General features: G+C 54.0%; 4 protein-coding genes and 2 long non-coding RNA genes across 14 annotated transcripts; 3 read left to right on the forward strand and 3 right to left on the reverse strand.

Moving 5' to 3' along the window:
- Window positions 1-31,829: 31,829 nt before the first annotated feature.
- On the reverse strand, window positions 31,830-33,969 carry DEPP1 (DEPP autophagy regulator 1). The gene is made up of 2 exons (XM_005310806.4): window positions 33,828-33,969; window positions 31,830-32,397 (listed from the first exon to the last, which is right to left on the reverse strand). The coding sequence occupies exon 2, from the start codon at window positions 32,394-32,396 to the stop codon at window positions 31,974-31,976; it is 423 nt and encodes a 140-aa protein (XP_005310863.1). The 5' UTR covers window position 32,397; window positions 33,828-33,969; the 3' UTR covers window positions 31,830-31,973.
- Window positions 33,970-36,615: 2,646 nt separating this feature from the next.
- Window positions 36,616-79,377, forward strand: PAOX (polyamine oxidase). Of its 6 annotated transcripts, XM_042856119.2 has the most exons (8): window positions 36,616-36,730; window positions 38,206-38,283; window positions 67,467-67,956; window positions 69,193-69,392; window positions 75,753-76,008; window positions 76,910-77,022; window positions 77,793-77,950; window positions 78,907-79,377. In XM_042856119.2, the coding sequence occupies exons 1-8, from the start codon at window positions 36,724-36,726 to the stop codon at window positions 79,054-79,056; spliced, it is 1,452 nt and encodes a 483-aa protein (XP_042712053.1). In that variant the 5' UTR covers window positions 36,616-36,723; the 3' UTR covers window positions 79,057-79,377. The 6 variants fall into 6 exon arrangements, 5 of the variants coding, with proteins under 5 accessions (XP_042712053.1, XP_065407699.1, XP_023967417.1 ...); XM_065551627.1 differs by lacking the exons at window positions 36,616-36,730; window positions 38,206-38,283 and adding an exon at window positions 66,610-66,680; XR_010589180.1 differs by lacking the exons at window positions 36,616-36,730; window positions 38,206-38,283 and adding an exon at window positions 66,613-66,837 and having other exon boundaries at window positions 77,666-77,950.
- Window positions 45,207-63,230, forward strand: LOC135972700 (uncharacterized). The gene is made up of 3 exons (XR_010589181.1): window positions 45,207-50,221; window positions 51,613-59,497; window positions 60,814-63,230. It is a non-coding gene; the product is annotated as an uncharacterized LOC135972700 (long non-coding RNA).
- A 3,459-nt stretch (window positions 79,378-82,836) lies between the features above and the next one.
- LOC112060580 (uncharacterized) lies at window positions 82,837-83,635 on the reverse strand. Its single transcript, XR_002889868.3, has 2 exons — window positions 83,505-83,635; window positions 82,837-83,364 (listed from the first exon to the last, which is right to left on the reverse strand). It is a non-coding gene; the product is annotated as an uncharacterized LOC112060580 (long non-coding RNA).
- Window positions 83,636-83,674: 39 nt separating this feature from the next.
- On the forward strand, window positions 83,675-95,034 carry MTG1 (mitochondrial ribosome associated GTPase 1). 4 transcript variants are annotated; one of them, XM_042856121.2, is made up of 11 exons: window positions 83,675-83,912; window positions 84,695-84,759; window positions 85,117-85,221; window positions 86,673-86,753; window positions 87,778-87,834; window positions 88,551-88,641; window positions 89,259-89,320; window positions 90,346-90,442; window positions 91,177-91,258; window positions 93,474-93,586; window positions 94,201-95,034. In XM_042856121.2, exons 1-11 carry the CDS (start codon window positions 83,720-83,722, stop codon window positions 94,296-94,298), a joined length of 1,044 nt encoding a protein of 347 aa, XP_042712055.2. In that variant the 5' UTR covers window positions 83,675-83,719; the 3' UTR covers window positions 94,299-95,034. The 4 variants fall into 4 exon arrangements, with proteins under 4 accessions (XP_042712055.2, XP_008173364.1, XP_005310858.1 ...); XM_008175142.3 differs by having other exon boundaries at window positions 83,860-84,027; window positions 84,657-84,759; XM_005310801.5 differs by having other exon boundaries at window positions 83,860-84,027.
- A 2,549-nt stretch (window positions 95,035-97,583) lies between these two features.
- SPRN (shadow of prion protein) lies at window positions 97,584-105,305 on the reverse strand. Its single transcript, XM_065551630.1, has 2 exons — window positions 104,985-105,305; window positions 97,584-100,906 (listed from the first exon to the last, which is right to left on the reverse strand). Exon 2 carries the CDS (start codon window positions 100,884-100,886, stop codon window positions 100,467-100,469), a length of 420 nt encoding a protein of 139 aa, XP_065407702.1. The 5' UTR covers window positions 100,887-100,906; window positions 104,985-105,305; the 3' UTR covers window positions 97,584-100,466.
- Window positions 105,306-113,264: the final 7,959 nt, after the last annotated feature.

A 113,264-nucleotide genomic window follows, 5' to 3' on the forward strand; every position in this document is an offset into this window, starting at 1 on the left:
AGCAAAGTCAGATACTTTATTTTCTCAAGCAATTGCGTAGAGGGAGAAAGTGCACTAGGACACAGGGTCTCCCCCTCCTACGCAGGTCTCTCTACAGGTAAACAATTACAGCAAGCATTTATACCTTTTGTTACAGACAATAATGAGCAACAGCTGCATTTTGTTTATACATAGGTCATCCTGATAACTTATTTTTCTCACTTATTTAGACTCTAGTCTACATTCCATCTTATCTACACAAGGTCGCAACAAATTCTCACACGGTTCTTTCCCACTCGCCTCACACAATCCTCGCTTCTACAAATCTCGCGTTATTAGGGTTACAGCTAGCCTGACTCTTGCTAACAAACTGCCATGCATTGCAATCCCCTTCCTGTCAGTTCTTTCTCTGCTTCCACAGGGGGATATGATAGAGGTCTATAAAATCATGAGTGGTGTAGAGAAAGTAAATAAGGAAATGTTATTTACTCCTTCTCATAATACAAGAACAAGGGACCATCAAATGAAATTAATAGATAGCAGGTTTAAAAAAAACACAAGAAAGTATTTTTTCATGCAACACACTGTCAACCTCTGGAACTCCTTGCCAGAGGGTGTTGTGAAGGTCAATACTATAACGGTGTTCAAAAGGGAGCTAGATAGATTCATGGAAGATAGGTCCATCAATGGCTATTAGCCAGGATGGGCAGGAATGGTGTCCCTAGCCTCTGTTTGCCAGAAGCTGGGATTGGGTGACACGGCATGGATCACTTTGACGATAACCTGTCTGTTCATTCCCTTTGGGGCACCTGCCATTGGCCACTGTCAGAGGACAGGATACTGGGATTGATTGACCTTTGGTCTGACCCAGTATGGCCATTCTTATGTTCATGGTCCTATGGAGCAGGGAGCAGGCTGGGTTCCCCAGGATTACTACTGGAATTTCAGTATCTTCAGTGGTAATGTGCTGGTCAGGAAAGAACATCCCTGCTTGCAGCTTTCTGATCAGGCCTGTGTTCTTAAAGATGTGAGTGGCATGCACCTTCCCTGACCAGCCCACACCGATGGCAGTGAAGCATCCCCAGTGATCCACCAATGCTTGTATAACCACAGAAAAGTAGCCCTTTCTGTTGAGGTACTCTGTGGCAGGGTGGGCTAGTGCCAAAATGCATGCCAGCTATCGCCCCATTGCAGTAATGGGGTCTACAAACCTCATACTGAGCAGAGGCAGTAGAGGGAGGGGAGGCTAACCACACCCCTATGCAGCTGCCACAACTGCCAGTCATGGAGGCAGGCACCCACAGCTGCAACCAATAAGGGAAACAAGGCCTGCTATAAAAGGAGAGGGCTCAGAGAAGGAAAGGGGGCAGAAAGGCCTGGGACAGTGAAAGGGCAACACCTCTGTACCAGGCTGCCTCCAGAAACAAGAACCAAAGCAGACTCCAGGGCCTAATTAGAGGCCAGGGGGCTAAGAACTGCCCTGATTAGGGGATAACCAAAGAAAGCCAGACAGGGAGCAGTAGAGACCCCATGTGAGACTAGATCAGGGACCGCTGACAGAAGCCCGATGCTGCAAACCCATCCACTATGTCCTGCACATTGCTGAGAGTCAATGGCCCCTGCGGTGGATTTCCCCACTCCATATTGATTCCCACTCACTGGACGCAATCTGGCATTGCAAGTTTCCGCAGTGTGATTGCCACTCACTTCTCCACTGTCAGCTCAGCTCTCATTCAGGTGTCCCTGTGCTGGAGGGCTGGGGTGAGCTCAGCGCCCAGATCCTGGAACGTGGCCTTGCACAGCTGAAAGTTCTGCAGCCACTGATCATCCCAAACCTGCATTACGACGTGATCCCACAGTTAGTGCTTGTTTCTCGGGCCCAGAAGCGGCACTCCACCATTTGCGGCTGCTCTGTGAATGCCACCAACAACCTTGAATTGGCTCTCTGTATGTCCCATAGCAATCTGTCCTCCAAAGAATCACGTTCCCCACTCATTCGGTTCTTCTTGCGGCTCTGCAAATACAGCAGGATCACGCGCCCTGTGCTTGTAACGCTCATAACAGTAGCACAGAGCTATGCAGGCTCCATGCTTCTGTCGGAGATGGAGGACAGTGAGGAAGGCTGCACGAGTATGTGCGATTTCGAAAAAAAGGTGCAAAAATTACAGGAGACAGATGCCATTGTAGGAAGTAGACAGCTGCAAACTGGGAAGTTGACCCCATGCTCCCAGTCATCCCTGCATGACTCATTTCAGCCCCATCATGCATTGCCAAAACTTCCCAAAAGACAATGTGCTGGACGGTGGTGTGTTGCACCATGGGATACCTACCCATGGTGCACCACACTCTGCATTGATACAAATGCTCCTGGAGAGTACGCGCACCACCGATACAAGGTGCCACGTGTGCAGATACAAGTATTGTACTAACTGCGGCGGCTGTATGCCGATGTAACTTGAGATGACGAATGTTTGTAGTGTAGATGTGGCCTAAGGACCAGCAGCAAACATCTAACCACTGGACAGCCAAAAAGTCTAAGGACTGGCAGCTGCAGCTCTATTTTCATTGCAGAGTTCCCTGGAGTGATCTGCACTCATGTGACTCCACATAGCTAGAGGGAGGCAGGGGCGCTGCAGTGTAACCCTTGAGTGCCTGCATCTGCCCTGGCACTGCGCTATGTGGCACTAGGACTGCTACGGCACATCCAATGGTGCTTAGCGCAGGAGCCAGCAGAGCCCTTCTATGAATTCTTTTGCAGTGTGCCATGGGAGAGCTTGTCTGTCCTTCCTGGGTGCATGGGGGAACTGTGGGAAGGCCTAAGGACCAGTAGCACTCAGCCCAGGCATACGCTAGAGCAGCCAAGGGGCAGCTCTGACTTATGCCACTGACATAAGGCCCCAAAACACCAGTGGAGCTCTGATTTGCCACCCCACTCGGGCATAGACACCCCCCTCCTTTGTGCCACAAACAGGGGGTGGCGAGCACAAGAGTTCTCCTGCACAAGGGAGTTCTCCATTGGCAGCTGCAGTGGGCTGGGGAGCATGGCCCCAGGTCTTCAAGCTCCTCCTGATCTGAGCCACATGCGTCTATTGCCATCCTCTCTGTGCCACCTGCCATGCAGATTTGCCGGGGGTGGCCGTAGCTCAGTGATGCTATGCCTGCCACAGGGGTGAGCTCTTCCCAAGCAGAGGGGTATTTCTGAGCCAGAAGCCACTTCGCCCCTCAGCACTTGTATGGCCTGCAAGGTGGTGTGTGTGTGGCCAGGCCTGGCTGTTCTGCACACCAGGGTATTCATCCCATCTGCATGTGAATTAGAACCCGCAGAGGTGGACTGGTGGGACTGGCCCCATGGCAGGCTCAGGAAAATCCCAAGGCTGGGTTGATTGGTGCCTCAGCCCTGCAGAGGCATGGGGTGTTGAGCTCTATAATAATATGGAGATATACCTATCTCATAGAGCTGGAAGGGACATTAATTCCAACCCCCTGCCTTCACTAGCAGGACCAAGTACTGATTTTGCCCCAGATCCTCTAAATGGGCCCCCTTAAGGATTGAACTTACAACCCTGGGTTTAACAAGCCAATGCTCAAACCACTGAGCCATCCCTCAAGTTCTGCTCCTTTTCAGGGGAAGGGAAGCTGGATGAGCTGTGCTGTCTCGCCCAGTGATGCATGTGCTCAGACCCTGCCTTTCTGTGCTTCTAGGATGCAGTGGCTGCCCCTGTTACAGACAGACAACCGTCACCAGCAGAGGCACAGAGAGGTGAGCGGCTGGGAAAAGGGGACCAGTGGTTAGATGTTTGCTGCTGGCAGGGCTGGGAGACAGCGTGGGTGGGAAGTTCCCAGTGAGTCACTGTGCCTAACAATTGTGCAACACACACGGTCTTATGTATGTGGAAAGCAGCTGTTTGTCATTCAAGCTCGTGTGCTGGGACAGCGAGGGGGCCCACGCGCTCTGATGGGGTACAGGCACACCCTGCTGGGGCAGCCCCTCACCCAAGCACCTTGTATGTAACCGTGCCCTGCGGCCAGCCACAAGACTTCGCCATTGCGTCTGAGCGCCTCACAGCCATTAATGTGCTTACTCTGGGAGAAGGGGCAAATGGGGATCTGAGGGACAAAGTGACTGGCACAAGGGCACCCAGTGAGTCTGTAGCAGAGTAGGGAATTGAGCCTGCATCCCTGACCATGACGCTGCCCAGGGGTAGCTTTGTCTGTGCCTGTTGGGGGGCAGCTTCCCAACTCCACTGGTCTCTGGCAGCACAAGCCCTGCCCACCAGCCTCCGCAGGCCTCGCTCTCAGTACAGGTGAGCAACGGGAACACGCCAACCCCGAGCCCTCGGAAGGTCCCTGGAGTGCCAGCCCCTGCCCCACTGGATGCTCACAGAACTCTCTGGTTCACTGCTTCCAAAGGAACAGAACACACCCGCTTGCACGATTCAGCTCCCGATCCCCGCTTGGCCTAGCACCCGCACTTAGATCATGTTATAGTGAAAACAAGGACACATGTATCATCCAAGGGCAGAGATTCAAGTTACCTTGAGTAGAAGTAACTGGCAACAAATGGTCACATCACACGCGTCCCAGAGACTAGGCTTAATTACAAGGCATTCCCCCGTCGCCTACATGACAGCTTTCCCCCACCCCCACCCTCAGCCTTTCTGCGGCCCTTTCAACTGGTTTGGCTGAGAGCCCTTTAAGTCCAATGGCAGCTTGTCCTCCCTGACTGGAGGAATCCCTGGGGGTTCATCTGCACTCCACATCTGGTTTCCAAAGTTCATTGTCTTACCCCTAAGCAGGGTAACTCTGGCTGGGTTTGTGTTTTCCTCCAGCCCCTGCAATCTATTGATTACCATTTTGCTCAGACGATGCGCAATTTGCATGCAACCAGCCAGAGGAAGGTGGGCATCTCCTTCCCGCTGTCTGCCCAGCAATTGGGGGGAGGGATAGCTCAATGGTTTGAGCATTAGCCTCCTAAACCCAGGGTTGTGAGTTCAATTCTTGAGGGGAGGCCACTTAGGGATCTGGGGCAAAATCAGTACTTGGTCCTGCTAGTGAAGGCAAGGGCTGGACTGGACTGGACTACACTCAACTCAATGACCTTTCAAGGTCCCTTCCAGTTCTAGGAGATAGGATATCTCTATTTAAAAAAAAAAAAAATGGGGATCACCTTTGGGAGACCTGTTTTAACTCAGACTTAGAGAATATATAATCAGTCCAGATACATAACTCCTCACACGTTCCCCAGGCACACATCTCGCAATGGCCAGTGTGGCACTGGCTTTCAGTAGAGACCTTACGTGACATGCTTTGGTGAACCCAGGGGATCCCTGAACCCCTCCATAAACCTGAGTCTGAGTCCCAGGCTAATGCCCTAGGCACTGAGCCAGGCTTTGTCTGAGCTGGCCCTCCCTGAGCCATTCCAGTCTCCCTTGCCAGGAGCAGGTCCCAGGTCCCAGCAGGGTCACAGCATTCTCGAGAGAGGCTGCAGTTTCTGGAGGGCTCAGCAACTCCCAACAGCTGGCCCTGAGCTCTCTGGAAAAGGTGGCCCTGTAGCACCAGGATTGATCATTGGGTAGGAGTGTCAATGACCTTTTAACTGTGCCGAGCTACCATCAGTGCCCATTCTGGAGACTTGGAGAGCTGGAGTCTGTTCCCTGCTGCACTATGAGGCCCAGGACAACTCACCTAACAGCACAGTTAGGAAGTGGGGCACAAGCCCCAGATTGGCTGTGAGTTCTCCACTTCGATTACACCAACCAATTATCAAGTGTAAACTTCTTCTTTACCTTATCAAATCCTTCCTGGCATGCTTTCGTCCAAATGACTTTGTTTGGCTGGGTCTTTTTACATAAATCTATGATTGCAGATACAATGTCACTGAACCCCCGCACACAAACCTTCTATAACAGATTACCAGACCTATGAAAGATTGGACCTGTTTTTTGGTTTGGGATATAGGCCAATTTACAATGGCTTCAACTTTCAAAGGATCAGGGGTTATTTGATCTCCCGCTACACAGTACCTCAAATAAGAAACTCTGGCTGCTCCGATTTTACACTTAGGCCTTGGCTACACTTGCAGATGTACAGCGCTGTGAGTTAAACCTGACTTCGTGCAACTGAGTAGGGAAAGCGCTGCAGTCTGTCCACACTGACAGCTGCCCAGCGCACTATCGTGGCCACATTTGCGGCAATATCCCACAGAGCACCTTTTCCCATTCTGGCGCCATGGGTTGTGGGAAGAGGGCGTGGGTGCGGGGCATTCTGGGTCCTGTCCCAACGCCCCGTCATGCATCGCTTCACATCCCAGAAATCCCTTTGTTTCCGTTCACCTTTGGCGCCATCTTTCAACGGTTTCTGTGCAGCGCGATCTGTGTGCGGGAAATGGAGCCCGAACTGCTGAGGCATATGCTGACTTATCTCGCCAGCACGTGACGTTTGGCTGTCGAACTATTCCTTAAGATCCAAAGTGACAATGAGAGTGAGGAGTCCGACGATGCTATCGAGCCGTGTAACGAGTACAACACGAAATTGCTTGTGGCATTCACGGACATGCTCAGCACTGTGGAACGCCGTTTTTGGGCTCGGGAAACAAGCACCAAGTGGTGGGATCACATCATCATGGAAGTCTGGGATGACGAGCAGTGGCTGCAGAACTTTTGGATGAGAAAAGTCACTTTCATGGGACTGTGTGAAGAGCTTGCCCCCACCCTGCGGCGCAAGGACACGAGATTGAGAGCTGCCCTGCCAGTGGAGAAGCGGGTGGCTATTGCAATCTGGAAGCTGGCAACTCCAGACAGCTACCGGTCGGTTGCAAACCAGTTTGGAGTGGGAAAGTCGACCGCTGGAATCATGTTGATGCAAGTTTGCAAGGCCATTAATCGCATCCTACTCAGAAGAACCGTGACTCTGGGTAACGTGCAGGAAATAGTGGATGGCTTTGCACAAATGGGGTTCCCTAACTGTGGAGGGGCGATAGATGGGACGCACATTCCTATTCTGGCACCACCCCACCTAGGATCCGAGTACGTTAATCGGAAGGGGTATTTCTCTATGGTTCTCCAGGCGCTTGTGGATCACTGTGGGCGTTTCATTGACATTAATACAGGCTGGCCCGGAAAGGTGCATGACGCACGCATCTTTCGGAACACTTGACAGGGAGCCTTGACAGCAGCAAGGAACAGTTCAACTACAGGCTGAGCCGGTGCCGAATGACTGTGGAGTGCCACTGGCGATCTCTGTATGGGAAGCTGGACTTGGCCGAAAACAGCATCCCCAGAGTTATATCTGCGTGCTGTGCCCTCCATAATATTTGTGAAGGGAAGGGTGAAAGTTTCACTCAGGCATGGACCTCCGAGTTTCAACACCTGGGAGGCTGAATTTGCACAGCCAAAGAGCCGGGCTATTACAGGGGCCCAGCACGGGGCTGCAAGGATTAGGGATGCCTTGAGGGAGCAATTTGAGGCTGAAAACCAGTAATGATATCTGGTGCCCTGCACGGGAGTGAAGTGCAGGAGTTCCAATCTTTAGGAATCAGTGTCTGCTAAGCAGACAAGCAGACTTGCAGTGCCTGTTTATTTCCTGGGCTAAGGAGTCTTTTACTTTATGCAATAATAAAGAATGTTTTCAAAGCCAAAGAATCCATTTATTGAAAAGAAAAAAATGTATTGAAAAGAAACAAGGGGGTGGAGTGGGCAATGGTACAATCACAGATTCGCGTATGTCCTGTCTGGTGTGCTGTGCAGTGAATGCTGCACTTCAGGATAGCTATACTGCATGGTGATGGGGGTTGAGTGCAGAGGGTAAGGGTCGTGGTTTTCAGGGCTGGGTGGTGAAGATACTGGTGTTGGAGGCAGTGGGTGGCGTGAAGAACACGGAAGTTGGGGAAAGTGGGTTGGAGGTGACAGTGGGGCACAACGGAAAGAGTTTTGGGACAAGGGCTGTAGGGGGGGGTGGCATTTGCATTTGCGCTACTGCTCCTCTTTCTGCATGGCTACGAACTCCTGGATAGCGTCTGCTTGGCGCTCCAGGATGCTTATGAGCCGATCCATGCTTTGCTGCCGGTGCGCTGCGTTTTCCTGGCAGATCCTGCATCCTCTCTCCCTCCAGTTCTGTGCTTTCTCATTCTCTTTAATAGATTGCCGCATCACTTCTTGCAGCATGTCTTCTTTGCTTTTTCGCGGTCTCTTCCTGAGTCTTTGCGGTCTCTGAACAGGCGATAAGAGGGACGGCTGAGGTCTCAAGGTTGATGCTGCTGTATAGGCAAAATGCAACATTTAACAGAGGCAGCATTGTTTATACCAGACAGAATAATGATTCCCCCTGCACTTAAGGAGTAGAAAACACACAGGGTCTACACAATAGCATAATTTTCCCGTCCGAACAGAGCACACATATCCCACGGGAGCCTCAAAATGGTGAGTAAGGGTGACTGATTGTTTCAGGGCTGCACTGTCCTCTGGGTTTCTGTGCCTTGGGAAGAGCCAACAGCTTCAGGGGGCACCTACACTGAACACTGTCCCAACATTTTCCACAGGAGTTCGTCCTGGACGATATCTCGCTGCTGAGGGTGACCTGGGAAGCAAGGGAGGGTCTTCTACTGCAATGCAGCTTCCGCCCTGGTCCATATGCAGCTTGCCTGTGTGCAGCAATGGTCCCCCCGCCCCTCGCGGCACAGTTGCGCGGACATGTTAGCCTGGCTGGGACAAGGTGGCTCTCCCAATAAACCTGTGCAAGCACATTGCACACATTCTGGATGAGACATTTGAGGAGAATACAGAGGCCGATTACCGCGATGTGATAAACCACATCAATGCACTATTCCGCATCTAGGCATGCATGCCTAACCCTCCTCTCCCAAAGAGCCCACACCGAAAAAATTCCTTCCCCAAAAAAAAAAAAACGCTTACCGGGAACCTGCTCTTCTGTTTGTCCTCCACCAAGTACCGGCCGCTACGACTGGCTACCTTCCTCCTGGCTCGAGAAGAGCTCCTGGCTGCACGGCTCCAGGGATTCCGGGATGTCTCCATCCGGCCCACCATCATCACTCCCGTTTTCCTCCTCCTCCTTCCTCCTCCCCCGCCCCCACACCGGCTCTGAAGTGTCCATGGTGGTGCTCGGAGTGGAGATGGGGTTAACCCCAAGTATCGCATCCAGCTCTTTGTAGAATCGGCAGGTCGCGGGGGGAGCACCCGAGCAGCCATTTGCGTCGCGGGCTTTGTGGTAGGCACTCCGCAGCTCCTTCACTTTAATCCTGCACTGCAGGGCGTCCTGGTCATGGCCCCTTTCCATCATGTCCTTTGATACCTTCCCGAAGGTATCGTAATTCCTACGGCTGGAGCGCAGCTGGGACTGTACAGCTTCCTCCCCCCAAACACTGATGAGGTCCAGCAACTCGCCATTGCTCCATGCTGGGGCTCGCATGGCGCGTGGAGGCCTGGGTCACCTGGAAAGATTCGCTGATAGCACTCCATACCACGCCGGGCTGAGCAAACAGGAAGGGGATTTTTAAAATTCCTGGGGAATGTAAAGGGTGGGTCACATGGTTGGTTACCTGAGGCCAGGGTGGTAGAGTTTGAACCGATGACCAGAGTGGCTAGAACAGGCATTGTGGGATACTGCCGAATAATTCTGGAGGCCATTCACAGCGCACTGGGCGGTCACACTGGCGCCGCAGCGCAATACTCGCTATTCCTCTCGGGGAGGTGGAGTACATGCAGCGCTGCAACCACGGAGATACAGCACTGCAAATGCCTTGCCAGTGTGGACAGGGAGTGAGTTACAGTGCTGGGGGCGGCTTTACAGCACTGTAACTCGCAAGTGTAGCCAAGGCCTTAGAGGCTTTTATGGGCAGGTCTGCCTGCCTCTTTGAATTTTGACAGCACAATTCCCAAGTATTGTTTGTGATCAGCCCAAGTGTTGCTAAACCCTGCAATGTCATCCACATATGCTCTTGCAAAAGTCTGTAAACCATTTAACACTTGGTGACCAGCCTCTGGAAGGTGGCCCCAGAATTAATTAGCCCAAACAGTAACATTGTGACCTCATAGACTCCGAGATCAATGACTGAAAAGGAATCGGCCAATAACCTGGAGTTAAATCAAAAGCACTGAGATATTTACCTTTGCTTAAAATGTCCAGCATATCGTCAGTTCTAGGCATGGGATACACATCTGGTACTGTGACAGCACTGAGTTTTCTATAATCAACACAAAACCTTGCAGTGTTGTATTTCTTAGGGACCAAGACCACAGGTGATGCCCAAGAGCTGTCAGACTCTTTAATCGCTCCTAGGTCTAACTTGTTTTGTATTTCTGTATGAATGTGTTTCTGCACCTTGCCAATGGCCCTGTAGGGTCTGCTTGGAGGTGGCTGTGGTCCTTTTGCGATGATCTTATGAGTCAGCAAGTATGTCTTCCCTGGCTTGTTAGAAAATACTTCTTTGTATTTCTGCAACACTGACAACACCTCTGCCCTTTCAACTGGTGTTAATTCACTGCAGATATCGATGCTTTCCAGAGACGAGTCATTTTGGCAATCAGCCATTAATAATGAGGTGGCGTGCCTCAGTTTCCCTTTCTACACAGCAGGTCACGTTTACCATGGCTTCCCTGCTGTGATAGATTTTAAGTCTGTTCACATGTACTAGCTGTGGAACAGCAACACCGTGAAGCTTTTTTAACACAATATGTATCTTCATTCACCACTTCTGTTACTTCAAGGGGCCCTTCCCAAGAATTTTGCATTTTGTACTTTTTCACAGGGCTTAATAGCAACACCAAATCCCCTATTAAGAAACTATGTTTACAAGTATTCTTGTCATAACACGTCTTTTGTTTGGATTGACTGGCTTTGAGGTTACCCACTGTATCTTTCAACTCCTTTCTGAACCTTTAAACATATTCAGTTACTGGTTCTTCCTTTACCTCTGTGTACCCTTCCCAGGAGTCTCTGATGAAATCTAGGGGTCCTCTCACTTTCATTCCATACAGGGCACCAAATGGGGAAAACCCAGTTGATTCTTGGGGTACCTCCCTATAAGCAAACAGCAAAAACGGTAATAATTTGTCCCAATTTTGAACCACTTTTATTTGCATACATCCCCAGCATGGATTTTAGGATCCCATTGAATCTTTCCAACAAACCATTGGTTTCTGGGTGATATGGGGCAGTTTTAGCTGCTTCTCCTCCACATAACTTCCATAGCTTACTGAATAGCTGAGACATGAAATTTGACCCACAGTCAGATAAAATCTCTTTAGGGAAACCCACTCTGCTAAAGACAGTGAGAGGGGCTCTTGCCACAGATTCTGTCTCTATGTTGGGTGGGTAGAATGTGGCGTTGGGCCCACAGTATCTACTGCTACCCTCAGAAATGCTTCCTGTATCACAGGCAAGGGACATAGAGGAACTTTCTGGGGTCCTGCATGTCTTTTCCTTTTTTAACATAATTCAAAGGACTTGCAATAATTCATTGCATCATTCTGTATTCCTGGCAAGTAGAAATTTTTCTTCAACTTGTCATAGGTTATCTGTGCTTCCACATGACCAGCAAAAGTACAGTCATGTGCCAACAACATTAATTCCCCTCAGTGCTGGGTTGGCACAACCAACTGCTTATAAGGCTGCCCTGGAGTGGCCACTTAACTAGGTGATTGTCCACTCGATTTTGTTGACACCTGGCTGAGGCATCAGCTTCCCTTTTGTCTCCGGGGAACTGGTTTGTGGCTGCTCCCCAGACTTGGAACATGTTTTTGTAATCCCATACAGTAGAATCTTATAACTTTACATGCAATGTTGTCACCTATATTTTATTGGAACAATAATTGTCAGGAAATTATGAGTTTTCAAATGATACCTCACAAGGCATACTTTTTACAAAATTTAGCCTTGTAAAAAAGATGAACACAGGGATACAGATCATCACAGGTGGTAATAGCCAAACAACAAAGTCGTTTGTCCTTTTTAATGTCCCTCAATAGTCCATCTTGTGTTGATGGCTTTTTCTTGTTGGGCAGGACATAACATCTTTTACTGGAGATCAGCACTTCACACTAGTTAATGTCTCTCTCCATCTTCTTCTTCTTCCTTCGTATGGCTTCAGAACAGCAACGTCCATGTCCAAGTTTAGGTTGGCGATCCCACTGATTGCCGTCCACTCCACATCACCTGACACAGAGATACCACCAGGATATGATAATGTGAGGCTATTGGTTCATAGAATCATAGAATCATAGAATATCAGAGTTGGAAGGGACCTCAAGAGGTCATCTAGTCCAACCCCCTGCTCAAAGCAGGACCAATTCCCAGCTAAATCATCCCAGCCAGGGCTTTGTCAAGCCGGGCCTTAAAAACCTCCAAGGAAGGAGACTCCACCACCTCCCTAGGTAACGCATTCCAGTGTTTCACCACCCTCCTAGTGAAATAGTTTTTCCTGATATCCAACCTGGACCTCCCCCACTGCAACTTGAGACCATTGCTCCTTGTTCTGTCATCTGCCACCACTGAGAACAGCCGAGCTCCATCCTCTTTGGAACCCCCCTTCAGGTAGTTGAAGGCTGCTATCAAATCCCCCCTCATTCTTCTCTTCTGGAGACTAAACAATCCCAGTTCCCTCAGCCTCTCCTCATAAGTCATGTGCTCCAGACCCCTAATCATTTTTGTTGCCCTCCGCTGGACTCTTTCCAATTTTTCCACATCCTTCTTGTAGTGTGGGGCCCAAAACTGGACACAGTATTCCAGATGAGGCCTCACCAATGTCGAATAAAGGGGAACGATCACGTTCCTCGATCTGCTGGCAATGCCCCTACTTATACAGCCCAAAATGCCGTTAGCCTTCTTGGCAACAAGAGCACACTGTTGACTCATATCCAGCTTCTCGTCCACTGTGACCCCTAGGTCCTTTTCTGCAGAACTGCTACCTAGCCATTTGGTCCCTAGTCTGTAGCAGTGCATGGGATTCTTCCGTCCTAAGTGCAGGACTCTGCACTTGTCCTTGTTGAACCTCATCAGGTTTTTTTCGGCCCAATCCTCTAATTTGTCTAGGTCCCTCTGTATCCGATCCCTACCCTCTAGTGTATCTACCACGCCTCCTAGTTTAGTGTCATCTGCAAACTTGCTGAGAGTGCAGTCCACACCATCCTCCAGATCATTAATAAAGATATTAAACAAAACGAGATGTTCCATAGTTTGAAGTCTGTTTCTGCAGTCACACATAAGAGTGTGTGTCAGTCCCCATTTATGAAGGAGGTAGGCATATCTGGCGTGTGATGTGCAGATGTATGGACCATATTTTCCATGGGGCTGAAAAGCTACTGGGTTCTTCGATTCAGTCCCTGATGAGGTATTTGCTCAGGATGTTGGCGTCCTTCCACCTTGCTCACCATTGATCTTCAGGGGGAAACCCTGAGTCATTAAGCTCTTGTGCTGCAAGCCGGAAAGGTTTCCTGGATTGGAGATGGAATCTCAGTATGTTGTTTAGATCTTCATATACTAGAAGATCTTTGTTCCCTCAAATAAGTTGGCACTCTTAACTCATGTCATGGCTAATTTGGGGTGGGTGGATGTGCACTAGTACAGGAAGCCATGGTTGTGGTGTTGATTTGGCTGTGCCCATAATTATCCCATAATCAGAGGGATATCAGCCGCTTGAACCCGGGTTAGTGCAAACTGAGGCATTAACCCTGTCCCAGGCACTGGCGGAGCAGAAATGGGGGTCTAGTCTGGTGTCCCTGCTAGGAATCATGGGTGTTGTTTGGAACAACAGCAGGGAAAATGTTTGCAGGCAGACGGGTGGTTTGAATGTCTACAAAGCAAAATCTTATCCCCCGTGGCCATAATAATACTATGCAGGTATTGTACTCCTCCAGAGCACCCCAGCGTGGCCGGTGAACGTGGGGCATGACCAAAATTTTCTTTTGGGGGGGAAAATATGGGGTGAAAGTCCCGAGATTGTCACCTCCTCCCGTTGTGACATTGTCACAACAAAACGGTCCCATTTCTCCTCTTCAAAATGTTTGGTTTCAGGACTGTTTATTATTATTATTATTTGGTGCTGGGATTGGAGCTCCGTTACCACATAAAACAGATGAAAAAAGCCAGGGTCAAAAGGAAACATTTCAATCAACCCAAAGCAGAAAAGGTTTTGGGGGGGGGGGAATTTTCCTTTGCGCCGAACTTTGCAATGTTCTGCTCTGTTGCGACTCCACACAAACCCAACTGCTGAAATCTTCAACCCTCCACAAAAGGAAATTTCCATCCCCTGGGAGGCCCCAGTCTTTGTCTTCACACAGCCCTGGGTAGGGTGACTACCTGGCTGGTATTTGACCAGTCTGGCTGGTTTGTTTATGGATGTATCAGTTGCCAGAAAAAGAAATCAATCTGCATTGTTTCTGCCAAATGTTGTACCTGCCAATTTCTAGATGAGATTTACACGCATCTTTATTTTGTTGTGGGTATTGTGCAGATGTTGGTGGTATGTGAGGCTCCCATGGTGCACTGGGGCAGATAGTACGTGTGCCAATGGGCTGTAGTGCTCGCTAGGTCTAGCGGCTTGGGTCCCGCAGAAGCAGTTGTGGGCTGGTTTTGGACTGGAAGGCATGCCTGTTGGGCACCGTGCCTTACACCCCGTCTCTGTTTGGCTGGGTTCAGTGGGGTTCCTCATTATGAATAGCTTGAGCCAGACTGCCCCACCCACAGGATTCCCAGCTGAATCCTGGGGCTCAGGCCCATCTCTACATCTTGAGGCCTAGGTTAACCCTAGTGGCTGTGTGAGTGTTTTGCTCATCTCCTGACCAGTTCTGTTTAACCCCCTCAGACACCAGACACCCTGCAGGGAGGGTGAGGACGCACTGCACTTGGCCCTGTTTGTCAGTATTCAGTGCAAATGGTCTGACAGTGGAGGCTGTGAATGGAGGCGAGCTTGTGCTAATTCAGCAGAATTGCAGTTGTGTGTCTCACTCACAGCCTCCCTCAGGGCTCCTGGAACCCAGGGAATTCAGAATGATTTGTTTGGCACTCCTGACAAATGGGGCAGGGACATGGCCACTGAGGGAAACAAACACCACATTGGTTGCCATCCAGGGACACGCAGATCGACCTGCACTTGGCAAGCCAATTGCTAGTGCACCCCTGCCACGTGGCTGGCATATGCCCCTAGCGCCCTGCCTGACCCGTGGGGCGTGGGATACAGCAATGTAAGCCAAGCCATCTCCTCTCTCTGAACACCAGCTGGCTGGCACACAGCCTGTGGATGTACATTTCCCCAGCCAGGAGTTCACAACTGCTAAGAGAGCTGCTGTTTGCTTCCTCCCCAGCTGCATCCTTGTTGACACAGGGCCGCACATAGCAGCAGGGCCGGCCCAGCCAACTCGATCTAAAATAGCCCACACCACATGCAGAGGAATCTGACCAGCCGCAGCATTGGCCTCCCTTTGTTTGCCCAACGGTGACTGGCATCGCAGCTCAGTGCCCTTGGTGCAGGTAGCCAACCATCAAACGGCCCATAGTTGCCAACAACCCCTCTGAGAGGACTTGGAAACAGCCAACAGCCTTCCCAAACCTCCTGGAACCTGCTCCAGATTTGACAGAGCCCAGCTGCCCCCGACTGAATAATGGTTTCCCCGTCACTCATGGGGTGTATCAGATGGATTAGTGCAAACCGAGGCCTTAACCCTGTCCCAGGCACCGGCGGAGCAGAAATGGGGGTATAGTCTGGTGTCCCTGCTAGGAATCTGGTGGCACCTTAAAGACTAACAGATTTATTTGGGCATAAGCTTTCGTGGGTAAAAACTTCACTTATGCATCTGAAGAAGTGAGGTTTTTACCCACGAAAGCTTATGCCCAAATAAATCTGTTAGTCTTTAAGGTGCCACCAGACTCCTTGTTGTTTTTGTAGATACAGACTAATACGGCTACCCCCTGATACCTGCTAAGAATCGAGGGTGTTGTTTGGAACAACAGCAGGGAAAATGTTTGCAAGCATGTACTGTACTCCTCCAGAGCATCCCAGCGTGGCCGGTGAACGTGGGGCATGACCAAAATTGGGGGGGGGTCGAAGGGGGGAAGTGGGGTGACAGTTCCGAGATTGTCGCCTCCTCCCGTTGTGACATTGTCACAACAAAATGGTCCCCTTTCTCCTCTTCAAATAATGTTTGGTTTCAGGCCTATTTATTATTATTATTTGGCGCTGGAATTGAAGCTCTATTACCACATAAAACAGGTGAAAAAAGCCAGGGTCAAAAGGAAACATTTGGCAGAAACATTTACTCACTGTGGGTAGGGTGACTACCTGGCTGGTATTTGACCGATTTGGCCGGTTTGTTTATGGATTGGCCAGTTGCCAGAAAAAAATGTAATCTGTAGAGGTTTTTTACGTAGGTCTAAAGATTTACATTATGATCACAATACACTGGGGTATCTGAGTCTAGCTAAAGAGACTGTAGAGTTCCCACTACTGCAGTTTAAGCGACAACAGATCAAAACATTTGAAAATACAGCAGCTGTCTGCCCACTATCACGCAAGCACCCCACGCATGTGTGAGAGGGTTTGAGTCACATGAGAGTGAGGAGATGGACCATGTTATCGATCTTATCTCTGAGTGTTCTCTCTCTAGCTACCATATATGCTGGCATGCAGCGTGGGCGCAGGTCTAAGGACTGGGTCTCCCCCCTCATGCTGCCACAGTGCCAGCTCTGCAGTGTCTGGAAACAGCAGGCTCTGCCTCAGTCAACTGGCCCTGAGCTTGTCCCTCAGTGCCCAGCGGTGCTTCGCAAGGAGAAGTTGCTTGGGCTGCTAGGCCAGCAGCCATTGCATGAGCTGGCTCAGTGTGCGTTAGGGAGCGGTAGCGCCCTGTAGCGGCCAGGCCTTTAGCACAGAGAGGTCTGGGGTTCCAGGGTTCAAGGGGCACAGGGGGCTTTTTTAATGATCGTGTCCACCATCTGGAGGCCTCTCCCCTCCAGGCCCCCCGTGGGGTGTTTGGGTGCTCTCAAAATATTACTGCCTGCTTCTTCCCTCAAGAAACTATATATAATGGGAGAGTAGAAACCAGGAGAGCCCCCCAAAGCTTAGCTTATTCGAAAAAATATGCTGGCAACTCTCACTGATTCGTTACCCCAGACAGAAGAGAATGGGATTATCACTTCCCATTATCGGTGACCTGAATTAGTACAGAGCACTTATGCAGGACTAAATTCTCAGACAAAAATGATCATGGGGGCTGTGGATATAGAACACCTAACCTGGAATGAACTAGTGGCAAAAATCAAACAGGTAGGGGATTTGCTGCGAGAGACTGGTGTCTTAAAAAGACAAGTCAGCAAAAAGACTACCTCACAGCCAGTACAGGCTATCACATTTGTGAATAAAGGTCCTTACTCTGCCAGTCACCCTCCCAATTCTAATCCCCCTTCCTCCCACAACCCTGGGCAGCGCCGACCCAAGGAGACCCTTAGGAACATGATTTGGATGGAGCTGGTGAAGTTAGGGGAGAATATGGGAAAATATGATCGTCAGCCCCTCAGCATCCTGATTAATGCTGTGTCTCAGGTCATGTGGAGAATAGAGTTAATGCAGGGAGCAACCCCTCAGCCCACTGCCCCAATATGGAGTATGTCCCCCATGCCCACTCCCTGTCAAAACCAGATCCCTGACCCCTCTTCTGAGTGGAGGCTTTCGAGGGAGTTGGCCGATCAGTGGGGTGCCTGGTTCCCCATGGGCCTCCCCAGCTGATTGCAAGACTTCAGTGCAATGTATGGGGGAGACCCACTGTGAGGGCTATAGTGGGGAACTCAGGGACATTAGCCCAATTGTTAGTGGACACCAGAGCATCAGTAAACATTCTAAGTCCTCAGTGGATCTCTGGAGGGAGACCCACTGATAAACAGGTTATCAAGGAAAAAACTGGGGACACCTGGGTGACACACAAAGGGACATCAGGGAAATCACTCAGAAGAAGCACACTGGAACAACAGAGCTGATGCCTTAGCCAAAGATGCTGCTACTAGTAACCACACTAGAGAGACAGACAAGGTAGAACAAATAGAGGCAGTAACTACTGAAGGAAAATCTTTAGACAAAGGAATACTTTGGGCTTAAGTACCCTTCAAAATGGGGATACAGAAATCCGGTCCTTAGCCAAGACAGAGAAAGATCCCACAGGAAAATACAGGATTGAGCAGGTTGGAGATGTCTGGTGGGCAGTGGAGGCAGATGGTCAAAGACACATAGTCAAAGACACGGGGGGACCTGATTCAGTTTGTGCATGAACAAGGGCACAAAGGAAAACAGGATAAATAGGGTTAAAGATACGGGGGGGTGGAAGCGGATATAGATCAGTGGTGTGATAATTGCAGTGCGCCATCGTTAATGCTGATCACTGTCCCTGGTCCCGGATTCAGATAGATTACATAGGCCCTTTACCCACCACCAGTAGAGGGAATAAATACTGCCTGGTAATAGTAGATCCCGTCTCCAAATGAGTGGAAGCTATCCCTACTAAAACCAACACTGCCTCGGTCACTGCTAAGCAGCTCTTTAATATAGTTTTATCAAGAATGGGAATTCCCAGAGTAATTGATTCAGATTTGGGATCCCATTTTGTGGAGATGTTATGTAAGAGCTATGTAAGGCTTTCGGCATTAAGCAATGTTTCCACACAGCTGGACACCCTGAGTCTTCTGGACAAGTTGAACGAACCAATCGCACACTAAAGGAAGCTTTGAAAAAACAAGTAAAGAGCTCAGGGAGGGTTGGGACGAAAAGCTATCAGTCATGTTAATGGCTCTAAGAGGCTCTAAGGCGATACATGGGTACACTTCCTTTGAAGTTATGACTGGAAGGCAAATGCACATGTCTGAAAGTTGGTGGTTGGGCGTGGAACTGCCTAGTGCCTGGGAAGGGAAGGTGGTAACAGATGAATGGGTACAAACCTTAGTAGAGACGATAGCTACTTTACACAAGCAAGTGGTAGCACAGCTAGGCATAGTACAGCAAAACATGGACAAAAAACTGGCTGGGGAAAACCTCCTTTAATAGGGGAATTAGGCCAACCAGTAACGTACAGAAAGTTTTCAGCGAAGGAGCACTCTTTGACATACACATGGGATGGCCCTGGCTTTATTGTGAATCGGGCCAGCCCCAGTGTTTATCAGGTAGAAATCCTGAATGGAAAAAATGGGAAACCATAGCAGAAATCGTTTCATTCCTCACAGCTCAAAGACTGGAAGGGTAAACCACCTGACCCTCAAGGAATATTATAACTGTCTTCTCCATCCTGCCAGCCACCCGTCTTGGCCAGCAAGAAGGAACGGCTTTGGGCCGTTGGAAAATACGCATCAAGTGAGCTTGTCAGTGCCTACCCCGATGTTGAGGCAGGAAAAGGCCAGAGAAGTCCTCGACTTATTATGGCCACCCTCACATAGGTCACTGCTTTATGTTCACCCTGTAATATTGGTCTCAGATTCTCCCAGTATATATGGGGGGAGTGTGGGAGTTTGTTCTCTCTTCTCTGCCCACTCACAGGTCCCAAAAATGAGCCATAACATCCCACCATTGCACCAGCACCCTGCAGTTCATAAATATCTGGAGGAAGAGGGGTAACTCATCCTTCCTTACAAAGTGAGCTGCAGAAGCTCTGAACTTTGGGGGAGAATGGCAAACTCAAGATTCAACACCACACCCAGGAGATCTCTAGGCTGGCAGCTACAGTTAAAAACACAGGCTATCACTCCTGGTGGGAGACTTTGCTTGGATGGAGCCCCAGTGCAACAGGTCTTTTGAATATCACACTTCACTCCATTGTGGTGATCATCAGTTTCCAAATTATACTAGCAATTGGTCTGGTTCTACTGGTTTGCTGGATCCAGCGACTGATGCGGCGGCTGCAATGGATGGAAGATCAGACCCGGTACCACGGAGAAAGGATGTGATGGGGATACTCACTCAGCGCAAGCACCCCCATCAATGGGGAGACTTGTTACCTATCAGCTCTGTGGTTTTGGGAAACTAGGGCGCAGTACCCAGCCTGTCTGACTAACAAAAGACCTTCCCCCCTCCACCCTCTGCTTAAACCAAAACCGATCAGAAGAAAGACTTACAAAAAGCAATGAAAAGGCAGTGGGAGACACACCTTAACCCAGGGGTGGGCAAACCTTTTGGCCCAAGGGCCACGTCTGGATGGGGAAATTGCATGCAGGACCATGAATGCAGGGCTGGGGCAGGGGGTTGGGGTGCGGGAAGGGGCGTAGGAGGGGGTGCAGGGTGTACGAGGGGGCTCAGGGCAGATGGTTGGAGTGCAGGAGGGGGTGCGGAGTGCAGCAGGGGGTTCAGGGCAGGGGTGCAGGAGGAGTGTGGGGTGCAGGAGAGGGCTCAGGGCAGGGGGTTGGGGTGCAGGAGGGGTGCGGCAGGGGGATCAGGACAGGGGGTTGGGGTGCGGGTTGTAGGAGGGGTTCGGGGTGCGGGCTCCGGCCCAGTGCCGCTTACCTTGAGTCGCTCTGGGGTGGCAGTGGGGCTAAGGCAAGCTCCCTGCCTGCCCTGGGCCCGCACCGCTCCTGGAAGCAGCTGGCAACACGTGGCCCTTTGGAGAGGGGAGGGCAGAGGGCTCCACAGGCTGCCCTCACCTGCGGGTACCTCCCCTGAAGCTCCCATTGGCCGCAGTTCCCCGTTCCTGGCCAATGAGAGCTGCAGGGGGCAGTGCCTGCAGGCGAGGGCAGCGCATTGAGCCCTCTGCCCTCTCCTCCCACAGGGGCTGCAGGTACGTGTTGCCGGCCGCTTCCGGGAGCGGCGCGGGGCCAGGGCAGGCAGGGAGCCTGCCTTAGCCCCGCGGCACCACAGGGGTGGCAATCCTGCAGGCCACATCCAAAGCCCTGACGGGCCGGATTTGGCCCGCAGGCTGTAGTTTGCCCACCTCTGCCTTAACCCCTGGGACAAGGGTGACAGGATTAAGTAAACTCCCCTAGCCTCATTTGCATCGAAGATGGGACAAAGAGGCATCTCCATTAGCATACAGAATGGAGAACAGAGATTCCAAGACAAGAATCGCATGGAACTCTGGGACCAGAAAAGCAGGGAAGCACTGCATGATGGGGGAATCTCTGCTCCAGATGTTAATGAACCTACATCTGCACACATCCAGCTCAGTAGTTATCAGACCAATTCTAATAATAAATCCTTTATTGATATCCAAAATAGTGAAGCTCCCTAATTGCATTGTGAGTTCCCTCCAAGGAACATCGCCCATAGCCAAGAATGATCAGTTACTATTGTCTACAAAACAACTTTGATATACTCCCTTGAGCCATCAGTTTACACATAAACAAATCTAGTGTTCTCCCTTGAACCATTGTTCTTCCCTACAAAAACCCCTACCCATGCTCAAGTAAGTGTTCTGATGCCTGGATCCAAAATCTGCATCGCTTCCATTGGGACTTCATCTTCTCCTGACTGATTGTGCTCTGCCTGTCTCCAGCACTCTGGACCCTCAGCTACCACTGACACCTGGGACCCGCGATTGGTTCAAGCTTCACAGAGTGGTGAGAACCCAGCTCTCTCTCTCTCTCTCTCTCTCCCTCTAGGTATCGCCTTCTGACCCTGACTTGTGTGATCAGTTATAGTTTTCTAAACCTGACTTTTATAATCAAATTTAAGTTAGATTTAATATTGTAACTGTTTTGTTTGTTTAGCTCCCCTATGGTTATTACCTGGCAATAAATAACTTTCATGATTAAGCTAGTTGCTTCTCTCTCTCTCTCTCTCTCCTCCCCCCCCCCCCCCCCCCCCCCCGTGGATGTTTTTTGGCTTTCCCATTCGCTCTGCAGCAACACTCCTCGTACCTAAGCTAAATCATAGAATCATAGAATATCAGAGTTGGAAGGGACCTAAAGAGGTCATCTAGTCCAACCCCCTGCTCAAAGCAGGACCAATTCCCAGCTAAATCATCCCAGCCAGGGCTTTGTCAAGCCGGGCCTTAAAAACCTCCAAGGAAGGAGACTCCACCACCTCCCTAGGTAACGCATTCCAGTGTTTCACCACCCTCCTAGTGAAATAGTTTTTCCTGATTTCCAACCTGGACCTCCCCCACTGCAACTTGAGACCATTGCTCCTTGTTCTGTCGTCTGCCACCACTGAGAACAGCCGAGCTCCATCCTCTTTGGAACCCCCCTTCAGGTAGTTGAAGGCTGCTATCAAATCCCCCCTCATTCTTCTCTTCTGGAGACTAAACAATCCCAGTTCCCTCAGCCTCTCCTCATAAGTCATGTGCTCCAGACCCCTAATCATTTTTGTTGCCCTCCGCTGGACTCTTTCCAATTTTTCCACATCCTTCTTGTAGTGTGGGGCCCAAAACTGGACACAGTATTCCAGATGAGGCCTCACCAATGTCGAATAAAGGGGAACGATCACGTCCCTCGATCTGCTGGCAATGCCCCTACTTATACAGCCCAAAATGCCGTTAGCCTTCTTGGCAACAAGAGCACACTGTTGACTCATATCCAGCTTCTCGTCCACTGTGACCCCTAGGTCCTTTTCTGCAGAACTGCTACCTAGCCATTCGGTCCCTAGTCTGTAGCAGTGCATGGGATTCTTCCGTCCTAAGTGCAGGACTCTGATCCCTGCAGCGCCCAAAAATCCTATGGGGTTTGCTCATCAAGTGGGTTACTATCAGAACAATTGTAACATGAAAGTGGGGATAGGGACGTACTGAACCTGGGACATATGAGGGTGTGTCAAGGCTGCTTCCCCACTCTGAACTTTAGGGTACAAATGTGGGGGCCTGCATGAAAACTTCTAAGCTTAACTACCAGCTTAGGTCTGGTCCGCTGCCACCATCCCAAAGCTAATTCCCTTCCCTGGATAGCCTTGAGAGACCTTCACCAATTCCCTGGTGAATACAGATCCAAACCCCTTGGATCTTAAAACAAGGAAAAATCAATCAGGTTCTTAAAAAGAAGGCTTTTAATTAAAGAAAAAAGGTAAAAATCATCTCTGTAAAATCAGTATGGAAAATAACTTTACAGGGTAATCAAACTTAAAGAGCTCAGAGGACCTCCCTCTAGCCTCATGTTCAAGTATAGCAAACAAAGATAAACACTCTAGTAAAAGGTACATTTACAAGTTGAGAAAACAAAGGAAAACTAACACGCCTTGCCTGGCTATTTACTTACAAGTTTGAAATATGAGAGACTTGTTTAGAAAGATGGGGAGAACCTGGATTGATGTCTGGTCCCTCTCAGTCCCAAGAGTGAACGAACTCCCAAACAAAGAGCACAAACAAAAGCCTTTCCCCCCCCCCCCCCCCCAAGATTTGAAAGTATCTTGTCCCCTTATTGGTCCTTTGGGTCAGGTGTCAGCCAGGTTACCCGAGCTTCTTAACCCTTTACAGGTAAAAGGATTTTGGAGTCTCTGGCCAGGAGGGATTTTATAGTACTGTACACAGGAGAGCTGTTACCCTTCCCTTTATAGTTATGACACGCCCCCCAAATCACAGATAGTGTTGGATGTTCGGTTCCACACTGGCTGTGATTTCTTCCTGGAGTTCTAGGAGAAAACAGAGTTAATAAGACACATGTACCTTTAGACATACTACTGATTATATAAAAACGAACAATATGTTTCATTCCAAGAACAACTGTTAACCAGTTAACTCTGGGAAACTTTCCCGGGAGAATGCACCAGCCACTTTGTTAGAAGCTCCCGAAATGTGTTGTATTTCAAAATCAAAATCTTGGAGAGCTAAACTCCACCGAAGAAGTTTTTTGTTATTCCCCTTGGCGGTATGAAGCCACTGTAGCACAGCATGGTCTGTTTGTAGTTGGAAACGCCATCCCCAAACATATGGGCGTAGCTTTTCCAGCGCGTACACAATGGCGTAGCATTCCTTTTCGCTGATTGACCAGTGGCTTTCCCTCTCAGACAGTTTCTTGCTGAGAAACACGACAGGATGGAATTCTTGATCCGGTCCTTCCTGCATTAAAACTGCTCCCACGCCTCGCTTGGACGCATCTGTGGTTACTAGGAACGGTTTGTCAAAGTCTGGGGCCCTTAGCACAGGGTCAGACATGAGTGTTGCCTTAAGCTGGTTAAAGGCCTTTTGACACTCATCAGTCCACTGAACTGCATTTGGCTGCTTCTTTCTGGTTAGGTCTGTCAGCAGGGCAGCGATTTGGCTGTAGTGTGGTACAAATCGCCTATAATATCCGGCCAAGCCTAAGAAGGATTGGACCTGTTTCTTTGACTTTGGAACCGGCCACTTTTGGATAGCATCCACTTTGGCCTGTAGGAGATTTATAGTTCCTTGACCCACCTGGTGCCCCAGGTAGGTCACTCTGTTTTGGCCTATTTGACACTTTTTAGCCTTAACAGTTTGTCCTGCCTGCCGGATGCGCTCAAAGACTTTTTCCAGGCGCTCCAGGTGTTCTGTCCATGAATCAGAAAAAATGGCCACATCATCGAGGTAGGCAACTGCAGATTCTCCCAATCCCGCTAGGATACCATCTACAAGTCTTTGGAAGGTGGTGGGTGCATTTCGCAAACCGAAAGGGAGTACATTGAATTCATACACCCCTGTCTGGGTGACGAAGGCTGACCTTTCCTTAGCGGGTTCATCTAGTGGTACTTGCCAGTACCCCTTGGTTAAGTCTAAAGTAGAGATGAATTGGGCATGTCCCAATTTCTCCAATAGCTCATCTGTGCGTGGCACTGGATAATTGTCAGGATGAGTTACAGCATTTAGCTTACGGTAGTCCATGCAAAAGTGTATTTCCCCATCTGGTTTGGGAACTAGAACCACTGGAGATGCCCATGCACTATTAGAGGGGCGGATTATACCCATCTGTAGCATGTCCTGGATCTCCCTTTGTATAGCAGTTTGGGCATGAGGTGACTCCCGGTAGGGTGGGGTTCTAATTGGGTGAGCATTACCTGTGTCAATGGAGTGGTATGCCTGTTCGGTCCGTCCTGGAGTGGCTGAGAAAATTGGTGCCAAGCTTGTGCACAGCTCCTTGATCTGCTGTCGCTGCAGACGTCCAAGGGTCGTGGAGAGGTTCATCTCTTCCACGCCACCATCCTTTTTTCCTTCGAAGTAGACACCTTCAGGCCACTCCGCGTCATCTGTTTCCTGGGCTGTAAACTGGCAAACGTTTAATTCTCTGGAATAAAAGGGCTTAAGAGAATTAACATGGTATACCTTGGGCTTTATGTTGGAGGTGGGGGAGGCTATGAGATAGTTAACAGCTCCTAGGCGCTCCTGGACCGTGAATGGTCCTTCCCACGACGCTTCCATTTTATGGGCCTGGAGCGCCTTTAAGACCATGACTTGGTCTCCTACTTTGAAGGACTGTTCTCTGGAATGTTTATCATACCAGGCCTTTTGCTCTTCCTGAGCATCCTTTAGGTTTTCTTTAGCAAGGGCTAAAGAGTGTCGGAGGGTGCTTTGTAGGTTGCTTACGAAGTCTAGAATGTTAGTTCCTGGAGAAAGCGTAAACCCCTCCCATTGCTGCTTCACCAACTGTAATGGCCCCTTAACCTCGCGGCCATACACAAGTTCAAATGGTGAAAACCCTAAACTGGCATGTGGTACAGCCCTGTAGGCGAAAAGCAACTGCTGCAACACTAGGTCCCAATCATTGGAGTGTTCATTTATGAATTTACGTATCATGGCCCCCAAAGTTCCATTAAACCTCTCCACCAGGCCATTGGTTTCATGGTGGTAAGGGGTGGCAACCAAGTGATTCACCCCATGAGCTTCCCACAGGTTTTCCATGGTCCCTGCCAGGAAATTAGTTCCTGAATCTGTAAGGATGTCGGAGGGCCAACCTACCCTGGCAAAAATGTCTGTTAATGCCTGGCACACACTTTTAGCCCTGGTGTTGCTTAAGGGTACTGCTTCCGGCCATCGGGTAGCAAAATCCATGAAAGTCAGTACGTACTGCTTTCCTCTGGGTGTCTTCTTTGGGAAAGGACCCAGAATATCCACAGCTACTCGCTGAAATGGGACCTCAATTATGGGTAGTGGCTGGAGAGGGGCTTTAACCTGGTCTTGGGGCTTTCCCACTAGTTGGCACACCTCACAAGACCGGACATAATTAGCAACGTCCTTGCCCATTCCCTCCCAGTAGAAGGACTTCCCCAACCGGTCTTTGGTTCTGTTCACCCCAGAATGGCCACTGGGATGATCATGGGCTAAGCTCAAGAGCTTTACCCGATACTTAGTGGGAACTACCAACTGTCTTTGAGGATGCCAGTCTTCCTGGTGCCCACTAGAAAGAGTCTCCTTGTATAAAAGTCCTTGTTCTACAACAAACCGGGATCGGTTAGAAGAGCTGAGAGGCGATGGGGTGCTCCGCGCCGCCGCCCAAGCTTTCTGAAGGCTGTCATCTGCTTCCTGCTTGGCCTGGAACTGTTCCCTTGATGCTGGAGACATCAGTTCCTCCTTGGACTGTGGACTGGGGCTTGGTCCCTCTGGAAGCAATGCAGGTGCTGGGGCTGTTTCCATTGACTGTGAACCACTGTCCGCTGGTGCACTATGTGGTATCTCAGGCTCTGGCTGAGCCTCTTGGGTAGGGTTATCTGCTGCTTCCGCCAGTTCAGGCTCGCTGGTGCCCTCTGGTGTTGGAGTTGTAGACGGGTTTGCAAGTGCTGGACTCAGTGCTGGCAATGGTTCTGGTGCTGGTTGCGTTGCCAGTTCCGGTTCTGGGACTGGCTTTGGCTGGGTCTCTGGGATTGGATCCACTACGGCTGTTGTAGTCGTTGGCAGGGGATCCGGTTCCACCACCTTTGTTTGGGTCTCTGGTAACACAGACGGGGCCCTGGTGGATGGCTCAGGAACAGGGATGGGGGTGGAAGCTTGCTTAGCCTGGCTGCGGGTGACTATTCCCACCCTCTTGGCTAGCTTCACATGGTTGGCCAAGTCTTCCCCCAGCAGCATGGGAATGGGATAATTGTCATAGACTGCAAAAGTCCACATTCCTGACCAGCCTTTGTACTGGACATGCAACTTGGCTGTAGGCAAGGTTACAGACTGTGACACGAAGGGTTGAATTGTCACTGGAGCCTCCAGGTTGATGAATTTGGGGTCCACTAGGGATTGGTGGATAGTTGACACTTGTGCCCCAGTGTCCCTCCAAGCGATAACCTTCTTTCTGCCCACTCTCAAGGTTTCCCTTCACTCCGAGGGTATGAGAGAGGCATCTGGGTCTGGGGATCTTTGGTGTGATTGTGGTGTAATGAACTGTAATCGGTTGGGGTTCTTGGGGCAGTGAGCCTTTATATGTCCCAGTTCATTACATTTAAAACATCGCCCTGCTAAGGTATCACCAGGGCGATGTTGGTTGGTGGAGACTGGTGTGGTGGGGTGAGAAGGCGCCTGGGGTTTCCCTTGGGATGTGGGTGGGGCCTTGGGTTGTCCCCGGTGGTAAGGTTTTGTTTTGGCTTGCCCCTTCTGATATTCACTCCAACTGCTACTAGCTTTTTTCTTTTCTGTCACCTCCACCCATTTGGCTCCAATCTCCCCCGCCTCAGTTATAGTTTTGGGCTTCCCATCTAGGATGTACCTTTCTATTTCCTCAGGAACACCCTCTAAAAACTGCTCCATTTGCATTAGGAAGGGCAACTCTTCCGTAGATTTAACATTTGCTCCTGATATCCAGGCATCCCGATTTTTCCCAATGTGGTAGGCATGTCAGGTAAATGACACATCGGGTTTCCACCTTAGGGCTCTGAACCACCGACGGGCATGCTCAGGTGTTAGCCCCATTCTGATTCTGGCCTTGTTTTTAAAAAGTTCATAACTGTTCATGTGTTCCTTAGGCATTTCAGCCGCCACCTCTGCTAAGGGTCCACTGAGCTGCAGCCTCAGCTCTACCATGTATTGGTCTGGAGTGATGCTGTATCCAAGGCAGACCCTTTCAAAATTTTCTAAGAAGGCCTCAGTGTCATCGCCTGCCTTGTAGGTGGGGAATTTTCTGGGATGGGAAGTGGTACCTGGAGAGGAGTTGCTAGGATGGGCTGGTGCATTCGGCCTAGCCCTTGCTACTTCCAGTTCATGCTTCCTTTCTTTTTCTCTCGCCTCCTCTTTGGCTTTTTCCAGCTCCATAGTTCTCTTGTGGGCCTCCTCTTTGGCTTTTTCCAGCTCCATAGTTCTCTGGTGGGCCTCCTCTTTGGCTTTTTCCAGCTCCATCTCTCTCTTGTGGGCCTCCTCTTTGGCTTTCTCTTCTCTTTCATGGGCCTCCTCTTTGGCTTCTTTCTCGAGTTTTTTAATTTGAAGCAGTCTCTGATGTTTTTTCTCATTTTCTTCTGCTTCTAGTCTGGCCAGTTCTATTTTGTTAGCTACTTCTTTGGTAGTCATTTTCCTGTTTTCTTGTGCTGGGTCACACCCCTCTGCAGTTGACTGAAACTGGGATGCACTTAGCTCAGGCTGCTGCTGAGTTAACAGAGACTTTCTAACTAGCTACTCCCGAGGATGTAAAAAGAAAAAAAAAAACAATTCAGCTTGTAAATTCCTTTTACCAGTTGTTTGCTTATTAATTGAACCCTTCTCTTAACAAAGGCTCTTGTTAAAAAAACTTAACACCTCTGCCTTCAGGCAAGGAAAGATAAGATATGCATCTACCTTCAGCTCTGCTTTCCAAGCAGCTAGAAGGAAAAAAAAATCTTACTGGCTTTTGGGTTTAAAATGAATCCCACCGCTATGCCACCATGTCAAGGCTGCTTCCCCACTCTGAACTTTAGGGTACAGATGTGGGGGCCTGCATGAAAACTTCTAAGCTTAACTACCAGCTTAGGTGTGGTCCGCTGCCACAATCCCAAAGCTAATTCCCTTCCCTGGATAGCCTTGAGAGACCTTCACCAAACCCCTTGGATCTTAAAACAAGGAGAAATTAACCATTCCCCTCCTTCCTCCTTGATCCTGGTGGATCAAGATCCAAACCCCTTGGATCTTAAAACAAGGAAAAATCAATCAGGTTCTTAAAAAGAAGGCTTTTAATTAAAGAAAAAAGGTAAAAATCATCTCTGTAAAATCAGTATGGAAAATAACTTTACAGGGTAATCAAACTTAAAGAGCTCAGAGGACCCCCCTCTAGTCTCAGGTTCAAAGTACAGCAAACAAAGATAAACACTCTAGTAAAAGGTACATTTACAAGTTGAGAAAACAAAGGAAAACTAACACGCCTTGCCTGGCTATTTACTTACAAGTTTGAAATATGAGAGACTTGTTTAGAAAGATGGGGAGAACCTGGATTGATGTCTGGTCCCTCTCAGTCCCAAGAGCGAACGAACTCCCAAACAAAGAGCACAAACAAAAGCCTTCCCCCCCCCCCCAAGTATCTTGTCCCCTTATTGGTCCTTTGGGTCAGGTATCAGCCAGGTTACCCGAGCTTCTTAACCCTTTACAGGGAAAAGGATTTTGGAGGCTCTGGCCAGGAGGGATTTTATAGTACTGTACACAGGAGAGCTGTTACCCTTCCCTTTATAGTTATGACAGGGTGGCAGCTTGGAAGAGCTGCTCAATCCAGTCTGCTGAGTCCAGGGGCATATAAGGGTGGCAGATTGAATGTGCTGCTCGACCCAGGCTGCTCAGGTGTACTCTATTCCGGTGCGGTGCCCAGGGCATATGAGGGTGACAGCTTGGAGGTGCTGTTCAACCCAGTCTGCTGAATCCAAGGGCCTATGAGGGTGACAGCTTGGAAATGCTGCAAGAACCCAGCCCTGGGGAACCTAGGTCTTGCAGGACAGCTCCATTTGGAGGGAACTTGCAGCAGGGAGAAGTAGAGCTTCCTATGAGAACACACGTGACACAAGCAGTACATTGATAGAATTACAGAACCCCCCCCCCCTCCCCGGAAGAGTAACCCTAATAAATGAGCATACCCCAAAGGAACGGGCAAATCTGGTAACAGTTGATCCCAAAAGCAGCCATCCCGCACCCTGCACACTTTGTGTTTGTTCCTCTGCAGCATCTCATCCTGGTCTCGTCACTGCAGGGCCTGTGGCCTGGTGCTTCCAGTCCGAAGGTGCCTGCAAACCCTGGGCGCCTTGCGGTCATAGTTACTCTCAGCCCTGTGCAGGGGGCGGGGGGAAGGTCTCTCTTGCCCCTCCCCAGCGGAGCAGTGTCTGGGGCTGGATTAGTGTCCCCAGCTCTCTGGGTTTGTACCCGGGGGCTAGTCGCAGCAGTGGGCCTGGATCTGGAAGGGGGCAGTTTGGGACAGGCCTTAGTCCCCATGGCGTTGTGCTGAGCAGGAGCCGAGGCAGTTCTGGCACCTGCCCAGACAAGCTTTACCTTAGTGGGCAAAGTTTCCCCTCTGGCTGGGCCGCTCGCTGCCCAGGGCTGCCTCTGGTGGAGGCTAACATGCAACACGCTGCCCGACGTGACATGCGCGTGCGCCCCGTGTGATGATGCGCACTGCAGACAGAGCTGGCCGGAAGGGAGTCGCTCGTTCCCCAGCCCAGCTCGCCCGTTTCTGTTCTTAAGTCAGGCTCTGGCCATTGGAGCTCTGGCTGCACTGTCCTCTCCCCTCCGTGGGGCCAGCCATAGCTGGTAACGTGACCTCACATACATGTGTGCATGCAGGACTCCAGTGCACCAGAGCAGGGCAGCTGGCTGCCGGGTTGCCCCATCACCCCCCTCCCTGCCCCCCACTGGGAAGCAGGACCCCATGGGAACAGCAGATCACTAACCTCATCAGCAGGGGAGATTGCAATCAACATGTCACCTTCCAGCATGGGGCAGAGAGGGTGCGAGCGGGGCCAGGGTGGCAGTGCAGTTTCAGAGCAGAGAGGGTGCCAGAGCGGTGGTGTTGTGTCAGGGCAGCGAGGATGCTTGGGGGGGGCTGGTGCAGTATCAGGGCAGAAGGAGGCCGGGGGGACCCAGGGTGGCAGTGCAAAGTCAGGGCGGGTGAGGCGGCTGTGGGGGATAGTTCAGTGTTACGGCAGAAGGAGGCTGGGGGGACCCAGGGCAGAAGTGCAGTGTCAGGGCCGGGTGGGGGAAAGCGGTGCAGTGGGAGGCCAGGGGGACCCAGGGCGGAAGTACAGTGTCAGGGCGGGGTGGGGGAAAGCGGTGCAGTAGGAGGCCAGGGGGACCCAGGGCGGAAGTGCAGTGTCAGGGCAGGGTGGGGGAAAGCGGTGCAGTGGGAGGCCAGGGGGACCCAGGGCGGCAGTGCAGTGTCAGGGCGGGGTGGGGGAAAGCAGTGCAGTGGGAGGCCAGGGGGACCCAGGGCAGCAGTGCAGTGTCAGGGCAGAGGGGGGGATGAGGGACCAGGGGGGCAGTGCAGTGTCAGGGCAGAGTGGGGCCAGGGGGTCAGGACAACGGTGCAGTGTCAGGACAGAGATGCACAGTGGTAGTTGCTGAGCACTGCGCTCCACTTAATCCCTTTATTGAGCCAGGAAGCACGGGAGCCCCCAACACAAAGCTGGACTGAGCCAGGATCATGCCCGCCCAGGGCTCCAGCTGGCTTGTGTGCCCGTCACTCAGGGCAACATCCTCCTACCCGCCTGGAAAGCACTGTCTGCACCCTGTGCTCTGCCCTGTGAGTGCCTGTTTGCTGTGAGGAGACCCCTGGCAGAGCCGGGCTACTGGGTAGGCCCGGGCCCCTAGCCAGAGAGATGTGGGGCTGGTAAGAGGTGTGGGGTGCTGTTCGCTGAGCGGTGTGTGTCTATACAATCCAGGCAGGCCCTGGGGCTGGGTGCCCAGGCAGTGACCCCCAGAGAACAGCCGCACGGAGCACCATTTACAAGTGAGTTTTATTAGAGTCCATCACAATTCATAGATGACAGGTAAGCGGGTGCTCTGGGCCCTGCTAGGCCTGCCCCTCACCACACAGCTGGGAAGAGCTGGCCGTCTGCGTGATCGCTACCAGCGGCATCTCCGCTCCAGAGGCGGGGCTGGGCTGCTCAGTTTCTGGGCTGAGCTGCTGGTGGCACTGAGTTTCCCCCGGGCCGTCTGCTGGGGGACTGCTGGGCAGCCTGTGTTGGTGGCCGTCTGGGAGGAGCAGGGAGCAGGACTTGCTCATCTCCGCAGTCCCGGGCTATGCTCCTTTGCTTCTGAGAGTCCAAAGAGCCAGGCTAGAGGGTCAGCGCTGCCGGTGAGCCCCAAGGGGCTGTGCTGCTGGTTGAACTGGGCTGTGATGTCCTGCAGTGACGCTGCATTGCCCTGCACTTTCTCAGGGCTGGGGAGTGCGACCCCACTCCGGGCCACTTTTGCCCGTTCCCTCTGGGGCTTGTGAGGCTTGTTCTGGCTGCTCTGGCAAGGACATGGGAGCCCGCTGGACAGCAAGGATGGCTGGGCCAGCTGGCTAATGGACTGAACGTACTCATCCAGCCCGGCCAGGGGCTCCTTGGCCTGCGCGTGGCTCCCTCCCAAAAACAGCATCTCCCCTGTCTCGCTGATCGTAGGCAGGTGGGTCACGGAGATCAGCCGCCTGGCTCTCATGCTGCAAAGACAGAGAGAGAATGAGGCACTGGGCTGGTCACTGTCAGAATACCCCAGCCCCCTTCTGTCACATCTGTTAATCTTTCCTCACTTCTCCCAGTGTAAATGCAGAGTCATTCCACTTACTCCAGATTTACACTGCTGCCCTGAGAGCAGGGATGGGCCCAATGACTGTGCATACCATAAACTGAAGTGACTCTTACATTCAGGAGATCCATAGATCCCAAGGCCAGAAGGGACCCGTGCGAAGAGCTAGTCTGACCTCCTGTGGAACACAGGCTGGAAACTTGCCCCCCAATAATTCCTAGAGCAGAGTTTGTATGTAGAGAAACATCCAATCCTGATTTTAACATTTTCAGAGATGGAGAATCCACCACGACCCTTGGTCAATTGTTCCAATGCCTAATGTAGCTGGCTTACCCAGCCGCGCCAATGCGCAGACAGCCCCGCAGCTGCCCTTGCGTGGGGCAGGATCCCAATGTGCCAGCTGTTGGGTTGGTACGCACCATCATGAAATGCTCCGGGAATCCCAGATCCGGGCAACACACTGTCCCGTCTATTGACTAGGACACACAGACCCAATGAACCTGCTGCAGCCATGGATAGTGGATCTGTGAATTTCAGCCCAGGCACCAGAGGCTCCTGCTTTCAGACTCAGGATGCCACTTTCAATGACCCACCCAGGAGGCTGCCACTCCCGTGGGGGCAGAAGAAACTAACTTCATGAAAAACAACTGAGGCAATAAATTCTCAACCACAGTTGGAGCCAGATACCAGTTTGCGCAGCCAGGTTTGTACAAACACACAGCAAAGGTGATACTCCTGCCACTCAACGACCCTTAAACAAAGCACAGAGAGCAAAGAATCCTTAGCCCTGTGAAACTGGGGGAGTCCTTCTTAACTAGGGTGACCAGATGTCCCGATTTTATAGGAACAGTCCCAATATTTGGGGCTTTTTCTTACATAGGTGCCTATTACCCCCCACCCCCATCCTGATTTTTCACACTTGCTATCTGGTCACCCTATCTGTAACCCAGCTGGAGCTGAAGACAGCTTTGCCTCCTCAGTTGCAGCTGACAAAGGCGGGGCAGGACCCAAAGCAATCTAGGCTTTGGCAAAGCTGTTGCCCTTTCAAACTGGACAGTCTGGACCCCTGACTGTATAGGCCAATTAGCACTGAAGTAGACGGGCTTGTTCCCATGCTGCAGAATGGTGTTTGTTTGCCTATAGATTTGCATCTGGAGCCAGACAGTCTAGGTGGCTATTTTCTTCTTGATTCAAACTCCACAATGCCTGGGGTTTTCGATCCAGGCTGGATCGACACAGCTTGGCCTTTACTTCTCAGCCAGCTGAGCTGTTAGGATACAAAGCAATACAGTACTAAACGCTAATCCCTCATTTTACTACCCCTGAGAAACCGCATCATGTTACCTTGTGCGTGCAAAGTTGCTGTCTTCCTAAGAAAAGAGGTCATAGTCTTTTAGCTGCGGAATGAATTCCTTGATACTCCCTCTGTTTGCTGTAAGGGGCAGAGATCTTTCTTTCCAATCCTGTGTTTGCTCGCACACCAGTGTATTGCCTGGAGCAGTGTATTAAATCAAGGCCAGGATGTTGCTCAACAGCCCTGCTCCCTGCGTCTGAATTTATACCTTCCTCCAGTAGCTATAACTCACTGCCAGCAACTACCTAAAATAGAAACTGCAGTGAACAAGGCGAACTCAGGAAGGCAGAGGGGCACGGTGTCCTCAGAGGAAAAACACAGGCTAGCAGAAGGAGGGGCCTGGGTAACTTCTGTGACCTTTCAGCAAATGTTTATCTTTCAGATTAATGTCCCAGCAGATTCAATTATTGTTGAGTGAAGGAGTATTCACTTCGTGCTCTTCCGTGGGGAGAGCTCAGGCAGTTTACTGCTCTTGGCCACAGCCAGTCCTGAGGCTTTGAGGTTTTTTAAGTGTACTATGGAAAAACCCCAGCTCCCACTGGAAATCTATTTTTGCAGGGACCCAAGAGGCGACCAAAATAATCACAGCAGCATTGAAAAGGCTCTGCCCCAGAGCATGTTGAGGGTTGAAATCTGCCCAGTTGTTGCAAAGCGTCTTGCCTGGAACAGCCCGTTTTGAGCAAAGCTGTTTTCGCAGTTGCTAATGTGCAAAGTTTCCCAATGGCCTGTGTGTTTGCGGCCAAGTTTCCATTGTCATGAAATTCTGGGAAAAAAATCCCCAAATCTCCTAAGGCTTAGGGCAGGGCCGGTGCTTCGACTAGGTGACCCTAGGCGGTTGCCTAGGTCAGCAGGATTTGTGGAGTGGCATTTTGCATTCGGCGGCAGGGGGTCATTCCGCTCCGAACTTTGGCGGAAGTTCGGCGGCGGGACCTTCACTCGCTCCAGGACCCGCCGCCCAAGTGCCCTGAAGACGCGAAGCAGAAGGATCCCCGCCGCCGAAGACCCCAGGCCCCCTGAATGCTCAGAGGAGGAGCGCTGCCGCCTAGGGCAGCAAAAACCCTGGCACCGCTCCTGGCTTAGGGGGATGGGCCAATGAGCAAAATGAAATCCTGAGAGCTGGGAGCACAGGGAATGACCTACCGATGTGCAGCGTTGTCACAGGGACCAGGGTTCAGGCTCCATATACCAGTCGGCTCTGGGACACTGGGGTAAAAAGAACTCTGGGGAAGGGAAATGGCACCAAGTTTCAGAGCCTTTCTGCAGTTTCAGAGTTACAAATGCAAACAGGAAAATCATCTTTTTAATGTAAAGGTGATGTAAAATCCCCAGCTGGTGTCAATCAGTCGTAGGTTCAGTGGAGTCAAAGAGACAGATCCCCAGCAGGTATGAATGGGCATCGCTCCATTGGAGTCAGTGGGCAGGATCCCCAGCTAGTATGAATAGGCATTGCTCCATTGGAGTCCACGGGCTGGATCCCCAGCTGGTATGAATGGGCATTGCTCCGTTGGAGTCAATAGCACTCCAGCACTTTACACCAGCTGGCAGTGGTTGAGGGTGAGGGGGTAGTACCGTTGGGGGGGACCCTCTCTCCAGGGCCCAATCCCCTCTGATGGGAATGTCACAGGGCTGCATAGCCAGCCAAGCGCTCACAGCCCCACTGTCCCCGTAGTTCATCGACAATAAACCTGGCTGGGTGATTTCATCCCTTAACGGATCTTGTGGTCATTGGGCAGTTCACTCAAGGTCTGCCGTGCCAACTGTCTGTGCAGGGCTGGGGCGACCCACAGAGGGAACACGCACATGCAGCCAAACATTTTTCAACCTCAAACCACAATAGCCAAACAGGCACAGGTTCCCAGCTGAGGCAGCCCTTCTCCAGAACAGGGCCACAGGAGGCAGCATGTGCCCGGTGCAGAGCCTGGCTCTGGGATCCATCCTGAGCTCTGCCACTGCCCTGCTGAGCAGCCTTGGGCCAGTCACTGTCAGTGCCATACCTACGCCTTTCCCTCTGTAGGAAGAGGTTAATGGAGCCTGAGGGACCAGAGCTGGAGTTGCCAAAATCCTTGCCCAAGGAGAGTGCTAGAGCCCCGCTTGCTCCAGGCCTCCCTCCTCAGGCATGTGCCCAGCCCAGGCCTGCAAGGCAGTGGAGCAGCACACGAGGTCCTGGGGCTAGATGCATGTCTCCTTGGAGTGGAGTCTCCAGCAGGGATGGGGGCCTGACAGCTGCTCTCAGCTCAGTGCAGCGCTGGGGCTGGCTGGGGCTGGATGCCATGGGGCCCTCCCACTGGGATCTGGGTGTGGCCGTGGGTGTGCTGCACCAGGAGCGGGGTGCAGAATGGTCAGAGGTGGCAAAGGAGGCTGAATCTGGCAGTGCAATCTGCATAGCATTGAGCGGGTGGCTGGAGGAGTTCCTGATCCGTCAGGCCCTGGTGGAAGCGGCTGGGGCTCCTGTGACCTGCTTGCACCAGGGCTGTGTGCGCTCTGGGCCCTAGAGCATAGCCAGGTTGGGATGCAGACAGGGAACTGGGAGGCCCCTGGCTTCTCTCTACAGATCACTCCGTGCATGCCCCCAGTCAGCCTGACTATATGTGACTTTGGCTGCGTGGAGCTGTTCTCCGAGCGGGCCGTGTCCCCGGTCACGCTGCTCCGTCCCAGCCAAGTGCATGTGGAGCTGCAGGTGGAGCGGCGGGGGGAGCCCTTCCTCTGCGGAGCCACTGCCATGCTGCAGAGCACGTAGGGAGGCGTGAGCGACTGGCCGGCCCTCCCGCTTCCCCTCTGCCGAGGCTATTCTTGTCTCCTCTCGCAGGACCCTAGGGAGAGGGCAAGCTGCTCATTGAGGGGCTGCTAAATATATCCCGGGGCCTGTGCCGACCTGTCCTCCTGCAGATGCAAGGTGAGAACGAGAGAATCCGCCTCCCCAGCCTTGAGCCCTGGGAGGTGGAGGCGGCTGCTGAGGCACATGGGTGAATGCCATGGCCAGGGGAGCGGGGCGTACTCGGGCATGGCCGAGCAGGCGCTGTGCTCCCAAAGTGCAGGCTGCCACTGCCTGGGCACGGATCCTGCCATTCCCATTGGGCACAGAGCATGGGGCCTGAGTCTGCTCTCATGCATGCAGGGCCTAGTTCTGCTCTGACCCCCCTGAACCCGCTTCTGCTTTATCTCCCCTCAGTGCCCACTCCACTGGAAACCCAGGGAGTTACCCCGGCTCCTGGACACATAACTGTGACCCAGCTCAGCCCTTGTGAGCCTGTGTCTCCAGGGCCTTGCGCCATGTGCAGCCCTGGGCACTAGCACAGCGTGAAATGCTTCTGCCTCACGCTTGCCCGCCCTGCTGTGTAAATGTAGGGTTACCATATTTCAACAATCAAAAAAGAGGACATGGGATGCCACCCTAGCCCCGCCCCAGCCCCGACCCCTCCCACTTCCCGCCCCCCTCAGAATCCCCCTATCCCCTACCTGTCCCCCCCACCCTAACTGCCCCCAGGACCCCACCCCCTATCTAAGTCTCCCTGCTCCCTGTCCCCTGACTGCCCCAACCGCTCTCTACACCCCCTTCTCCAAACAGCCCCCCCAAACCTCCAACCAATCTAACCCCCCATTCCCTGTCCCTTGCCTGCCCCCGCCCCACCAGGCCGAGGGAGAGCTGCGGGCTCCATGTGCAGCCAAACAAATAAGGCGCTGCTCTGCGGGGGAGGAGGGAGCAGGGGAGGGGAAGGGACTCTGGCTGCTAGAGGCCCCAGTGGCTGCGAGCGGCTTTCAATCAGGCACAGCCGTCCAATCAGCCGTGCCGCACTCTGCATGAGGGGAAGGGGGAAATCCCGGACATTTCTACCTTATTAGAAATCCCCCCAGGACGGCCATTTAAAGCTAAAAAAGCCGGACATGTCCGGGGAAACCCGGACGGATGGTAACCCTAGTAAATGGTGTGCAAGGCGCAGGACAACAGATACCCCCTGACTCCCCCTGCACACATACAGCCCCTGGCTGAGCAGGGTTGGGCCTTGCATGGGAGATTCCTACAGGAAAGGCCCCAGTGCAGCAGGGAGACTCCCCAAGGGCCAGAGCCCAGCATACTGCTTGTGGGTGCTGTGCTGAGGGGCTGCCCTTCCATGAGATAGGAGCTGGTGATGAGCCCTGGGGTCCTGTGGGAGCAGCACATCCGAGAGCTAGCACATCCGAGAGTCAGGGCTGTAAAGAAAAGGCCTATGGAGAAGGCAGGCCGAGTTCTCGCTGGGTTAGTTGGGCAGCGGTGTGGGAACATTGCGGGGTGAACCCTTCCCTAGGGACGCCCAGACCCGTTGGCTCCCCCAGCTCAGGCTGGGGCTTTTTACCCACCCCCTCCCAACACTGTTCTGTCGTTTGTTCCAGGTGCGGATCCGCAGCGTGAGGAGCTGGAAGGACCTGGGAGAGGTGGGAAGATGAGGCCATGGACCAAGCCTGACAGCAGTAAGCAGAGCCCAAGGCTGGGAGTGGGGCTGGGGGCCCTGCCTGGCAGCTTCAGACAGCACCCAGGGCCCACTGGATGAGAGGGCTAGGCTAGCACTGACCCAGAGACCCTGGCTGCATGGGCTGGCCCATGTGTCTGCTTCCGTGTAACTCCTCTGGATGATCTGGAGGGAGAACAGGGCTCTCCACAGCCCCACTCAGCCTGGGCAGTCCTAGGGTGACCAGATGTCCCGATTTTATCGGGACAGTCCCGATATTTCCTTCTTTGTCCCGCGTCCCGACCGATGTTCGGTCGGGACACTGGACAAAAAAGCAAATTTGCCCTCCGCTCCGGCGCTCACGCCCCCCCAACCCCGACTCCGCCCCCTCCTTCCCCCATTGGATCTCTCAATGGAGGGAGGAGGTTAGGAGGAGGGTCGGGCAACTACTAGGAGCCTGGGAGGGGAAGGGAAAGTTGCCGCGGCCCCGCCGGGAAGGAGCCGCTGGAGCGCAGCTGAGCGGGAGAGGCGCGGGGCTCCCTGCCGGCGGCGGGACGCGCCGCATGTGCCCACGGCGGGCTGGGGAGCGGGAGGCTCTGCAGGGCTGGGAAAAGCCCTGGCTCCTGCCCGTTGCCCAGCCTGGAGCCCCGGGGAGCCCCTCAGGAGACCGGCCGCTGCTGTGGAGGCAGCAGCCGGGGCTGGCTCTGGCCCGGGTGGGCAGCGTGGGCCGCCGGAGACACGCGGCGAAGAGAGGCTGCGGGGGCGAGACTTGTCCCAGGCAGGGAGGCCGGCGGACAGGGGCGAGGGGCCAGCCGGGGTCCCCATAAACTTCCCCGCCGCTGCCAGGGAGCCCCGCGCCTCTCTTGCTTGGCTGCGCTCCAGCGGCTCGCCCCGCCTAGAAGGAGCCGCTGGAGCGCAGCCGAGCGGGAGAGGCGCGGGGCTCCCTGCCGGCGGCGGGACGCGCCGCATGTGCCCACGGCAGGCTGGGGGGCAGGAGGCTCTGCAGGGCTGGGAAAAGCCCTGGCTCCTGCCCGTTGCCCAGCCTGGAGCCCCTCAGGTGACCGGCCGCTGCTGTGGCTCGGCTGTGCCAGCCCTGGCCCCTTGCACGCCCGCGCCGGCCAGCCCCGGACTTTGCTTCTTGTCCCCCCCCCTGCCCTCTTTATCCCTAGCCCCTTCTGCATCGGGGCCAGCTTTTGCCCTGGGGTGGGCAGCACGTGCGCCCAGCGCGGCTGGGGCCTGCTAATGCCCCCCGCCCCTGCGAAACTGCTTTTTTTTTTTTTTGCTCCGCCGCCATTTTTTTTTGCTCCGCCCCCCCCCCCCCCCCCTGCCCCTCCCTGAGTCCCGATATTTCATCCCTGTGATCTGGTCACCCTAGGCAGTCCTGCAGTGCTGGGCAGGACGTGCTTGGCCTGTCACTCCTGTTCTCCCTGAGCGCCGGACGGGTGTGGCTGCCCTAGGGAGGCAGCTAAGGCTGGGGCCCATTGTCACTTGGCTGCATGCCAAGGTGCAGTCAGGGCTGTGGGAGTCGCAGCTGGTGCGGAGGAGGTGACGTGCTGCCCAGCACCACAGGCTGCCTATGAGCTGGTGCTGGCTGCCAGAGCTGTGAAGAAGGAACTGCCCATCCTAGGTGGCAGCCCGTAATTGCAGGCCCCAATGAAACATGGTTACATCTCCCCTCTTCTGTGAGCAGCTCTGTAGTGCCTGGTGGGACAGTCGCCCGCGTGAGGCCCCCTGCACAGAGACGTATGAGCTGGAATGTGGGCCAGCTGGGGCTGTTGATGGGAGCGTGTGTGGGGCTAGTGAGACGTCCCCAGCATGTGGAGGCTCTGAGGCCATCTCTTGGCTGGGCCCCCTGCAGCACAGTCTCGCTGACACACAGCCCGGCCTAGCTAGCGCTTGCTCATGCTGACGCTGGCAGGAAGTGTGGGCACTGCTCTCTGCCAGCCAATGAGCCCCTCATGTGCCCTCCTCGCTGCTCAGTACGTGACGGGAGCCATGGCCCCACACATTGGAGACATCCTGTCAACACCTCTGTAGTAGGAACCCTCGCTGTGCTGAGCCTAGGGTTGGGCTGTTACTGTAGGCCTGTCACTCTAAAGCCTCACCAAGCAATCTGGCTCCCGGGCCAGGACCTTGGTGCCCAGCCTGGAGCTGAATAAACAGCCCCGGTGCTCTCCTTGAACAGGCAGTGCCCGCGGCGAAGAGGAGACCCTGCTCCTGCTGTGGCTAACGGCAACATGAGAGCCCTGATCCAGCCCCGGTGCCAGGTGCACAGCGCCGGGGAGGCACAGGGGGTGAAACCACACAGGTTTGCTATTGTTGGTGTCACTAGGCATCACCCTAGGTAACTCGGGAGGGTGGAAAACCACAAGTGTCAATGAAGCCTTCCTGCACTAGGCCTAAATGAACCAAACTCCTTCCATGTTTAAACTCTAATCGACCTCAAAAGCCAGGTGCAAAATGGAATGTGTAAGCAGCCAGTTATCACTTGCAACCCCGCCCTACCGGTATCAAGCGGTAATAATGAGGCCTGCATGTTTCTGGCTGAAGGAGAAATAATAAATCAAAGGGAAAAAGGACAAGATAACGGTTTAAAACAGTTACTAACAAGCTGGACTTATAGCCACCAAGATGACGTAACTGCTTAAATGTAATTGCTATTTGCTTAGTAACTATTACCAGGGAAGGGAGGGGTAGAGGGAGGAATGGGGGGGGGGAAAGATCAGGGGGAAAGAGGGAAGAAGCGAAAGGCTTGCTGCAAACTGTATAAAAGATAAAGGCTGCTTATGTTGGTGTGCTTGATTTGAGACGTGCCAGTCTCCTAGCACCGCTTTGGGATCCCAAATAAACTTTGATTGCTTCTCCACCCTGGTGTGTTTATTGGCGTGACGCACACCGGGCAACAAACCCCACTGTTGCTGGCCTCGGGCACTCTGTGCCGGCAACACTTATCAATGGCCACTTCTCCAACTGCAGGGTCACTGCGGCAGCTCAGGGCTTGGGACGGCCAGGGTACCTGGAAACAGGGAGTAGCTCAGTGGAAGCTACTTGGCTGGCTGCCATGGCAGCAGTTTGGCAGTAAGAGTGGGATGTGCTGGCTCCGTGTGTGTGACAGGGAGGGCCGGCCAGGGCCAGGGTATGGGGCCAGCTGCTTCTGTCCCGCATGGGTGGTGGTGTCTCACTTAGCTCCCAGGCAGAGGCTTTAGGTGGTTCTGGAACTGACAGAGTTAGGGGTCTAACTGATGGAGCTGAGTGTGTGTATGTGTGTGTGCGCACGTGTGGTATTCCTTTGTGTGTGTATGCATACATGCATGTGCAGTACTCGTCTGTGTGTGTGTGTGCATGCAGGTATGTGTGCACCAGTGTGATTGGGTGCATTTTGGGGGGGGGGGTTCCCCTGAGCAGCTGCAGGGAGCTGGGGTTCAAGAATTTTACCCTCATTGCCAATACACTATTATGCTTATAAGAAGCACACGGAATCTTTTTAAAGGGGGTAAGGCAGTACGCCACATTTATTGAGAGTCCAATTTAAGCATTAAAATCAGCATATGCTTCCATTCACACACACCAAAAGGTTCTGCAATTGGATCTTATAGTTACCAGTCCTTAATATTGCTCGGTCAGTTCCAGTGGCCAGCTGAAACTGCACACGAGGGAGGGGAGCTGGGCCTCTGTCAAACGCGTTTGAAGCTCCACTGTTGATGCAGAATGAACCCAAAATCCCATAGCAATACACCCGTCTTTTATAGTAATAATTCCCATACAAGCCTATGGACCTTGCTGTGTCACACTGCAGCTGTTAATCACGAGGTATTCAAGTTTCAGAGGGGTAGCCATGTTAGTCTGTATCAGCAAAAACAATGAGGAGTCCTTGTGGCACCTTAGAGACTAACACATTTATTTGGGCATAAGCTTTCGTGGGCTAAAGCCCACTTCTTCAGATGCATGGAGTGGAAAATACAGTAGAGAAGTATAAATACACAGCATATGAAAAGATGGGAGTTGCCTTACCAAGTGGGGCATCAGTGCTAACGAGCCAATTCAATTAAGGTGGAAGTGGGCTATTCTCAACAGTTGACAAGAAGGGGTGGAAATCACTTTTGTAGTGCTAATGAGGCCTATGTAATCAAGGTGGCCCATTTCAAACAGTTGACAAGAAGGTGTGACTATCAGCAGGTGGAAATTAGTTTTTGTAGTGACCCATCCATTCCCAATCTTTATTCAGGCCTAATTTGATGGTGTCAAGTTTGCAAATTAATTCCAGTTCTGCAGTTTCTCGTTGGATTCTGTTTTTGAAGTTTTTTTTTTGAAAAATTGCCACTTTTAAGTCTTTTATTGAGTGTCAAGGGAGATTGAAGTGTTCGCCTACTGGTTTTGAATGTTATAATTTTTGATGTCAGATTTGTGTCCATTTATTCTTTTGCGTAGAGACTGTCCAGTCTGGCCAATGTACATGGCAGAGGGGCATTTCTGGCACATGATAGCATATATCACATTGGTAGATGTGCAGGTGAACGAGTCCCTGATGGTGTGGCTGATGTGGTTAGGTCCTTTGATGGTGTCCCTTGAATTAGGGTGAACAGACGTCCCGATTTTATCGGGACTGTCCTGATAGTTGCTGGTTTGTCCTGCATCCCGACCGATGTTCGGTTGAGACACTGGACAAACAAACAATTTTGCCCTCCGCTCAGGCACACAGGCGGAGCCCGGAGGGGCTCTCCCCCCGCCCCGCCCCGACTCTGCCCCTTCCTTCCCCCATTGGATCCCTCCCCAAATCCCCGCCCCCAGCCCCGCCCCCTCACTGCCCCATTGGATCCCAAGCCGGGCCTGGGGAGGAGATGCCCCTGTGCAGCAGCCTGGGCACACGGGCCATGGCCGGCTGGGGCCGGGAGCGCTGCAGTGCAGCGCGGAGGCTGCTCCAGCCCTGCAGCCCACGGGGCAGCGTGGTGGGTCCGGGGGCAGCACGGAGCGGGCAGGGCCCGGGTGGGCGGCGCGGCCCGGGGACGTGGGCCGCCTGCCGGAGACACGCGGCAGAGAGGGGTTGTGGGGGCGAGACTTGTCCCAGGTGTGGCAGCCGGCAGACAGGGGTGAGGAGCCGGCCGGGGTACCCCGAACTAATAAACTTCCCCGCCACTGCCGGGGAGCCCCACGCCTCTCCCGCTCAGCTGCGCTCCAGCGGCTCGCCCCACCGGGAAGGAGTCGCTGGAGCGCAGCTGAGCGGGAGAGGCGCGAGGCTCCCCACCGGTGGCGGGACGCACCACATGTGCCCGGGGCGGGCCGGGGGGCGGGAGGCTCCACGGGGAAGGCAGCGCGCGCGGTCGGGGCACTGTGTGCGATCCAGCAGCGCGGCTGGGGCCTGCTAATGCCCCCGGCCCCTGCAAAACTGCTTTTTTTTTTTTTTCGCCGCCATTTTTTTTTTGCTCCGCCCCCCCCCACCCCCTCCCTCCCGCGTCCCGATATTTAATCCCTGTGATCTGGTCACCCTATGTCACGGAGTATGGGGGACTCAGGGCCCTGCACCCCCAGCTTCCTGCGATTCACCATGACTCTCAGCCAACCAGTAAAGCAGAAGGTTTATTTAGACGACAGGAATACAGTCCAAGACAGGTCTTGCAGGCATAGACAACAGGACCCCCCTCAGTTGGGTCCATCTTGGGGTCTCAGGGCACCCCAGTCCTTTGGGAGGTCAGAGCCCCGTCTGCCTCCCAGCCATCTCACCAGCCAGCTTCTGACACTCTCCTTCAGCCTTTGTTCAGTTTCCCGGGCAAAAGTGTCACCTGGCCTCTAACCCCTTCCTGGGTTCTCATGTTACATGCTCAGGTATTCTCCGTTGGTCAGTTTCCCATCCCCCAATGCAGACTATCCTAGCCACACTCCCCTGTCAGCATTCAAAGCCCACAGTAAGAACAGTCCCAGTTCGTCACATCTCTCCCCCCTTCGAGACCGAACTGAGCAGGGTCACTTTAGCCAGTGACCCGGGGAAGTTCGAATCTATCCCCCTTCCCGTGGATGCCCCAGCATCCCTCCCATTCCTTGGTGAGAATTACACCCGGCCCCTCCAGTTTCATGCTCCCCCTTAAGTCGGGGTTGCTCGATGGCACTCACAGTTCGCATGGGGGAAGGTTTATGCGGCCTGTGCCCTTTTCCCACCCCAATACCCCTGGGGTTCCAACTGGGCTGGGGTCTTCTCCCAGCGTTCCAGTCTGGAGGTCGGTGATTCGGGTTCTCTTGGTTCAGAGCCCCCCTTTGAACCTTGGCCATCCTCTGGAAAGGCTCCTCTATGCTGGGCATAGGTCCTAAAACCGTTTTCCCCTTGTCCTGGGCCTTCCTCCCCCTCTGACAGGGGTCACAGGATCGGCAGTACTGTCGGACAGTAACAAAGACCCCAGGCCAGTAAAAGCTCCGTAGCAGCCTCTGCTGGGTATGCCAGGTTCCCTGGTGCCCTGAGAGGGGAATGTCATGGGCCCAGTACAGCAGCTGGCGGCGATACTTCTGGGGTACCGCCAGCTGCCTCCTGATCCCCCCTGACTCCATTTTCCCTGGGGGAGCCCATTCTCGGTACAGGAACCCCTTCTCCCACAGGAACCTTTTCCGGCCACCTCTCCCCATGGTCTGTACTGCACTGAGGTCGGCCAGGTCCCTTATCTTCCACAAGGAGGGATCTTTCTGTACCTCGGCCTTGAACTCAGCAGCTGGGACAGGGATGGCCACCTGCTCTCTCTCGCCAGCTGGGTCTGAAGCCGCAGCCTCCCTGAGCCGTGTCCCTGGGCATTCCCTCCCTACCAGGTTAGGGTCCTGCGCCTCAGGCAAGGCACCCTCCCCAAAGCCATGGCGTAGTGCCCCTCGCCAGCTCTGACTGCGGGTCACAACCAGGGCACCCTGGGGGTTGCTTGGCCAGTCCTCCAGGTGCCCTCCCCCCCCCATCAACACCTCAGTGGGCAAATACGGGTGTACCCCCACATCCTTGGGGCCCTACTTGGCCCCCCACTTCAGGTGTACCCTCGCCACCGGTACCTTGAATGGGGTCCTGCCCACCCCCGTCAGGGTCAGGTAGGTGTCGGGCACCACCCAATCTGGGGCCACCACCTCGGGCCGGGCCAGCGTCACCTCTGCGCCCGTATCCCAGTATCCATTGACCTTCCTCCCATCCACCTCCAGGGGAACAAGGTACTCTCTCCAGAGGGACAGCCCCGTGCCCACCGTATAAACCAAAAACCCTGAGTCTGGAGCATCCAGCCCCCCAGAGGAGCTGGCCTGGAGCTCTCCTCCCTCCTTAGCAGGTGGTACTCTGCCAGCCCCCCTTCCCTGGGAATGCTGCCTCTCGCCCGGCTGGGTCTCTACCCAGTCAACCCTCTGTGGGTTGGGTCCGCTCAGTCTATCCCTGAGCCTGGGGCACTGGGCCCGTATGTGGCCTCTCTGGCCACAGTGATAGCAGCCCATGTCCCGTGGGTCCCCTTGAGCGGGTCGGATGGACCTGACGCTGGATGTTTCCCTTTGGTGGGGGTTCTCCCTATTTCCTCGCTGGGAGGTCCCATGATGACTCTCTCTTTGAGTTGTGGCAGGACTGTTCCTTTGGGACTCCTCCCGGTTATCCCCTGCCCGAGTGTTCACAAACTCGTCGGCCAACTGGCCTGCGTGCTGCGGGTTCTCTGGCTTTTGGTCCATCAACCATCGCCTCAGGTCAGATGGGCACTGCTCATACACGTGCTCCAGTACGACTAGGTCAAGCAGGTCCTCTATAGTTTGGGCCCCAGCCGTCCACTTGCAGGCATACCCCTGCGCCCGGTTGGCTAGTTGTAGGTATGTGACCTCATGGGTTTTACGCTGATTCCAGAACCTTTGCCGGTACATCTCAGGGGTCAGCTCAAACTCGCGGAGCAGGGCCTTTTTGAACAGTTCGTAGACCCCTGTCTCGGCCCCTTTCAGTCGGCTGTACACCTCCCTGGCTGTGGGATCCAGTGAGGGGATGAGAAACTGGAGCCTGTCTGCAGGGTCAACCTGGAGCAGCTCGCAGGTATTCTCAAAGGCCGTCAGGAAGGTATCCATGTCCTCCCCGTCCTTATGCTGGGCCAGAAAGCACTTATCAAAGCTCTTTGCAGTCTTGGGTCCCCCCTCGCTCACCGCAGCCGGGGCCGCACTGCTCCTCAGCCTGGCCAGTTCCAGCTCATGCTGACGTTGGTTCTCCTCATGCTGACGCTGTTTTTCCCGTTCTTCCCGTTCTTCCCGCTCATGCTGACGTTGGTCCCGCTCATGCTGACGTTGTTTCTCCTTCTCTTCCCACTCCTGCTTCAGTTCTTGCTGCCTTAAGTTGAGCTCTTTCAGTCTCAGCTTCGTGTCATATTCCAGTCGCATCGGCTCCCGGGATGGGGAGCTCCGCCGGGATGATCCCCTGCTGGCCGCCGGGGTCAGGGTGCCCTTGGTATTCGCTGGGCTTCCCCCAACCCCTCCCCTAGGTATAGGTAGGCAGGGTCTCGGGATGCCCTCGGCAGCAGTATGACCCCTCCCAGCCATGTCAGGCCCCGGGGCCCACGCTGCATCCGCCGGGCGGCTTCCCTCAGGGACAGGGCTCGGTTCATCCAAGCGATCCTTCTCCTCCAGCTGGGCAATTAGCTGTTCTTTGGTGGACCTCCCAATGTGCAGCCCCCTCTGCCTGCACAGCTCCACCAGGTCACTCTTGAGGCGTGTAGCATACATCCTCCTGCTGGCCACTCGCCGGCCTGTGCTCTCCGCTTTCCACCGTTCCAGGGGGACCCCTAGTGTGCCAGCCCGTCTTCAGGTCACCACTTCTCTGCCAGGGTCGAGCTGCAGCCTCCTCCGCCCCGGGACCACTCGCTGCAATCCCCCGGGGGACCCTGTTACTGCAAAAGTTCTTCTTGCTGGTCACACACTCCCAGGGGTGATAACCGTCTCTCTCTGACTCTTCAGCATGCCTGGTCCCCATCAATCCCCCTTCGTTTTACTGCTCCCCAGTCACTTACTGCAGGAAGCGCCGTCCACGGGGTGCAGTAGATCCCACTGCTGCCACCAGTTGACACGGAGTATGGGGGACTCAGGGCCCTGCACCCCCAGCTTCCTGCGATTCACCATGACTCTCAGCCAGCCAGTAAAGCAGAAGGTTTATTTAGACAACAGGAATACAGTCCAAGACAGGTCTTGCAGGCATAGACAACAGGACCCCCCTCAGTTGGGTCCATCTTGGGGTCTCAGGGCACCCCAGTCCTTTGGGAGGTCAGAGCCCCGTCTGCCTCCCAGCCATCTCACCAGCCAGCTTCTGACACTCTCCTTCAGCCTTTGTTCAGTTTCCCAGGCAAAGGTGTCACCTGGCCTCTAACCCCTTCCTGGGTTCTCATGTTACATGCTCAGGTATTCTCTGTCGGTCAGTCTCCCATCCCCCAATGCAGACTATCCTAGCCACACTCCCCTGTCAGCATTCAAAGCCCAGTAAGAACAGTCCCAGTTCGTCACACCCTACCCTTGAATAGATATGCAGACAGAGTTGGCACCGGGGTTTGTTGCAGGGTTTGGTTCCTGTGTTAGTGTTTTTGTTGTGTGGTGTGTAGTTGCTGATGAGTATTTGCTTCAGGTTGTGGGGGCTGTCTGTAAGCGAGGACAGGCCTGTCTCCCAAGGTCTGTGAGAATGAGGGATCGTCTTTCAGGATAGGTTGTAGATCCTTGATGATGCGCTGGAGAGGTTTCAATTGGGGGCTGTAGGTGGCGGCTAGTGGTGTTCTGTTACTTTCTTTGTTGAGCCTGTTCTGTAGTAGGTGACTTCTGGGTACCCTTCTGGCTCTGTCAGTCTGTTTCTTCACTTCACCAGGTGGGCATTGTAGTTTTAAGAACACTTGATAGAGATTCTGTAGGTGTTTGTCTCTGTCTGAGGGATTGGAGTAAATGCGGTTGTATTTTAGAGCTTGGCTGTAGACAATGGATCGTGTGATGTGTTCTGGATGAAAGCTGGAGGCATGTAGGTAAGTATAGCAGTCAGTAGGTTTCCGGTATAGGATGGTGTTTATGTGAGCATTGCTTATTTGCACTGTAGTGTCTAGGAAGTGGATCTCTTGTGTGGACTGGTCCAGGCTGAGGTTGATGGTGGGGTGGAAATTGTTGAAATACTGGTGGAATTCCTCAAGGGCCTCCTTCCCATGGGTCCAGATGATGAAGATGTCATCAATGTAACGCAAGTAGAGTAGGGGCATTAGGGGACAAGAGCTGAGGAAGCGTTGTTCTAAGTCAGCCATAAAAATGTTGGCATACTGTGGGGCCATGGGGTACCCAAAGCTGATTTGAAGGTATAAATTGTCCCCAAATCTGAAATAGTGTGGGTGAGAACAAAGTCACAAAGTTCAGCCACCAGGTTTGCCATGACATTATCAGGAATACTGTTCCTGATGGCTTGTAGTCCATCTTTGTGTGGAATGTTGGTGTAGAGAGCTTCTACATCCATAGTGGCGAGGATGGTGTTTTCTGGAAGATCACCAAAGGATTGTAGTTTCCTCAGGAAGTCAGTGGTGTCTCGAAGATAGCTGGGAGTGCTGGTAGCATAAGGCCTGAGGAGAGAGTCTACATAGCCAGACAATCCTGCTGTCAGTGTGCCAGTACCTGAGATGATGGGGTGTTCAGGATTCCCAGGCTTATTAATCTTGGGCAGCAGATAGAATTCCCCTGGTTGGGGCTCTAAGGGTGTGTCTGTGTAGATTTGTTCCTGTGCTTCTTCAGGAAGTTTCTTGAGCAGATGGTGTCGTTTCTTTTGGTAACACTCAGTGGGATTAGAGGGTAATGGCCTGTAGAATGTGGTGTCAGAGAGCTGTCTAGCAGCCTCTCGTTCATATTCCGACCTATTCATGATGATTACAGCACCTCCTTTCTCAGCCCTTTTGATTGTGATGTCAGAGTTGTTTCTGAGGCTGTGGATGACGTTGTGTTCTGCACGGCTGAGGTTATGGGGCAAGTGAAGGCAACTCCCATCTTTTCATATGCTGTGTATTTATACCTCCCTACTGTATTTTCCACTCCATGCATCTGATGAAGTGGGTTTTAGCCCCTGAAAGCTTATGCCCAAATAAATGTGTTAATCTCTAAGATGCCACAAGAACTCATGGAGGTATTCAAAGTTGTTCTTAGTAGTTCTCAGCATTATTTTGAGCTGTTACCAGGAGGATCCGCAGCTGTTTTTTACCTCATCCCTCTGGCTCAACTCCTTATCTTATCCCTGGGGTGCATGCCTTTGCTTTAGGGTCATGGATTTGCCATCCATTCTGATAAGAAAGTTGATGCCTCTTGACTCCTCCACTCCCCTCTTGACTATCTGGCCCAGCTGTCTCTTATCAGTTACTCACATATCAAATAGTAAATAAGGCAGTGATTACAGCCATAAAACTTTTATTCTTCTAAGAACAATCATTAACACAATCAGCAAAGAATAAACTCAGAACAATTTCTTCTTACTAATTCAAAGCTAGCAAAATGGAGTATAAAGCAAAATAAGCAAAATGGAGTACAATTTATTCGAGACAATTTCTCCCCATTTGGCTTTTGGCCTACAACAGGAGCCCACTAACCAGCCAATGCTGGCGTCAGACGCATCCACACTTCCCCTGTCCCTGGGGAGGCCCCATTTTCTGACAGAGGGCAAGTCATGGCATAATTATTAGCTCTTGTTTGCCCAGGGCCGGGAGACGCTGACTGCTCCAATGACGCGAGGGTGACAGGGCACTGGGCCAGGCCGGGGAGCTGTGCTCCGGGTGACAGCGTATCAGCTGGTTCCTGGGGCAGGTGATGGGGTCGGAAGGGGAGGGTCTGCATGCTCCTGGGCAAGGGCCTAGGTGAACCACCCTAGCAATGCCAGGGCCCTTTGGGAAGAACAGACACTTGCCCTCTCCCTCTGAAGGATGGGCCCTTCTTGGAAGAGCAGCTCAGTCCTGGGCCCTGGCTGCTTTGCACTGCTGGGCTGCCCTGACAAGGTATGTGTGCACCTGTACATGCACCAACGCACACATACCTATACACACATGCACACACTCACATCCACACGCACGCACACTCCCACCTGCACACACCCGCATACATTCACACCTGCCTGCACACACCCACGCATACCCACTCACACCTGCATGCACACACAGCACACTCACTCCTGCATGCACACACTTGCATGTGCACACTCACTCCTGCATGCACACGCTTGCATGTGCACACTCACACCTGCAGGCACACACTCACAGCTATATGCACACATCAGCGCACTCATGCCTGCATACACACACTCGCATGTGCACACTCACACTGCATGTGCACACTCACTCCAGCATGCACATACAGCTGCATACACACACTAGCACAGTCACACCTGCATGTGTACGGGGAGACTTTGGCAATCCAGTAAAGTGTCTGAAACCGCTATTACTTATTGCTAACAGTAGCCAAGTCAGCAGGGCGTACTGAACCACTATTGCTTGTTGTTAAAAGAAGCCAAGTCAGCAGGCCATAAATTGGTCATGCAGCGGCCTCAGCATAACCAAGGCAGGAGGGAAGGAAAGGGTTTTGGGTACCACAGACAGGGCAGCTTGACCCCACATCCTTCCTGCTAAGAATGTTGAAATTGCTGATATATGTATTTTAGAAAAACAGGAAGTCTGTCTATATGTGCCCCTGGGAATGTTTGTCAGGACCCCAAGCATAGGTGCTGACTTCTGCTCCTGCTGCGGGTGCTCGACACCCCTCTGGCCCTGGCCCCGTCCCCACTCCACCCCTTCCATGAGGCCCCACTCCCTCTGTCACGTTATTTATTTGAACTGGGACCATATAGAGCAGGGGTCGGCAACGTTCGGCATGCAGCTCGCCAGGGTAAGCACCCCAGCGGGCCGGGCCAGTTTATTTATCTGCTGACGCGGCAGGTTCGGCCAATCGCAGCTCCCACTGGCCGCGGTTTGCCGTCCCGGGCCAATGGGGGTGGCGGGAAGCGGCACGGGCCGAGGGATGTCCTGGCCGCGGCTTCCCGCTGCCCCCATTGGCCCGGGATGGCGAACCGCGGCCAGTGGGGGCCACGATCGGTCAAACCTGCCACATCAGCAGGTAAATAAACTGGCCCGGCCCGCTAGGGTGCTTACCCTGGCGAGCCGCGTGCCGAATGTTGCTGACCCCTGATATAGAGCATGGTTGCAACTAAAGTCCTGTAGTGGCACCAAATCTTGTATAAAGGGGGTCAAGTGAGGTGTCTAAGACAAAGTTATGGTTGGCTGGTTATGATTATGCTGTCTATATGTGTGTATCAATTTTGTAGTTGAAGTTTTGAATATTGGCTCTATACTGTCTGTATTTCAAACTTACGCTATGCTTTTGAAAAACTTCCCAGACAAGTTGGTGTTAGCTCTGCCTAGCCTGCTTGAGGACCATCAGCTATACAATTGACCCATTGAAAGAAGGAAAATACGCCTTGCAACTCAGCAAAGTATGCAGGAACTGGCCCATGTGACTCCAGACTCTATTTTGCTGTAATTTTCCACAGTAAGAACAAAGAGATGTTCTTACACCTGGAAAAGACTATAAAAGGCTGCTGCAGTTCCTCCATCTGGTCTTCAGTCCTGCTTCTTACCTCTGGAGGGACTTTGCTACAAACAGAAGCTCTGAACAAAGGACTGATGACCCATCCCAGCTGGGGATGTACTCCGGAGACTTGATTTTGAACCTGCAGTTTCTATCACTGCTACAAGCCTGAACCAAGAACTTTGCCATTAATGTATGTAATTGATTCCATTTAACCAATTATAGCTCTCATCTGTATCTTTTTCCTTTTGTGAATAAACCTTTAGATTTTAGATTCTAAAGCGTGATTTGTGGGTAAGATCTAATTTGTATATTGACCTGGGTCTGGGGCTTGATCCTTTGGGATCAGGAGAACCCTTTTTCTTTTATTGGGGTATTGGTTTTCATAACCATTTGTTCCCATAACGAGTGGCACTGGTAGTGATACTGGAAAACTGGAGAGTCTAAGGGAATTGCTTGTGTGACTTGTGGTTAGCCAGTGGGGTGAGACCAAAGTCCTCTTAGTCTGGCTGGTTGGGTTTGCCTTAGAGGTGGAAAAACCCCAGCCTTGGGCTGTAACTGCCCTGTTTAAGCAATTTGTCCTGAATTGGCACTCTCAGTTGGGTCCTGCCAGAACCGCATAGTTACAGTGGCGTAGTCGTGCTAGGATCCACAGAACCAAGTCAATTAAGTTTTGGGTCAGAACCCCACGCTATCCAAATTTGAATTTTGGGATTGAGAGTTTATTGGTTAAAGATCAGTGACCATGAGCCAAAAAGCAACAGCAGAAGCAATAAAACTGCAAGCCCTGATGGAGAGCCTGCAATTTGAACATGAGCAAAAACTGGCAGAAATTTGAATGAAAGAGAAGCAAGCCTTGGCCCAGCTAAAGAAAGAAGCTGCTAAGAGAGAAGAAAAAGCACGTAAGGGGCATCTGGAGCTTCTGGCTGATGAGGAGAAAGCTCGACAGATGCAACAGGAGACAGCTAAACTCCAGCTCCAAGTCAAAAAAGCAATGGAAGAACAGCAGAAACTGTATCCTCTTAAAAATCCAGTTTATAACTATGTTGATATGTGGTATTACTCTGGGCAGTTTTCTGTGTTTAACCAGTTTTGCTATGACCATGGAGAGGGGGATTCTAACCTGGGGGGGGGGGGTAATAGCTGTTTGTCTGTGCAAGAAAGCAGTGTGTCTGTGAATGGAGTTTCTGAATGTCTGTCTAATGTCTCAGAAGTGAATCTGGAATTAGATCAAGCACAGAAAGATCTCATAAGTCAGGAAAATGTTTCTCTGGAGCAGATTAAAGTGGATGGTCAGGTTGAAGCCCTAACTGAGGAAGGAAAGGGTAGATTTTTGGTGGGTAATAGCTGTTTGTCTGTGCAAGAAAGCTGTATGTCTGGTAAGGAAGAAGGTGTCTCCAGCTCTTCTTTATCTGTGCAGCAGACAGAAGGTGCCTTTCAGCCTGTGTTAGTTGAAAATAGTGTAGTTGTCTCAGAGTTGGTTCTGGATTCAACTAAAGCCCAGGAAGGGAATGGTCCTAAGTTTGTGTGTGCTGGGGAGAATGGCACTGTAACTAGGTTGCATCCAGTTAGTGTCTTAGCAGAATCCCAGAGACCAGACAATTCTGGTGCTTGTATTTTACCTGTTGCTTATGTGTGGTTGGAAAAGGGTATAGCAACTCTGTCTGATCAGGGTGATATCCTAGCCAGGGCACAAGGAGGGCCGAAGGATGATTTAATTGTGTTACCTACTGATGGTGTGGAAACTTGTAGCAAGAAGGAAAAAATTCCTAAACTTGTGTGTGGCTTCTAACCTTTCATCTAGTGAGTCTATGGGTTTGCCTGAAAGGGGATTGTGTAGAAATCTGCCTGATGGGCCAAAGGTGATCCTAAATGTAAGTAAGACCCAGAAAAAGTTTGTTGCTGCTCAGGAAAGTGTTCCTTTAGAGCAAGCCCTAGGTGAAGAGAGTAAGGGCAGAATTTCTGTGAAGGGGGAACTGTTGCTTAGAAAAGCTCCTGGGAAAAGGAACCCTCATGGTAATCTGTGCAAGCAGTTTACTGCAACTGAAGGGTGTGAAAGTGATTTAATCAAGGAAGTTTCAGTTCCTAACAGCCAGAAATTTTCTGTTCTGAATGGATCCACTGACTTTCCTTTTGAAAGATCCAGTGTGGGTAGCTTTGAAAAGGTCTCAGATGGAGTGAAAGCTATTAAGAAAGTTGAACAGTCCTATAACCAAGTGGCTGTGTTTGGCCAGCTTGTTGGGGAGACAAGGTTGTTGAGAGAAAAATGTCTCCATGCTGATTCTGTAAGTGAACAGACTGTGTCTCAGGTTCAAAGGGAAAACTGGGTAGCTGAGTCTGCAGAGCAGAACAGCTGTGTAGTTAATCTCTCGAGAATGCAGGGGATGGTAGGTGTACTCTCATCTCTAGACACTTTGGATATGACTTGTGGTCTCTCAGTGAATTTAACATCTAATCCCTTGAAAGCAGAGGTTGCTAAGGGAAGTCACAGGGTAACCCTAAAAGGCCCAAACCCCAATGGTATTGAGCCAAAGGTGTGGCATGACAAACATGATTGTAGATGGACACTTGCAATAAATTTGTTGTTATTGCTAATGGTAATTTTTGTAACTAATGTGTTGCTATTACTAAAAACTGTAAAAATGTACAATGTGCCTAATCTTTTGGAAAATCTCTTGAACATGTTAAAAGGAATATATGAGAACACACTTTATGTTAAAAGGCCTTGTTATACTGATGTTTCACAGTTAATGCCTGTAAACAGTATTGGAACTTTTCACAAGGAAAAAGATATTCCAGACCTAATGTACTGTTTGAAAAGGGAAACTGAGGCACACTACTATAGTGCTTTCATGGCTAAATGCCAAAATTCCTATACTATGAACAACATTAATATCTACATTGATTTCATGTTAATTGGGTTCCAAACATTTGCCAGAGCTTGTATGGATAAAGGAGCTGTTTTCTTTAGCTCTTGGCAAGATCATGTAAGACATACAGAAACCATGCTGCAAAAGCAGATCCAATCCACTATTGTTCTAACTAAGTTTTACCTTGAGTTTGTAAAGAAATTCAATCATGTTATTGAACATGACTTTGATGAACCATTTCTGTTGTACACTGGTGCAACTTCTAACCCAATACTAGCTGTAGTGAGACAGACCCAAGAATGGGGAGCTCTTGGGATGAAGTCAGTGATGTTTGTGTCATCCATTCCTGCATCAATTTTGCATTGGGGGTGTCACGTTATTGATTTGAACTGGGACCATATAGAATATGATTGCAACCAAAGTCCTGTAGTGGCACCAAATCTTGTATAAAGGGGGTCAAATGAGGTGTCTAAGACAAGGTTATGGTTGGCTGGTTATGATTATGCTGTCTATATGTGTGTATCAGTTTTGTAGTTGAAGTTTTGAATATTGGCTCTATACTGTCTGTATTTCAAACTTACGCTATGCTTCTGGGAAACTTCCCTGACAAGTTGGTGTTAGCTCTGCCTAGGCTGCTTGCTGGCCCATTAAGGACCACCAGCTATACAATTGCCCTATTGAGAGAAGGAAAATATGCCTTGCAACTCAGCAAAGTATGCAGGAACTGGCCCATGTGACTCCAGACTCCATTTTGCTGTAATTTTCCACAGTAAGGACAAAGAGATGTTCTTACACCTGGAAAAGACTATAAAAGGCTGCTGCAGTTCCTCCATCTGGTCTTCAGTCCTGCTTCTTACCTCTGGAGGGACTTTGCTACAAACAGAAGCTCTCAACAAAGGACTGATGACCCATCCCAGCTGGGGATGTACTCCGGAGACTTGATTTTGAACCTGCAGTTTCTATCACTGCTACAAGCCTGAACCAAGAACTTTGCCATTACTGTACATAATTGATTCCATTTAACCAATTCTAGCTCTCATCAGTATCTTTTTCCTTTTATGAATAAACCTTTAGATTTTAGATTCTAAAGGATTGGCAACAGCGTGATTTGTGGGTAAGATCTAATTTGTATATTGACCTGGGTCTGGGGCTTGGTCCTTTGGGATCAGGAGAACCCTTTTTCTTTTATTGGGGTATTGGTTTTCATAACCATTTGTTCCCATAACGAGTGGCACTGGTAGTGATATTGGAAAACTGGAGAGTCTAAGGGAATTGCTTGTGTGACTTGTGGTTAGCCAGTGGGGTGAGACCAAAGTCCTCTTAGTCTGGCTGGTTGGGTTTGCCTTAGAGGTGGAAAAACCCCAGCCTTGGGCTGTAACTGCCCTGTTTAAGCAATTTGTCCTGAATTGGCACTCTCAGTTGGGTCCTGCCAGAACCGGATTGTTACACCCTTCCACCCCTGCCCCGCCCCAATTCCACCCCTTTCCTGCCCCCAATCCCTGCCCCAGCCCCACCTCTTCCCCGCCTCCTCCCTTGAGTGTGCCACATTCCCGTTTCTCCCCCTCCCTCCCAGCATGCCACCAAACTGCAGGAAGCGCTGGGAGGGAGGCGGAGGAGCGGAGAGGAGGGAGTGCTCAGGGAGGGAGTGCGGGGGGAGCTTGGCTGCCAGTGGGTGCAGAGCACCCACTAATTTTTCCCCATGGGTGCTCCAGCCCCGGAGCACCCACGGAGTTGGCACCTATGGCCCCAAGTCATGAACACTCAAAAAAAAAAAAAAAACGTATCTGGTTAAATTGATAATCAGAAGGAAACCTCTTGCTTGACCTTTAAAAACTGCTTGCTTAGCAAGTTTTCTTTAAGGGATATGTCACTGTATTACTAATGTATGAATAAGGGGGGAAAGTTTGAGGTGGGGGGACTTCTCAGAAGGGGCTCTTCTGGGACGCTCCCTGTGGACGCATCTTGGGGTCCCCACCGGCAGACGGAAATTTGGCCAGCAGAAGTCTGTCACTGTGCCACTCAAAGGCCATACTCAGCTTCAGTAATTATCAAGGGTTGGGGGGTGTTTTATTAACCTGTTGCAAACGTGTATAAGTGCTTGAGACTAAGTAAAATTTAGCTTTAAGTGAAAGCACTCTTGTGTTGTCCTGTTTGTGCTAGCCATCTATCCGGTGGACGGCCGTGTCTCCCCACACTCACACATGCATGCCCACCCACAGCTATGGTCATGTACTCCATCTCACTGACCCAGCCCATCTGAGTGTGCAGTGCTCTTTCTGGGAAAGGCAGTTCTGCGGTTTCATTCCTAGCTGGGAAATCCCAGCAGCCAGTGGCTCTGTGCGGTGACATGTAGCTCAGCCGTTTCCTCAGAAACAGCTCCATGGGAGAGCAAGGCTAGTTCCAGTTCTCAGCCCAGCCAGTATGAAATGCTGGGTTTGCAATGTAGTTACTGGCTGGTTGGCAGGGCCGGCTCCAGGGTTTTGGCCGCCCCAAGCAGCCAAAAAAAAAACCAAAAAAAAAACGGCGATCGCGATTGCGATCTGCGGCGGCAATTCAGCGGGAGGTCCTTTGCTACCAGCGGGAGTGAGGGACCGTCCGCCGAATTGCCGCCGAATACCTGGACGTGCCGCCCCTCTCCGGAGCAGCTGCCCCAAGCACCTGCTTGCCAGGCTGGTGCCTGGAGCCGGCCCTGCTGGCTGGAGCCCGATCCAACAGAGTGGCGAGGAATCATCCTTAGACCAGGAGCTTCATCACCGTGACTGGAAATTCCAGAAGCTCTTGAGTTGTGGTTAGAGCGATAGGGGTAGAGTACGGGAGGGAGGGATTTGCTCAGTGGTTTGCGCGTTGGCCTGCTAAACCCAGGGTTGTGAGTTTAATCCTTGAGGGGGCCACTTGGGGATCTGGGGCAAAATCAGTACTTGGTCCTGCTAGTGAAGGCAGGGGGCTAGACTCAATGACCTTTCAAGGTCCCTTCCAGTTCTAGGAGTTGGGATATCTCCATTAATTATTATTATTATTATTACAGGTTGGGCCAAGATCCTGCTTCCTGTCCAGGCTTGACCCCGCCTCAGGCTGGTGGGGGTTTACTGCATTCAGCTCAGAGCCCTGCCTCGGCCTGCATGTGATGCGGGCCACAGGATTCCATCCAGGCATCTTGCCCCATTGCTCCCTCAGGGGCCCCTGGCCAGAGGGTCCCAGAGGCCAGGAACTGCCAGGGGGAGGGCAGAGTTACATTTCCCTCCAAAATGAGTTTTCAAACAGTGGCACTGGAACACTTTTACTAGTGGGGGAGCTGAAAGCCAGACCTCTCACCTCTGTCCGCACCCCACCCCCGCCCCCGGAACAGGACAGTGTCTACAGGTGGGGGGGACCTGGACAGGGATAAGGGGGCCAGGGTGGACAGAGGTAAGAGGGCTGGCTTTCAGCCAGGGATCCTGGCTGTGGAGCTGGCAGCCGGGATCCCAGGCACGGGGCTGGGAGTGCAGCCCCGGGTATGGGGCAACAGCCAGGACCCCGCATGTGGGGCTGGGAGTGGAGCCCTGTGCTTGGAACCAGCAGCCTGGACCCCGTTCTGGGGGCCAGAAGCAGAGCCCCAGGTGTAGGGCTGGGAGCCCGCATGCGGAGCCAGGAGCAGAGCCCCTCATAAAACCTGGGGGTGCTGAAGCACCCCCTGCACCGCTAGTTCCTGCATGTACATGTGCAGTACTCCTCTGTGTGTGTTTGTGTGTGCGCACACGCATGTGTGGTACTCCTCTGTGTGCGTGTGTGTGTGTGTGTGCGGTATTCCTTTGTGTGTGTTTGTGTGTTCATGCACTACTCTGGGGGGGGGGCACGTGCATGTGTGCGGTACTTCTCTGTGTGTGTGTGTGTGTGTGTGGTACTCCTCTGCGTGTGTGTGTGTACACGTGTACTCCCTCTGTTTCTGTCTGTATGTGTTCATGTGTACTCCCTCTGTGTGTGTGTGTGTGTGTGTGTGTGTGTGCTTGCATGTGGGTGTTTGGTACGCCTCGGTGTGCGTGTGTGTGCACATGCGCACACATGCAGTACTTGTGTGCACACATGCGGTACTCGTGTGTGCACATGCAGTACTCCTCTGTGTGTGTGTGTGTGTGCACGCGTACAGTACTCCTGTGTGTGTGTGCGCGTGCGTGCTCCTCTGTGTGCGTGTGTGTATACACATGGGTACTCCCTCTTTGTGTGTACTCTGTGTGCGTGTGTGCGGTGCTCCTCTGTGTGTGTGTGTGTGTGTGTGTTGTGATAAACTCAGGTCAGACAGCTGCAAGGGCGGGGTAGAAAACAGTCCCAGAAGGGTAAAAGACCCTCGTCCCTATCAACTGAGGAGGGGTGACTACAGGTCAATCAGGTACAGCTGAGAAGGGGTTACCAGAGATCAGTTAGGGTCAGCTGAGAGAGTTACCTGAGGTCAATTAGGATCAGCTGATTTCAACTAAGATAGGGTTACCATTCGTCCGGATTCCCCCGGACATGTCCGGCTTTTTTGAGTTAAAAATAGCGTCCGGGGGGAATTTGTAAATGTCCAGATTTCCCCCCCCATGCAGAGCGTGCGCGGCTGACAGGGCAGCTGGCCGGATCGTGCCACTTGCACGGGGTTCCGGCAGCCAGAGCCCTTCCTCCACTTCCCCCTCCTCTCCCCTGCAACTTGAGACCACTCCCCTCCTCTCCCTCCCTCCCTCCCCTCCCTGCATTCGCAGATCACCGGCCGGCCGTTCACCTTGGGCCTCCGGCAGTCTGGAGCTCCGACCCTGCTCCCCTCCCCCTGCTGCCGAGCGCGCTGCTCTGCAGCACTCTGTTCTGAGCGGCAGGGTAAGGGGGCCAGGGGGTCAGAGAAGCGGCAGGGAGGTTCTGGAGGGGGCAGTCAAGAGACAGGGAGCAGGGGGAGGGTTGGATGGGTCAAGAATTTTGGGGGGGGCTGTCTGGGGGTTGGGGGTGTACGGTTTTGGGCAGTCAGAGTACAGGTGGGGGGGTCTCAGGAGGGGGCAGTTAGGGGACAAGGCACAGGGAGGCTTAGGTAGGGGGTGGGGTTCTGGAGGGCAGTTAGGAGCAGGGGTCCCAGGAGGGGGCAGTCAGGGGACAGGGAGCAGAGGGGTTTAGATGGGTCAGGAGTTCTGGGGGGGGCTGTTAGGGGGTGGGGGTGTGGATAAGGGTTGGGACAGTCAGGGGACAGGTAGGGGGTAGGGTCTTAGGGGGCCAGTTAGGATGTGGGGAAGGTCTCAGAAGGGGGCAGTCAGGGGACAAGGAGCAGGGAGGCTTAGGTAGGGGGTGGAGTCCTGGGGGGCAGTTAGGGGCAGGGGTCCCAGGAGGGGGCAGTCAGGGGACAAGGAGTGGGGGGGAGGGTTGGGGGTTCTGAGGGGGCGGGAAGTGGGAGGGAGTGGAAGGGGCAGGGGCGGGGCTAGGGCAGGACAGGGGCGGAGCTAGGGCGGGGCTCCTCCCGTCCTCTTTTTTGATTGTTGAAATATGGTAACCCTAACTAAGAGCTGCCAGAGACCTTTTTAAACCCTCCCCTGGGTGGGGAGGGAAGCCAAGCTGCCAGTAGGTGAGGAGTAGCAAGATACCAGGGGGAGGCTGAATTCCCTCCCATAAGTGGGAAAAACAAGCCTAAAAGATTGGCTGAGAGAAGGAGTGGACTGTCCCTGTGTGGCCAAGAGGGACTGTTTTACCCCAAGCCCATCTCACCAAGGCTAAAAACAGCTGAGGCTGGTGAGACTGAGAAGGTGCCTTGCCACAGTGTGTACACTTATGGGTACTCCTTCTGTCTGTGTGTGTACACATACACATGTGTACTCCCTGTGTGTGTCTGCATGTGCACTCTGTGTATGTGTGAGTGTGTGCTCCCTCAGTGTGGTGTACACACATATCCCTTGTAGTGTACATGTGTGTGTCTATCTGGATCAGCATGTGTGTGTGACTGAGCTGGCACTTGTGTCCCTGCGCAGGCACAGACAGACCTGTCAGTGTCTTTAAACAGAGATCAGCTTTTTTCTGTAACAAAAAGGGAAAGGCTGCAGCTTTCTTGTCGGGGGACCTGTCTTCCCTTGGCAGTTGGATCCTGCCTGCAGCTCTGCCTGTTCAGGACTGACGCAATGGAACAATACGTGACACTTGCTTTTTGTTCCCTCCAGAGCAAAGATCTCTCCCATGACGCCACTAAACCCCTCCTGGGACTTGATGGCAGGTGAAGATGTCATATGTAATCTGGCTGCCTATCTCAGCTCCTCGTGAGAACCTAGCAGTGATGGTCAAGGCCTGTTTCTGCGCTGGGAGTGGTCCAGAGGCCTAGCCCTCTGCTGGCTGCGGCAGGAGTACGGCGGGGGAGAGCCATGGCCTGGTGCCCAGAGCGTCTGACTGCACCTGATCAGCGCTGCTGCTGTCCCTGGGGATTGCTCGCCTGTGCAGCTGTGGACTCAGCCTGAGGTCCAGCGCTGTGGGGGATAGCAGGGATCGGGGGCAGTTAAGGCCCCCCCAGGCAGGGCCAGCTCTAGCTCAAGGCCACCCCAAGCAAAAAAAAAAAAATAAAACTTCTGGGAGCGCAACTGCGGAAGCGAAAAAAAAAAAAAGTGGCCCTGCCCCTGAAATTGTGCTGCCCCAAGCACGTGCTTGGTTTGCTGGTGCCTAGAGCTGGCCCTGCCCTCAGGTCGGACCCTCACATGTCTCCAGCCAGCATGTGCTCCCTGCACCAGCAGCCTCATGTGATGGGCCAGGCCAGGCTAGGCTAGGGGGGAGCCCCGCTGTCAGCACAGAGGCCATGTGTGTCTGAGGGGAGCCAGCCTCTTCCACCTGCATGACACCAGCCCCTCCTCTTAGACCCACAGGATCACTCTACAGCTGGCTCTGTGCCTCCCTTCTGCTTCCCAATCCTGGGCCCACTGCAGGGGGAAACTAGCCCAGCATAACATAGAGCATTCTCACCCTAAAGGCTGCACTCAGTTATGCCGTCTGCAGGCAGAGGATCTGGCAGAGCTCTGTGACCTTGTCCTGCTCTGCCACCTGTCGCCCCATCCATCACAGCCCCCCTGGCTGAACCCTGTGCTCCGTGGCACCCGTGTGACAGGGCAGTCCAGAGCTGCCTTGTCAGGGCAGCCCAGCAATGCAAAGCAGCCAGGGCCCAGGACTGAGCTGCTCTTCGAAGAAGGGCCCATCCTTCAGAGGGAGAGGGCAAGTGTCTGTTCTTCCCAAAGGGCCCTGGCATTGCTAGGGTGGTTCACCTAGGCCCTTGCCCAGGAGCATACAGACCCTCCCCTTCCGACCCCATCACCTGCCCCAGGAACCAGCTGATACGCTGTCACCCGGAGCACAGCTCCCCAGCCTGGCCCAGTGCCCTGCCACCCTCGCGTCATTGGAGCAGTCAGCGTCTCCCGGCCCTGGGCAAACAAGAGCTAATAATTATGCATGAGTAGAGACTTACCCTCTGCCAGCAAGTGGGGCCTCCCCAGTGACGGGAATCGTGGATGCATCTGACACCAGCATTGGCTGGTTAGTGGGCTCCTGTATTGGCAATGAGGGTAAAATTCCTGAACCCCAGATCCCTGCAGCTGCTCAGGGGAAACCCCCCCCCCACACACACACACGCAAATGCACCCATCACACTGGTGCACCCAGGCACACATACCTAGACACACGTGCACACTCACAGCCGCATGTGCACACCAGCACACTCACACCTGCACGCATCTGAAGAAGTGAGGTTTTTACCCACGAAAGCTTATGCCCAAATAAATCTGTTAGTCTTTAAGGTGCCACCAGACTCCTTGTTGTTTTTGTAGATACAGACTAACATGGCTACCCCTGATACTTGACACCTGCACGCACACACTCGTGCACATTCACACCAGCACACTCACACTTGCACATGCACACTCACTCACCCACAGCTAGCGGTCATGTACTCCATCTCGCTGACCCAGCCCATCTGAGTGTGCAGTGCTCTTTCTGGGAAAGGCATCTCTGCGGTTTCATTCCTAGCTGGGAAATCCCAGCAGTGAGTGGCCCTGTGCGGTGATATGTAGCTCAGCCGTTTCCTCAGAAACACTCCATGGGAGAGCAAGACTAGTTCCAGTTCTCAGCCTAGTCAGCAGGAAATGCTGGATTTGCAATGTAGTTACTGGCTGGCCTGAGCCCGATCCAACAGAGAGGAGAGGAATCACCCTTAGACCAGGAACTTCATCACCGTGACTGCAAACCCCACAAGCTCTTGAGCTGAGTTAGAGCGAGGGGGGCAGAGTGCAGGTTGAGCCAGGATCCTGCTTCCTGTCCAGGCCTGACCCCGCCTCAGGCTTATGGGGTTTTTTACATTCAGGGTTCACGCTGCATTCAGCTCAGAGCCCTGCCTCGGCCTGCGTGTGACGCGGGCCACAGGATTCCATCCAGGCATCTTGCCCCATTGCTCCCTCAGGGGCCCCTGGCCAGAGGGTCCCAGAGGCCAGGAACTGCCAGGGGGAGGGCAGAGTTACATTTCCCTCCAAAATGAGTTTTCAAACAGTGGCACTGGAACACTTTTACTAGTGGGGGAGCTGAAAGCCAGACCTCTCACCTCTGTCCGCACCCTACCCCCGCCCCTGGAACAGGGCAGTGTCTACGGGTGGGGGGACCTGGACAGGGGCAAGGGGGCCGAGGCTGGGGGTGGGCGCGGGGCCCTCAGCCAGGATCCTAGGCATGGGGCCGGCAGCCGGGAACCCGGGCGCAGGGCCAGGAGTGCAGCCCTGGGTATGGGGTGGCAGCCAGGACCCCGCACGTGGGGCTGGGAACGGAGCCCTGGGCTTGGGACTGGCAGCCGGGACCCCGCACTGGGGACCAGAAGCAGAGCCCCAGGCATGGGGCTGGGAGCCCGCATGTGGGGCCAGGAGCAGAGCCCCACATAAAACCTTAGGCTGCAGCACCCCCGCACCCGTAGTTCCTGCACCTATGTTTTTAAAGAAACAAAAGATTTTTGGGGGGAGGGGGAGTTTCCTTCAAAATGTTATTATTTTTCAACAATTGCAATGAACATTTTTGACTGAAACAGAAAATGCACGTTTGGTTTTTCAGTTTTTTGGGGTCTTTTTTCCCTGTTTTTTTTGGGGGGGGGGGAATTCGCCAGAGAGAAGAATGACTCAAAACCTGGCAAAGGATTGAAGATTTGGGCTTTGGTTCATTTCATCAAAAATTCCAGGAAAAAATAACAACAAAATCCATCATTTTTCATATTGTTCCTGTGGAGGATTCTCCCACCCCCCTTTTCAATCCCTGGCCTGTCGAGTCCCTGTTTGTGGCGCCCCCTGGTGGTGAAGCACTTGGGGGCGAGGAAGGTGATCAGGAACAGTCAACATGGATTCACCAAGGGCAAATCATGCCTGACAAACTTGATTGCCTTCTATGATGAGATAACTGGCTCTGTGGATATGGGGAAAGCAGTGGATGTGATATATCTTGACTTTAGCAAAGCTTTTGATACGGTCTCCCACAGTATTCTTGCCAGCAAGTTAAAGAAGTATGGATTGGATGAATGGACTATAAAGTGAATAGAAAGCTGGCTAGCTTGTCAGGCTCAATGGGTAGTGATCAACGGCTTGATGTCTTGTTGGCAGCCGGTATCAAGCGGAGTGCCCCAGGGGTCGGTCCTGGGGCCAGTTTTGTTCAACATCTTTATTAATGATCTGGATGATGGGATTAATTGCACCCTCAGCAAGTTTGCAGATGACACTAAACTGGGGGGAGAGGTAGATACACTGGAGGGTAGGGATAGGGTCCAGAGTGACCTAGACAAATTGGAGGATTGGGCCAGAAGAAATCTGATGAGGTTCAACAAGAACAAGTGCAGAGTCCTGCACTTAGGACGGAAGAATCCCATGCACTGCTACAGGCTGGGGACCGAATGGCTAAGCAGCAGTTCTGCAGAAAAGGATCCGGGGATTACAGTGGACGAGAAGCTGGATATGAGTCAGCAGTGTGCCCTTGTTGCCAGGAAGGCCAACGGCATATTGGGCTGTATTAGTAGGAGCATTGCCAGCAGATCGAGGGAAGTGATTATTCCCCTCTATTCTGCACTGGTGAGGCCACACCTGGAGTCTTGCGTCCAGCTTTGGTCCCCCCACTACAGAAGGGACGTGGAGAAATTGGAGAGAGTCCAGCGGAGGGCAACGAAAATTATTAGGGGGCTGTGGCACATGACTTACGAGGAGAGGCTGAGAGAACTGGGTTATTTAGTCTGCAGAAGAGAAGAGTGAGGGGGAATTTGATAGCAACCTTCAACTACCTGAAGGGGGGTTCCAAAGAGGATGGAGCTAGGTTGTTCTCAGTGGTGGCAGATGACAGAACAGGGAGCAATAGTCTCAAGTTGCAGTGTGGGAGGTCTTGGTTGGATATTAGGAAACACTAGTTCACTAGGAGGGTGATGAAGCACTGGAATGGGTTACCTAGGGAGGTGGTGGAATCTCCATCCTTAGAGGTTTTTAAGGCCTGGCTTACAAAGCCCTGGCTGGGATGATTTAGTTGGTGTTGGTCCTGCTTTGAGCAGGGGATTGGACTAGATGACTTCCTGAGGTCTCTTCCAACCCTAATATTCTATGATTCTATGAATGATGGCTCGGCTGCCCTGTATCCCAACGCCTAGAGCAATGGTTAAAGCCTGCGGGATCGTTGCTGGCCCGGAACTGAGGATGCTGCCCCTGAGCAGAGGAATCTGGAACAGCTGTCCTGGCGAGCTCCCACACAGCATTGCCTGTGCAAAACCCACTGTGGCCTGAGCCCTTAGCCAAGCCTAGTCTGATAGGGCCCAGCCGGGATTTTTGCCCTAGCACTTAGCACGCTGGCTGTTGGCGGGGGGTCTGTCTGGTGGTGTGTATGCTGCTGCTCGGTGCTCTCCAATCAGCCACTCAACAGGGAGGGTTTGGGATCTCTGCTCCCTGCCGAACCGCTGATTGGTGGCCAGCCAGCAGTAGTCTCCATGCAGCTGTGGCACTTCAGCCTGGGTGGCTGGGGATTACCTGGGCTCCCTTGGGCCTTGGCCTGAAGGAACTTGCTGGGGGAGAACAGGAGAGGGGCATGAATGAGGAGAGGTGGGTTAGGGGAATCGCCCTGCCAACCACAGCTTACAAAAGACAAGCCGAGGTGGTGGGGCATCAGCAGGTGAGAGGGTGCCCGTGGGCTGGGCTGCTGCCCCCCTGCTGCAGCCCAGCCTTTCAGGATTGCTTTTTGCCTTCTTTATTTGCAGCCTTGCTGTTCTCGGGAAGGGGGGCAGTCTGTCATCCCATTGAGGACAGGCCAAGAGGAGGCACAGGCTGCAAGCAGACCTTGTGAGGAGGCCCAGACTACATCCAGCTGTGATTGCTGGGCAGGCGGGAGCTGCCTGTTAAACGAGTGCACTGAAAGTGTGTGGGACCACACAGAATCACTAGCTGTGTGTCATCTGGGTGTATTTGTGCCCCACACCCAGCCTGTCTAATCCCTGATGGGTGGGCTGGCTGCATGCTGGCAACTAGTCTGTGCCAGCCAGGAGGACAATTCACTCCTGTTCTTTAGGGGTGAGATTGTCCAGGGGAGGAGCTGTTTCTGCTGACGTACAATGTTGTGTGACCGGCAAGGCAAGGGTGTATCTAGCCGCATGGCTGTTGTGCCTTTGTTGCTTGTGCATTGCAGAGCCCGGACCCATTCTGGGCAGACACACACTCTGTGCTCTCCCTTAGACGAACTTGACATTGGTTCTTTCTTGCTCGTTCTCTTGGTCTGAGCTAAAGTCTGGTCCCAGTAAAGGACTGTGGTTGCTGCTGTGTGTGGAATCACACACCATGCGTGCCCCAGCTGCGTTCTCTCTAACCAGTGCTGGGTGAGGCTAATGCCTCTGCCCCTCTGGCCGTCCCCGCCCGGGCGGATCGGGGCTGGCTGGAGGAGGCAGGGGGCGGTGAAGAGGCGGATCGGGGCGGGCTGAAGGGGGCGGATCCGGATGGGCTGGAGGAGGTGTCTCCAGGAGGTGGCGGGGCGGGCGCTGCTGAGCTCAGCGCGCCGCGGGATGGAGGTCGCCGACGGGGCCCGCCCCCGGGTGCTGGTGGTGGGCGCGGGGCTCGCCGGGCTCGGCGCTGCGCAGCGGCTCTCTAGCTCCCGAGCCTTTCCCCACCTGCGCCTGCTGGAGTCCACGGGCCGGGCCGGGGGCCGCGTCTGCTCCCAGCGATTCGGTACCGGCCGGGCTCCGCGGGGAGCTAGGCCCCGACCCAGCCGGGCTGGGGCAGTGTCCGGCGGCTGTGCCGGGGTGCGGCGTCCCTGGGGAGCTGTGCCAGACTGGGGGGCAGCAGGCGGGGGGGGGGGGATGCGCCGGGCTCTGGGGCAGTGTCCCTGTAGCGTACAGCTGCCTCTTGCCCTGCGTCCCAGCACCTGGCATTGAGCGGGTGATCATGACTAGTGAGAACAACCACTCTGGACGCTTCTTAACCCTCCCGCGTGAGGGCCCAAGCTGGTCTCTACCTGTTAGAGACCAGGATGAGACCTATTGTGGGATTGGGGAGCTGTGCCAGGCAGGGTGGGTCTGTGCCAGGCTTGGAGGTGGCATCCCTGAGGCTGGGGAGCTGTGCCAGGCCGTGTGGGTCTGTGTCCAGCTATGGGGCTGGGGGTTGGAGAGCTGTGCCATGCTGGGGGCAGCAGGCTGTGTGCGTGCGCACCAAATTGGGGGGCAACAGGCTGGGTGGGTTTGTGCCAGGCTCTGAGGTGGCGTCTCTGGGGCAGGAGGGCAGGGAGCTGTGCCAGGCTGGGGGGCAGCAGGCTGTGAGAGTCTGTGCCAGTGCTGTGTAATGTTTCCCCTGCCTCCTAGGGAGTGAAGTGGTGGAGATGGGCGCACACTGGATCCATGGACCCTCCAAGGAGAACCCTGTCTTTCAGCTGGCGTCAGACTACGGGCTGCTGGATGAGGAAGCCATGTCCGAGGAAAACCAGCAGATCGAGGTGGGGGGCCACCCCCTCCTGCCCGCGGTGTTCTACTCCAGCGCAGGGCGAGTCCTGAGCCCAGAGCTGGTGGAGGGGGTGAGGAATCTGTTCTCCACCCTGCTGGACCAGACGCGTGAGTTCCTGCACGTGCCACAGGTCTCTGTGCCCAGTGTGGGTGAGTATCTGCGGAAGGAGATTGCCCAGCAGGTGAAGGAGTGGACAGATGACGACGAAACCAAATGGCTGAAGCTGGCTGTCCTCAACACGTACTTCAAGCTGGAGTGCTGTGTGAGTGGGACCCACAGCATGGATCACGTGGCGCTGGGGCCCTTTGGGGAGTACGCCATGCTCCCCGGCCTGGACTGCACCTTCCCTGGGTGAGTGGGGCAAGCTGGGGCTGGCTGCGCTTTCTCAGTGCTTGCAGGCTTTGAGAGCAACCTGGCACAGCGTCTGCCCATCCTAAGTAGAGTCCTGCAGAGTGGGAGAGCCCAGCTCCCCCCTTCCAGGCTCTGCAAACAGCCCAGCCTCTGCTTTTAAAAATGTCTCTGCAGAGCAAAGGAGTGGCTCTTAGCCCTCAGCCCTCCACCAGCTGTCGTCCGTTGTCTTCCCCCCCCCCCCAGCCTGGAGCTGGCAAGGTGAAGGTGGGCTGGGCTTTCTCCTGTGGAAGGCAGTGGGAAAGGCTCTTACAGGTGTTGCACTGGGCCCAGTGTTGCATTGGGCCTAAAGGGGCTGCATCCCTTGTTTAGGAGGAGCTGAGAGCTCTTTCCCGAGCCAGAGGGTGACTTAAAACGGGGGATGCAGGCAGGGGAGTGTTTCCATAGTGCTGTGTCCGCGGACAGCTGGGAGCACAGCCCTGGCTGGTCAAGAAGCAGCGACCTTGTCGCGGTGTTTGTGTCGCTGTCCCAGAGGGCAGTGTGGTGTGCAGCTTGCCGAGCCGAGGAACGCAAGGGCTCAATGCCGCTCGGCAGGCAAGAGTGGCCTCTCACTTGTCCAGGGTGGGCTGGTGTTACTCTGCACTGCCAGATGCTTGGCTTGTCCCCTGTGTCTGTGCAAAGCGGTAATAACACTACCAGCTCACTGGGCGGCAGGGTGCAGAGCCTAAAGTGCCAGCCTTGGGGGCAGGAGCCCTTGTGGTGGTGCCATTTTGGGGCACACTGGCCGTAAAAGGAGAGGCCCCACACACCCCTAGAAAGTTGTGGAAATGCTCATGCGTTGTGTCTCCCGCTGGCGTGCATGTGCCCGTCTGTGTGTCTGTCTCCCCCAGTCCCCTGCTTCCCTCTCCGGGTATTTCTCTGGTCTCCCTGCACAGAGGGAGCCCAGCAGTCATACAATTGCCCACGTGTTGGGGCACCCCAGTAGTCCAGGGCAGCTCCAGCAGCAAGGAAGGCTGTGAGGGGGTGTCAGGCTCCCCCAGGGAGCAGAGAGGGGGGTGAATTAAAGCCCACTATGCTGCCCCTCTCACCTAAGCCTGGTCTGGGGCACTGGGGCTGCTCTGGGCCTTTCCCTGTGGGGAGGAAGCTGAACTGGTGTGTGGGTCTGTCTGAGCTTGGGGAGGAGGCTAGTGGCCCCCAGCGAGCCCTGGGCTGATGTGATGGGCACTTCCTCTCCCGCAGCGGCTATGGAGGCCTGCCGGACTGCATGCTGACCTCGCTGCCCAAGGAGAGCGTGCTGTTCCACAAGCCAGTGACGGTGGTTCGCTGGGGCGGCTCCTACCGGGAGGAGAGCCAAGAGGGGCGGACATTCCCGGTCCAGGTTGAGTGTGAGGACGGCGAGAGGTTCCTGGCAGATCACGTCATCATCACGGTGCCTCTAGGTGAACCGCCTCGTGTCCCCCTTGCTCCCGAGTGCCTCGCTTCCACCTGTTCCCGCTGCAGCTCCTCTCTGGTGAACCAGACGCTGCGCCATGGGCTGGCTTGGCCGGGCCATGCCCTGCCTGGGCTCACTGGCCTGTCTTCTGCCCACGGGAAGGGCAGCTCTGCCCTGATGCCCCAGCTGCGGCATTGTCCCTCCTCCCAAACCGAGCCCTGGTAAAACCTCATCGCAGGGTGTTACACTAGGGAGGAAGGAGCTCTGGTAAAACCCAGCCTCCCCTCCCCCACCAAGGGGCTCTGTGCAAGAGAAACCAAATCGAACTGCATTGTAAAACAAAAACACAAGCTGGCTTTGATTAGTCCAACAGACCCCATTCCCCTTGCTCAGCTGTCCCCTGGGATGTGCTTGCTAGATCTCCTGGCCCCAGAGAGTCTTCAGGGCAGAGAAGACCCAAACCTCCAGTGTCAAAACCCAGGAGGAGAAAGCCCCTTGGGTGGCATCTCTGTACTTCCTGAAGAAGCTGAGGGGCCCACGCCCAGCCAAGCAGAGAGCACAGGCTGAGCAGTACCAGAGGGCATTCTGGCACCCACGCCCAGAGGGAGTGGCAGGATAAATGGGGGCAGCCCTTGTGCACACTGAGGGAAAGGCCTTCCAGCCCGTCAGACTTGAGAGGCTTCCCATGGGAAGGGCTGGCCGGGTAGGACACCCAGATCCCTGCCCTGAAGCTGGGCGAACCCAATCAGTAATCCCCAAGCTGGTTCCCGCAGGGGGCGGATGTGGGAGCTTGCCCCCCCCCCCCCCCGAGACCCAGTGTGCAGGGCCCCTGAGGGCAGAGACGCGGTTGCATGTCTCACCAAGGGCCCTGAAGACAGCCTCGCTTTTGGAGGCCCCTTGATGGATTGTCCATCTTGGCCCACTGGTTCCTACCATCCAGGCCTGCCCCTTGCCGGATGATCGCAGACACCAGTAGTGGGTCGCAGTGGCCACAGCAAGGGCTCATGCCCTGCGACAATGAGGTGCCCGCGGACCCAGTGCCTGGGCACATGTTGTGCCTGCTGCTTCAGCACCAGGGTGGATTTGATTTAAATCAAATTGATTTAAATCACTCGTCAGGAAGACTTGATTTAATCATGGATTTCTATATAAAAGTGCATTCTTGTTGGTTGTTACCAACCTGAAGATCCCACATGTTCAGACATGTTTCTTTTATCATCTTCAACACAGCTTCCTCCTGAGAAGGAACACTTCTCGTGATGTTGTTTCATTTGGGCAACCAGGCCTTGCATTTCTTTGTTGCACTATTTGCATTTTGCACGCATGCCTGTCTTACCCCCAGGTAGAGGAACTTCATTAAAATATTCCCAAACTGGGTCTCTTTTACGGCCTGCTGCCATTATAGGTTTTCCCTTCTAGTGAGAGAATGGTATGGTAGATCTCAAATCAATGAAGGCTACACTCAGAAAGACCTCAAGACTTCTGGAATATGCTGCTCAAACAGTTTCACTTTTGTTTCTGCTGCCTGTCCCTCCCTTCTCACATTTATCTCCAGACTTCTCCTTGTCCAGATATATTCAGCCCCCAACAATCTTCTATTCATTGAACTTTCTGAAACTTTGCACTTTTAGAGGGAGGTAAGAGATTGACTCTGTGTACACAAATTTGCAGAGGAACAATAGGATTGAAGTGTTTTAGTTCTCACCTCTATATATTATTCATTTATTTATATATTTAAAAACATTTTTGCTCTTAACAAGCATTTGTGGAGGTTTTCAACAGAAAGCTTTACATTACCAGTAAAATTGGAGACACAAATCCACAGTTTGAGAACTGCAAAACTAAGCATCTCTGGCGGTATCTTCTAGCCTGAGCACTGAGTCCCCTTGGGTAGATAGAAAGATTAACTAATTAATCGATACAGAAGCCCCTGGAACCCCATAAGATTGGATCCCTAATCCATGAACTATTGGAACTCACTTACAAGACTTTTCTTAAACATTACATGAATATAGTCTCATACTATGGAATTAGAATTTATAATCACTATTCCATGATGAGAAATCTTTGCTCAATAATGTATCCTAATTAAAACTAACTTTAGATAGGTTTTTTCCTCAAAAAGCATTTTATCAAAAAAATCCGATTTAAATTTAAAAAAATCAGACTTTTTTTTTTTTTAAATCATTGATTTTTATCCACCCTGTTCAGCACCAACCAAACATGTGACTCTGGGGTGTGCCAGCCACGCCCGCCCTTGCCAGCTCCGTCCTGCTGTAGCAGGGGCGCTGACAGCCCTGCAGGGGCAGCTGGGCAGCGCAGGGATGGAGTTCTCCCAGCCAGCTACCCACGACCGGAACTGACTCCCAGGAGCAATTGTGTGGGTGTGGAGCTTGGCCAGGTCCCTCTGCCCTGACCTGGTCTCCCTGCAGCAACTGCACGCTCAGGCTGTGGATGAGGCCGAGACCTTGGTGCCGGGTGGCATCCATGCCATGCTCCGTTATACAGAGGCCTGGGTGGTTAATGACGAAGGACCGCAGGCTATCGTAGCCATGCATCCAGAGCAGAGCAGTGGCCCTGGCTGCTTCAAACAATGCTTGTGTCTTTTATAAAGAGCCAAGACTTGGAGGGTGCTGGGATGGCTGGTAAGGCTGCCAGGAGACGCATATGGGTCAGTCTGCTCTCTGTAGCAGAGACCAAGGCGAGGGGCTAGCTCCCCTTTTGCAGTCTATCTCAGTGTGCCAGTGCTCAGGTGAGGAGCCCATCCAACAAGGGGCTGGGAGGCAGCTCTGCGAAGGGCACCACGAGGGGCAGGATCGCTGGCTGTGGCTGCTGCAGCAATGCCAGGGACAGCAGCAGATTAACTTTCTCTGACCAAGCCCAGGAATCGGCCACGCTGGGTATAATCTCAGCGGGGACAGATGCCTGTCAGCCAGGATGTGCCAGCTTGCCACATACAAGGAGAACCGAAACCCCAGCGAGCTTGGGAAGGTCAGGGGGCGGAGCGCATGTCGCTCAGCAAGGGAGAGACACAATGAGCTGTCCACCCTGCTGAGCAGCCTTTGGCGAGGATGCGGAGCAGCTGTGTGAAAGCTATGGGGACCCGCCGAGGAGGAGCGAGGGTGGTAGCTGTGTTTGCTGCTCTGGGAAGAGGCTGGGACGTTTGGGTCCTGCCCGCCCTGGCAGGGTCTCCAGGTAGTGCCTCCTGGCTGGTTAAGGGGAAGGCCGTGGTACTCAGAGCTGTTTAAAAATGCTGTTTGTCTCCTGTTTCAGCCCAGCACTGGAGAAGGAAGCTCTCCACACCCTAGCTGAGTGTGTGAAAGACTGAGAATGCCCCATCCACATCTCAGCTAGCCAAGGAGTGCTCCCCCAAACGGGACACCCCTGCTATCTCTGCAGCAAAGAACCGCTCCCTTTAAAGCTGTTTCAGCCTCTACCTATCAGGAGCAAAACATGACCCAAGCCCATTGTCTCCCCAGTGGCAGGGCCCTGGATGGATGGCTTCCTGCCACGCCCCCAGCCAAGCAGGGGCAGGGCTAACTGCAGTCAGTCTGGGGATTAAATCTAGCTTGTCCGGTGGGACCCCGCTCTCTCCCCTGAGTCAGATCCTTTCTTCAGCATTCAGGAGGCAGCAAACACTTTTTGTCGTTGTTCGGTTCTTGAAAAGAAGTCATCCAGGAGACTTGCAATGTCCAATCAGAGGTAAAAAGAAGAACAGGAGTACTTGCATCCGAAGAAGTGGGCTGTAGTCCACGAAAGCTTATGCTCTAATAAATTTGTTAGTCTCTAAGGTGCCACAAGTACTCCTGTTCTTCTTTTTGCGGATACAGACTAACACGGCTGCTACTCTGAAACCAATCAGAGGTAGAGTTCTTATGAATGTGCAGAAATGCCAAGTGATTTAGATGTTCTTGGCCCATTGTCGTTCGCAAATAATTTTTCAGTCTGCGCAGAAAACTGAATGATCGCTCAGCGGTGCAGGTTGTAGTCAGAATTGCGTAGCACAATTTCAGGAGAATTGTAACTTTTGACAAAAACGTCACTCAAGCCTTCATTTTGTTTCAGAAATTGCTTCATTTCGCTCACTGAATTAAGCTGGCAATTTCTCGATCTGCAAATATCACTCAACATTTCTAAATGAAGAGAGAGCCTCTCCGTGTGAATGTCACCATGGAAAGCGTCACTTATTGGGACACTGTCCTGTTTTGAGCCATTTACTGCATCAGTTATATGCTTCTCCAATTTTACTGGGAATGTAAAGCTTTCTGTTGAAAACCTCTGTTCAATGACAACTTCGCAAGCATCAATGATCCTGACATATGTTAGATGAAAATACTGTTTTGGGTCACTGAAAGTGTGAGGTAGGCCAAATTGGTGGCTTGTGTTTTCTCAGGAACATAGGATCATCTAAATACGATTTCTTGCCTTATCTATTGTTGTTTCCCAGAAGTGATTGTATGATGAATCAGTGCACATCCCACGCAACACCTCTTGCAACAGGCCATCTTTCTTCATAATGCTTGCCAATGACATGTTTGGGCTTTGAATGTTTGCATTAACTTTTTCTACAGAACCCATGGATTTCAGAAGAACTGTTAGTGTAAGGTACATTGAAAAAGATTGAAGTTGCTTCAAGAATCCACTGCATTTTGAGCCAAATTCATCTGAAGAGTGACTAAATTCATTCAGGCAGTTCGTCATGGCCTCGTAGTTGCTGAGCAGTGATTTAATGCTGCTGAGCCTCAGTGTCCATCTTGTTGGGCACAGTGGTCGTAAAGAAGGCTCCCCTTCACTCTGAAACTCTCTGAATGCTGTCATACGCTTTGATGACTCCCTGAGGGCATTGATGAGATCGTTCACCATTGAAAACATATCACAACATTCTGGACTATTATGCAGGGCATCCTGCGTGGCAAGGTTAAGGGAATGTGCAGCACAGTGCACAAATTCCACTCTCGGCTTTCGATCCTTCACTCTGACTTGGACCCCAGTAAATTTACAGGACACATGACTGGCTCCGTCGTAACACTGCCCCCAGCAATCAGAAAAGGGCAAATCACACCTGAAATGTATCTTTCACAATTTTGAAAAGAGAAGCAGCATCCATTGTGTCAGTTTGGTAAAACCCAATACACTCCTCATAAATCTAGTCTTTACTAGAAAAGAACCTTAAAGAAAAACGTATTTGTTCATTTCTTGACAGATCAGTAGTCTCATCCATTACAATGGTGTAAAACCTAGAAGCCTTTATCTTTTGCACAATTTGTCTTAGCACCATCGTTGCCATCGTTTTGATTATTTCGTTAATAACCTCATGTGATAGTCACTTGTATTTTGTGCGACTAGGCCAGTCTCAGTTCCTCTGAATTTGTGCTGCAGAGCAACAAGGGCTGCATCAAATTTGAATCACTCTCATTATGTCTACGTAATGCTATGCCTTGTTGAGCTAGGTACTGAACACTGTTAAAAATGTTGTGTAGTGCATTCCTAGCTGATTGTGGTTCTTTTCTGTAACTGGCCGACATTAGTGCAGAAACATTGACTTGCGATTGCAGAGCAGCGTTCTTCATTACCCCTTCCTTGTGACAGAAGGATTTTTTGTGTGATGTAAAACCACACAATGTGCATCTTGGAATCCAGATGAAATAAACATTGATTCGGCCTTCGTAGGAAATATTAAATCTTCTTTTCAGAACAGTTTTTGCAGACTGAGCAAAAAGCGCCACAAGATTACAAGGGCCAATTAGAAGTGGAAAGTCAGAAGCAGCACTCGCCTGTTTCAATACATTATATTTTGTTGTACGCTTATACAACCAATTATATATACTTTACTTTAAAGAGTATAAAATAATCAAGTATTGTGCTAAATACGATCGTACCCCAAACTGACCACCAAATTGAAGTTGCGTGTTTTTCCCCTCAGGCACTCAAATAGTATACGGACGCCTTTCAAATGAATCCGGATCAGGGCCATATTTGTAAGAGATGCAGCGGTGCAGAGTGGGTGAATTCATGACACAGACTTCCAACCTTCTGCTTAGACGATGATGAGAATAATGTGGGTCTCCATCACAGTCCCGCATCATTGTCATCATTGCGTATGCAGACTGTTGGAAGACTGCACGTCACAGAAGCACTTTGATAATTTAGCCTGTTTTCACGACACAAGGTTGCACTATCTTAAGAAATAAGGTTAAGCATGCCCTTCAAGTTGATGCTCAGTGGACAATTGTGAACAGACATATTGTTCACATCAAAATGTATGTAAAATATAAGCCCAAACATTGGTGGAGCCTGGCCCACATTCCTGAATAGTGGTGGAGCACGGGCACCACAGGCCCATATAACTCGCCGCCTATGTTCGTAGGGTTCCTTAAAGAGCATCACGAGACCTTTATCGACCCTCCGCTGCCTCCCCGGAAAGCAGACGCCATTAGACAGCTGGGCTTCGGGACGAACAACAAGATCTTCCTGGAGTTTGAGCAGCCGTTCTGGCCACCGGACTGCCAGCTGATCGAGGTTGTCTGGGAGGACGAGTCTCCTCTGGTCGAGGCTGGGACCGACCTGCAGGCCAGCTGGTTCAGAAAACTTATCGTCTTCTTGGTCCTCCAGCCGCCGGAACGGTATGTGGGGGCCCGAGTTGGGGTGTGGTAACTGGCTTCTGGGGGTGCTCTGGGTTAGAATAGATGGTACAGTTCAGCTCACGAGAGTGCCACGCACCAGTCCCACACTTCCCTGACATTCAGGGGACTGGTTCATGGCAGTGTTGTGGCCTTTTCTCACTGGAGCCATCCAGCAAACTCTACCCATTCAGCCCCTTGAGAACTGTCGGTACCCAGCTAAGTGGGCAGGATGCCAGGGAATACAGGGCAATGAATGTTACTGACCAGGCCTTGCAGAATTGATTTGTCCACTCCAGTTTATGTTAAACTCTTGGTTCTTGTCCTTATAGCAGCACAGAGAATTTTCTGAGTGCGGCCCAAGTGTGACTGGTTCAGTGTTGCCCTCCTGAGTCTGCCGACAGGCAGCTCCAGTGCTGCTCAGAGCTCTGCCAAGCAGCCACGGAGTGCAACTGTGACCCTAAGAGCCCCTAACGCCCACTGGCATAGGTTACGCTGTCTCCCATCAGACCTTCCAACTCACTCCACCCACACCTCCATTGTCATGGTATTTATCCAAAGGGTTCTGTCACCCCTGAAAGCATGAAACCAGATCTCTTGCCACCCTGAGTCTGTCCTGCTCCCAGCAGAGTCCTGGCCCACAGCTATTTCCTACTTGTACCAGTGACTCACCGCATGTGGGAGTTTTGGGCCACAGCACCTGCCAGCTGTGCCTCAGTTTCCCTGCTGGCTGAAGCGCTGGCCTGCAGCTTTCCTAGCATTGCCAGATTCCCATCATTCCCAGCAGCCATCTTTGCTTTCAGTGGAGTTGTGGCCCCCAGCTATTTACCTAGCTGTACCAGGGTCCCCCCATGCCTAGCAGATCCTCTCTCTGGAATGAAGCTGCTCACCTCTCTTTTCTTAGGTATGGGCACGTCCTCTGTGGCTTTATTGCTGGGAAGGAATCTGAGTACATGGAGACCCTCAGTGACGCTGCAGTTCTTACGGCCTTAACTGATGTCATCCGTAGACTGACAGGTAACCCCAACCCCCCCCCCTCCGCCCCCCCCCGCCCACTGGCCTACATGTGAATTCTTCAGTTCATTGGGCTGAGCTTTCAAAGGGACTAGTGATGTTGGGGCCTCGCTGCCTGGGGCCTCAACTTGACTTGCTTTAAAGGAACCTGCTTTTCAGCAAGTGCTGGGCACCCTCGCTCGGGAAATCAGGCCTCTCCCTGGTGCTTCCAGCTGAGGCTCCCAAAAGCACTAACCCCTTTTGAAAATGGAGGCCATGAAACAGGAAGCTGAGGGCTCCACGCCATCAGAGTCCCACCATAGGAAGTGAGCCACCCACCACGCAGGGGAGAGCTCGTCTGGGGCGATGGCGGCTGTTGAGATTCCAGCTTTGCTGCGTTAGTTGAAGTGTGAGGCCCCGCACTGGTTCGCAGAGCTGACTGCGGAGGCAGGCTCCTGTAGGGTGTGGAACGGTGAGCTGGGCTCTTCAGCCATGTCCTGGTTTGTAAATGATGCGTAAGCAGATGGCATTATCCCCTTCCTCATCTGCTAGCACAGCCCCTGCATGCTGGGTGGGATCCCAAATTACCCCTTCCTGCATGGCCCCTTATTGTTCACTTTATAATCCTGAACTGGAGCTAATGTGACTCACCTGGTTTGGTTGCTAGGATGAGTCGCAGACCAGCTCTGCATGTCTGTGCAGAGTCCTAGCGCCTGATGCCCTATGAATGCTGCTTGTGCTGTGAGATGCAGGCCCCCCTTGCTGGGTGTTCAGCTGCTGTGTTTGTGGTTCAGGGAACCCTCACCTCGCCCCGCCAAAGAAGGTGATGCGATCTCAGTGGCACAGCGCTCCCTACACCAGGGGCTCCTACAGTTACGTGGCCGTCGGCAGTTCAGGAGATGATATTGATGCACTGGCTCAACCCCTTCCCGAGGATGCAGCTGACCCCCGGGTAATGGCTTTGCTTTCACACCTGGGTACGGTAGCAAAGGAGTGCAGCGTTCCTTCTGCACGGCCTGTGGGGTGAACAACTGCAGTTGCCGTGGGGGGCTGGAGATGGGAATTACAGTAGCTGCCTTTGTGTGATTGTGATGGTCCTGTCTGATGTCTGTCTTCCCCCCACCGTCTCTCGCTGCTCCCTCTGGTCTGACTCATCAGGGCCCAGCTGGTGCATTGTCCCCCTCTGGTGGGGGATGAAGCGTTTCTCCCCAATTGGCTGGCATAGCATGGGGCATTGCAACAGGCTTTGCTACCATGGGGAAATCTCCCCCCTCGCACTAGTGCAGCCGGAGTTCTGGCAGGGCTAACGAGGGGATGGATGACACACCAGACACTGGCATTTGTCAACTCCGAGCAGGGCTAGATGTGCTGATGACAAAAATGCCTAATTCCTGGTTGCAGCACAGCACCAGAATGACAGCTACAGTGTTGGCGCATGTGCCAAGGGAAATGGGGAGGGCAGCTTGGCATTGAAATACCCAGGGAATCCACTGCTTAACAAAGCCCCATTCATCGACAGCTAAACTAGAAGGATGTGGGATCTGGGCCTCTCCCAGCCATAATGAAGCTACAGGGCATGGGTATATTGCAGCAAAGCCCTTATAAACGGTTCAACAAAATGCCCTAGGCACCATGACCCGGGGCAGGTTACCGGGACGTTTGCTGTCCCCAGCGTGGGAAGTGCCATGGGAGGTGTGGTATACGTAGTGTGGTGCATGCACAAAGCTGTGGCTGCAGTGGAGTAGTCCCCCTCCCCGGTTCTGTATGCATCACATGTTCTGTTGGAAGCTGGACGATTATCCCTGAAAGAGGCATGCAGCCGCCTTTCCGCATAAGTCCAAGAACAGTGTGATTAACCCTGCAAGTGCTGTGCTGTGCTCACGCCTGCTTCTGCTCTTCCCATTGCAGCCGCAGCAGGTTCTCTTTGCTGGAGAAGCCACGCATCGGACTTTCTACTCCACTACGCATGGGGCCCTTCTGTCGGGCTGGCGGGAGGCCGACCGTCTACTCAGCCTGTATGACACGTCTGAATCCCACCAGCACAAGCCTCGGCTCTGATACCGCTTGCTCGCTTCTCCCTGCTGCCGGGATGCTGCCGGCTTCCGGTTTCCAGCTCGTTCCTCAACCTCTGATTCCTTCTGTCCCTTGCCGTTGCCAAGGGAAAGGGGTTAGTTTGTCTCTAGCCGGCGCACCCGCTCTTTGTGGCTTGTCTCTCTGATCTCCCTGCGATCAGACCAAAGGCAGGGTAGCTGTAGGCTTGAACCCAGCACTGGGAGCTGCAGCACCCACACGGACGAGGACGACTGGGGAATTGAAACGTCACCTAACTATGCAATGGAGTGCTGTCAGTAGTAACAAGTAAATCTCTATTGTTAGGGCTTTGTGGTTGCAGCTTGTCTTCTCTGCCTGCCCCTGAGAGGAACATGGTAGCCAGGATGCTCCTAAGACAGGTGCTGTAAATGTGTGACCCACATGTCAGGCCACAAACCCCGGTCGCTCCTGAGACAGGTGGTGTAAATATGTGACCCATAAGCCCTGCTGAAAGCAATGGGCAGAGTCCCATTCTCTCCAGTGGGCCTTGACTTCAGCTCTGACATTCCCATCGCTAGGGTGGGAAGTCGGCCCATGGAAGGGCTGTGTGAAAACTGCTGGCTGAATTTCCCGTTGTCCTCTCCAGGGCAAAAATAGGTGGATCCTTGCCTGGCTGAGGGGTAACGTTAGTGTCCCAAAGGCCTGGTGGCCCCGTATCCAGTAGGGCCCTGCCCCCAAGGTGTGGGGAGGATAGAGCTGAATGCTATGCCCCTCAGCCTGCCCCACAGACACCAACAGCAAGTTCAGGTAATACAGCCTAAGGGAAACCTAGGGGCAGCCACCTCTCCTGGGCCATAGGGCGAGTTCTCCATTGTCTAGGAGTTTGTTCACCCCGTCCCTGTGCCTGTGCAGACAGGAGGGAGAGGAGCACTTGGCTCTCGTTGCTGTTGCCTAAAGGCCTGGAAACTGCTGTTCCTGTTCAAAACAGAGCAGCTCCTGGGGGCTGAGCATCCCCTCCCCTTGCCAGCAGGAGACACCAGCACGAATCTTACACACGTCCCGGAGTGTGAAAGCACAGTCTGGCCTCAGCTTGCCTGCTCCCTGGAAAAGATTAGTGCCAGGTTAAAATCCCTCCGAACTCGGCTGGGCTGTTATCCACTCAACCTGCCCTGATTTAAGCCACCTACAAGCCAGAGACCATGGAGATGAGCAGCGGGAGCCAGGACAACAGCAGATGAGGCTGTGGTGTACTCAGGCCGTGCTGCAAGGGTGGGAACAGCAGGGCCAGTAATGATGCCAAGGTTGTGGAGTGGAGATGAGTGAAGGGTGGAGTTAGCAGGGGCAGACATGCAGCGGTGGGTGGAGGCTCTTCTCACGCTGGAGAGCTGGTGTCAAGTAAACTGAAGCCACTGATCAGAAGAGGCATGCAAAGGGCAGTTTCTGCCTATAGCCATTGGGACCCCCACAGCAATGTGACTGTGCAAGAGGGGACTAGGAACACCAGCCCCCAGCACTCTACTAAGCTGGAGGAGTCAGCCCAGCCCTGGAAGGAGACGGGTACATTTAGCACCAAAGCCAAAGTTGTTGACAAGAATCGCAATGTCGGGTGCATGAGTGTGGGGCAGAACTGAACTACAGGAGGGGGTAGGGGCTCATTTTCTAGAGGGCCAGGCTGCTGGCTAGAAGATCCTCCAGCACTGAGAGATAGCAGGGAAAGGAGGAGAGTGTAGGCGTGAGGAGAGGGGAAGTGAATCCATTGAAACAATCTAGGACACAAGGAGGGAGCCAATTTCTTGCCCTTCCACGAGGGAGGGCTGATCCGGACACTTGGCAAAGGGAAGGAGGGAGGGTCTGAAATTAGCTTGGGGTGGTGGTAAGGAAAGGAGCAGCTAGCTTTGATGTGGGATACTGTCCTGTCTAAAATGACACCGGGAACAATTCCATTCCATAGCCATCACCTTGCTCTTGAGCCAGAAACCCCAATGCCCTTCTGTCCCCCTCCCAGAGCACCACCAGCTGGTCACACTGAACTGCCAGCTGCTGTGCAACCTCCCAAGGAGGACAGACTCATCAGAGGATCTGCTACAAGAAGCTGCCCAGGCAGTAAATCACTGCAGAGGAGTGCCTCATCTACCATGCTATTCGGACCAAGGTTCAGCCTGCTGCAAAGAGAGCCTCTGTGGCCAGCAGCCAAGCTGCTGTGAAGTGAGACTGCTGGAACACAGTGGGGATGAGGTGTCAATGGCACCCCTTAGCTTCCTCCCAATGGCCTTGGCACCACACAGAGTTGCATGTTTCAGTCAAGTACTATGAACCCTGGCACTAATTCTTAGAAAACTGTAATGCATTGCCATTCTGTCAGTTGAATAAAGTGCCACTCTCCCCTCCCTCTGCCCAGCAGGGAGATAGAGACTTCTTACACCAGAGGTTCTCAAACTGCAGAATGTATTCTGGGGACCATGAGAAGCTTTAGGAAAAAAATTCACTTTACACATTTAGAGCTGGGCATTCGCAGAGCAGTGGCTGCTGGGCAGCACTCAGAGTTGGGGGGTGTAAACTACAGCCACAAAGAAGGGAGGTGCGATCAAATAAGTTTGAGAACCATTTACACTGCTATTTTCAGACCTGTTGCACAAGTTCAGATTTGACATGCACTTAAAGCCTCATAGACCAAGTCTGGTTAGATCTGAACACATGGAGCCCAGTGCTGCTCCCAGCTAAGCCACTGCAAACCCAAAGAAACCCTACTGCAATGAAGTGGTGAGCCCATTCTGATCCTGTGGCAATTCCCCATTAGGTGAGAGTCTATGTATTTTTGCTGGCTGGAGGAATCTTACCGCATACCGTTGTGCGTAGGCATGTTTTTCTGTTCCCTGTGTACATGGCATTGGCAACATTGAAGGAAGTCTGCACGCTGGTTATTTCATTCTTTTCGCACTTCTAGCAACCGGACAAATGTTGCCTAAAGGCAATTATTTTACTCAGCACTTTAGGAAGTGAGCAGCAAAAATGATGGTAGAGGTAGCCCCAACTTCTCCAACTAAGGCTATACAATGGTTTCTGTTTTCACACTGTTTACAGTCACTCACAGCGCTGCAAACCTCACAGTTTGGGCTCCTGCTATTCACACTTGCTTTCTGGCAGAAGGCAGTTTTTAAAAAAGATTTTAGCTGCCTTTGAGTATTAGAGTGGTGGGAGAGGGAACGCACTCACCATTATTAAAAAAACCTGGTCTTATAAAATAAATAAATAATGGAGATATCCCATCTCCTAGAACTGGAAGGGACCTTGAATCCAGCCCCCTGCCTTCACTAGCAGGACCAAATACTGATTTTGCCCCAGCTCCCCAAGTGGCCCCCCCTAAGGATTGAACTCACAACCCTGGGTTTAGCAGGCCAATGCTCAAACCACTGAGCTATCCCTCCCCCCAACTCTGTGTTGGACAACTCTGTAGCTCAATTGGGTGGGGTGGGGGTTGGAAGGTGAATTTTGGGAAGGCAATATCTTTTGCTGGGGAGAAGCATAAATCCAGCAAAAAGTGGATTTGATTCTGAAAACAGCAAGCTGTGCAGTCAGCACACTGTGTGTACAGGCTCTGTTAGTGTATAAAGCACAAGAAGGCAGGACACGTGTGCATGGGAGAGAGAGGGGATATGGCCCCTTGGGAAGGAAAGTTTCTGTGGGTGAGGGGAGAGAGTAAAGCCCTGTGGTTATGACAGGAGTCGCTGTCCACATGATTTGGGGATATCAGCATGAAAGCTGGTAGAAATGGGAGCCTAGTAGCCGGAGAGAAGAGCAGGAACTCAGCAGCTTTGACCCTGGCTCTTTATTCAAAGCATCAGAAGCAGCAGTATGCAGGATGTCATCTTCAAGGAGGGCAGTAATACAAGTGCTCCTGGAGGCGACATGGAGTCCATCTGCATCACTGGGTGCCTGGCGCTGCGGGGTCTGAGACTTGCCTTCCAGATGCAGTGGAGCTGGACAGCTCTAGTACCAGTTGGTGCAAGCGATCTGGTATCGCACATCATCCAGCAGCAGCATGGGTGTTTCCTCGGCTAGCATGGGGGGCATTGTTTCAGATGGAGTGGGGGGAGCTACCCTGGCAGGGGGGCTTTTGTCTGGCACAGGTGCTGATGCCATGGCAGGGGGCGCCACGGGGGGAGCTGCCCTGGGAAAGGGGGTTGTGCCTGGCCCAGGGGGCGCTGCCCTGGCGGGGGGAGCTGCGGGGGGTGCTGCCCCAGCTGGGGGGGACGTGCCTGACAGGCCAGGGGATGAGTCCGTACTCCTTGTGCCACACCCTGGCTGCCCCTCACACCGCGGCTCTGCCATCGCTGCCTGGGGGGAGAGAGAGAGAGAGGGGGTGTGTGTCACAGGAGAAGCGGTCGGTACCGTGCCTTGCCCCCCCCGGTACCAGCCCGGCTCAATCCGCCCCAGGTACCAACCAGCCCGCCGTGTCCCCTCCCTTCCCAGCTCACAGAACTGCAGCTCCCGCGCCGCCATCTCACCTCGGGCCGCCCCCGCCGGCACATGCGCAACCACCACTGCCCCGCCCCCAACAAAGCCCCGCCCAACACCCCACGTCACAAAGCCACGCCCCCAATGGAGTCACACTACAGCGCGGGTCCCCAGGGCCCGGAGTTCGGGCAGGGGCGGGTCATAGATGCGCCTATGACTGCCTTGTTGCCAGGCGATGAGGGACACACACACACACCCCGTAGAATGGTTGTTGGGACGCTGCTCTGGTTCTGACGTTTTGGCTCCTCCCGTTATTCTGGGCCCGGCAGAGTGGTCTGGGGGCGGGGCCTATGAGCGGCCGGAACTGGAAGCTGGCCGGGCGGGGGGTGTTGCGGAGGGCGCGCTCCGGGTCGCTCCCCTGGCGGCTGGTGGGTTCCGGCGGCGGGATGCGGCTGGCGGCGGGCGCGCTGCGGGCCTGGCGGGAGCGCTTCGATTTCGGCGGCCGGAACGTGGCCTCCTGGTTCCCCGGGCACATGGCGAAAGGTGGGGGGCTGGGGTGCGGCGCTTTGCCCGAGGGTGCTCCGGGCCGGCTCAGGGATTTGCCGGGTTGTGTGCCGTGGGGCTAGAGATTCGCTTGTTCTCCCAACGCCCGGGGGACGAGCAGTGTCTGTGCCCGCTACGGAGCCGGCCGCGTTCCCCCGCCGCAGCGTACGCGGGAGCCCGTCCCGCCCCGAACAGCTGCCTGCCCCCGCCACGTGCAGGCGCCCCAAGCGGGGGAGACCCGCTGTGATCGATCTGTGTGTGGTCTCTCTCCGGATACTGGGTTTGCCTTGTCCGGGGGTACCAGGTCTGCTGCCTTTCAAAGATGGTAGCCCTGTCAGTCCCGACTCCCGCAATATTTGGGGCCCGCTGGAAGTCCGGACTCCTGCAGACTCCTTGTTATTGGGATGACCAGACAGCAAGTGTGAAAAATCGGGACAGGGGGTGGAAGGTAATAGGAGAAAATATGAGAAAAAGACCCAAATATCAGGACTGTCCCTATAAAATCAGGACATCTGGTCACCCTACTTATTATGGCCAGGCAGGCTCGGGCCTGGCCCGTGGGGCATCTCTGCCCAGGGCCTGGTCCGAGCTGCGGACAGGGCTGAGCCAGTCCCTTCCCCTTTGGCCAGGCTTGGTGGACACAGCTGACCTGGCTCCACTTTGGCAGGCCTGCGGCAGATGAAGGAGTCGCTGCGCAAGGTGGACTGCCTCATCGAGGTGCACGATGCCCGAATATCCTTCGGTGGCTGGAGCAGGTGGCCTGGGTGGAGGCTGTGCTGGTAGCACCACCGCCAGAGCCCGAGCAGCATAGCGGAGCTCTGCCCCCTTGCACAGCACCATGTGTATCCCCTCCACTGCTGTGTCTTTCCAAAGCCAGTGCGTAGAGCCCACGGGGCTGTGTGTTGCCCTCTGTTCCCCACTGCTTCCCTCCCTGGCTGGGCCTTGCCATGGTGTGGTGTGCTGACGCGGCTGCGGGAACCTGCCTTGTGGGAGGTGAGAGTTTGTCTCCGATGGAGCAGAGTTCTGTGGGCTGGACCCTTCCCTGTCACTGCGGGTGTCTCAATTCTTTGGCTTCCTTAACAGTAGCACATCCCATTCTCAGGCCGGAATCCGGCCTTCCAGGAGGCCCTGGGAATCAGACCTCACTTGCTTGTACTGAACAAAATGGACCTGGCTGATCTGACTCACAAAGCAGTAAGAACCCAGTTTAATGTCTTTCTCCTCCCACTCTTCACAACCATCTTCCTGTTTAATTCACTGATGCAGCTTCTCCTTGTAATCTAGACTAAACGTTGGGGCTGAGGCCAGGTCTACATTATAAACTTACAGTGGTATAACCATGTGGCTCAGGGGCTTGAAAAATCCACACCCCTGAGCAAAACAGTCATACCAACTTTACCCCCTGTGTACACAGCGCTATGGTGACAGGAGGGCTTCTCCCGTTCATGTAGCTAGTGCGCCTCAGCGATGGATTAGTTACGCCGAGGGGAGAAGCTCTCCCCTTTGGGCCAAATGTGTTAACATAAACTAGGCACTGTCCCAACGTTAAACAGTGTTAAATAAGGTTCAGAGTTTGGTATACAGAGGCCTCAGCCTGCTTAGTGCCATGGCAAACACACCGTGAAACAGTCTTTTATTAAAGATCCAGAAGAAAAGAAAAATAGTTGACATGTTTGAAACGGGGAGGTATTTAAGTAAGGCTTTCAGTTCATAAACATCCCTTGTTCCCTCTTCCTTTAGTCCTCCATCTCCCAGCGCTAGGCTGCGGCTGCAGGATGTGGCCAGCAGTCCATCGAGATGGCACTAAGGAGATCCAACACCCCCCGACTGTCAAACAGGCCACGTCTTTACAGGGTCCAAGCCAGCTGCAGCTCTTTTTGGAGACCGTCCAGCCAACCAGTGGGTGCAGTGGGGGAGATAGGCTCCCCCTGGACAGCTCCTTCACTCAGCTGACAGTAATCCCCACTGGTGTCTGCTGATACCTGGCTGTTCAGTGACCTGTGCAGGGCACGCTTGCTGATGGCTTGATCTGCCAGTAGCTCCGTGTTTGAACCATCCCTTCGCACACTTTCTTCTTGTTGGGCTCTAGCAGTGAGGCTCAGTCCAGAGAGCTGTCCTCTGGGCCAGGATGGAGGCTCCACGGGGCTGGGGTCCTTGTGCGGCAGAGGCAGCAGAGTTGCTGCTGCTGTTGTCATTGTTGTCATATACTACTTGGCTGAACGATCCTGGATTCAGCCTGCAGTCTCTTTTTAGGTAGCATAGCCACGTAACACTCCCTGATCCTCACCACACCCCTGTGAGCTATGGCGGGTTGGCTGAGTGTTGTCATCCCCGTTCTACAGATAGGGAAAAGGAGGCACAGAGCAGGGGGTCTAGACTCCGGGTTTCCCACAGGAGCCTGTCGGCCTTTCTGAGCTGGCCAGCATTCATGCTTTCCAGACAGGTAGTGGGGAGCTGAACAGATATTTGTGTTTTAGCATTGTGCCTTCTCTGTGAAGGGTAACTCAGCTGATGGCTACAGCATGCTTCACCCCAGTTAGCTCCAGCCTGAGCAACCTTACCGTGGTTTGCCCTGTGTGACTGGGGCAAGGGGGCACCGTGGGCCACTGCATTCTCTGACATGGAAATCTCTCATTTCTTGCTAGAAAATTCTGGAGCGCTTGGAGCAGGAAGGACTTAAAAACATCCTCTTCACAAACTGCATAAAAGATGAAAATGTCAAGAAGGTAACAGCCCGTCTCTTCTAACAGCAATTCCTTATGGTGTGTGTCCGCTCCGCAATGGAGCTGAGGGCAAGCCGTGCTGCACTCAGCTGTTCAGCGCCCCGGGTGCCTCGGTGAGATCAGGTCCCATTAGTGACTGCAGTACATTTTGACTACAGGATTCCACTTTAGCTAATGCCGCCTCGGAATTGTTGACTTCAGATCTAAGAGCCCAGCTTGAACCTCTAAGCCCAGGGGAGTTTGTGGCGCTGGCAGTTAGAAAGAGCATCTCTTTACTCATACATTGAGTGCACCTTCCCCCAGGCTTGCTGAGAGACCACATGGGCAGCACTGCCTGCTGACATCCCTACAATGTGCCTTTCTGAGCAGTGCCCTAGTGGCAGGCATGGCCGTTGCGGTACACTGAGAAGTAGGATCTGAGCACTCGTGCCGGGGACATCAGGGTTAAGCTTTGATTATTTTAAACGTTATTAAATGCTCATGCAGCCACAAACGTGGCCAAGCGCTTCTCTCAGACCTGCAGGGGAGTCCTCAGCTCCCATATTCTGCCCTGCAATGGGAGATCTGTGCATGCAAAATGAGCTCGGTATCAGTTGACATCCACCCTGCGGAGGGCAGAGGAGAATCTTACCTTTTATGTGGACCGAAACCATCAGTGTGAACATTCCGTCTCCCCTGCTTTGCCTGCATTAAAGCTGTGCATTAGTTGTACTCTGAACACACTAGAAGTGAAAGCCGGCTAGGAGAGACTCACCCCACCGTGTCTCTGTCCATCCTGTTAGCACCTTCATTTGGAAGCAGTTGCCAGTTAAAACTGTGTTAAAGTACAGGCTAGCTGCAGAGAAGTCCCTGGCTTTCCCACTAGCTGGTGCATTGTAGCAGGAGGCGTACTTGTCCTGCCAGTGAGTTCTGCCTGGCTGCTCGTAGCAGCACTGTGCTGGCCAAGGAGTCTAACGGCAGGGTACTACCCACTCGGGACAAAGCCACCAGTGCTTTGCTTAGCATCTGTCTTTGTATTGCCTTGCAGGTCATCCCTCTCATCACGGATCTGGTCAGCAGAAGCCAGCGCTACCAGAGAGCTGAGGTCAGCTAACGGGCCAGAGTGAGAATGGGGAAAGTGTGTGAGAGAGACCCACACACTGCTGTCCGGTTCCCCACATGGGCAAAGGGCTTGTCCAGCTGGACGCGCTGATCGGCGTGTAGATGGTGCCCAAAGAGGTCCTGGTTCTCAGAGTGCTGAGAGCCCTCCGTCCCCATTGGAATCAGCAGGAGATACAGCGCTCTGGTGATTGTAGGGCCCCCAGCATGCTCTCAGCTCCTGGGGCTGGATCTTGCTCCTGGTTACACTAGCATCAGTGCAGAGAAGCTGACTCCAGTGGAGTGAATCTGGTTTTCCACGGTTTGAGTGGGAGAAGAGTCTGGCTTCTCTGTTCAGATGGAAACATTCCACTGGTGGCCTGGGCTTCCAGATGGTCTACCTGACTGTGCTGAAGCCAAGAGTGTAATGAACTGTGCCGGCCGCCATTCCCTGGCAAGGCTGGCTTATGACTTTCCTTGTTTCCATGCAGATCCAAATTAATCTGCCTGGACACATCCACGCTCCTGTTGTTAGCTCTGCCCTGCGTGGTGTGTGTGTGGGAGGGGTGGGGGGGCGCGGTTGAGTGGGACGGGGAGCCTGGCATGGTGCTGGCTGGTGGATCTGGGGGCTGGCTGGGTGGGACGTGGAGCCTGGTGCGGTGCTGCCTGGCATTGCTGCCAAGGGAGGGAGCGGCTCATCCATCTCCCTTCCTGTTGTTCCAGAACGTGGAGTACTGCATCATGGTGATCGGAGTGCCCAACGTGGGGAAATCCTCCCTTATCAACTCCATGCGGAGGCTGCACCTCAAAAAGGGTACTTCCTTGTGTGCCTTCGCATTGCGCCCCGTGGCGCGGGGGGAGAGCACCTCCTGCCTGTGGGTCACAAATCCCTGGAGGACTGGGGGCTTTGAGGTGGCCTTGGGGCGGGTTCATCAGATCTCCTAGTGGTTCAACCCTCTCCTGCAGAGAACTGGCTCCCCCAGCTGCTGAATTGGCCCTGCAGGCTGTATCTTTTCCCTGGCTGTTCAGTCACCCAAACTGAGCAGGGCTGGGCTTAGCCAGTGTTTAGCTAGGAGGCCCCGGAGGCAACAGGGGAGTTGGGCCCTTGTTCCCCTCTCTGCAGCTGCTCTGCCGTTGCTGTGATGTTCGATGAGGGATGCAGAGGGGCTGGCAGAACTTGCTTAGGAGCAGCGAGAGAGAAACGGGGGGTTCTCTGGGGAACAGGCGCTGGCTGAACGGGGCCTCAGCTCTGGGACGTCAGTCCCATGAGGTACACTGATCAGAGGGATGGCTGGGAGATCTCTTGGATATGCACAGGGCCCACCCCTGCGCCACGAGGCCAGTGGCAAAGCTCCATCAGTGCCCTGGGAGCAGGGCAGGCCAGAGTGAGCCTTCCTTCTCCAGCTGACTGGGCCTCTCCTTTTCCTGAAGGGAAAGCGTCCCGTGTGGGTAGCGAGCCAGGGATCACCAAGGCCGTGCTTACCAGAATCCAGGTACTGTCATTGGGAGCTGTGTCCCTGAGCACGGCCGGCTGGGGCGCTGTGCTGGCCATGTACACAGCGTGTAGCTAATGTGTGCACAGCACGAGGGGCTGCGTGAGGCCAGTAGCCATTCAGTTGAAATGGTGAGAAGGTGGCTGGGTTAAGAGACCCCTGGGACAACACAGCGTTGGTAGCTTCCAGAATAACCCTGGGGTGCTGCCTGGTTGTGTGGCTCCATAGTGATAGAATATGGGGCTGGGAGCTGGGCTCCCCGGCCTGGCTTGAGGGGACTGCTTCGCCAGGTCCCCAGGACTGCAATGAAGTGCATGCCAGGATCTGTAGTCTCTGCACTGCTGGTAAAGGTCACCTTTAAAGGAAGTGGCCCTGGGTTCGGGCCTTCTCTTGGCTGGCTCTGGAAGACCTGCTGGCTTCAGGAAAGAGGCGATGTTTATGCAGGCTGTTGGATGATTGGGGCCTGTTACATAGGGGTGTGCTCCAGTAGCCCCAGGGGGTTTGGGGAAGAGCTCTCTAAGGATTCAGCACCCCCACCCATTTGGGTAAGGGCTGGGAGCTCTGAACCCACCTCCATTCATCCCCCAGCAGAGCCAGAGCGCCAGAAGCCCACACCTGGTGTGGAACCCTCCTTGGCCTCCTTTGCCTGCCAGGAAAGATCCTGGATGACACCAGCCCAGTATGGTTCTTTGTGGGTGACCCATGTAGGAGGAGGCTGGGCTCTGCCCCGCTTTGTGCTTTGCTTTGGCCCTTGGGCTGCTGGCAGGTTGCTCGAGGGACTCTTGGGGCGGGTGCCCGGTTGTACTGGGCCGTTTCCGGTGCCAGCGTTCATGCTCCACAGAGTCTCTGCCCTGGGCTGGTGGATCACAGAGTTGTCGCACGCCATTCCCAAGTCGGCTGGTGGGGGTAATCATCTTTGAAGTGCCAGCGGTCCCCTCCGTTTGTGCTGGCACTGCTCAGGGTGCTGGTTTGGGCTCTGCTCTCTGACCCACAGCTCCGTAACAAGCCTGCCTCTGCCTGTCTAGGTCTCCGAGAGGCCCCTTATGTATCTGCTGGACACGCCTGGAGTGCTGGCTCCGAGAATAGAGAGCGTGGAGGCGGGCATGAAGCTGGCTCTGTGTGGTGAGAAGGACGCTGGAGCTGCAGCTGCTTCTGGCCAGGGGCTGTCCTCACTTGGCTCTGCTGGGGCTGCGATAGGAAGCCCTGGAGCTCATGATCATGGGCACAGTGTGGGGGAGGGGGACACGTTCCACAAAGGCAGCAGGGCTTTGTGGAGGCAGTGCAGGCCCTGCCTTGAGACATGTTGTTATTGGGTGCTTGGGGCAGAGCCACTGCCCGTTCCCCTCCTCTGAGGAGCCCAGCTTGGGACAGGCTGCTGCTCCCAGCTGCCTGGAGAGGGAGCATCACTCAGCGCATGTGCTCCAGCCCAGCTGTCTGCCCGGCCCCTCTCCCCTGCCTGGCCATACTGGCTGTGAGCTGCAGCTGGTGAACATCCAGGAGATCAGCTGCTGGGGCTCTCGCCCCGGGGTGGGGGTGGCACTGCAGGCTCTAGAGCTCAGTAGGAACAGCCCATTTCTCCATCCCAGGGAGCTCCTTAGTAGGCCAGTGGCCACCTCCATACTGTGTCTGGCACTGTGGGCTGGAGCCTGGCTGTGCCCAGGGTGGCTCCCGGGGAGAAGCGCCTCGAAGGTGCCCTGTGCACACATTCTCAGGCTGACCAAGCCGGCCCCAGAGCAGGCGGCTGGAGCCCTGTGGGAGAGGAGTTGAGGCACAGCTCCCAGGCCAGTGCGGACGGGGCTGTCTCTTGCCCTCTGCCCTGCGTGGCTGGCACTCAGGCTTTGTTCTGTGTCTCATAGGGGCCATCCGGGACCACCTGGTGGGCGAGGGCGTCATGGCCGACTACCTGCTGTACACCCTGAACAAGCAGCAGCAGTTCAGGTGAGCACTTCCTGAGCACCTGGCTGCTGTGGGGTCTGGGGGTGGGGCTGGGTGGGCTCATGCATTGAGACCCCAGGGGCTTCCCTGGTCTTGGGGGCTGGCTCCTGCCCATGTCTCCCCAGTGCCACCCCTCAGCTCTTGCTTGGAGTCTGCTCTTGTGCTCGCTGTTGGCAGGGAAGCTCCTGCAGTGGGGGCGCTCCTTGCCAGAGCGGAGGGTCTGTCCGCTCCTGATCTGAGCCTGACTGGCTGTGCCCCTGCACTGAGCTGCCACAAGGGGCTGTAGGAGGTGGAGTGGTGCCCAGCGCGTGTATGCAGAGTGTCACGCTGCATGACTTTGAGGGCCAACCTCAGTGCAGACTATCAAAAGCAGGGCGACACCCCAGGCTGGTTGCATGGTCTATAATTAGATTGCACCAGCCCAGTAACAAGTGGGCTCCTAAAGAACTAGAACAGTCTCACCATGGAATCACAGACAGTCCCCTTGGGCTCTCCGGTCTGTCTTGCCACCCAGGCAAGCTGGACTTAGTGAGGGCTGGTTGCTCTCGGGGGGAGGGATAGCTCAGTGGTTTGAGCATTGGCCTGCTAAACCCAGGGTTGTGAGTTCAATCCTTGAGGGGGCCACTTAGGGATCTGGGGCAAAATCAGTACTTGGTCCTGCTAGTGAAGGCAGGGGGCTGGACTTGATGACCTTTCAAGGTCCCTTCCAGTTCTAGGAGATGGGATATCTCCATTAATTTATAATTTATTTAAAGATCACAAAAGATTTGGGTTGCTGCCAGTCCCGTCCATTTGTACCTCAGATCTCACACCAAAGACAACATTTGTAGCCAAGCCTATGGTAAACTAACTAATGATGTATTCACTAGGAAAAGAAATGAGAGCACTCTTAAGGTTAAAGCAGGCAACCATATAGTGTGTCTATGGTCTTTAAAGGTGATGGAGTTGTAGCAATCTGTCAGCACTGAATGTCTTTTAGGGCTAACCCAGGTTGACCCTGGGGGGGTCTCTGCTTCTGTTTTGTGGCTCCAGCCCTGGGAGAGTCAAAGGAGATGTTAGCTATTTTTATTTCCTTCCTAGCCTCTTCATGGGTGTGAAGGGACAATTAACACAGTCTTTGTATTGTGATGTCCCACAATGGCTCATTTAGTTTTGATAGCCCTGCCTGATGGGCAGGAGACATGCCCCTTGCTAGGTTCACCATTCCAGAGCAAACACTGTTTACAGTTACAAATCAAAAACTTATTTATCTTAGAGCCTGTGATAAAGATATTACAAGTGTGATTGATGCAAGCAGCAACTTACAGACATTTCATAAAGTTCTAAGTTCAGTACCCACCTTAGCCGTACTGACACACAGGAGAAACAGACTGGTTTCCAGCAATGAATTTGTCTGTGATTGGCTGAGGCCTGAAGCCTTGGCAAGAGCTGGCACCTGTTGAACAAAATGCAGCTCTTGTCCCAGAATCGGCTGCTGTGCTTTGCTGGTGCCTTCAGTGCTCCCTTCTGGCCACTGGGAGGCGCAGCGCTCATGGCTTGAAAGGGACAGCCAGCCTCCTGTACAGAGGGTCTGCAGGGGTTTCTGGGTGGCTTTGCTAGTGAAAAGAACGAAGAGTACTTGTGGCACCTTAGAGACTAACAAATTTATTTGGGCATAAGCTTTCGTGGGCACGAAAGTTTATGCCCAAATAAATTTGTTAGTCACTAGTTCTTTTTGCTGATACAGACTAACACGGCTACCCCTCTGAAACCTGTCTCTTTGCTAGTGAAGGCTCCCACCTGGAAAGGGCAGGTATCAGCCCTGCTGCCCCATGCCACAGCAGCGAGGTGTTCGCTGCCAGAGGCCCCCGAAGCCAGCAGGCGCTGGCAGCCGTCCTTGTAGAGTGGCAGCGGGGACACCACATAGGTAGGGATGTGCAGAAATCCCTGCCGTCCCCAGGAGGTGGCAGTAGAGCTGCTTGGGTCACTAATGGGGTTGAAAGGAGCCTGGAAGGACCTGGGACCTGTCTTCTGTGTGGCTGGTTGGTCAACTGTGACATGGAGGGTGCTGGCCCTGCCCCAGAACAGGCACTGCATGCTGTGCAGCCACACCATCCCTCTGCACGCTCCTGAGCACTGAAGTGCTCTGCACAGGGAAAGCTGCCCTGTACCCTGGCCTGGCTGGTGCTTCTGCCCCTGGCCTGGCTGGTGCTAACCCACTCTCGCTGCCCTGGCACAGCTACGTGGAGCGCTACGGGCTGGGCGAGCCCAGCGACGACATTGAGAGCGTGCTCAAGCGGGTGGCACTGAAACTGGGAAGGACGCACAAAGTGAAGGTGCTCACAGGGACAGGTGAGTGCCCCTGCAGGCCTGGGACCCCATGGCGGGACGGGTGAGAGCTAGCTGGGGGGGTCAACAGTTGAGTGCTCTCCCATGCCAGGCGGAGAGCCTGTGGGGAGGTGGGTAAGTGCTGTGCCCATGCCACTTGGAGATTCCAAGGCTTGAGGGGAGGACGAGGGAGCCCCCTAGCTGGGCGGGTGGGGGACAGAAGGGGAATGCCCCACCCACTGCAGGTTCTGGGGGAGCGCCCCAGCTTCTGCCAACTGCAGACCCTCTGTTCAGCGTGATTTCCTGAAGAGGCATGGCCAAGGTGTGGGGCTGGCACCAGGAAGGGCAGTGGGGGCTGGCAGGAGTTGCCCGTTGGAGCAATGGAGTCTGGTGACTGTGGGTGTGGGGAGGGAGGATCTCTGAGCCGTGGTGTGTTGTGGGGGAGCCTCTTGTGTCAGTTTGCATGGAACCAGGGCCGTGCAGCACACAGGGACCAGCCAGGGCTAGCTCCTCTCCCCCCGCTCCCGGCCTACATTTGGGGCTGTGTCTGTACAGTTGTGGACTCTGGAGCCCATCCAGAGGTGCTGAGCTGGGCCATGAGCGCCCCGCTCACCTACAGCCTTTGCCTTCTCTTGCAGGGGACGTGAACGTGATCGCGCCCGACTACTCTGCAGCTGCCTATGAGCTCCTGCGCACCTTCCGCAAGGGGGAGCTGGGCCAGGTGCTGCTGGACTGAGCCCCGCCCAGCCCCCACGCCTGGCTCGAGCTCAGCTGCCATCCTCTTGCGCAGGCTGATCGTGGCTTGGAGGCGGCTCACGGGCAAAGCGGGATGTGGTGGTGCCCAGGCTGTTTCCCTCCTCCTGCCCCATGCACATGCAGCTCTGGGGTCAGTATGGCCATGGCCAGGAGAGCAGCCCTCATGTGGGTCTGTGTTTGGCTTCCCAGCCAGGGCCCCTGTCATCACTTGTGTGGGTTCTGTCTGCCCATCATCCCCAAGGGTGACGTGCTGTGAACAGACCCTAGCCCAGGGACTCCACATCCTCTGTTTCGGGGAAGGGGGGAGAGGCGAGTCTTGGGGCAGTTCAGGGCCCTGCCTTTCCCCTGCGTAGGTTCATGCTCCTTTGGGCTGTTGCCCTTGTGGGCAGAGCCAGCCTCCGTGTCTCCTGGAAGAGCAGAGCACGCCCTGCCAGGGACCCCTTCTACACGAGGCGCTCTTTTGCTGTCCCACAGCATGGACCAAAGGGCTCCAGCTGTGTGCGGGCAAACCCTCATCTGCTCTGTCACTGCCACAGTGCTGGCAGCCCACTGGTCTTTAGTGGCCAGCAAGCCCCAGGTGCTGGGCCTGGATCCTGAGGGCAGGTACAGCGTGTGGTGGCAGCTTCGTTTAAAATAAAATCTGGGGCACGTGTAGTGAAATCCAAGCCCTGTGCTGCTGGGATATAATGGCCATTAAATTCAGTTCCACCCTGTCACCACGTTGGTATTTACTAACACAGCACTGCGTCGCTGGTGTTCTCGGGGGCTGGCACTGGGGGCAAGCATGTGAGCTGGATGTTCGTGCTGCAGTGATTTGTGGGGGGATCTAAGTGTTGTGATGTAAATTGTCTTTAGGTTTCAGATACAACCCAAGGGGCAGCAGCAGCTCCCCTCTCTCAGAGCGAGATGCTCAGGCTCTGCACACGCAGGCAGCGTCGCCATGTCAGTCACTCAGGGCAGCTCCCCCCTCCTCCCCCCCAGCAATGGGCTCAGGCAGCGTCACTGTGTCTCACATTCAGGTCACACTTTCATGGTCCTCTTTGCAGGCCCCCGTGGGAGTGCTGGAAGCTGAGACTGTGAACATGATTCTGATGTAAGGGCTGTATCCCACAGTGGCAGGGTTCGTGCTTCCCTGCAGACATAGGACAGCTGTTAGCTCTGGCAGAGAGCAAGTTCCCTGCTGAGCCCCTGAGGGCCCTGCTGTAGTGGGCAGTGGTCTGAGTGTAGTGACATTTGCCCCTGCACTTGGGTGGGTAGAGCAAGGACTGAGGGGACTGCAGCACCGCTCACACTGCCCCACAGGAGCTGGCTGCTTTTTGTGCCCAGCTGCCGCTAGGCCCCTTGGGGAGTGAAGTAGCTGGGCCCAGCTGAGCCTCCTCCATATGGGGCTGAGTCTGCTGGGGCAAGGTACCACACAGGAGTCCTCACAGACCAGACCCTCCTTGATCACAGCGTCCGTCAACCTCCCCAAGGTAGGGATCTCTAGTAGGAGAGAGCTCCTAAATCCACCAGCCAAAGGCTACACTAGTTCCAAGGGCTGGAAGCAGTGACTGGGCTGGAAATAAGGTACACACTTTTAACAGTGAGGCCACTTAACGCACGGAATAGCTGACCAGGCACTTGGGGGATTCTCAGTCACAGGGAGTCTTAACTCAAGATTGGATAGGGGCCGGTGGCAGCAATCACGGGGTGGGCTCTCTGCCTGTGCTCTGCAGGAGATGAGACTGAATGGTCCCATCTGGCCTTAACCTCTCTGATCTCCTGACCTCCCAGTGAGAATTCAGGGCTGAACTGCTGCCTGTTCCCAGAGCTCTGGGGGAGCCGCGGGGGAAGGTGCTGCAGGCCATACATGACCAATGAGCAGGAATGGGAGAACCCATGGCCAGGGTGTGTCCCTGGGGCCTGCCCATGGGCACTGAGCAATTGGCTAGAGACGGCCATCCAAGCTTCTTTTGGTGCTGGCTAGGGCAGCTGTGCCTGGGTGGGGGGATAGTGTGTGCTCCGTCAGATATAGACTGTGCTCTGTGCTCCCCCCTGCACTCACAGCTCACCCTCTGCTTCAGCGAGGCAGCCTGGCTGAGCAGCCTCTCCATGCCCCCGGGCACGCAGCAATTGCACCCAGAGTGTAGGCACAAGCCCAGCAGCCCCCACAACCCCCCAAGCGTTATCCCTGCAAAGCCATGGCAGCAATGGAGGGTGATGGGATGAGAAGCCTGCAGCACTTCAGGGGAAGGTCCCATGCCAAGTGCAAGGGGGGCAGCCCTTGTGCCCCAGGGCTGGAAGAGGGGTGTGTGTGCAAGATGCCCCTGTCCTCCCTCTGATGAGCAGGTGCCACTCTGGCATGTCCCTCCCCAGTTCAGTGAGTCAGACTCTCCTCCTAGACTTTATTTCCACATCACTGTGAACACACGTATAAAACCATTACAAACAAGGAACATTAAAAACAGGGGAGTGCAAGAACGTGTGGCCCCCTGCTTGCTGGGTGGGCTGGCATCAGGCCTGGCAAAGGGGCTGGGGCAGGGCTCTGCATGGAGAGGAAGGGGTGTCATAACTACACTGTTCACATGCACATACAGCGAGCTGGCCGCTCGCAGGGGCTGTCTAGACAGTGCCCAAAGCCCAGCCTGCCAGGCAGGGCCTGGGGGGATTCCCACCAGTCCTAGGGCACTGAGGAATAGCTTAGTGCCAATCTACCTCCTGCATCCTGCCTCTGGCTGCTGGTGGGTTAAGTGGGGGTGGTGGGGGAGTTTGGTCCAAAATGTAGAGGGCATTTTTTTTAAAAAGCCCAGAACCCCTGTGCCCCAAATGCAGTGATTCCATGAACAGCCCGCTCCCAGGGCCCCTCAGGGGCCAGAGCTTGTGCATCTGTGCCAATGCCAGGCAGCACACCCGACGGCATGTGGGGAGGCCAAGCTGTTTGATGGACAGCTGAGGGTGAGCCTGGTGGGGGGGAAGCATGGAGCCCCCTCCCCTGGCCTGTGCAGAGCAGGGGGATCTGCCCCTCTCCAGGGTGGAGCCTCCCAGATGTTGGGGAGAGCACTCTTCCCCCCACCCCCTGTGGAAAAGCTGCAAGGACTGAGACTGTATTAACTCTCCTGGCTGTGCTGGGAAAGGCCCCCAGGCTGCGAGCTGGAGCCAGAGCAGGGCCTGTAACTCTGGAGCTGGCTTCCAACCAATCTGGATCCCCACGTGGATCTGCCTGTTTCCTGCCCTCTTTACCCCCAAGTGGAACTGGGGGCAGTTTCCTCCCCTCCCATGGGCACTTCCCTAATCAGCTCCTCGGTCACTTGAGCCCAGTTTCTCCCTCAGCCGGTGCCCAGAGCTCACTGGCAAACACGCTGGCTGGTACCAGAGGAGTTTCCAGCTGTAGCGGCTTCCCAAACCTACTAGTGGCTCAGCAGGCGGCTCAGCTGCTGGCCAAGGCTCAATAAGCTCATCCCTAACCTGCCACCATGGGACGCGTGACTGTATTGGCGGTACCTGCAGCATGTTGCATGGGGCTCTGCCATTTACAGCACTGAACAGGCTGGAAACCATCGCTGCTGTGGCAGCCAGCAGGGTTGAGCTCTGGCCTGTTGGAGACCTAGCACACACCTCTGCCAGTGCCACTGGCTTTCCTATGGGGATTAGCCACTCGAGGGGGAAGGGGTGTACACTTGACCATTTGCTAGACAGCGTGGGAATACGGGACACAGGACTCCTGGGTCCTCTCCCTGCCCTTGGAGGGGAGTGTCGTCTCATGGTGAGGGATAGGGTAGCCAAAGCACGTATATTTGGCACATTCACTCTGCCAGACAGCGTGGCTGAGTTTGGGTCGGTCATGCCAGAGGCTGGGGTGTTAGTCCCAATTTGCTTGAAGTGACCTTGTGCATCGGTTACCATAGTAAGAGGGGGTAGGGTTACTACTTGACTGCCTCCTGGGCTTGGAGTGCAAGGTGGGGGCGGGGGGAGAATAGGCTCTGGGGAGTGCACGGCAATATGACCACAGGCAGGAGAAAGGAGCACTGAGCTCATGAGTTCCTGCCTCTCAGCTCACTGCACCTTCCCCAAGGCTACAGGGTGGGGGGCACTGGCAGCCTGGCAGCGCACCAGGAGGCCTGCTGAGCGGGTGGCTGCAAAGGAAGCAGGTGTCTACCCTGTGTCCCAGAGGGCCGGGTGAAGACCAGCATTCCTGTGCATTGCCCACGTTTGGCTTGAAATCTTTGCATTTTCTTCAGCTGGGGCTGGGTCCAGCACTAACCCAGCCTGAATGGGGGGACATTCCCCTAAACCCCCTCCCCTGCTCCAGAGGATACAGGGTCTTCACTTCCCCAGAGCCCCAAGGGCAACCTCCTCTGCAGGGGATGAGATGGTGCACCGGCTTTGTCCCGACCCCTCCGTCCCCTCTCCTGCACCATGGCCTCCCCCCACGAATCAGGACACTAAACCACGGCCCCTCCGGCTAACCGGGACAAGACAAATCAACCACTGTGACCCAACCCTCTAATCCCCTTTTGTAAATTAACAAATGAAGGCTGAGCGCAAAGACCGCTCCCCTCCCTCTGCCTGATCGCTCTGCCACCCGCCTTCTGGACTTCCTACACTGTGTCGTTCTCAAGCTAGAGGGGCCTGCAAAATCAGGGCATTCAGAGTGGGAACTCATTCTGGGGCCAATTTCTGACTGATCAGCAGTTGGAAAGTCAACGGATCGATTTTCCTGGAACACCTCCGATGTGCCCATGCTGTGCTGTGATTAGGCACAGAGGTTTTGGGGCTGAGGCACCGTGGTTTTCATGCAAAACCAAGAGACTGACCTTCTGCTGTATGTGCAAACCTGAGCCCACCCTTCCCCATGGTGGCACTGCACCGCAATGGGCACCCGCTCCACAGCCCTATCCAAAGCAGCTGAAATATTTGCTGGGAGGTGGCTCGGCTGGGCCAGAAACACAGTACAGCTCTGCCTGGCTGCACAGCTCAGCCAGGGCGTAAGTCAGGGCAACCTGCAGCTGAGCAGCTCCCAAGGCAGGGCTACGGCTGGTAGTGCTGTTCAGGCTTCTCCCCGAGCAGCCTGGCTCGACGGGCCCCATTTGGGCAGTGAGTTCGCAGGAGCCAGTCCATCCTGGTGGGCGCTGCTGAGATCAGTGGGGCTCAGACCCCTTCAGCCAGTGTCCGGCAGTCTGGGGAGGGCGGAGGTGTTCTGGGAGTGCTGAGGAAGCGGCGGCTGGGCAAGGAGGCCCTTGGGCGTAAAGGAGCCAGGGGACTCATCTCCGGTTTGGGAGCAGCTGGCTCTAATCGTTGCCTCCATCTGTGGAATCAACCGGCACCATCCTCACCAGCCTGAGTCAGTGCCAGCGGCTGGGGTTCAAGCCAGGAGGAGGTGGACTCCCGCATCACACCCAGCTCCGACCCCTCACATGCTTGGACAGGCTGGCCCAGAGTCCCAGATCCCCACACCCCTTCCTCCCCCAGGAGATCCTGCTCCACATTGGCACTGATATCAGAGTGGAGCTGCTTCCCTCACCATGCAGCTCCACCCCAGCCGCCCTTCACCACAGCCCCCACAGGACACACAGGGCCGCTCCGGCCTCCCTTCCATGTTACCCCAGTTCGGCAGGAGAGTGGGGCCCCAAGGCAGGGAACTGGCACCCATGGCCCTACCCCAGCCTGTTGACCCAGGCTCCGCCCCTCATGCTCTGCCTTATCCTGCGGGCCCTGGCCCCACCCCACCCTGTGGGCCAAGACTCTGCCCCTCGTGGCACAGGCTGACAGGGCTGGTGCTTTGGGAAATGTCCATGTCAATCAGCATGAGTGGGGACGTCACAAGCTGCAGTGATGGCAGTGCCCGGCAACCTCACACCACCCACAGCAGCTGCTCCAGGTCCCCCTGCTGGGGGCCTCGGGCTGCACCACCTGCCCTCACCACAGCCAAGAGCAAAGCCCCAGTGGGATCAGGCCCTGGGGCACTGCCCCAGTTGCCTCGCTGGCTGCTGCTCCAGCTCCAGCCCGTTGGGCAGTGCAGGCTGCTCCAGCCCCGCGGCAGGCAGGAGAGCCACTTGGCCTGCAGGGGGCTGGGGCAGATGCAGCTGGATGGGGCTGGTGCTGCCCGGGCCCAGCAGGTGGCGCTCTGCAGGCTCCGACACACGGAGGGTGGGTCGGGCACCATGGGTCCTTACAGGGGAAGGAGCTGGAAGAAGCCAGTCACCAGGCAGAGGGAGATGGCAAGGTGCGCCGTGTCCTGGGCCCGGGCAGCCGAGGTCCACGACCGGTAGCTGTACACGCTGCTGCCCGTCCTGTTGCCTTCCTGGAACTCAGAGCCGTCATCTGGACCAAGCTGTCCGGAGATCCTCATCCTCCTGTGGGCCGCTCCTGCCGCCACGCCTGCCGCCGCACCCGCCGCCGCCGCTGCCGCCACCCGCAGCCCCGCTCCCGAGGAGCCGTAGCGAGGGGCAGCCTTGGCCCGGCTGCGGGCCATGCCCCGGCCACGGGCCGCCCCCCGCGCTCCGCCCCGCCCACCCTTGCAGGTGACGCTGTCGCAGAAGAAGGCAGCCAGCAGGAGGAGAGTCCAGCAGGTGGCGGTGCGTCTCTTCATCCCGGTGCTACCCCCCGCACCTGGAACGAGAGGGACCAAGAGGCACGTCAGTGCCAGGCTCAGGGCAGGGGTGTCGGCGCAAGCGGTGCCATCCCCCAGGGCTAGGAGGGCCAGGCGCGGTGCCAGCATTCAGGCTGGGCTGCAGGGGACCCACGCCCCTGCCTCGGCCCCTGACCGGAGCTGGGTGCTAATGGCAGAGCCCCACCTCCGCTGGCGTGGCTGGGCCAAATCTGAGCAGAGCTGTGCCCCCCTGTGCGCCAGGTTTCAATGCCAATCAAATTTGGAGTGGTCAGGCGGGTAACCCAGGGCCCTGCCTTAGCAACAATCTGGCTGTGCCCAGCCTGCTGCCCTGAGTGTTACCCTCCCAGCAGGGATTGGCTGCTGGGCTCTGCCTGGGGCTGGCTGATGTGGGGGGCGTCCACGGGGACTGTATCCTGGGCAAGCACAGGAACGGCTGCCCCTGAAAGCCAGCCCGGTCAGCCCTGAACTGAACTCTGATTCTGAAATCCCAACCCCTCCCCCGCTGCTCCTCCTGGCCATGATCTACTTCCTCCCACCACCAAAGGGATGCAGGGGTGTATGGGCAGGATCAGGGGCATGTGGGGGGTACAGGGGCTGGAGTGAGGTTGGGGGGCTCTGGGAATGTGGGGGTGCAGGGACTGGAAGGGAGTTGGGGAGCTCAGGGAATGTAGGGTGCAGGGGGCTGGAGTGGGGTTGGGGGCTCAGGGAAAGTGGGGGTTTGGAGTGGGGTTGGGGGGCTCTGGGGAATGTGGAGGGGTTGGACAGTCAGGGAATGTGTGGGTGGGGGGGGGGGCTGGAGTATAGTTGGGGAGCTCGGAATGTGGGGGTTCAGGGGGCTGGAATGTGGGGGCTCTGGGGAATGTGGGTTTTTTGGGGGAATTGGGAGACTCTGGAAATGTGGAGCGGTTGGAGGGTCAAGGAATGTGGGGGGAAATGGGGGGCTGGAATGGAGTTGGGGGGCTGGAATGGAGTTGGGGGGCTAAGGCAACATGTGGGGCTGAGTGCTGCAGGGGTTTGGAGGGCAAGAGATAACAGTAACCATCACACACTATTTCACTCTGCGAGGCCAGTCCATCTCCCTGTGCCATAGAGCCCATTTCCCACGTTCCCCTCCAGGCACAGCACCCACAGGAGCTGGGCTGGGGGCACAGCAGCTAGGGTCTTGCCCTTGCTCTTGCCCTTTGCGGGAGCTTAGGTTTGCCATGTGCGGCTGGGCTACGCGCCCTGCTGGCGTTGCAGGACGTGGCGAGGCCCTGACTGGGATCCAGTGAGGAAGGGGCCAGATCCTGGCTGGGAAGCCAGCAGTGGGCACATGGTGCCCGATCCACAGGCTGGCAGCAGGGAACCCTGATGGCAGCGATTTGTCAGACCCTCCACGGCCGAAGGAGCCGATCCAGAGAGGTGGGCGCCACCTTGTGCCCCGAGTGCCTATGGCTCAGTCCTGCCAGGCACAGGGCTCCCTCTGTAGAAGCTAATGGGTGCACTCCTTGTAGTAAGTGTATGGGGCCCCACTCTGTGTCCTGGCCACCATGCTCCCACCTGGCCCTTCACATGAGCACTCAGAGCTGCTGGCCCTGCCAGCGTGTTGGCCCCAGGACTCCAGGCACAAATCAGCGGTTGTACAAGGCCAGGAACGAAAGGAGGATTCCATCTGCTCTGGGCACCCCAAACCCCTGGGAGCCACACTGCTGAGGAATACGAGGCAGCAGGGCTTGAGCGCCATGGGGGCCCCTAGGTACAGCTGGGCTGGGAGCTGCGGGGCACGGAATGGATGCCCAGGCCTGTAGCCCTGCACATGTGAGCCAAGCTGCACCCGGGCCCTTCACAGAGCCCCCCAGCAGAGGCAGCATGGAACTGGCTGCAGATCACTGGCAATGGAGTGGGGAGCAGTGCGGGAGCTGTACCAAGGGGAAGCCCCTTGAGGACAAGGGGAAAGGGCTGCCTGCCGGGAAGGGGGTGTCGGGCACAGAAGGGAAGGCTGGTGCCTGGCTCCTGGAGGGGGTGAGGGAAATAGCAGCATCCCCCACTGCCAGGCTGGGAGTCAGCAATGCCCCGCATCTGCTGTTCCCCCCTCCTCTGTATCTGTGCCACGCAGCAGAGCTGTGCCCACGCTGATCCCAGCCACGCCCTCTGCTGAGCGCCAGGCTGCACACGGCACAGGCATTAGCACGCTCGTTTCTAAGCGACAAGAAGTAGATTCAGCTCCAGCAGAGCAGCAAACCCCTCCCCCATAGCCAAGGCCTCAGCTTCCCTTGGCACTGGTCCCCCGGGCCAGGCAGGTGAGAGGCCAGGATGCCCACCCAGGCTTCCCGAGGGCTGCAAAACTCCCAGCCCATCAGCCAGAGACCCCAGCGACGCTGTGAAGCTGCTCCAAGGGGGAAATCTGCTCTCTGGCCCTGAGCACCTCGATTCCTGCCTTGTCCCTGCTGGTTCCAGGTGGCCAGCCTGCACAGCCTGCATAGGGCCAGGACTCTGCCAGACGGTCCCGTTCCCTCCGTACGCGCCAGGCTAGCCTTGGCACTAGGCGCCACCTTCCCTGCTGGTCCCCCCAGGCCAGAAAGCTGTGGGCGTCCCTGTACGCTCTGTGGCCGGGGCAGAGTCCTCTGCTGGGGCTACAGCTGGGGCAGGGCTGTGCCCGCAGTGCCCAGGGCTGTTGCTGCATCCACCTGCAGCATGCCCCATGCTGGAACCAGCAGCTGGGGTGGGTTGTTCCTCTTGGTTTGGTTTTGCCCTGATGAGAAGTGTCAGTCCCACTAAATGGTTACAGCAGCATCCTAGCCTGAGCCACGCAGGACTGGCGTGTCCATGCCTGCCCCCATGCCCTGGGCACGCAGGAGCCCCCTACACCAAGGGGATCTCATCAGCAGCAAGTGCAGTAATGGCTCAGGTTGACCCCCTCTCCCCAGGACAGGACAGTGTCTTGCTGGTGACCCCACAGCTCACCCAGCTGCCTCCAAACGTGCCAAGCTGCCACTGTTTATAGCCCTCACCACAGGCAGGGAGCCAGGAATAGGGGCAGGGAGGGGGCAGGCAGGCAGGGGCAGGGTTGTGAGGCAGTTGAGTGAGGAGCTGGGAACAAGGGCAGGTTTGTGGGGAGAGGACTGGGGGGCCAGGAGCAGGGTTTAGGGCAGGGAAGGGACTGGGTGAGGAGCTGGGGGGCAGTGGGGCGGGCAGGAGGCTGGGACCAGGGGCAGGGAGGCAGGGGCGGGGTGAGGAGGAAGGTTGCGGGAACTTGCGGGGGGCGGACGGGCCCGGCCACCTCGCCGCCCGCTGGCCGCAGGGGGTTGGGTCACCCTGGAGCCACCCGAGCGGAGTCAGGCTGCGTTCGCTGCCCGCTCCCCCGGCACAGGCAGCACGGGGCATGGCCCCACCGCACTCGCAGCCACCAGCATCCCGGCAGGGCCAGGCCCGCTCCCCCACCGCATGGCCAAGAGGGACACGGACCCCGCAATCCTCTGCACACACACCCCCCCGCAATCCTCTGCACACACACACACACACACACATTGCCATCCTCTACACACACACGCACACACACACATCACCGTTCTCTGCACACACATACACAGAACACGCCATCCTCTGCACACACACACACCCTGCCATCCTCTCTCTCACACACACCCTCTGCACACACACATACACAGAACTCACCATCCTCTGCACACACGCACCCCCACCATCCTCTGTGCCCATACACACACACACACACACACACACACACACACACAGAACCCTCCATCCTCTGCACACACACAGAATCCGCCATCCTCTGCACACACACACACACACACATCACCATCTGCACACACACACACACACACACACACACTCCCCGCCATCCTCTGCATACACACACCCCACACACCCTGCCATCCTCTGCACACCCCACTTTCCTCTGCGCGCACGCACACACACACACACACCCTGCCATCCTCTGCACGCACACACACACAGAATCCGCCATCCTCTGCACACAAACATACACACACACACACACACACATACACACCTGCCATCCTCTGCGCGCGAGCGCACACACACAAAGACAGACAGTTATTCTCCCAGGCTGCCTACCGGGCAGGGAGGGGCCAGCCCCGCGGCCAAGGCTCCAGCTCCACCTCGGCTCCGCGCTGCCGATGGACGCTGCGGGCACGAGGGACCCCTCGTCCTGGGCTCGGCTCCTGGGTCCCCGTTGCAGAGGCGGCGGCGCTGGCAGCCCCGGCTTCTCCTGCTCCGCCCAGGACTCCTCCCCGCCCAGCACTACGAGCAGAGCTGGGGGGAGGGAGAACCGGGTGGTTGGCTAGGGGCGGGGGTTGTGGTGTTCAACGGCGCTCTGTGTGTGGGGGTGGGCGGGAGTGTGTGTATGGTGTGGTCCGGGTTCTCTGCGTGGGGGTTGTGGTGTGGCACGTGTGCTCTGTGTTTGTGGCGGGGGGCGGGTTGCGGTGTGGCTCGGGAGTCGGGTGCTCCGTGTGTGGAGTCGTGGTGTGGCATGGGTGTTCTGTGTGTTGGGTTGCGGTGTGGCCTGAGTGCTCTGTGTCGGGGTTGTGGTGTGGCACGGGTGCTCTGTGTTTGGGGGAGTTGTGGTGTGGCACGGGTGCTTAGTGTATATGTGGGAGTTTTGGTGTGGGTGCTCTGTGTGGGGGGCTGCTGTGTGGCACGGGTGCTCTGTGTGTTGGGTTGCAGTGTGGCATGGGTGCTCTGTGGGGGTGGTGGGAGGATTGTGGTGTGGCACGGGTGCTCTGTGGGGTTGCAGTGTGGCATAGGTGCTCTGTTTAGCGGGGTTGTGAAGTGGATGCTCTGTGTGTCAGGGGGTTGCAGTGTGGCACAGGTGCTCTGGGTACAGGGATGCTGTGTGGCATGAGTGCTCTATGTGGGAGGGGTTGCGGTGTGGCACAGGTGTTGTGTGTTTGGGAGAGTTGCAATGTGGCATGGGTGTTCTGTGGGGGGGGTTGCAGTGTGGCACGGGTTCTCTATGTAAGGGTTGTGGTGTGGCACTGGTGCTCTGTGTTTGGAGGGTCGGGGTTTGGCACAGGTGCTCTGTGGGGTGGGTTGTAGTGTGGCATGGGTGCTCTGTGTGGGGAGCTGCGGTATGGCACGGGAGCTTTGTGTGCAGGGTTGTGGTGTGGCAAGGGTGCTCTGGGGGGGTTGTGGTGTGGCATGGGTGCTCTGTGTGAGGGGAATGCAGTGTGGAATGGGTGCTCTGTGTAAGGGTTGTTGTGTGGCATGGGTGTTCTGTGTGTGGGAGACGCGGTGTGGCAAGAGTGGTGTGTTGGGAGTTGCAGTGTGGCACGGGTGCTCTGTGGGGGGGGAGGTTGCAGTGTGGCACAAGTGCTCTATGTGTGGGGGTTGTGGTGTGGCATAAGTGCTCTATGTGGGGGGTTGCAGTGTGGCATGGGTGCTCTGTGCGGAGGGGATTGTGGTGTGGCACGGGTGCTCTGTGTTTGGAGCTGTGGTGCAGCACGGGTGCTCTGTGTGTCATGGGGTGGCAGTGTGGCACAGGTGGTCTGTGGAGGGGGTTGCTCTTTGGGGGAGGTTATGGTGTGGCACAGGTGCTCTGTGTGGGGGGGTGCGGGTGTGACATGGGTGCTCTGTGTTGGGGAGATGTGGTGTGGCACGGGTGCTGTGTGTGTGTTGGTGTGGTGGGCTCTTATTTTAGTGACACCCCCATTGTTCCCACAGGATCCTTTTGCCAAGTCCCCACCCACCCCTCCCCCTCTCAGTGCCGCAGACGATGATGAAGATTGGCATCTATATCTGGGGCATGGCTGGATTATACTGCACTATGCAATGGCGGGACTCACTGTATTTTCAGGAGAATGTATGTGAAGCAGTTGGGATTAGAGGGGGCAGTGAGCTGGGGAGCCCTCTGCGGGGAGGAGTGGATGGGGAGAGGTGCGGGGGCGAGTGGGGATAGGGCCGGGGAAGGGACATGCGGACAGGTTGGCAGGGGATTGGAGGGGAGACAGGCCATGCTTCCTTGTCTTCCTCCTGCTACTGCTGGGAGCCCCCCTCTCACTATGGGGATGGAGGGCTGGAGGGGGCTCAGGAATGGATCAAAGGGGATTGCAGCTGGGATCTGGCATGTCCTGTGTGCCCAGGCTGGGCTCTTGTGCCTGCTCTGAGATTGGGGCTTGCAGCAGCACAGCTATCTTAAAGGGACAGCCAGCACATCATACTGGGCACAGAGAGACCCAGAACATGATCACTTGGGCCTACGGGGAGGAATTTGTTCTTTATTCTTGTGCGCATGGGTGCTTGTGTGTGCGGCTGCACGCATGTGTGTGCACAAATGTGTGTGGGTGCTTGCATGCAGGTGTGGGTGAGTACACCTGTGTGTGTGTGCAGATGGGGGTGGGTACACGTCTGTGTGTCTGCAGGTGTGGGAGGGTACATGTATGTAGGTGTGTGTGGGGTGCATGCATGCACATATATGCATGCCTATGTTTGGGGTCGTGTGTGCTGGGCTGTGCATGTGTCTGCACAGAGGGGGTGGAGTTGTTATTTATAGAATCACAGAAGAGATGGAACATTCCTCCACCCTGCCGCAGGGGTTAGCACAGATTGTTCCAGTGACAGATGCATTCTCCAGTGCTTTGTCCACCCCCGAGCAATGGGCTTCCACCACTCCTGTTGTTTCTCATCAGCTCACTCCTAGGAATCGTCTCCGCTGTTTGTGGAGGGCTTGGTTATGTTTCTGCCTTGCCTTTGTTTTCTAGATACTGCACGGTTACACCTGTAAAGACTCTGCTGCCTGTAACGCTGCCGGCAGTGGCTCATGAGCGTGAATACCAACCTCATGGCAGACGGTTAGGAAGCAGGGCACACCCCCAAACTGGTTGTGAGTTCTATACTTAGATTTCAGCAACCAGCTATCAAATGTAAACTGCTCAGGCGCTATAACAGCCTAACCATGGAGTCACAGACAGTCCCCCTCTCTGCTCCGATTTGTCTTGCATTCCAGGTGAATCTGCCTTTGATAGATGGTCCCTTACACCAAGAATCAGAGCAATATTTAGGTTCCTTCCAGAATCAAAGGACCAATCAATTACCCCAGGTCAATTGCACCTTAGATCTCACACCAAAGGCAATGCTTGTAGCCAATCCCATGATCACTCCTGTGCTAGGTTCCAACCAATCCACAAGCCAGGAACTGGCCATGTGATTCCCGGAGCAGGTATATAAGCCCCACAGGCGAAACAGCAGCTCAATGTGCTCAGTGTGACTTCAGGGCTTGGAACTCTCTCCTGCCTGATGGTGGCAAAACTCCCCAGGCCTTAGCCTATCCCTGCCTTGCTGCTGCCTTGCTCCCAGTCCCCCAGCCTCGCTTTGGCCACCCTGGACTCCTAATTCTGGCTCTGACCACTAGGCCTGGCCATCTCCATCCTGGTTTCCGACACACATCTCTGTACAAGGCAGGCTGCTAGCCCAACGTTTGCAGGCTCATGGGTATCTGATCTTTGTGCATGAGCATTTGATTAGCTGAAGGATTGATTCAGGAGCGCATGGTGTTTCACACACGTAACTCTAGTGCACTCGTGGCCAAAACGGAGTCTGCTCTGCCAGCAGTTCCGGCCAAGAAAAGGCGCCCATGGGAATACAATAGGGAAACTCCCTTCCACCCCGCCCAGGGCACCAGTTCCAAGCCCCCTGGAGTAAACACACACCCTGAAATAGTACAATTAATATAGGAAAGGGAAATATTTACAGAGGAATGAATGGATAAAAATGGGGGAAAGATAGGAGGATCGGTAAAACAGGGTTACATCCAACACGAGGACCCTCTGATCCAGTGGTACCACAATATGGAGCAGCAGTCACTGAGCATCTACACTCAGAGTCCAGGAATCCTGGGCAGAGTTCCAGTTTGGCAGAGTCTTGGGTTCTCAAGGTTGTCTTTGGTGCCAGTAAACTTTCCCCAGCAAACCCCTCTAGTGCCCTCTTCTGCTGCTCTCTGCAAACCCACACACAGCGACAACCTCTATGTTTAACTAGCTACAGCCTCCTTCCTTATTGCAACACAAAGTCACAAGCCCCAGTACTCACGGCCCCATGCATCTCTGGGCAACAGTGATACTGGGTCCGGCTCTGGAGCTGTGCTGCTGTAGTGCTTCAGTGTAGACTCCACCTATGCTAATGGGAGGGGTTCTCCAATGTCTGTAGTTAATCCACCTCACCAAGAACCCGCAGCTAGGTTGACAGAAGAATTCTTCCATGGACCTAACACTGCCTGCACCTGGATGTTAGGGAGATTCCCAAACCTGAGCTGGCTTTTGTAGGTGACAAATCTGAGGAACTGTCACGGATTGAAGTGTCACGAGAGGAGGTTTTGGACTTAATTGATAAACATAACATTAACAAGTCACCGGGACCAGATGGCATTCACCCAAGAGTTCTGAAAGAACTCAAATGTGAAGTTGCGGATCTGTTAACTAAGGTTTGTAACCTGTCCTTTAAATCAGCTTCTGTACCCAATGACTGGAAGTTAGCTAATGTAACGCCAATATTTAAAAAGGGCTCTAGAGGTGATCCCGGCAATTACAGACCGGTAAGTCTAACATCTGTACCGGGCAAATTAGTCGAAACAATAGTTAAGAATAAAATTGTCCGACACATAGAAAAACACAAACTGTTGAGCAATAATCAACATGGTTTCTGTAAAGGGAAATCGTGTCTTACTAATCTATTAGAATTCTTTGAAGGGGTCAACAAATATGTGGACAAGGGGGATCCAGTGGACATAGTGTTCTTAGATTTCCAGAAAGCCTTTGACAAGGTCCCTCACCAAAGGCTCGTATGTAAATTAAGCTGCCATGGGATAAAAGGGAAGGTCCTTTCATGGATTGAGAACTGGTTAAAAGACAGGAAACAAAGGGTAGGAATTAATGGTAAATTCTCAGAATGGAGAGGGGTAACTAGTGGTGTTCCCCAAGGGTCAGTCCTCGGACCAATCCTATTCAACTTATTCATAAATGATCTGGAGAAAGGGGTAAACAGTGAGGTGGCAAAGTTTGCAGATGATACTAAACTGCTAAAGATAGTTAAGACCAAAGCAGACTGTGAAGAACTTCAGAAAGATCTCACAAAGCTAAGTGATTGGGCAACAAAATGGCAAATGAAATTTAATGTGGATAAATGTAAAGTAATGCACATTGGAAAAAATAACCCCAACTGTACATACAATATGATAGGGGCTAATTTAGCTACAACAAGTCAGGAAAAAGATCTTGGAGTCATCGTGGATAGTTCTCTGAAAATGTCCACACAGTGTGCAGAGGTGGTCAAAAAAGCAAACAGGATGTTAGGAATAATTAAAAAGGGGATAGAGAGTAAGACTGAGAATATATTATTGCCCTTATATAAATCGATGGTACGCCCTCATCTCAAATACTGCATACAGATGTGGTCTCCGCATCTCAAAAAAGATATACTGGCACTAGAAAAGGTTCAGAAAAGGGCAACTAAAATGATTAAGGGTTTGGAATGGGTCCCATATGAGCAGAGATTAAAGAGGCTAGGACTCTTCAGCTTGGAAAAGAGGAGACTAAGGGGGGATGATGTGGAGAAAGTGGATAAGGAAAAGTTATTTACTTATTCCCATAATACAAGAACTAGGGGTCATCAAATGAAATTAATAGGCGGCAGGTTTAAAACAAATAAAAGGAAGTTCTTCTTCACGCAGCGCACAGTCAACTTGTGGAACTCCTTACCTGAGGAGGTTGTGAAGGCTAGGACTATAACAGAGTTTAAAAGAGAACTGGATAAATTCATGGTGGTTAAGTCCATTAATGGCTATTAGCCAGGACGGGTAAGGAATGGTGTCCCTAGCCTCTGTCTGTCTGAGGGTGGAGATGAATGGCAGGAGAGAGATCACTTGATCATTGCCTGTTAGGTTCACTCCCTCTGGGGCACCTGGCATTGGCCACTGTCGGTAGACAGGATACTGGGCTAGATGGACCTTTGGTCTGACCCGATACGGCCTTTCTTATGTTCTTATGTTCTTATGGGTTAGGTAGACTTAATACACCCTCAGGGGGTGTAACTGGGTCAACCTATCTTTGTAGTATCAGAGGGGTAGCCATGTTAGTCTGTATCCACAAAAACAATGAGGAGTCCGGTGGTATCTTAAAGACTAACAGATTTATGTGGACATAAGCTTTCGTGGGTAAAAAATCCTCACTTCTTCAGATGCATCTGAAGAAGGGGGGTATTTTTTTACCCAGATGCATCTGAAGAAGGGGGGTATTTTACCCATGAAAGCTTATGCCCACATAAATCTGTTAGTCTTTAAGGTGCCACTGGACTCCTCATTATCTTTTTAGTGTAGATCTAAGAAATGGCCAAACACCAGGAATAAGATATGGGATGTTCATCAAATTCTTCAGGTGCTTGTTCCACAGACAAGATCTGCATGTGGAAGAGCTTCCCATGTTTCTGGTTGGCTCCAGGGAACCCCAGAGGTTGACAAACAAAGAGTAGCACCTTGCTTTCTGCTGTAGAGTGGACTACTGACCAATTGTGGTGAACTCTAAGTCAAATAAACCGGTTAAGGAATGGGAGGTAATGTTTAAGGAACAGCTTGCTGTGACACCCAGAAACCTTCCAAAGGTCACACTTCCTAATACCCCAGCAAATCCAAACCAACTAGCTTTTACTCCAAATCCATATCTGTACATTGGTCCACTGTAGGGGTCAGCTAGACCCCCCTCTCTATATGTGATTAACCTGTCTTGTTCCTTCAGCAGAATGTCTCTTGTTCTGCTGCAAGCACTGAAAGATGGGCAATTAATGGTACTATATAATCAAAGAATGTACAGGCTATGTCCATTTAACTTAGAGGCAATATGAAGGAGGTCTCCTTTTCAAATGACTGTTGTATTATAGAAGTGATAAGAATTGCTATGGCACCAGAAGGAGAAAGAATATTTAAAGAGATAAGCACTTAATCAGTGTGTAACCCTGGAATATTAAAATAAATGAGTAAGTAGAGAGAAATTCCATTTAATAGTAGGGGTTAATAGAGAAATATAATCCTTAAAATGAAGAAAACAAAAAACCTTAAGAAAAGGTGAGAGATATGCTATCCAACAGTGCCATCTATTGGGTACTGATGGAAGCAGCAGAGAAACTGAGCTCAAATCTAAGAGCTCTGATGGCAAGGATCCAATAGAAATAAGAGGGTCACTACTCAACCCTGTAAACGGGGTATAAAAACTGAAGTCATGGGGTGGGAGCTCCTAGGTGACCCAATCCACAAATAAGCTGCAGAATCTAAAAGTGGAACTGGACACTTGGCTCAGTAGGGAGGGACCACCAGTGCTACAATTGGGTTAAGACAAGTGCATCTGATCCTTCTCTCCCTGGAAATATGAGAACCTTTTAAGATACTACATTCCTGGTGAGCTAATAAACAACCAAGTGTTGTAATGGGTGCATCAAGACTTCTCTGGCCCCTGATGGAGTCGTTGTAGAGAGCTGACACACCAACCCGAAGGAAGAGCATTGCCTGGGATAGAGGGGGAGGGAGCCTAGACCTCCAGCACTGCCTAGGCCCAGGGACATCACATGGTCCTCCGGCAGTTAGAAGGGCTGGGCGGGGACAGTACCCAATCAGGACAGATAAGAAGGCCTGCCTCCTCCTCTCAAAGGAATGCTGGGTGCTGCTGGGCTGGGAGAGGAGCTGCCCCGTGCTTTCCCAGAGGGGCCAAGGCCTCACAGCCTGGCTGCCTCCCTCCCAGAGGGTTCCGGGGAGCAGGGGAACAGCTGTTTATTGACTGAGCAGTTCTGGGACCAGACAGCTGAGCTGAATTTCAATGCTCTGTCCCAGGATGCAACTAGAACGCTCTGCTCCCAGCCTGGGCTGAGAAATGCTGCCCAAGGGCACAACAGATCCGGGAAGGGCCCAGCATCGCATCATGTAACTAGTGCTCCAGGTCAGCTAGTGCAGGTGTGCGTAGGGTGACCAGATGTCCTGATTTTATAGGGACAGTCCTGATATTTGGGGCTTTTTCTTATATAGACTCCTATTACCCCCACCCCGTCCCGATTTTTCACACTTGCTGTCTGGTCAGCCTAGGTGTGAGGGATCACACCCGGCCAGGCTAGCAGGAAGTCTGCAGCATCTACCAGCACCTCAGCAACACCATGAAATCAGTCACATTCATAGAATATTAGGGGTTGGAAGGGACTTCAGGAGGTCATCTAGTCTAACCCCCTGCTCAAAGCAGGACCAATCCCCAACTAAATCCCTAAATGGCCCCCTCAAGGATTGAACTCACAACCCTGGGTTTAGCGGGCCAATACTCAAACCACTGAGCTATCCCTCCCCACCCAATTGACCATGGCTCTCCAATCTTC

Source organism: Chrysemys picta, chromosome 7, assembly GCF_011386835.1.
Source record: "Chrysemys picta bellii isolate R12L10 chromosome 7, ASM1138683v2, whole genome shotgun sequence".
In the NCBI taxonomy this organism is placed as follows: Eukaryota; Metazoa; Chordata; order Testudines; family Emydidae; genus Chrysemys; species Chrysemys picta.

Coding starts and splice junctions, on each gene's coding strand:
- DEPP1 (XM_005310806.4), bottom strand. CDS start 32,396: ATGAGAGCCAGGCGGCTGATCTCCGTGACCCACCTGCCTACGATCAGC.
- PAOX (XM_005310803.4), top strand. CDS start 66,675: ATGGAGGTCGCCGACGGGGCCCGCCCCCGGGTGCTGGTGGTGGGCGCG. Junction 67,957..69,192: donor CTGGACTGCACCTTCCCTGG/GTGAGTGGGGCA, acceptor CCTCTCCCGCAG/CGGCTATGGAGGCCTGCCGG. Junction 76,009..76,909: donor GTCCTCCAGCCGCCGGAACG/GTATGTGGGGGC, acceptor CTCTTTTCTTAG/GTATGGGCACGTCCTCTGTG.
- MTG1 (XM_042856121.2), top strand. CDS start 83,720: ATGAGGGACACACACACACACCCCGTAGAATGGTTGTTGGGACGCTGC. Junction 88,642..89,258: donor GAGGCTGCACCTCAAAAAGG/GTACTTCCTTGT, acceptor CTTTTCCTGAAG/GGAAAGCGTCCCGTGTGGGT. Junction 91,259..93,473: donor AACAAGCAGCAGCAGTTCAG/GTGAGCACTTCC, acceptor GCCCTGGCACAG/CTACGTGGAGCGCTACGGGC.
- SPRN (XM_065551630.1), bottom strand. CDS start 100,886: ATGAAGAGACGCACCGCCACCTGCTGGACTCTCCTCCTGCTGGCTGCC.